This window comes from Diceros bicornis, chromosome 13 (genome assembly GCF_020826845.1).
Source record: "Diceros bicornis minor isolate mBicDic1 chromosome 13, mDicBic1.mat.cur, whole genome shotgun sequence".
Classification (NCBI taxonomy): Eukaryota; Metazoa; Chordata; class Mammalia; order Perissodactyla; family Rhinocerotidae; genus Diceros; species Diceros bicornis.
In genome coordinates, this window is record NC_080752.1 from 10,161,489 (window position 1) to 10,305,667 (window position 144,179).

A 144,179-nucleotide genomic window follows, 5' to 3' on the forward strand; every position below is an offset into this window, starting at 1 on the left:
GGATCAGGCTATGTGGAGACAGGTGGTGGGTGGAGCTCTGCTGATGGAGGTGGGGGATCCCCCATCCTGGCTCCAGCAGCTCCAGAAAATACCCAGGAGTCCAGAGCTGTCGGGAAAGGCTCCCTGAGTCTCAGTGTCTCAGACAATCGTCTCCGGGCCAGCAAACCCAGAGCTAGGAGGGCAGGCCCTGCCGAGGGCCAGAGCATATCTCTCCACGGCCTTACACAGGCCTCAGGGAAGCCGGAAGATCCCAAACTCATCCCTCGGAACCAGAGAGAGGCTGGGCAGGGCCCTGGGGAGGAGGCAGCGTCAGGGGCTGGTCCAGAGGGGAGGGGAGGCGCGACGAGCAGAGTCAGAAACGTGCTATCAGCACTGCCGTCCTCCCCACTTCCTCTCTGGAACGGATCACATCCTGTTATTGTGTGGACAGAGAAGGCCAGGAGGTGGGGAGGGAGGCAGGGCTCAGACCAAGCGAGGGGGGAGGAAGGAGAGCCAGAGGGAATGTCACAGTGGGCCTCAGGTACCTCCAGCAGCACAGCCCTGCCCGACCCCAGACAGCCCAGCAGGAGCAAGAGCAGCTCACGCCTGCTGTTGGGAGAAGATGCTGGGGCTCAGGACAGCCTGCGCCTCCCTGCAAAGGCACCTGGAATAAAGGAAATGGTACCTCCTCCAGGAAGCCCCCCCTCCCCCGGCCTCCTCTTCAGGCTCCTTCAGTTCAGCGAACATTTACTCTGGCCTCCACTGCCAGGGCCACTGGGCATCTCTCTCACAGCACTTGCCTCCAGGGTCGTAATGCTCCGTATCTGTTCCCCTCCACCCTACTTCCACCCAGCCTGCCAAACCCTCAGACAGGGACAGGGAAGAGGCCTTGCTGGCTCCCCAGCACTGCCCGGCATGGGGCAGGACCAAAGGAATTCCTGCTGCTGTGAATGGTTAATGTTCCCGCTACCCCGCCCTCTTGCTCTCTTTTGCCATTCCCAAGCGCAGCCTTATCCCAACCCCATTTCCAGCAATAATAATGGCTTTCTCTATAAAACACAAGCACTTTACATATATTATTTTGAAATTCCATGACAGCCCTGTAAGACGGATGTTAATTCTTCATTTAACAGATGAGGAAACTGAAGCTCTGAGATGTTAGGTGATTTACGGAAAGTCGCACAGCAAGTGCAGTAAGCAGCCCTGGAACTTAAACCGAGGTGAGTCTGACCCCAAAGGCCAGGCTCTTTCTGTGGCCCACCTGCCTTTCCTGCTCAGTCCTACTTGTGTCCCGAGCTGACACCACATCGACTGTCCTCACTGCCCACAAGCCTGTCCTCAAGCTGAGCCCGTTGCTGTAGGCAAGCCCTGCAGTGCCCACACGGACTGCTCACGGCCCTGGGCAGGCTCCGGGACTAGCTGAGCTGCTGTTCCCCCACAGACCAGGCCTGTCTGCTCCAAGAACACCAACGACGTATGGGCTGTTTCCTCTTCCTCTCCTGAGGGCAGTGAGCGCTTGGTCTCGACTCAGACCTGAATTCAAATCCTGAGTAACCCTGGTGAAGCCCCGTGCCCTCTCCAGCCCTCATTTCCTCCTCTGGACAACAGAGAGGGTGCCCTGGGCAAGCCTGACTCTCTCCTTTTCTGACTCCCAGCCTCTACTGCTGGACACTGCACCTGGCCCCGTGGCCTGTCCCCAGCAGGCCGGTCAGAGGTCTTGCCTGGCTCACGTGGGCCACAGGGCCAGAGGGGCTGCTGGCTCCTGGGGAACAATTAGCTGTTTTGCAAGTAGGGAAAGGGGAGTGGGCGCATGAGGAGGCGAGGCTGCTGTGAGCAGACCAGATAAGCAGCCTCCTGGTCTTCATCACCCCGCCTCACCCCGCCCAGGTCCAGGACGATAACCGGGCTGTCGGGGCCCAGCCCAAGAAAGCTCATACCCTGCCTTCCCACCAACAAAAGGGGCAGAGCTGTCCACCTGCCCCTGACCAGCCCCGGGCTGTGGCTTTAGGGGGGGCATTGGAGCAGGCATCTTTGTAGGAATGCCGCTGCTCTCCCCCACCCCATCCACCCCGTCCACCTTCTCATTCCATGCTGCTCTGAAAACTGAGCTAGAAGATTCCACACGGGGGAACCTTTTCACTCAGCAAATGTTGAAAGGGGCCTGTGCCAGGTCTGACGAAGAGCGCCAGAGGCGACAAGACAAATCCAACTTGGTCTCGCCCCGAGGAGCTCGTGTGTAGTGGGGAAGTGGACAGGTGGACACACGTCACACAGCACAGAGTGAAGGAGGGCCCAGGGGGCACAAAGGAGGCAGCTGACCCCATAGAGGCAGGACAATCTCCTGGATGCTGTGGACAAGTTAACCAGATGAAAGCAGGGTGGGAGCAGAGGACGGATAGCACCAAAAAGTGCAAAAACGGGACGGTTAAAGAAAAACTGCAGCCCAGAACAGAAGGAGAGTACAACGGGAGCAAAGGGATGAAGGGCGAAGCGGAGAGAAGCAAGGCTAGAGAGACCAGCAGGCCTTTCAGGCAGGGTGCCCGGGGGCAGTCCCCTCCCTGTGGTGGACACAGGCTGTCCCGGAGGCAGGAGGCCTGGTCCCACTCTATCTGCCACTGCTGTCACTGTTCGTTGGACATGTGGCCCTGGGAAGACTCCTTTCCTCTCTGGGCCTCAGTGTCCCCACCTGGAGACGAGGACACTAGTCCAGGCGACCCCCAGGGCCTGGCCAGCCTGGGCAGCCACAGCCTCACAGTCTCTGCCCGGTGGCCACCGTGCTGACTAGCTCTTCCTGACCTCTCTGCAGTGGACTGCCTCGCCCTCTCCTGGGAAAGGTCCTCCTGGAAATTGGTGCTCCTCCCTCCCGTTCTTCCGTCCACGAGAGTCAGGCTGCTGCCTCTACCCTCCCCTGATGTTCTCAGCAGTCAGCAGCGACACCACGTTCCAAATCCAGTCAACACTTTCAGGCCTTGTCTTGCTTGCCCTCTCAGCTGCGCTGGGCTTGGCTAACCACCTCCTTGACCCCAAATGCCCTTTTGCCTGAGCCTCTGAGACACCACACTCTCCAGCTGTTCCCCTGCCTCCCTGACTGCTGTCTCAGCCTCTCAGCCTCTCTCTCTCTCTCATCCCTTCATCATGCTGCTCCTCAGGCCTGTGAGTACAGGCCAGGCCCTGGGTCCAGGGCCCACCCACCATCACCAAGGCCGCTCCCACTGGCCTCCCTGGCCCAGGACTAAGTCTCAAAGCAAGGAGCTTCCCTAGAGGCCAGAGCACGGCCCCAAGCACGTGGTGCCTTTGCCCTCCTTGCTTCTGCTGGACGCTCCCTAGGACCGGGGCAGCCAAGATCAGAGCCCGGTTGGATGAACAAGGCTCACCCAGAGGAGCCAGAGTTATCCTTGGGCCCTTGAGTTCTCATCTTAGCACATCTTTTTTCCTTAACACTAATCACCTTCTATCTTTACTATATCCACACTATAATCAACACACTTATTATGGTTGTGTGTGTCTGTGTGTTTACTGTCTCCCTGCTAGAATTTAGGCAACACAGGAACAGGGATTTTGGTTTTCTACATCGCTGGGTCCCAGTGCCTAGAACAATAACTGGCCCATCATAGGGGCTCAATAAATGTTTGTTAAATGAACAAAAGAAAGAAGGAATGGTACTCCGTCGGAAATGCCTACCCCGCTACTGAGGTCCTCGAGACCCAAGAGTCACCACGCAGAGGCCTCCCCAGAACCCAGAGGCCTGACTCTGAACAGCATTCCCATTCCTGAGCCTCCACTCACTGCTCCCACAGCCTCGGCCTCCGGCCCTGAGCCCCACGTGAGACCTGCACCCCCAATCCTCAAGAGCCATCAAGCCATCAGGTAACCTGGGACCCTCCTCTCGTGAGACCTTAATCTTTCCAGAACCTACAAGAAAAGCACCTGTCCCAGCCATGGGAGCTGAACTCCACATACAGAGGGGACCCTCCACAGGGTGGCCCTGAGCCAAAAGTGTGGGTGCACAATGCTGAGAAGAGGCCCCCTCTGTGAGGCCTGACACAGGGAAAAGAATGAGAACCCAAGTGAGGAGCCTCAGGGCAGGGGCTCTCACTCTGAGAGGATAGCCGAGTCCTGGAGGCTCCCCATTTCAGGGAAGACAGGTTCTTGCCACGTCTTTTCTTTTAACGTCCCAACTCTCAGATCTAGGGGTGCAACATGCCAGCACAGAGTCCAGGCCCCTTTGTAAAACTTTTATTTAGAAATCTTCCCAATATATCCTCATACACATATACACACATCATCACCACATGGGTTTTGTCGCTACAGAGTCACGCCCACAGTGTCGGCCTCCGGGCTGTACAAAGGCGAAGGTACCTGGAACGGTCACTCCTCTTCTGCAGAAAAACACAGAGACCAACGCAATTCATCACGTACAGTACAACATCGACGGAAAGTGCTGGGCCCGCCCACAGGGGCAACGCGCCATGTACACCAGCAGGGGGCGAGCCTCGGGCAAGGGGCCACGTACCATCGGAACCACAAGTACGACCAGACCCCCCCAAAGGCGAGATAGTTTGTCGGCTGACTATAGATGCTGTGCCCTTGGTTGTGTTTTTGGAAAAGGATAAACGTTGTACCATCTTGTCGTTTCCCACGCTACAGACAAAAAGAGTATGACTTTTTCCTAAAACAGGGGATACCCTCCAGTCATTACAGTCATCTTTGATGTCATGTTTTCTTCACCTTTACATTTTTCCCCTTTTTTACAGATATTATTCTTGGAATGTGGACATTTCTTCAGGGTGAGAAAGGAGAAGGGTATGGTGGAGGGAGGGGGGTGTTAGAAATGAAAATAAAAATTACGGATCTTCTCTAGTTCTTACAAAGACCTGAAGCTTTGCCCGTCCCTACCCAGGCCCACTTGGAGTAGTTTTCTTATGTTTTATGTAGTCTGCCCATGTTCCAATATCTCTTTTCCATTCTCACTCCTGTGCCTTGTCTGGGAATGAGACAGAAATGAGGTCAATCTGGAGAAATGAGGCCAATCTAGATAACACAGACAAAAGTGGTCTAGAACCTAAATTACCCAAACGCTGTGCAGTCAGGCAGACCAGCCCACTGCCCAGGTCCTGGATTCAGGGTGGGAAACCCCAATGCAGGACTGATACTGAGGACAACAAAGTTCTTGACGGTCTCAAAATGCTTCTACCTTCATGATTCCATTCAGCTCACAGCACAGTCCCAGGAGACAGGCCAAGCCAGGGTATTTATGAGAACCCGATACTCAGAGCGAGAGCTTATCCAGGTCACAGCAAGTCTGAGAGAAGCGGAAGCCTGAAGCTTGAGTTCCTGAGTGAATGTGTGATGCATCTCCTAAAGCCTGCCCCCCGCCCACACTGCAGCCACCTGTCACTCCCAAGTCAACTTAAGCCCCCAGGAGCAAGCACAGCCTTAGGACCGAGGACAGGTGCTCCATCCTTAGACGGATGGGCTTCCCACAGGAGCTGCCAAGTATTGGAAATGCACCAATCCTAATGTTCATCAAAATAAGATTTTGGGGGGCTGAAGTGGGATGGAAAGTCACAGAGCTACAAGAGCTCTGTTGCTCCCATCCCGACGAACTGGGCCCCACAACTTAAAAGGAAGAGGAAGGGAGCAGCCGTCTGCGTACGGCTGGCTGCACTCAAGGCCCCATCACGACGAGGGCAAACCATGGTTCTTCCTACATTGCTATGGACAAGGCAGGGCCATAGGATCGTTTTCCCTCTGACCTCAAGGGCAGAGCCTGGTGGGAGACGGCTGGGGTGACTTGAGGGTACAATGGCGTATATGGGACTTGTGTGCACTCGGTTCCATGTGCTCAGAATGCAGGTCACAGGCAGGCCTAGCCTTCAGAAAGCCACGTCCCACCATCCGGATTGACACAGATCAACGAGGGGGCAGCAGGCCACTCTACAAAGGATTCTTCACTTTACAAAAGGACTTGCAGCAGTATTTCCTTAAAAGATGAAGGATAAGGATTTGATTTACAAAAATTTCATGTACAACTTTTGGAGGGGCACACTCCTGTAGCATTAAGCCCACCTCCCATAAACACACTTGATGACTGAAAGCTGCACAATAGCTGGGTGTTTAAGACTCTGCTAAGTGAATGTGCACCTGTTGGGGTCTCAGCCAGGAACTGGGCTCTGATCGGGTTCCCCATGCCCTAGACATAGGGCTGGATCCTGGGGCATACCAGGACCTAAAGAACCCACCAATAACTGAAATCAAGCAAAAATCCCAAATGCCAGGAAAAAAGTCCCGAACACCAGGACAGAGATAGTGCTCAGCAGAACACAGACCAGACCATCAGCAGACAGACACCCTGCAGCAGGGAGGGCCCTCCAAGCATCCCCGAGAATGCACAGACGAGCTGCACAGCCAGTCACCACAGCCCTTCAGCACAGCGGCATTTACTCACTGCACGAGCAGTGGCGTGCGGCTGAGAACACAGGCAGGCAGCTCTGAGACACCACCAGGATGGGAAGCCCACGTGCCCGAAACAGCTCTGGCTCAATTTCTCCCTAGTCATTTTCCCGTTTCTCTGCCTTCGCACGAAGCCCAATGGGGCACATGCTCACAGCTGCAGACTCGGCCCCCGCAGCCACAAGGATCAGGAAGGCAAGTCTCAGTGGGAAGAAGGCAGAGCCTTGATCCCCAGGGCAAGAAGTAAGGGCTCCTGGCTTTTCTGACCCTCTGGCCCTGCTAGTCGAGACCGGGCTGTCCACTGGCCGTCTTCTTCAACCAGGCCCTGAAGAAGGCACCTCGAGCTCCTGACTTTGCAGGAGCTGGCAAGCTGAATGGACCAACGTGGGCCTGGGAGAAGACGGGGCTCAAGAATGGGCAGCTACTGGGTACCTATATATTTGGACGGAGTGGCCACAAAAGCCACTCCAGCCCGCTCAGGAGGGGCTAATGGCACGGCAGAGGCTGCTGGACGCCTCAGGCGAGAGCTGACAACCCCAGGTCTCAGCCAAGACAGGGCTCCCAAGCTCCAGGCCAAAAGCAGTGCCACTCAAGCCTCTTCCTTGAGAAGTCTTCGGGATTTGGGGAAGGGGAAGACCGTGCCGTCTTCATAAAAAGTACCTACCACTTCGCTCCATTTTTCTGTTCTCCTGCTGAGGCAGGAACCGGGTCAGCCAGCCCCAGGGCAGTCAGGGCTGCCCAAGTTCAGACATCAAGGAAAGCTCAAGTCCATTGCCCTGCTTCAGAGCTGCCCAATCCTCACCCACCTGCCCTGAAGCCCTCCGGCCCAGCGGCCTCGGGCACCCTCCTGGATGGTCCTGGGCGGCCCCGGACCATCACCGAGGGCCTGCTCCATCAGTGGCGGGCAACACGGTGGGATGGAGGCTGCGGGCCGTGTGCTTGGGCGCCGGCTCCTCCGTGTAGCTGTCCGGGCTGGCTGCCCCGTCGAGGGAACTGCCGCAGCTGGAGTTGGGGGAGAGCACGTCCTGCAGGAGGTCATCTGGAGGCCCGCCACCCCCTCCGCCTCCCCCACCTCCGCCAGCCCCCACCACAGGGTCCTGGCCAGGCTTGGCCCGCTGGGTGCCCTCCTCCTCCTGGTCACTGAGCAGCTTGGCCAGAAAGTTGATGTACTTCATGGCCAGGCGGAGGATCTCATTCTTGCTGAGCTTCTTGTCCGGGGGATGCGTGGGGATCAGCTTGCGGAGCTCAGCGAAAGCCCCGTTCACATTCTGCTGCCGCCATCGCTCCCGGCTGTTGGTGAAGATGCGCCGCACGACTTTGGTGTGGGGACCTGGTAGGACGACAAGGGTTAAGAGACAGGCTTACAGATCCCCCAAGGCATCTTCTCCCATGGGGAAGGAGAGAAACTATCCATTGGAAAACTTGGGAAACCCAGAATGCCTTCTTTTCCTTTTGCTTAGAAACTCTTACTCATCCTTCAAAACCCAGTTCATTTGTTTCCTCCTCTCTGAGGACCTCCCTCAACCCCTCCAGACAGATCTAACCAATGGCCATGGCCCTACAATCACTTGATCTCCATCACTCTTGATCATTACTGTACGTTTCTGTGCTTGTCTCCCTCTCTGGGCTGTGAGACATGTAAGGACAGGGACTATATATCGTTCATTCCTTCATTTACTTGTGCCAAGAGGCCATACAGCAATAGTTAGAAAAACAAACTCTGGAGCCAGACTTTCTGGGTTCAACTCCTGTCTATTCCTCACTAGACAGTGACTCTGGGCAAGTCACTTAAACTCTCTGTGCCTTAGCTTCTTCATCTGTAAAACAGAGATAAAACTAGTAACTCAAGTCCTAAGACCGTCACGTGGATCTAACAACTAACAGGTCAAGCACTTAAGACAACACTGACCTCAGAGTAAACATTCAATAAATGTTACCTATTATTATCCTTCTGTCTGTTATTTACTCACAACCAGGCACTGTGCTAGGCATTAAGGAATAATGGTGACAAAACAGACAGGGTTCCTGCCCTCACGGAGCTTATGACAGATGATGAACAAGTAGCAAACAAAAAAACAGGAGGCTGGATGTAAATGAAAGATGGACAGGAGCCACCACACTTAGCTGAGGTGGTTGGGGGTGACATCAGAGGGGGGTGACAACTATAAGGTAAGAACTTAGGGCTGAAGAAGAGTCACCCAGGTACAGGAAGGCAAGAGGGAACGCCATGTGCAAAGGCCCTGGGCTGGAAAATGGCTAAAGCCAGCCCAGTTAGATTAGTGTGGGTGAGATCAGAGCAGGCTGAGTCCAGATACCATAGGGCCATGCAGTAAGGTCCCATATCTTAAATTTTATTCTAAAGATGAATGGAAAGCCATAGTAGGGACTTAGTAAATATCTGCTGACTGACAGATCATGCTGGTAGGTGGGGGACTGGAGGAGAGAGCAGAGGCCAGAGGGAAAGGACCTACCCTCTGGGCTCTCTCCCCCAGGAGAGGAGTGGAGCGACAGCCATGCACAGGCATGGCCTGAGGCTCTAGGCAGGCATCCAAGGGCTGCCTCAGTCTTCCCACGTCTACAATGCACTGATTACAGACTGGACCAATATTCACGAGCGTCCATGGACTAAGACTTGCAGAGCAGTGGCAGACACCAGTGTGCATGTATCCAGCACCTATGGTGTGCAAAGCACTGCACTAAATGCCCAAGCGTGACCGGGGATTCCCAAAGCCAGGGAAGACAGAGGAGGGCCCTGCTAGTGTCCCTGAGCTCCTGGGCTGAGGTGGCCGCCTCCCTCCCCAACACTGAGGCACAGAACCGGCCTGGGGTATCCTCAGGAAGCTCTGCACACGGAAGCAACTGCTCACCTGGGATTTTAGTTTGCTCTCTTCCGGTGACCCTGGAAGCAGACCTCAGCGGGTGGAAACGTGGGTGGGGGAGAGGAGGAGAGGAGGCATCAGCACCTAAGGCCACCGCTCATTTCACAGCTGAGGAGACTGAGGCCAGCACTGAGGCAGACCTGGCCCCCGTGGTCAGTCTGTGACCCAGCTCATCCGTGCGGACACTTCCTGCCTGATCATCTCTCTCTCTCCTACATGCACGCACACGCGTGCACACACACACTTATACACACACACACACCACGTTTTCCTGGGGAGGATCACTCATCCTCTGCCCACGGTGCTTCTGAAGCTGTCTTTCCAAACGCCAACAGGCCCCAGCCCAGCTGACTCTTCGCCAAAGGCCAGACCCAGGCTGGAAAACACAGCACACCTGCCGGGCCGTCCTCCCCTGGGCACCTCAGAGCAAGTCACTTGCTGTTCTCCGGCCTCCAGGCCAGACAGAGGGGAGTCCCTCAGCTGTAGCACAGGGAGGACAGTCCCTGCTCCATGGCTCATGCTGGCTGATCTTGACGGTGCTTCTAGGTGGGGAGGGGGGCATTACGACTGTTGTCACAGCTAGAGGTACACAGACTCCAGAAGGAGCACCCACCCCAAGCCAGGCCCTAAAAACACTTTACCCACTGTGCTCTTTCAACTACCTGTGAGGAAGCCATTATTCTCCTTACTTTACAAATGAAGAAACTAAGGCCCAGAGAAGTTGAGCAACAGGAATCCATGCAAAGTCCTGACTTAAGACCTTGCATTAGTTCCACTTCTATGGAAAAAGAGTCTTTTGGTTAAATCTTTTTGGTTAAATCTCTGATTTCAAAGTCCCGTGGACATACCCTGCACCCCCACACCCTCCCCTTCACCCCTATTTCTGTCTATTCCTCTCTGGCTCCTTCTCAGACAACTACCCACCTCTCCACACCTTTCTCTTTCTGGAATCTGTCCATTCCTCTGTGTCCTGTCTCTCTCTGGCCAGGAACTGAGTGGGTGCTCAGTAAATACTGGTAACATTGATGGGTAATGGCTTCCCTACACTCCTGCCCTCCCCCACCCCTCACTCCCTTGCCCCATCTCCTCTTCCTCTCCTCTGTGCCTGATTTCCTTGCCTCTGGCCTTTGTAGAAAACGTCTCTTCCCTGGGGAACTTCAGAGCTGGTCCCGCCTACTTCCTGTTTGGTACACCCACCTCCTGTCGACTAGTGAACCCCTCTTTAACCTAGCAGCACTGACACCCCATCACCTTTCCCTCTCAACCCTACACCCCTGTGCCCCAGGCTGGTTGGATCTTTTGAGGTCTGGTCCTTGTCCAGGCTCCAGCGCCCCCACCTCTGCAGAATACCACGGAGGGCTTCCCTCCAGAACCTCCAGCTCAATACACACATCCCTCCCAAAGGCGCCTTGCATAAATCCCAGTCCAGCTCCAAGGCCTCAGGTGCCCTTCCTCAGGAGCCCCAGTCTCCAGCCAGGCGGAAGCACTGGGAGCTCCAGGGACTGGCTCCAAGTCCCTCAGCTCTGAAGAGCCTGCTCTCCTGCCCCCTGGTGCTGGGGCCATCTACTACATCAGGTCAACCTTGGAAAGAGGAGGGGATGCTCCAAATTTCCCGTTCATCCAACCCCTTCTCCCAAATTCAGGGCTAAAAACTACTCAGGTAGTTCACAACAGCAGTGCTGAGGCCCTTCTGGGGGAAGTGAGGGGGCAGGGTAGAATCTATGATGTCAGGAGGGGAGCCCAGAGCGTGGAAGAGGGGACAAGAGGGCCCCTGGGACGAGACCCCTGAAGGTGCAATGCCCAGCAGGGAACAGACTCCAGACTCCAGAGGGCACTTGGGAGGAGGTGCAGGGAGTCCCTGAGGGTCAGGGCTTAGAGTCAGGGGGACCACCCATTTCTGCCCTCCCCCTAGGATCCTTGCCAAGTGTAACAGAGCCAGAGTGGGGACTACAGCTGACCCTAGAGGTTTGGGCTAAGCACCCCAATGTGTCCTCATCCCCATGTCCCCTCTTTCCAAGACTGTGAATGCAGCCCCCCCCACCCTCTTGCAGGGTGAGGGACTTTGGCAGTTGGGGGTTCCAAGGTGGCCCACCCATCTTAAGTGAAACACCTACGGAAACACCAAATGATCCCTCCTTCAGGGGGCTCTAACCAGCCTGAGGGGAGAGGACAAAGATGGGGGCAGGGCAGACTCACCATCAGTAATCTCCATCTCATAAGGGGAGGGTCTCCTCTTCACTCGGTTGTTGGTGGCGAACATAGGGAAGGCATCCGGCTCCCCAAAGAACCCACTGTGGGAGGGAGCAGGCAGATCACGGGGATCGCATGTAGGATGGAGGGGAGAAAGAGTCTCCTTAGCGATCCTCCCACATATTCTTGAGCCCCCCAGCCCTGAAAAAACAAGGGCAACCCTGGTCCCCTCACACCTGAATTGGGGATAGGAGCATGAAACACACACACACACAATCAGAGGTGAACATTTGCAGCAAACACAAAAATGAACACACACACCTCCCAGAGACAGACATAGTCCCCTCCCCTGATACAAGCACACAATCCACAGATACCTCCATTCCCAAACAGGTGTTCACACTGGCTGACTTGGCCTTCACACCTCACACCTGGTGCAGCTTCAGCACCACAGAAGGGCACACAGTCCCCTTCCCCCCACCTCACCACACCTGCGCCCTGGCCCCACGGGCCGGTGGACAGACAACAGACAGGAAACCCTGACTCATCAGCGCTGACGTGCCCCTCCATCACCCGCCTGGGCTCTCTACAGCTTCTTGCTCAGGGTCTCCAGCAGACTCCCTGACTGTCCCACACTGTCTATCCCTGCCTCATCTTCCTGTGCCCACCCCAACCTGTCTCCATCTCTCCACCGTCTCAGCGGCCTCAGCCGGGAAATGGACACCCTCACAGCAAGGGGAGTACAGGCCCGGGCCAGAGACCACAGCTAGGGGCAGACACGCGGCGGGGGTGGGGACGTGGGGGAGCATTCCCCAGGCGGGCCCTGGAAGCAGATTCAGAGGGGCGGGGCCTCTTGCAACCGCCCTCAGATCGTTGTCTCTTACCTGTACGCAGAGAGCTGCAGCTTCCAGAATTTCACAGCGGAGCGCATTCAGACACTCTTGCCTGGTATCCACACTCACACGACTCCCTTCTGCCCCCACCACCACACAGCACACCGTGCTTCTGCTCACACCCAGCCGCAAGCCTTCAGTCCCACTCCTCCGCTTACACACACCCGTGCACGCTGCACAGCCACATGGCACCCCCAAATCTGCCCCTCGTGCGCGCACACACTCCCGCAGAGGGCTCCTTTCTCACTTGCGCACGGGGGGCCCAGCTTCTAGACTTTTACGCCCGCGGGTTTAAAACAACCCTCTCTCTTCCTGCGCTCCGCTCCAGTCGCACAGCCCCGCCGGGAGAAGGGCAGTGAGCTCCCGAAGGGCAGAGGGGGAGCCCCGGGGGTCCGCGGCCGCCTGCCACCCCCGCCCCTCCCGCCCGGCCCCTGACCTGCCGAGCGAGGCCAGCGGCTGGCTGAGGCTGTAGAGCAGCGCGCGGCCGGGGGCGGCGGGGGCCGCCAGCGCGGGCGGGCTCAGCTGCACCATGCGGCCGTCGCCGGGCAGCTCCGCGGGGGCCGAGGCGGGCGTGGGCGCCGGGGCGGGAGGTCTGCACAGCTCAGTGGTGGGCACCCGATGGCGCGCTTCGGCCGCCGCCGCGTCGCGGCCCTTTAAGTCCCTCGCGGCGCCGCCCCCACCGGCGGGGCCGCCCCCCGGGCCGCCGCGCGCGCCCAGCTCGATGACCGGGGGCTCCGCGGGGGCTGCGCGGCTCGTCTCCTTGGCGACGCCGTTCAGCAGGACCAGGTGCGGGGGGGCCATGCGGGCCTCGGCCGCGTCCCGTCCCTCTAGCGAGGGGTCACTGCGTGCCGCCTCGCTCGGCGGCCGCTCCGTCATCCTGCGGGCAGACAGACAGACAAGCGGACGCCCGCTTTGACCACCGCCCCCGGCCCACCCACGTGGGGCGGGGTAAGGGGTGAAGGGCAGAGAGAGAAACTCACGCACCGAGACGTGAGAAGAAGCGGACAAACTTGGCGCCACGTGGACACACAGCCGCTCTCGGGGCCTAAAGACCCGCCGGTGCTGGGGCGGGAGGGAAAGGGGGTCTCTGGTTTGGGAGAAGAGGGGAGGGCGCCTGGAGACAGAGACTGAGGGCCAAAAAGACAGAGATGGAGAAAAACGACGCAGACATTGGAAGAAAAGGAATACAGCCAGCGAAAGAAAAACAGAAGGGGAGAAAGGAGGAAGGAAATGTAGAAAGAGTCAGAGAGAAATATCACCCCGTTCCCCTTCTCAGGCCGCAAGGGAAGAGGAGGGAACAAATCCCCGACCGTGTTCTTCCCGCCCCCCTCCCGGTTTTGGCGGGGAATCTGTCGCGGGGAGGTGGGGTGTTTTTCCAACCTCCCTGGCCTCTCAGCAATACCTGCTCCCAGCCTAGCACCACACACATGCACCCAGAAACCTGGTGGGGGTGCAAGTAGGGAATTTAGGGAATGGAGGCTACAGGGCCTGGGGTCCACTCTGCCACAGCTGGCAGAGAATTATCCGAGGAACCTACATCCCCTTTCAACACGTGTCTTCCGGAGATGAGACATCAGGAAGCGGAGAAGATGATCCGGCCCTACCTCCCTGACGCTGCACCTCCTTCTGCTCAGCTGGACTCAGAAGTGAGGTGGGGTCTGGAAGGGAGGCCTGGCAGAGGTGGTATGGAGCCTGGGCATTCAGAGGGTGCCCCTGAGGCCACTGGGGTCTGGGCTCCCATGCACGAGTGGGAAGGGGTGTCAAGAAGGCCCTTGGACTCTTCCAGCACTCCGCCATCCCCCTCTCCCAGCTCGGTGTTGTCCTCTGGGAAATGGAAGGAATGCCTCATTACAGTGAAATGCTCAAGGAAATATTATCATTAGATAACATTACCATACATTAGATAACATTACCATAAGACTGGGCTAGCAAGGGGACAGCCTTGCCCAAGGCTACAGGCGCCTATGTGCCACCAGATCTCCCACCTGACTCCGTCAGCGCTACCCTCCCATATACACCTTCCCATATATATCCCGGAGCAGAGGACGCTCCTTCTCTCCTCCACAGCCACACTGCAGGTGACCGCAGAGGCTCCACTCCCCACTCGCACCTGCTCGGGTTCTTCCATCACCCTGCCTCCATGCCGACGGAGCCAGGCCTCCACAAGAATGAAAACAGAAAAACCAGGAGACTCTGGGTCCAGAGTTTGGGGATGTTTGCAAGTTGTTTTAATAAAAAAATTAAAATACAGTCAACTTGACAGGCTTCATAAGATGTTCGAAATAAGGTTTCTGCTCTCAGAATCATATAATTGGGGTATTTTACAGCACAAATAAATACACAAAAACCCAATTCCTCCCCAAGCCAAGTCTATCTAATTACTCCCAGCAGCCACTGAGCTCCCATTCTGCCACTGCACTGCTCTGGACCAGCGTCGGCCTGGGAACCATCCTCCCACCCCAGAACAGAGACCAGACCTTCTGAAACCTCCTCCGGAGCTCAGCTCAATTGCCACCAGACACACATAGCTGATGGAGAATCACCATTCAGACAGTGCTCCTGCCCTGGGTCTGCCAGCCCCATGGGCTCGGCCAGAAACGACAAAATCCCCAAGACCTAGTGTAGTGAGCTGCAAAGGCAGCGGGTCCGAAACGCTTCACTGGAAGCGAGTTTACGATTATGGCGGAAACAATAGATCTGTATCCATAGAGTGGGACTGCCAAGACACTGTGGCCACTAGAAATGCACCAGAGGTATACCAGTCCCTCCCCATGGCTCCCCTGCGGTGGTGAAATGCACCAGAAATATACCATCACAGGCAAAATATACTAGCCCCAAGGTGCTGGCTCCCTACCTTACTGTCCCCATGCACCGTTGTGCGTTCAGTGACACGTGCTTCAGCCCCAGCCTCTAACCAAGTGACCAACAGTGCACACTGCAATTGCCAGACTGAGCTCAGCCTCTCCTTATAACACATTTATACCATCTGACTAATTCCGAGGCTCCCTGCAGGAGCGGATCCCTGAGGGGCAAGAGGAGCACATATTCCAGATGAGCTGACCCTGGCCCCAAATGCCCTCTCCAGAGCCTATCTGAGGCTCCCTGTGAGAAACCTATGATTGGCCCCCGGGTCTGTGGCAGACCTCTCCCCGCCCCTCCCAGACCTCAGAAAAACCTAGTGGGCTCTTCTGCAACCCGGATCGCTCAGGCCAGGGGTCCGTGCTCTGGAGGAGGCCACCAGAGGACTCACGAGCACGTTCGGTTGTGGGTTGTTGGCAACTAAACTCCATCACTAGGCTGCGTTACAATTACTGAAAGGAAAGCCTGACTGATTTTTGTTTATTTGTTTTTTTGGGGGAAGATGCAGGAGCACAGCAAAGGTTTCGATCTGAGTCCCACTAGACTAGAGCACTCGACCATTACAACTCCTCTGTCTTTGTGCCGCCAAGACCCAGCTCGCAGCCCCCAAAACCGGATCCTCATCTCCTGTCGCCAGACTGGCGCTCGTTTCAGTGAGGCCTGAACAAGGCCGGGATCCCGGGAGCTCCCCGGGGGTAAGCGCCGGGGCTGGGCAGCTCCCGGTTCCCGGTGGGAAGAATTTCTTAAATGAAAATAGCCTCTGCCGTGCCTGGGGCTGGAGCCACCGCCTAAGAGCTGGCCTCCTGTCCCTCACACTGCACGCACGACCCCCTGGGGGAGCCCCAAGCCTGCACGAGAACCAAAATCGCCGGTGAACAGAACCATTTTCCCCGCTGCTGCAGGAGTGGAGGGGTGTCCAGCGCCGCCCCGCCCTAGGCCTGAGGCCCTGGTCAGGCCCACCCAAGCTGGGACTGCGCTAGCCTTGATGGCTGCGGCCTTCTTCCTGCCGGAGCCCCGGGCGCAGGCAGCCAGCACCACCAGATAGTCACCCCAAAGTTATGAGCCTGTGAAACGTCCACAGAACCGGGACCGATGGGAGCGGCCTGGGGGACTAAGTCCAACCAGCTATTTTCACCCAGGGTCGAAAAAAGAAAGGCCCTCACTGGCAGCCACAGAGGCAGAGAGGCCACAGTCAGCAGCAGTGTCAGATCCCAGATTCCCAGCTCTGGGTTTGTCCTCCCCCCCTCCCCAATCTGAGACTGGACTGTCCTCAGCCTCCCCCACCCCAGGCAGGAACCCAAGGCCTTCCTGGACGCTGGTTCTACCGATCTCCTTGCCCAAAAACTCACCTGGGGCATATTTAGAGAGACCGGTCCTTCTGAATAGGATCTCACTCCTCCTCCGGAGAGGGGCGGGAGCCGAGGTCCAGCCGGTGGACGGGGGTCTGTGCTTTCCCCCCTCTCTCTCCGAGAGACCAGCAGTTAGGCCGCGGTGTGGTCCTGGGCAGTCTGCCGCGCCCAGAGCGCGTTTCCAGGAAAGATGGGGGTGGAGAGAAAGAGGGAGGGCGAGAGGGAGGGAGACAGAGAGATGGGGGTCAATGGCTAGGAATTACCTCACGTCCTCGCCAATCAGCCCAGGGAATCGCGCACAGTTTTCCGCCCCCAACCTGCAGGTATTTGAAGCCTCCCCCCAACCCCATAAAAAAGAACCCTACACCCGAACAGTCAGGACTAACTAACTAATCCAACAACCCCCCGCCGCAGACTGCCCGGAACATTTTGGACCCTCCAACCGGGATGTCTGGTTCAGTGTGGCCGAGTTTGTTTTCTAAGCGTTGACGTGTCTACGCGGTTGGCTCAGGAACCCTGGTCAGGCGGGAGCTGCGGCTACAGCGCGGCGTCGCCCGCAGCCCGGCACCGGGGGCAGTGAGGGCGATGCGTGTCGGAAAAGGTGAATCAGTCTTCAGACCGTGGTGGGTGGGGCAGAACCTCCAAGGCCCCCATTCTCTCCAAGACCCCTGCCTGCCCACCTCCAGCCCAAAGCGAAACCAGAGCCCAATTCCAAAGGCTACTTTCCCGCAGGAATGGAGTCGGAAGGGCGCGATCCGAGAGGATGGGGGAAGAGGGCGGGATGTCTGATCTGTCCAGGTCCCTTCTTTTCTTCCTACTGATTAAGAAAAAGAAAAAAGAAAGAAAGAAACCTCCGCCTTCCCCTCAACCATTCCTACACGACGATTTTCGATTTTTCGGTGTTCAGAGCCGCAGAGTAGGGGAGAATTCTAATAATTCCTTGCAGCAATAAACAAGGCAGAGAGAGGAGGGTAAAAACAATCCATTCCTGCTTCCCGGGGTATAACGGTAGCGAGATTTACGTTGCTTTTTTCTTCCCCCTCCGGAGGGTTTTGTTTAATATGTTTTGCTTAAATCGTCCAGTTTATGATCACATATCGAAGTCTTGGACTAATTGCAAAGGCCTCCTTCTTTTTGCCCCTACTTTGGTGGAAATATAGGAATAATTCTTCCTTGCAGTTTTAATCCAATGTGGGAGATTTTCTCTCTACTCTTCTAATCCAAATGGGGGGAGGGGTGGGAAGAAGGAGGAATCCACCCATTCCTGGTGTCTGAGGTCGAGGTTCCTTTTTGCTTTATGACCAAGTCTCTGTGTCCGTCCCTCTCTCCACTTTCTCTCCCTACCCCAAACCCAGCACTTAAAAAACAGAGAGCTGGTGGGGGACAACCGCGCTGCTTTGTTATCGCTCCCAAGAAACTCCCAAGAAGCTAAAAGGGACAAGCCGCGTGCTCCTGGACGACTATTTTAATTAAAATACAATGATGATAATGGTGATGATGATGATGACATTAGCAACTAGAATAACTAGCAAAACAAAATCCTTTCTTCCGAGCTAGGGCAGCACTCATTCGGTCCCTCCACGGAGCCCGGCCCCGACCACCGATGAGACAGGTACCCGACCCACGCGGGAAGGTCGCTCACTCGAGGAGGGGGTGGAAAAATGTTGCATGGAGATGATCCCGAGGGTTCCCACCCGAGGCGCGAGGCCTGGAGAAGGCGCCGATTGTCTTTCCTGGGCCTCTCCCACAGCCCCCGCGGCCATACCCGCGAAACTGACCAGAAATGGACGAAGCCTGAGTGCGTCGGGAAGCGAAGCCGGCGGCTACCGGCTTGAAGGCGCCGGCCTCTGCGAGCGCTGCTCAGCTTCGAGCCTGGAAGAGCCTCCCACTCACTGACAAACCCCTCAGACACCGAGGCGCAGACTGGCCTCTGGACGGAGCAGCCGCCGATAGGGCTCCGTCTGCCCATCCGAGCCAACACTGGCTTCCGAATACCTCATAATTTGGAATAAAATGTGAAACCCCTCTCCCCGCCCCCATGCCGCCTCCTCCACTCGAGCCTCCATCTCTCGCTCGCCCTCCTCCTCCAACCCCCAGCGATTTGCAAATGCACTTCTAATGGACACAGGCACACAGGCACACAACTCAGTAGGACAGGACCACACGGGGTCCAGGACCACACGGGGTCCAGCCCCACAGAAGGGAGGCAAAGTAAACACAGCCCAACATTGCCCCGCAAGCCGACATGGTCAGGCCCGCGCATTGTCCAACACGACACAAACGCAATCGCTCATGGACACACAACCCAACGTACTCAGGATCACACACGCCCGACACAACAACGAAGCCACCCAGATACAATCGCAAATGCCACACAACCCATCACACAGAACCAGACTCATGATGAGAAGGCAAACGAGCACAATTATATACAACGATTAAAACGCAGAAGGGCCTCGAAGAATCCAAATCTACACACCCAAACGGCGCAGACACCATCACACTCGGACACACAACCCATCGCCAAGAAGACCACGCTTGGAAGTCAACATTGCCCACAGCTCATACACTCACTCTCACAATCCCACCGCATGCACACAACCACGAAGAAGAAATGAAAACCAACCACCGCCTCGCGCATTTCTGTATATTGCGTAAGGAAAAAGGGGAAGGAAGGAAGAGAGTCTCCGAGGCGGGAGGGGCGGCGGCGACCGCGAGGGCATCTGTGGAAAATGCCCCCCATCGAAAGAAACCGAGGGAAAAGGAGCAAAGACCTCTTCTGCGAGTGGAGGAAATGGAGGGAGGAAATTGATAGGGAATTCCGTGTGAGAACGCAGGTTGCTTTGCCCTAGAAAAAGGCCAGAATGCTCACCTTTTGCCGCTACTGGGGGACGCGTGTGGCCATTTTGAGGCCTGGTCCTCAGTGCGAAGGCCCGCCCCACGCCCCCCGCCCGCGCCCCAGTCCTCCGCCGCCGCGCTCTAATCCCGCTCACGTTCTGGGCCTCGTTAGCATGGGCCGAGGCGCGCCGGGGCCGTGTGCGCCGCCGAGATAAGGCACTGCCGCGGGTCCGCTTGCCCCCGATAAGCGCCTCGGCCATTATGGGCCAAATGATTCATTTTAATTTGGCAGTTTCACCGGAGGGAGTGGGGACTGGTTGCACGGCGCTGGGACCGGCTCCGGAATGCGCCGCCGAGAGCGTTGGGCGCGCTTTCTAGGAGCCGGCGGGTGCAGCACCATTTCTGATCCTGAGGTCTCTCCGGAACCGGGCTCCCCACAACCTCAGCCCCTAGGCCATCCAGACACCGTTCTTCAGCGACTCTAATGCCAGCACTCCGAAGACCACGACAGCAAAACCATCACTCCCAACCCTTCTCTGGCATTCACTCGTTCTCCAATGTCCTAGACACCCAGATTTCAATGGGCAGTTCGTCTTATCCCAGAAAGCTCCCCAGCTCCTCACTGACCCCTCACCCTCTTCAGCCCTGGCTCTTCTCTGCTCTAAAATGGAGCCTGCTTGCCTCAAATGTCATGGACTGAGCTCACACCCAGGGGCTCTATGGAGGCAGAACTGGTGTCAACGGAGAGATTAAAATGTCCCTTCTACTGAGTTTCAGGCTGAGCCCAGAGCCCGGGAACATCCCTCCTCCCATAATATTTTTAACGTATTAATCTTGCTACTGAAGCCGTGTTCTAAGCTTTCTACAAATATTAACTCATTTAGTTCTCATAAACAGCCCTATGAAGTCGGTGCTATTGTTACCCTCTTTTTACAGATGAGGAAACTGAGGTACAGAGAGTAAAGTAACTTTCCCAGCGTTCCATATCTAGTGAGTGGAGGAGCCTGGTCTGAAGCAAATTTGGCACCCGAGTCCTGGAGCCCAGCGGATGAAGAGGGGCAGCTGGAGTCTAGGCTTGGCAGAGGCATCTGGGCTCAACTTACACAGGGACCAAGATTGGTGCTATGGGGTAGAAATATGGGTTCAGTGAGGGGTGGGCCACTGGGGCTTAGCCCTTGGAGAGTATCTGGATTCATTCTTGTGCTGGAGTGGAAATAGCACAGGCTCAATTCTTACAAGTCGCTTAGCTCTGAACCTCAGTTTCCCCATCTGTAAAATGGGGGAGATAATATGTACCTCACAGAGTTGCTGTGAGGATTAAGTAAAATGATTTTTAAAAAGGTGGTGGTGAGGGCAACAATCCATGGAACCCCCCCCCAGCCCAGAGCCCAGGACAACTTCCTATGAGCTTGCATGGGAGTTCTGGCTACGGGTGTAGCGAAGGAAAGTAAGGCAGCGATGTGACTTGGCCGAAGCTCATAGTGAGCCAGAGGAAACGCTGAGACCCAAACTCACGCATCCAGCTCCCAGGCCACCACTCTCCCCACCTTCCTTCCAGCATCTCTGGCTTGAGCTCCTTTGGGAGCCTGAAAACTAGGGAAAAGCCCCTTGTTTGGTCACAGACAGCCCAGAGTGTGGCCGCAGTCTGAGTCCTGGCCCTCCTTGACCACCAGGACGACCCTCTGCAAAGATACGGTTAATTTGGTGCAGCCTGTCCCCTCTGCTCCTCTTGTGCTCTCTGGTGGAAGTCAGGGCACCATGTGGGCACACGTAACTTTTACAGAATCCCACGGGAGAAGGGCCGCCCGTGTCCTGAGAAAGAGTCTACTTCCTGGACTTGCCACGAAGCCTCCCCTGGCCCAGCCACACCAACTGCTCAGCAGGGACCCTGAGGAGGGGTCTCTGGGGCTGTTCAGCCCCATCTCTCCCTCTCTCCCCATGGCTCCAGCCCTGCCTCACCCACTGTCATCAAATCAAAGTCTCCCTCCATTGTGCCTTTGCTTCTGCTGGTTCTTCTGCTTACTGCCCTCCTCTCACATCCGTCCTTCAAGACTGAATCTTTCTGCCACTTGCTCCCTGAAGCCACCCTGCAACAGGGTTGGCTTTCATCTCTCCCTCCTCTCATCCCTATTGCTTTTGCTTGGTTGCATCCCTTAATAGAAAGGGTAGGAGTCATATAATTCTGAGTTCAAAGCCCAGCTCTGCCACCCTTGGGCCATGGCACCGGTGGGCAAGTCATGTCATGTCTCCGAACCCCTGCAAAAAAGGGCTGGCCATTCCCACATCAGGGAGCCCAGCCAGGGAATGCTTCCCTCGGAAAATGATGTGTGTACTGAGATCTAAGAGCCAGATCTGAGGGGCAGGTAGAAGTGTGAGCATTGACAGCCTTCCAGGTGGGCGGAGGGCTGAAGCAAAAGGGCTTTAGGTTCACGGAAGGAACAGAACAGAGTCCAGCACTGCTGGAGCAAGCCTAGGGACAATTTAAAGAATTTCAGGAGGAATCATTTTGTTTATTTGGTTTGAGGGTGGGCTAGCATCCTATACAGCCTCAGATTTGCATTTCTAGAAAGCTCTTTGGCTGCAAGGTGGAGAAGGGGTTTGTGTGGGTGGGCAGGTTGTCCGGAGACCACTTCTGAGGCCAATGCAGTGGTCCAGGGGAGGGAGATTGGGGTGTGCACGCAGGTGCTGGCAGAAGAGATGGCAAGAGGTGGATGAGGATGGCACGTACTTACGGTACAAAATAGGATTTGTAAGAATTGGGTCTGGGGGGTGAGGGGGAAGGAGAAATCCAGGAACCCTCTGGGGTTCTGGCTCTGTTTTGCCTAGATGGTCCGTTATTCCTGGAGATGGGGCCTGGGGACCAAGGGGCAGGGGCGGGGACTCTACATTTGCTCTTGAACTCTTTGAGGTTAGGTGCCTTCGAGGGATTAGCTTACCGGGCATTAAATGACCCTGCTGTGCACCCCAAGGGCTGTGGGGAAGGAACGCGGACAGGCGGCGAGGCTTTTGTCCGCGGGGAGTGTGCCCAGCATCTGTCCGCGGGCGGGCGGGGAGGTGACCATCCCCCTCTATTCGCGAATCTCCAGATTCTGACAGAGCCTGGCAGCCATCCCTGACCTGTCCCCCAACCCCCCGCCTGGGGCCGAGGGTCGTGACGTCTACACCCTCACCCTCCCCTGTTTCCGATGATCGGTGGAAAAACGGAAACTGCGCACTGAGCGGGGCGCCGCCCGAAATAGCATCTGGTGCCTGTTGGTCAGCGCGCTGCCCGAGCGTCCAGGAGCGAGTGACGCGGCCCGCGGCCCCGCCAGGAAATGCCACCCCTCCTCCCCCCGCACCGAGTGGGGCCTCCAGCGGGCAGGAAACCCGGAGCGCCTGGGCTGGGGGGTCCAGGGGGAGGGGAGGTGGGACCCAGACTGGTCAGTCTCAAGTCTCTTCCTGGAGCGGAGCAGCGGCCCGAGAGAACAGCCTAGCCAGGCGTGGGGCCTGAGGCCATCGTAGCCACTCTCCGGCCTGTGTCCCATCCCCACCTCTACCCGCACCGAAGGCAGGGTTCTCCCTAAACCCCGAATTCGAGGCTTTACATTTTTTTCAAGTGTTTCTGCCTACCCGGTCTCTGGATACTGGACGATCTCTGAGCTTCCTCCCCGGAGCTTCTCCTTTGGAGGGATGCCGCATGTGCACTCTGGTCGGCAGCCAGGTGTATTTTCAGATCATTTCTCTGGCGGTACTATGTGCCCCATACTGTCCTAAGCACTTCCTAAATACTCATTCAGTTAATTCTTACAACAACCCAGTGAAGTAGGGACTACCATTACCTCCATTTTGTAGGTAGCCAACTGAGGCACAGAGACATCAAGCAACTTGCAGAGGACATCCAGCTGGTAAGTAGTAGAGCCAGAATTCAGGCCTAAGGCAGCCAGGCAGTCCTGAGTTCCCATCCCTGCTCCCCCCTTGCCGCCTGTGTGTTTCTAGGAAAATTAATCTCTGAGTTTCATTTTCCTCATCTGTAGAAGGGAGATAATTGTCCATACATCATAGAGTTCTCAGGATTTTTTTTTTACCCTCTTAACCTTTCTTTTTTTTTCCAGAGGAAGATTAACCCTGAGCCAACACCTGTGCCAATCTTCCTCTATTTTGTATGTGGGTCATGCCACAGCATGGCTGACGAGTGGTGTAGGTCTGCACCTGAGATCCAAACCCCAGCTGCTGAAGCGGAGCGTGCCCAACTTAACTACAATGCTCCGGGGCTGGCCCCCTCAGGATTATTTATTTATTTATTTATTTATTTATTTATTTATTTATTTATTTATTTTGGTGAGGAAGATTGGCCCTGAGCTAACGTCTGTTGCCAATCCTCCTCTTTTTGCTGAGGAAGATTGGCCCTGGCCCTGGGCTGACATCCATGCCGATCTTCCTCTAATTTATATATGGGACGCCTGCCACAGCATGGCTTGACGAGTCGTGCCTCGGTCCACGCCCGGGATCGGAACCTGTGAACCCCGGGCCGCCACAGCGGAGCGCAAGCACTTAACCGCTGCGCCACGGGGCCGGCCCCCCAGGATTATTTTTAATGGTTAAAAACTCTGATTTGGAGATGTCATTGTTTCCCCCTTCCACTTCCGTATGACCATCGTCTCCATTTTTCTCCTTCCTTGTCCTGGAAGAGCCTTTGCCCCATCAGTAAGCAGGCCTGAGCCCAGAATTCCAAGCTTGAAATGTGGGGAGACTCATCTCTGTGCTTCCAAACCCCAGCGCTGCCACCCCAACTCTCAGGGACGGAAAGGACTTCGCTCTAATTCAGTGGTTCTCAAAGTGGACCCTCAGCATTCCCTGGGAACTTGTTAGAAAAGCAAATTCTCAGGCCCCACCCCAGTCCTGCTAAATCAGAAACTCTGGGAGTGAGGCCCAGAAATCTGTTGTAACAGGACATCCAGGTGACTTCTAATGCGTACAAAAATCTAAGAACCGCTGCTCTGGTTTACAACCCTCGTGTGTAGCAAAGGCCAGTGTAAGAGAGTTGAATGTGTTAAGAAAGCACTGTGCTTCCTAATGTTTTGATGCCATTTCCCTTTCTCTAACCCCGGCTTCTCATACAGAAGATCAAAGCTGCTCCAGACTTACGGAACGGGTAGTGCCTGAGCTCGGCTGTCCTCACAAGCAGCGAACCCAGACAACTCTGCCATCCATGGTTTTGCTCCCAGAGCCGTCAGAAAAGGACAGAACATGTGTGCGGCCAGCAGCCTTCTGGCTAGCAAATAGCTGCTGGTGGTCACCCGGGGCCTTGGCACTCGTGTACATGTAACTACTTGTGAGCGGGATCCCTGGAATCCTGAAGGGGCCTGACTCTATGTGCCGAGCACCTGCTGTGCGCGCCTGCACCACTCCGCTCCCTGCTTCCCCCTCTGTTCTGTCATTTCATCCTCCACAATAACCCTGCCCAGCTGCTAGTGTGACCCCCACTTCAGAGAGAAGGAAACAGGCTCATCTCACACAAGGTCACTCCAGCTGGTCAGTACACATATCGCCTTGGACCCAATGTCCTCTCCATTCCTGCTGACTGTAATGAAATAGTTGCTACACTGGGAGAACTGCTTCAAAATCTTGGACACTTTGGATAGCACTGTGATACGTCCTGGTTTAAATCCCTTGTCATCCTAAAGAAGATAAACAAATAGCCAAAAATCTCACGAAAAGATGCTCAAACTTGCCTTAGGGAAATGCAGATTAAAACTGCGATGGGATACCACATAACACACCCACTAAAACGGTTAAAATTTAAAAGACTGACAATACCAAGTATTGTTGAGGACGTGGAGCAACTGGAATTCTCATACATTGTTGAAAGGAATGCAAAAATGACTCAACCGCTTTGAAGAACTCTTTGGCGGTTCACTATAAACATACAGCTGATAAACATACACTTACTTGGGAGAATTGAACAACAGAGAGCCACAAGAACTCTTGTACACGAGTATTCACAGCAGCTTTATTCATAATAGCTCAAAATTAGAAACAATCCAAATGCCCATCAGCAGGTGAATGGATAAACCAACTGTGGTACATTCATGCAGCAATAAAAAAAGACCAAACTACTGATACATGCCTTTTCTTTCTTTATGGCATAAAGGGGAACAGTGAGGGCCTAGGTTCGATTGCTGATACCTAACTTACTCAAATACCATGGCATATGACAGTATGGTCAGAGAGGCTAGAGCCCTGAGTTCCAGTCTCAGCTCTGTGCTTGCTGAGCTGTGTGAACTTGAGAAAGTCCCTTCTCTTCTTTGGGCCCGTGTCCTCTATTGTACAATGGGGACCCAGTGATTTCTGAGGGCCCTGCAGCTCTGACACCCTTGGATACCTGATGTCATCTTTTCCATTGTGTTTTTAATTAGTCCCTCTTGTCCTCCCGGTCCCAGACCTCCCATGAAGAGGAAGGACACAGGGCTCTCCCCAAATCCATCCATTTCCTGGAGTTCAGTCTCTGACCAGGAAGTGGGAAAGCAGGATTTCCTCTGAGGATGTCCTCTGTGACCCAGACAGTTCCAGTTTGGGAAGTGGAGAGGAGACAGGGACCCTTTCGAACAGATATTATTACTCAACATTTTGGTGGGGAAAAGTGAATTCTCTTTTCCTTTTTAAACTATAAAAACATATTCAGTATTAAAAACATAGGGAAATCTTTTCCTCTTCTGTGACTGTGGAAATCCTTCAAAATCCTTCAAGGTCCAACTCCAATGCTAACTCTTGCAGAAGCCTTCCCCTCCTCTGGACTTGTAAACCACTCCTCACATCCTATTTCTGCATCATCAGTTGATACAATTACAGAATGTCAGAGATACAGGGGCTAGCCCCTTCACCTAAAAAATTGGGAAACTAAAGCCTACTGATGTGAAGTGATTTGCCCAATGTCACAAAATTTGGGGCAGAGCAACAAGAGGAATCCAATTGTTGCTGACTCCTAATATACCTCTTCATCTCTCCATGCATTCCAACCAGCTGTTCCCTCTATCAGAAATATCACTTCTTCCTTTTCTCTTCCTTATTGCTCCTGCAAGATTCTGGAAAAATCTAGAACGTTCTCAGAATAAGCCTCCTCCCAGCTTAATATAGTCTTGCGTTTTATATAATTTTATTATAAGCACTGACCTCACTGTATTGCTGTTTACATGTCTCTCCCCCATTAGATCGAGATCCACAGGGCAAATTTGTCTTGTTCATCACTGTATGCTCAGTCTCGAGCGCAGCGCCCAGCAGAATCAACACTAGATACCTGTTGAATGATTAGGAGCAAACAAGGTGCTGGTGGGGAGAGGAAGAATGGAGGAGGGCGGGGCTGCCGCTGCGCTAGATGCTCTGGAAGGACACTAGGCTGATGTCCTGGTGGTAACTATGAATGTGTGACCTTGGCCCAGTTATACCTTGTGTCTGTCTCATCTGCTGTAGAAAGGGGGTAATGATGCCTGCCATACATACTTCAGTCAGGTTTTGGTTGTGAGGATTGTAGGAAAGCCGTACAGTAGACTCAGTGGGTCACCATGAGGTAAAATCACTGCAGTGAACTCTTGAACATTAACAGAGCTGGGGTTGCCTACTTCAGGACTCTTGAGTTAAAAAGTTTCTGATCTTGGCTAAGGGCAAGGAGACTCCTTCTTGGGGGAAAATAAAGCAGGGCAGCTTGGAGGACAGCGCATATTTGAAACAGCATTGACTGTCGTATTTGAAACCATTCATTCAGCTCAAGATTTGTTTCTTGTAGGAAGCTCTTCCTGAATTCCTCAGGCCTCAGAAAAGTTGTATTTCTCAGTGACTTATTAAGAGCTTGAGTCCTGGAGTTATACTTGAGCTTGAATCTCTGGTAGCAACTTACTTGGGTAACTTACTTCCCTAAGGGTGTTCCCTCAACTATAGGATGACAGTCACCAGCTGGGGTCAGCCAGGAGGCTTAAATGAATTAACTTTTTTTTTTTTTTTTAATTTTTATTTATTTATTTTTCCCCCAAAGCCCCAGTAGATAGTTGTATGGCATAGCTGCACATCCTTCTAGTTGCTGTATGTGGGACGCGGCCTCAGCATGGCCGGAGAAGCAGTGCGTCAGTGCACGCCCGGGATCCGAACCCGGGCCTCTGGCAGCGGAGTGCGTGCACTTAACCGCTAAGCCATGGGGCCGGCCCAATGAATTAACTTTTCATTTAAGTTAGTGGGAAGTGCTCTGCACAGCGCCCTGTGAGCACAAGGTAAGTCCTAAAGAGATGGAAGCTATCATGATTACACTGCTGTGGCTCCTTACAGTCTGGATCACTCATTTTGGCTTTTCATCATACACTGTCTCATACTGTTCTGTGACTGTTTCCAGGGTGTATCTGTTTTCTCTTGAGTCTTTGCAGCTGGCAAAGGACAAGGCTTATGTCTAACATGTCTACATCCACTTCTGTGGAGCTTAGCACAGGCAGGGCAAGGCAGAGGACAAGTGAGCACAGAATCAGTAGCCAGCAAGGGGCTCGGAGATTGAGTGGGGACGTTTGGTGAAGGTGGGGGAGTACCAATTGGTCAGCACCCAGACTAAACGGGTTGTTTCCCAAAAGCTCCACTATTTCCTTATTCCATTTGAAGTAGCACCCCTGTATCTATAAACAGTATGCTGTGGGACTGAATGAAAGAAAAAGATTCAGGGAAATGTCACTTGAGAGGCTATCATATCCAAAGTCTTTTAATCCACTTTCCCCACTAATGCTTTTTCCAAAGATGCCTAAAAGCTATCATAGCAACTAATTTGCCAAATAACTTCCCTTGGCAAAACATTCTTCTTACAGAACTTTCTGGAGGAGGCTTCAGTGATGGTCCCTCTTCTCTGGACATGTGTTTAGGAGCAACATGTTTTGTTGAATTAATCTGCAGTCTAAATTCAGTCTCCAAAACTGCTTAAGTGTCTTATCAGAGGCCTTAAATTAGATGTGGTAACAGAAGTGATGGAATTAGATTTTGCCTAAATAGCCTCAGGTTCAGCTTTTATTATTCAGATAGAAAGCTTCTTGTTTGGTGTGAAAATTACAGGGTTCCCAATGATAATGGTATAGTTAATGAAGCTGTCAGTTAATTCAGAGGCATTGTTTTTTTCAGTAATGTGCAATATAAATTGTACCCACACCTGCTTCTTGGGTGAAACACTGGGGTTAAGCAGCACACTTGAAGTGGCAATGACAATTCCATTACTTAAAAATTTACTCCAGTGAAACCTGTAAGTGGATGTTTATGCTATATATTAAAATAACTAAAGCCCCAAATGATGCTTATGGAAACAAAGAGAAACACAGAGACTCATTGTCATTGCCATTTCCATGTCTTAATTTTAACCTGAAAGAGCAACGCCACGGGGAAACATGCACCACGGGAACCCTGGCTTCAGCACGGGACAGCAGAGAACCACCGTGTAACTTACTTTGGCTTGCTAACAATTATTTTATCAGATTATTACTTCAGATGGCCCAGCTGCATTGGAAAGTATTTAGAGATCCAAAGTCCATTTCCTTCCAGTCTACGTATTGAACTTTGATATAAGGCAATGACATCTAACTTCAGCAGAAGAGCTTTATCTCTCAAGTGAATGTGGACTTTTTTTCATTTATATTCAGAAATGACAGTTTAAAACCTAATTTTTAAGAAGGTGAGGGAAACAAGGAAGCAACTACTGATACACTCAACAATTTGGATGATCTCAAGGACATTATGCTGAGTGAACACTAATTTCAAAAAGTTACATAGGGGCCAGCCCAGTGGCGCAGCAATTGGGTTCATGCATTCCATGTTCGCAGCCCAGGGTTCACTGTTTCGGATCCCGGGCATGGACCTACACTCACAGCTCATCAAGCCATGATGAGGCAGCGTCCCATATGGAAGAGCTACAACTCTACAACTATGACACACAACTATGTACTGGGGCATTGGGGAGAAAAAAGAAAAAGAGGAAGGCTGGCAGCAGATGTTAGTGCAGGGCCAATCTTCTTCTTCTTCAAAAAAAAGTTCATAGTATGATTCCATTTATATTAACATTCTCAAAATGAGGAAACTCCAGTGATGGAGAACAGATCATTGGTTGTCAGGGTTAGGGACGGAGGGAGGGTGTATTTTAAAGGGGTAGCACTAGGGAGTTTCTTTGTGGTGTTGGAACAGGTCTGTATGATGATTGTGGTGGTGGTTATGCAGATCCATAATAAATGATAAATTTCATAGAGCTATACACCAAAAAGTAAATAAATGAGTACATGTAGAAACTTGTGAAAGCTGAAAGATCTGTAGTTTAGTTACTAATATTGTGCCCAATGTCAGCTTCTTCGGTTGATCGTTCAATATGGTTATGTAAGAGATTATCATTGGGGGTTGCTGGGTGAAGGGTACCCTGAACTCTCTGTATTATTTCTGTAACTTTTTGGGAGTCTAAAACGTTAAAAAAAAAAAGTGGAGAGGATATGTTATAGCAGAGGATAAAAGGAAGCAGTCAATCGAGACATTTTTATTAAATTCCATTAAAAATATTGAAACATTTGAAAAACTCACACGGTTTATAAAACACACTCATACCCAATAATTTCTTATTCTGATAGTGCTATATGTTGAAAATGTTATATTAACATCAACCCGCCAGTCTGCAAAAGTTCTACTTCCATATGTAAATTCTACAGAATTTAACACTCATCTTAATTAAGAGGACATATACACTCCTTGTATAAAAGATCTTAAGTTATTTTAAAAAATAAAACCTTCCCCTTAAATTCAATAAAGGTTGATTTAGCTAATTTAGTCAGGGTCATGATAACTTTATTTTATGTTCTTTTAGGCGATACTGGGTAATGCAGACATGCAACATGCCAGGAAAATGGACTTACTTTTCAAAATGTACAGTAGAAGAGAGCAGTTGAGAATCAGAGTTGGATAGTTTCTGTTTATCTAAATTTGTTGAAATAACTGATCTCAGGATTTTTTTTTTCAAAAGGTTTCAGTGATGCTGGACAGCTCTATTTGAACAAAGAGAACTTAGCCCTGCTCCTAGCCAGCCATCTCACAGACAATCAGGTCACTTGTTCAGCTCTTTGCAATCAGCTGCTACCAAGAAAGAGTGACCCGTAAAGCGATTAGGTATCGCAAAACTACAAAAAGGCTCTGGCTTCCCTAAGTATCTTCAGGAGACATCCCGTCCTCATATCAGGAGCGCAGAGAGTTAAAGGTCTAAAATAATTTTGGCAACTGTCTGAGACGCTTTACATCTAAGAAGGTGCCTACTGAATTCATACTATTCATTTGCTTTAAAGTTTCAGAAGGTTTTAAACTTTCAGGAAAAATTGGAGTGTCCCTTTCATTTTCTTTCTCAGGATGTTGGGTAAACTCTACTTTTCCAGTTCGGAGATTCACTGCAGGACTTGGTTTAAGCTTCTTTAAAAAGAAAGCTGGGTTTTCATTCAACTGCTGTGCTGCTTTTAGCTGAACAACTTCATTTGTAATATTTCTCAATACTGGCATATCTGTGTGGGTGCCCACAGAATCACAGTTAGAACAATTAATTACTTCACAGGCACTCCTGGAGGGCTCTTTCTGACAATCAAGTTGTTCAGGTATGGATGTAAGGTTTTGGTTCAATAAATGTTCACTTTTGCTATCTGTGTTGTTCAGAGGATCCTCTTCATCTTCACTATTGTCACTGCTTTGTATGAGTCCATATCTCTTCATATATTTTTTGGTCGCAAATGACATGTTGTTTGGTGAAATTAAACTAAGTCCCACTGTGCTTCTGTCTGTATTAATATGTAGAAGGCTAAAAGATGAGTCACCGTTATTTTGGTTTGACTGAGAGAGAGAAAGTTGTGACAGCTGATTTTCATTTAAATATTTCAGGGCTATAGCATTTGCCTCCATGCTCAAATCCATACCACTGGGGCTTAAGCCACTCATGCCAACATTAGCAAATGACATGTAGTTTAATCCAGAGATCACTGCTTCAGGGCTGATGCATGCCAACACACTGAAAGACACAACAGAGTAGGCCATCATTTATCTTATTCTGAGTACGAAATAGTGTTATTCTAAACGTGTTCCATTCTATGAAAGTAACCAAACGTCTTCAGCTTTAAGCTTCATGTTGCTTTTTATCTGAGTGCTAAAGATATCTAAGTCTTGATGATCCAGATACATTCAAGGGACAAATATGATAACCTAGAAAGTAATCCACGATTTAAAGACTGAAAGTGAAACACAAATTAATTTTCCTAAATTTATCCATCAGTCATGGTTTTAAGACCAAATACAAGGCCCAAAAATGTAAAAACCATTCAATATTGGTAAAGTAAAACAAAAATAAAACCAAACAGAAACATATTTGATAATATAACATTACAGGTTTTGGTGAGTAGCTCAAAATATTAAATTGCCCATAGTTGAACAGATTAAAGGGCCAGCCCCGTAGCCTAGTGGTTAAGTTCAGCACACTCCACTTTCATGGCCTGGGTTTGGTTCCTGGGCACTGACCTACACCACTCCTCAGCGGCCATGCTGTGGCAGCTACCCACATACAAATAGAGGAAGACTGGCACAGATGTTAGCTCAGGGCAAATCTTCCACAGCAAAAAAAAAAGACATTCCATTTGTAATGAATGAAAAACATTAGTCAGTCTCTGGATATGGCCGTGTGTGTGTATACACTAATTTTTTTCATTTCACATATAGTCTTCAATTCACTTTGATTGACGTTATCTCATTAACATTAACTAATTGACTAGCCTTTTCCTTTATATCGCACATAAAATATAGATGCTAATTTTTATTGGTGTCTTATTATGTGCCAGGCACTCTGCTGACCATTCAGTATCTCATGTAATCATCACGGAAACCTTCCTGAGGGAGGTCTTCCCTGTCAAATACCTCAACCTTAGTCTCCCTGCCAACACTTCACATTCCCCTTTCCCTACTTTTCTATTTTCTCCTTAGCACTATGGCTATTTATATCTTTAACTCACATTTCTTATTTATGTCTAGCTCCCTCAGGCAAGGCCACGAGGGCAGGGATTTTTGGGTGTTTTTTTTCCACTACAGTATCAGTGCCTCAAACAGTGCCTCTCACACAGTAGGCACTCTAAATATTTGCCGAATGAATAAAAGAAATAGGTACTATCATTATCTTTATTATACAGTTGAGAAAACTGAGGAATAGAGATTTTTAACTAATCTCCCTAAGTTAAGCAGCTAGTAATTGGCAAGCTGAGACCAGGTCGGCCTTACTCTCTGGGGCTCTAGAGCCACTGTTTCACTATACCGTACTCAGCAACTTGTATTTTGCTATCAGATTTTCTGTTCCCTAAAAATTAGAGTCCTTTGTTGTGGTAAACAGTACATTCTAGTCAAAGAATATGCTATGACTTTCCATATCATCCAACGAAGAAATTCAGCTATTTTATATGTGCAGCCACTGCCTGCATCTCTACCCTCACAAAACCCAAAATGTCTCAGATATCTTCAGTCTCATAAGCACCTGAAATTTTGAAGAAGCGATTTCAACCATTAATATTCCCTGAAACCACTGATATCATCACCAAACAATGGAACAGAGTGCTTAATAATGCTAGTCTTGATAACTACCTTGAAATTCTTCCTTAAGCTTCTTGGTACCTTACTGCTTTGGAGATTGTCTTAATAAGATGAAAGAGTTACTACCAATTTATCTAGACATTGTTCTTTTATGATATATTCATAGTGATAATATCTTCTGATATAGTCTTTTTCTACTTTCTTTGCCTATTTCCTCAAAATTATAAGTAATTTGCATATTAAAGCAGACGACTTGTACATATTAAAAAACATATAAGCATAGTATCTTAGATAATATTAATGTAAGTAATTTTAAAAAGCAAAGACTGCTAATTTAAAATGTTAAATATTTAGAAAAAGTAAATCTAATTTGAATTACATCTTCTTTTATAGAATGGTTAAAGGATCTATACAAATCCATGAAGCAGTCAATATCAGTTTAGAAGGTTCTTCAAGTACCATTGTCTAACACAGTTAGCTAGTTTCAATTTGGGGGTTGAGGGAAACACCATTACTTTGAAAACAAAACAAATCAATAATACTCAGAACCAATGCATATAAACACTAGGGTAATTAAGATGAAAAGCAAAAGGAGGCCATTCCACTAATCAAATCCTAAAAGCCTTGAGCACAAACATACTATGTCACAATCTCATTAGATGCACAGTCACAAAAGGATGATGGGAGTCCACTATGTTTGAGTATGAGAGTTACACGCCAACAATTAAGGGGAGCTCAAAAATTATTCCAACTTACTTGAAGATGAAAACCAACCTTGACTTATTGTCCTGTTTGAATCCTGATTATCTCCTACTTACCCTACATAGGGTTTTCAACTAATAAGTAAAGAGCAATGAAGCATCTAGAGGGATTGCTTAAGACCTCTTTGGAATTCAAAAGGTCACTCCAATTAGGAATATGCCTGTAGAGGCTACAGCCAGACCTCAAACCACAATCTCCATCTTCCCTACAATTTCTAGATATAGGGACCTTCTGGGACCTTCTTTCATTGCTTTCCTGCCTTTGGACGCTCTTAATCTCTGCAGTGTTCTGGAACAGAAAAGCAGAAAGGAAATCTTCCTTCCCCTGTCTTAGCTACTCTCCTGGTAGGAGGATCTGCTCCTGAAGTCCAGAACTGGAACATGAAATAAGTTTTCACATAGATACAGTGACAAAAGACAGCTGGTTTATAGAACTAAAGGAACAGTATGGATTTCAAGGATTATAAAGATTACTTTCCTGCAATACTGAACCACAATTTATAACACTATTTCTATAGGAAAATACATCTTAAATTCTAAACTGCCTTATGAACTTTTAGCATACCAGTTATATTACACTGACATGTGGTAAGAGATAATGAGGCCACAAATGTTGACAGTAAGTACGATAGAGGCAGTAAAAATAAAGCAGTCATTGTAAGCTTCAGTGATGACCCGAGTAGGTGGGATTTCTTTCATTCAGCAAATGCCTCACTGAAGATCCACTAAGTTGGTAGAGGTAATGAGGATTCACAGATATACAAAATTTACAATCTTGCTAGAAAGGTTATCACAGAACATGCCATAATCTATTAGGAATAAGGTATTCTGACAGTACGAAGCATCAATATTCTGGCAAAGGGTCCAGGAAACCTTGACAAAGGAGGTGACATCTGAGTTTAGCTTTGAAGGATAAGAAGGATTCTGACAAGCAGAAAGGTGAAAAAGAGCATCCCAGGTAAAAGTAGCAGCAAGGACCCTTGCAAATGCCAATGGTGGGTAAGCTGAAACTTGGTAGACAGTGGCAGAAGATGATATTAAAAAAACAAGTTTAAGACAAACTGTGAAACAATGTGAATTAATTAGGTAGGCTGCACATAGTTGTATGTTTGGAGTATCCTCTCAGCCTAAAATTATTGACAAATAAAATCTGACTTCTTCTATGTGCTGGAAAAATTGTTTCAGTGTAGTTTCATTTTTAATCACAATAATATATAGAACCCATTAACAATCAATAAAATATAAATTAAAAATAATTTAAGATATTTTTGGTCTAAATCAGCACAGATCTTTAAAAAGGGCAATTTTAATATAGGGTAATCATATAGAATACAGTATGAAAATCCTGCTAACGTTAGGTACCTCTCCTATGTGCTTGCATAGCATACTATATCCTCTTCCTTTTTATAGCAGGTATCAGAGTATATTATAATTGACTATTTATCTGTGTGTCTTCTCTACTGAACTGTAAGCTCTATGAGGGCAAAGATGTCTTTACCAGGTTACCTTGGATACCAAGATATCTCAAAGCTGGCTCATATTAGAAGCTCAGTACATACATATTTATTGAAGTAAAATGAGTGAAAGGATTGGTGAAATAGTAATACATATAGCTGGTAGGAGTGTAAAACCTTACTCTTTCAGAAAGCAATGTAGCAACGGCCTTAAAATTTTCCTACCATTTTGAGTTAGTCTTTCCATTTCTGAGACTCTATTCTAAGGAAATAATCCTAAAACTAAAAAGTTCAATCTTTGCAAAAAGATGTTCATCATAGCAACATTTAAAACAGTAAGAAATTGGAACCAACTTGACAAGTTCTTTTCAGTTCTGACAAGAGGGGAAAGGTCAGGTAAACAAATGCTATGTCCCACTTGATGGATTATTATAACACCATTAAAGATGATGTTTAGAAAGGGTTATAACAACTTGGAAAACACACTTATTTCCCAATATAAAGCTAAAAAAAAAATTCTTTTTTTTTGTATATACAGCATAGTCAAAACACAAAGCAGCGAAATATATACTACCATCAGACCGTACGAAAAAATTAAACAAGCAGTAATCAGCAGAACAAAACAGTAAACAAAACAGAACAAAAAACAAAACTATGGACTTGGGAGTTAAAGAGCAGGTTTAAAATCACAGGTGTGAGGCCTTGAGCAAATTCGTATTTAATTTCCTCACCTATAACAGGACTAATAACAGTATGTACCACATGGATTATTAAAAAGATTAAATGAAATATTGCTACATAAAACTTTAGCATAGTTCCTCACACATTATGAGCACTCCATAAATGGTTGCTATCAAAATTATTTTAGAAAAAGAATGAAAGGAAATACAAAAGCAAAATTTTAATAATAAATGAGTTTGACTGGTATGAATATGGGTTTTTCTTCTTGTCTGCTTTTCTAAATTTTCTGAAGTTTCCAAAATAAGCTTATATTACTTTGACAATGGAACTAAAACAAATATCAAACTCTATTTCCAAAGCTCTACAATATTTTATACAACAATTTATACCTTACTACAAAACTTAAAAAAATACATTTCATATGAAGCCATGTTATAGCAAAATTTTTGACAACTTACCCCTCTATGGAAATACTTAATTTAACATATTGCTTTAAACAGAAAACAATTTTTTTCACATTGGCTTTCACTTCTTTGAGAAAATTATCTTATATGAAACTAAAATCCTTTCTATGAATGTGTATCTATGAATTTTTCAACTCACATAGATAAGCAAATTTTTAAAATGGGTATAGCCCACAATATTAAATGAAAATACCTATTTTATAATGTTAAGTAAAGAAAAATAATAAAATTGAATATATAGTAAAACTGCAACTATGTTTCCTAAAAAGCTAACTTTCTTTGGCTGTTATTAGTTCAGATGACATTTTATTCATTTTCTAAAATTCCAACTCTGAGCATATATTATTTTTATAATATAAATTTAAATTTATTTAAATTAAGAACAATCTTTATTAAAACAATTTGACTACCCCACACTGATACATCAAAAAGGCTTTACTTTCCATTTCATTGTAGGCATTTAAAAAATGAATCAAGTTCATTATGTACTGAAAATTTATTAATTTCAATGTTTCACACTAAAGACTTTAAAATAGGGTGGCCACTGTAAAGAAACATATTACCTAAAAACTACTCCCCAAAGGCATTCACACCAAAATATAAGGGCTCCACACAGATAGCAGGGTGATCTGTGCATTCCAATTGACGTTATATAGCTTCTATCTCACAGTATTGAAATAAACTCTTCAAAAATGCTAGCCTCACTCTCCTATACTGTTGGTAGGAATATAAACTGGTACAACTATTCTGGTGGGAAATGGCAACATCTACCAAAACTTTAAATGCCCATATCCTTTGATCCTGCCTACTTCTAGGAATTTATCCTACAAAGATACTTGTACAGGGCCGGCCCCGTGGCTTAGCGGTTAAGTGCGCACGCTCCGCTACTGGCGGCCCGGGTTCGGATCCTGGGCGCGCACAGACGCGCTGCTTCTCCAGCCATGCTGAGGCCGCGTCCCACATACAGCAACTAGAAGGATGGGCAGCTATGACATACAACTATCTACTGGGGCTTTGGGGGGGAAAAAAAAAAATACTTGTACAGGTACACGTAGAATGATATTCTCTTAGCATTGTTTCAGGTAAGAAATAAGAGATTTAGCCTAAAAGTCCATTAATAGAGGACTGGGGTTCACTATATTATAGTACATGGGTACAAGAGAATATTATGCAGCTGTTTAAATACATGAGAAAGAACTGCATATACCTATAAAAAGAAGTATCTCAGATATAATATTAAGCAAAAGAAACCCAAATCGAAATACTCATTGCACACACACATACCTGAACACGCATAGAACATTTCTAGAAGAATACAAAAGAAACAGTTAAGAGAAGTACTCTTGGAGGAGTCAGACTGAGGATTTTGGAGAGTGGGGACTTTTGCATTTTATCTGATATTCATTATGTGTTATGTGTTATTTGATATTTTTTTAAATTGTGAGACTGTATTACTTTTGTAACTAGAAAATAACAAAACTAATTAACAGAAAACATGCTAATTAACCTTAATAATATAATTTCCAGATTTTATCCTCTTTAAAAACAAATATGCGCTGACGTCGTCTTTGATGAAGAGGAATCTACACAGAAGAACACAGCCAGTTGGAACTGGTGAGCAATAAGGAAGGTTCATGTAACTATACTCTTCAAAACACATTCCTACAAAAAGGAATGTTTTTGCTTTTTAGATGGTATAACTGCATACCTGTATATCCAGTAGCTGGCCCAGACCCTATCGCCTCCAGGAAGACTTTCTAGACACCAGAAATGAGTAAATGCTCATTTCTCTTTCTCCAAGACTCTCAGAGCATTTTGTCGGCCATCTTTACCCAGGAGACATCCCATAATCTCTCTCAAATTCCTTGTGTATATAATCCTCTCTCCCACTAGAATGAAAAATCTAAAAGGTAGAGATGATCTCTTATTCATCACATATACAGTAGGTCCTGAAGAAATGATGAATCAATTGAATTGAGTGGCAAGCTTATACCTTTTCTCATGAGACTACTCTAATACATCTAAAATTTTTTCATCTTTTAAAACAAATGTTAAAGTTACCTGGCATGATCCACTTTATGTGCATTTTTCTTCATTTTAGTGGGAGAATCAATTTTTACTCCAAGGCTTCTTAGTTGCTTAAGGGTTGCATTAAGAACACAATCTTTGTCCACCAGTCCTGACTCATGTTTTTTTTTCTTCGTATGGTAAACATTTTGGGTTCTGGTGCATTCGTGACTGACAACTACTGCTTTGGTAGATGGCTGCTCAGTCTCTTTAGAAACTGAGTTATTCAACAGGTGGTTCACTTGACCCTGATAAAAAGAAAAAGGACATATTTGAAAAATCACTATTAATCTTAGGAAACAAAAATGTACATAACCGCATAAGTAAGGCCAGGGAAAAAGTACAATATTGTCTTGCCAAGTTCTACAAAGTATAAACTATATTTGCAACTAGTATAGGATTTTTTTAAAAGAGCCCATCCTAATGAATTATTTCTTCAGACCCTAGAGGAAACTTACAATGTTTGTTCATAACTTGTTCATTTTATTTTTTTTTATTTTCTTTTTGTGAGGGAGATCAACTCTGAGCTAACATCCATGCTAATCCTCTTTTTTTTTTTGCTGAGTAAGACTGGCTCTGAGCTAACATCTATTGCCAATCCTCCTCCTTTTTTTTTTTCCCCACCCCCTAAGCCCCAGTAGATAGTTGTATGTCATAGTTGCACATCCTCCCAGTTGCTGTATGTGGGACGCGGTCCCAGCATGGCCAGAGAAGTGGTGCATCGGAGCGCGCACACTCAACCGCTAAGCCACGGGGCCGGCCCAGAACTTGTTCATTTTAAAACAGATTTAAAATCATTTGAGGGGCCGGCCCCGTGGCTTAGCGGTTAAGTGCACGTGCTCCGCTGCTGGCGGCCCGGGTTCGGATCCCGGGCGCGCACCGACGCACCGCTTCTCTGGCCATGCTGAGGCCGCGTCCCACATACAGCAACTAGAAGGATGTGCAACTATGACGTACAACTATCTACTGGGGCTTTGGGGAAAAAAAAATAAATAAATAAAATTATAAAAAAATAAATAAAATAAAATAAAATCATTTGAGTAATATTTCAAGTGTTTTCAAGGATTTATAGTAAATTCTTTATAAGCAAAAGTTTTAAATCACTCTTTCATGTGAAAAATGGTAATGTTTCAGAGTTATGAATTAGATCTTACGTTACTTTCAGAACTTAACGTCTCTTTTCTCACTTTGAATGAGAACAGCCTGTGATAGTATCTCTGCCTTCGTGACGTTAAAGCATATTTCATTCCCTGAGCACACAGCTGCTAGCACCAGTCTAGGACCTAGCAGGCAAATAACAAATACATGTTCATTGATGAATACTTAGGGCCCTATGAAGTATGTTTAATTAGCCTTCAATTATAAATGGAGAAATCAAATATTCCAAAGTCTACAATTTGGATGGAAGTGACAGCCAGGGTCATTCAACTTTCAGGTCCCAGTTTATATTCTAACTTTTCCAAGATGACTATTTCCTCCAACCAGAATTATCCCTTTTTATTCTGTGCTGCCTTTGCTTACAGCACTTGTCAGCCTGTCCTATAATTGTCTGTTACTGATATTGATGCGCTATTCCCCCAGGTTCTTAAGAGCAGAGACTGTCATATTCATCTTTATATTACCCACTTTACTTAGTTCACTTTCTTAGATTAAGCTAAGTGTTCAATAAAAATCTGCTTACCTGAACCAAAATCAGTAAATATTATCATAAATATTCCTTACTTTCCAATTCTCAAACTTCTTGCAAACTCTTGCTTGTTTTTTCTGGTACTAACTTGAATGTGAATTTGGTATAATATCAACACATATTTTTAAAATAAGGCTTTTCTTCCCCCTAGCTATCTAAGTTTCTGATGACTGGTACGCTTACAGTAAATTACTGAATTTAGGCTATCACAATTTATGAAAAGCCAAAGGAAATAAATGATATATCATTAACTTGGGGAAAATCTTTTCACATTCAAGTTCCCAATCAGTTTAAAGATAGGAAAGGCTTAACTAGTAAACTCTAGACTAAATAACCATCTCATAAAAGATGAAATGCTTTACATTTTCTTACCAATAAATCCTGGTATATTTTCTGGTTATCTGATGGTTGATGAGGCACAGGTTGCATTACTTGCTCAGTTTTGGGTTCCCCTGACGTTACAGCGTTATTAGCACCCTCTGTTGGTCCACTCTGTAAGCACATGTTTATACTCTCGGCCAGCACGGAATTTGGAAAGAACACAGGCACATCAGGTTCTTTTCTCACAACTGGAGAAGAGCTGCTTCAAAGGATATATATATAATGTGTTAGTTATCAAGGTGCCTTGAACGTAATTCTGTCACATGCTACAATGTGGATGAACCTTGAGGACATTATGCTAACTGAAATAAGGCACTCATAAAAAGAAAAGTATTGTATGATTCCACTTATACGAGGTATCTAAAGTAGTCAAATTCATAGAAACAGAAAGTAGAATGATGGTTACTAGGGTCTCAGGGGAAGGGGAAAGGGAAAGTTGTTGTTTAATGGATATAGAATTTCAGATTTGCAAAATGAAAAAGTTCCAGATATCTGTTTCACAATAATATAAATATACTTAACACTACTGATCCGTACTTTTAAAAATGGTTAGGATGGTAAACTTTATGTTACGTATTTTTTACCAGAACAAAACAAAAACCTTAAATGGTTTATTAAAACAAACACAATTCCTTATTCTGCCAATCAAAGCTCTCCAAAATTTGGTAAACTTGGCTTTTCAGCCAACGTCTTATAATGCCCCATTTTACTTTATATTCTGAACAAACTGGATTACTAATACTCTGAATTCAGTCCATATATGTTCTGTCTACAATGCAGTACTTCTCAACCTTGGCTACACATCAATATCACTTGTAAAGTTTTAACAAACACAGCTGTTGGGAGCTCTCTCTTCAGAGATTCTAAAGGTGAAGGGCCCGGATTTACCTATATTTTCAAATGCCAGAGTCAAGAATTGCTGCTCTAAAGCCTTTAAATTGGCACACTCTTGTTAAAATCCTTTCTACCCTTCAAGGGTCGTTTTAAGTTTGGTTACTCCGTGATGTCGTTCTAAAACTCTAACTGGATATGTTCTCTCGTTTCTTTTAACCCCCATTAACACTCTCTCTTATCCCTTAAGTCACATATATTCTCATTTATAATACAGTTATCTGTCTGTTTATCATGCCTTGGGCAAATTTATTAATTGCTCTGGGCCTCAGCTTCCTCATCCATAAAATGGGGAAAATGATATCCACCTCCCTGGGTTGAAAAAAATGAGAGGATTAAAGGAGATACAAAGTGCTGAGCATAGTACCAGATGTACATAGTGGGTGATCCACAATTGTTAGTTCTCTTCATCTCCTGCTGCTTTCCCCTTGTTCCCCAAACATTAGATTGAACCTTTATCTTCAACCATGTTAACTAATTTCATTCACTTTAATGAAAACACCAAAACTCTCAAAAGTAGAAGCAGAAATCCAGCCTTTAGAGATCTTACGGCTTTTTGGGAAATTACTTGTACTGAGCAGGATTTTTATCATCCAAACATTTTGCAAAACACTTTATTTTTAAGGAGAGTCCATGTCAGTTACTGAGTTTGCCTTATTCCATCTTTAGCTAAATGATAACAGTAATTAGGTATTAGGCACTGTTCTAAGTGCTTTACATATATTAACTCAATCATCACAACAATGCTATGAGATAGGTACTTTTATTTTCTCCATTTATAGACAAGAAAACCGAGTCATCCAGAAATTATGAGACCTGCCCGTCGTCACTCTGCTATGATTCAAACCCAGGCAGTCTGGCACCAGAGCCCATGCTCTTAATCACTCTGCTATACTGCATTTTCGAGAATTTTAAAATATCAGTCTTGGTGTCTAAGCTAGCAAGCAAAAACAAAAGCTGAAAAAGAAGAAAAGAACCAAAATATTAAAGATTTCAAACTTCAAAAGATTTAAGATTAAAACAAAATTTTAAAAGATGATTCTAACATGGCAAGTATCAGTAGGTGTGTCCAAAGGTTGACTTCTAAATAAAAATAAGGATCGTTTCAAGAGAAAGTCTCTAAATACCACATACCACTACTTTTCACTGGGAAAAAGCAATCAATTACCAATTATGCTACAAGGCAAATAAATTCATCCTTCACAGCCTGCTTTAACATCAGAAAGACAAATCGATCCAGCAAGACATTCAAGGGGGACAGGGAACTCAAGGGGCTAGGTGCCATGTATGAATACTTAGCAGTGGGAACCACAGCATGAACCAGACCAGATGTTTGGGAAGAGTCCTAGAGAAGCACCAAGACTACCAGGGACAACACTGGAGATAGTATTTAATCCAAATCAATACATTCTGTTGAACAAAGATTAGATTTACATCTAGTTATATGTTAGAATCAATAGAGCTGATGAATTGCCTGAAAAAGCAATTAACTACATTCTATCAATTAACTCAGATCTGTTTCTGAAGTTAAAAACCACAATGGATTGGAGATTTTTAAAGTTCTGACTTAAAAATTATTTCAGGGGGAAAACTCCCATAATTCTAGAAAGCAGTCTACAGTTTACAGAAGTCAGTCAAGGAGGATAAATAAGGAAAACCACAGTTCATTCCTCTTTGTTCTCAGTTTCTAAAATCATTCCAAATAAATCGTGGCCTTATCTTGGGGCTCACCCTGAACTGCTCTTCCTATCAGTGAACATTTACAAAGTAGCTCACATGGGGAACCACACACTGGATCAAGTTCTGAAGATACAGAAATGAATATGATCCCTATTCTGCAGGAATTCAATCTATGGGAAAGACATGTATACAGATCTTCTAACACACTGTGGAACATGCTATGAGTACTTAATTGAATTATATGATTAAAACATATACTATACTGAGAAGAGGAGACAAATATTTCTCTCTAGTTTTCTGGAGGGGCATGTTTATTGTTTTAATCATTATTATAATCTGAATAATTTAAAATGTCAAATACTATTACAAGGCTTATAATTTAAAAAAGTAATCAAGTGCCTGCCCCATGCCACCCCATCACCAAATTCACATAGTTTAATTGTTTCACGTGATATATTACCCTGTGGTATTTTACACCTACATTATTCCTCTACCTTCAAAATTTATTCTACACCTGATGCCTTCCACCATTTTCACAAATCCAAGGCACCTTCACCTCACTTGGTCTTTAGTCTACTAACCAGTCTCCCTACTTCCACTCTTAACCTCTTTCAGTTCACTTGCTACAAACAGCTAGAATGGTCTTTGAAAAATGAAAAATCACATTATACTACTCCATTGTCTAAAATCCTCCTCGGCTTTAATGAACTAGAATAAATTCAGAACTCCTTTCTACAACCTACAAAGCCCTACACAATTTGGCTCCTGCCTATATCTCTAACCACATTTTCTATGGTCTCCCTCTTAGTCACTATGTCCAGTCACAATGGTGCTCCTGCTTGTTTCTGGAACTGTCAAACTCATGCACACCTCAGGGTCTACACTTGCCATCTCCTCCACTTGGAACACTCTTCTCTGGGTATTCTCCTGGCTGGCTCCTCATCATTCAAGTCACTGCTCAAATGTTACTCCCTCGGGGAAGGCTTCCTTTACTACCCTACTTAACACATCCCCTCGCTCCCATGCCACCATCCCAGTTACACTCCACTTGATCACTCTGGTTTATTTTCTTCAGAGCAGCTGTCACTATATGAAATTATATTATTTGTTGTTTATGTGGTTACTGTTTGTCTCTACAACTCATGAAAATTCCATGAATTAGGAGCTTTGTCTAACCTACTGCTCAATCTCTAGGGCCTAGTTCTGTGGCAGGACATACCAGAAACTCGAATATTTGCTGAATTTGTTTCTAAATTTGCTGAAGATCTAAATTACTTTGGAATCCTTATTTTCTTTAATAGAAAATTTCATAATGAAATAATTTCAAACACAAGAAAGAATAAACAAGCCATTATATACAATCAGTTTTAAAAATTACCTACTCAGTTGGTTCTTCGAGAAGATAAACAAAATAGACAAACCCTTAGCCAGGCTAACTAAGAAAAAAAGAGAAAAGGCTCAAGTAAATAAAATTAGAAATGAAAGAGGAGAAATTACAACGGATACCATGGAAATACAGAGGATTATAAGAGAATACTATGAGAAATTATATGCCAACAAATTGGACAATCTAGAAGAAATGGATAAATTCTTAGACTTATACAACCTCCCAAAATTGAACCAAGAAGAAATGGAGAATCTGAATAGACCAATCACAAGTAAAGAGATTGAAATAGTAATCAAAACCTCCCAAAAAATAAAAGTCCAGGACCAGATGGCTTCTCCAGTGAATTTTACCAAACATTCAAAGAAGATTTAATACCCATCCTTCTCAAACTATTCCACAAAATAGAGGAAGATGGAACACTTCCTGAATCATTCTACGAGGCCAACATCACCCTGATACCAAAACCAGACAAAGACAATACAAAGAAAGAAAATTACAGGCCAATATCGCTGATGAACATTGATGCAAAAATCCTCAACAAAATATTGGCAAACCGAATACAACAATATATTAAAAAGATCATACACCATGATCAAGTGGGATTTATACCAGAGACGCAGGGATGGTTCAACATCCGCAAATCAATCAACGTGATACATCACATCAACAAAACAAAGAATAAAAACCACATGATCGTCTCAATAGATGCAGAGAAGGCATCTGACAAGATATAACATCCATTTATGATAAAAACTCTCAATAAAATGGGAATAGAAGGAAAGTACCTCAACATAATAAAGGCCATATATGACAAACCCACAGCTAACATCATACTCAACGGGGAAAGACTGAAAGCCATTCCTCTGAGAACAGGAACGAGGCAGGGCTGCCCACTCTCACCACTCCTGTTCAACATAGTACTGGAGGTTTTGGCCAGAGCAATTAGGCAAGAAAAAGGAATAAAAGGAATCCAAATAGGTAACGAAGAAGTGAAACTCTCACTATTTGCAGATGACATGATTGTATATATAGAAAACCCTAAAGAATCTGTTGGAAAACTGTTAGAAACAATCAACAACTACAGCAAAGTTGCAGGGTACAAAATCAATCTACAAAAATCAGTTGCATTTCTATATGCTAATAATGAACTAACAGAAAGAGAGCTCAAAAAGATAATACCATTTACAATTGCATCAAAAAGAATAAAATACCTAGGAATAAATCTTACCAAGGAGGTGAAGGACCTATACAATGAGAACTACAAGACATTATTGAGGGAAATCCACGATGACATAAAGAAATGGAAAGATATCCCATGCACGTGGATTGGAAGAATAAACATAGTTAAAATGTCTATATTACCTAAAGCAATCTACAGATTCAATGCAATCCCAATCAGAATCCCAATGACATTCTTCACAGAAATAGAAAAAAGAATACTAAAATTTATATGGGGCAACAAAAGACCCCGAATAGCTAAAGAAATCCTAAAGAAAAAGAACAAAGCAGGAGGCATCACAATTCCTGACTTCAAAACATACTACAAAGCAATAGTAATCAAAACAGCATGGTACTGGTACAAAAACAGACACACAGATCAATGGAACAGAATTGAAAGCCCAGAAATAAAACCACACATATACGGACAGCTAATTTTCGACAAAGGTGCTAAGAACATGCAATGGAGAAAGGAAAGTCTCTTCAATAAATGGTGTTGGGAAAACTGGACAGCCACATGCAAAAGAATGAAAGTGGACCATGTGCTATCGCCATTCACAAAAATTAACTCAAAATGGATCAAAGACCTGAAGGTGAGACCTGAAACTATAAAACTCATAGAAGAAAATATAGGCAACACACTATTTGACATTGGTTTTAAAGGAATCTTTTCGGATGACATGCCTACCCAGACTAGGGAAACTAAAGAAAAAATAAACAAGTGGGACTTTATCAGACTAAAGAGCTTTTATAAGACAAATGAAACCAGAATCAAGATGAACAAACAACCAACCAGCTGGGAGAGAATATTTGCAAAACATACATCTGACAAGGGGTTGATCTCCATAATATATAAAGAACTCACACAATTGAACAACAAAAATCAAACAACCCGATCAAAAAATGGGCAGAGGAAATGAACAGACACTTCTCCAAGGAAGATATACAGATGGCCAATAGGCACATGAAAAGATGCTCAACATCACTAATCATCAGGGAAATGCAAATCAAAACAACACTAAGATACCACCTCACGCCCGTTAGAATGGCTATAATCATCAAGACAAAAAACAACAAATCTTGGAGAGGATGTGGAGAAACAGGAACCCTCATACACAGCTGGTGGGAATGCAAATTGGTGCAGCCTCTATGGAAAACGGTATGGAGATTCCTCAAAGAATTAAAAATAGAGATGCCCTATGATCCAGCCATCCCACTACTGGGAATCTATCCAACGCACCTGAAATCAACAATCCAAAGAGGCTTATGCACCCCTATGTTCACTGCAGCATTATTCACCATAGCCAAGAAGTGGAAGCAACCTAAGTGTCCCTCGACTGACGACTGGATTAAGAAAATGTGGTATATATATACAATGGAATACTACTCAGCCATAAAAAAAGACAAAATCGTCCCATTTGCAACAACATGGATGGGCCTGGAGCGTATTATGTTAAGTGAAATAAGCCAGAAAGAGAAAGACAAACACTGTATGATCTCACTCATATGTGGAATATAAACCAACACATGGACAGAGAAAACTGGACTGTGGTTACCCGGGCAGTGGGGGTGGGGGGTGGGCACAAGGGGTGAAGGGAGTCATATATGGGGTGATGGACAAACAAAAATGTACAACCCAAAATTTCACAATGTTAGAAACCATTAAAACATCAATAAAAAAAAAAAAAAAAAAATTACCTACTCAGGGGCCGGCCCGTGGCTTAGCGGTTAAGTGCACGCGCTTCGCTACTGGCGGCCCAGGTTTGGATCCTTGCGCGCACCGACGCACCGCTTCTCCGGCCATGCTGAGGCCGCGTCCCACATAGAGCAACTAGAAGGATGTGCAACTATGACATACAGCTATCTACTGGGGCTTTGGGGGAAAATAAAATGGAGGAGGATTGGCAATAGATGTTAGCTCAGAGCTGGTCTTCCTCAGCAAAAAAAAGAGGAGGATTAGCATGGATGTTAGCTCAGGGCTGATCTTCCTCACAAAAAAATAAATAAATAAAAATTACCTACTCATAGTCAATCTTATTTCAATTATACCCCTAGCCATTTCATCTTCCAACAGGTGATTCTGAAGTAAATCTCAGATAACATTTCATATATAAATATTCAGGTTGTATCTCTCAAAAATAAAGACTCTTTTTTATATATAATTGTAATATGGAGAATCTTTAAAACTTTACAAAATTCAGGGCCCCAGCTCCATCAGAGACCTAGTGTTATCAGAATCTCTATGGTGAGGTCTGAGCATATGTATTTTTAAACTTTTCTTGAGATGTTCTGATTCAGCCAGACTGTCACACATCCAATGATTGACATCTGGGAATGGTTCTAGCAGGCTAAGAATTGTCGATTACATAAGAACCAAAGCAGGAAAGACATCAATGAAAATACCATTTACAAAACAAATAGTTTCTGAGTTAGAACACCAAAAGAATATTAGAATTTATAAAGAAAAAATGAAGTAGGATGAAAACTGAATCAAAGAGACCTTACTTGGATACAGAAAGTGGCTGACTAAATTCTTCTTCCACTGCAATGTTGCTCTCTTCAAAACTGGGAATGTCAACTGCTTTCAGTGAGGACGCACTGCCTGGAGTACTTGTGACTTCATTGTTAATATCAACAGAAAAATTCATGTCCTCACTGGAAATCTTGGTATCATCTTGCCTCAGCTGAGATTCAGCCTCTTGATCATCACGTGCTGCATTCCAAAACAGACTGGCACCTGGAGGTTAAGTGATTTGATTTAACCGATACTGATGAAACAAATATTCAACTATAAAAATAATTCTGAGAAATTTTTGTTAAGTAAGATTAGCTATATTATTTTAACACAATTACCTAGAACTGTTTTCAGATTATATTTCCTCAGAAATGCCATGAAGAGGTAAGTGAAAGGTGATAAGATAGAAAACAGGTACAAAGGGAAAGGCAACAATGTGAATCTGCCCCTTAAGAGGTACAGCTTCTCAAATGAGGTGCTTTACATACTAAGGTTCTGAATACGATTTGGGGTGTGTGTTTGTATGTCAAAAACTGTTGTTCTGAAAAACAGGAGAAAATATATAAAACACAAATCACTAGGCTCTCTGATTTTGATCCTTAAATACAATATTTATGAGCTATATTATGGATATATCAGACATTTAAAGTCAGACATGTATTTAAAAATCAAATGTTTCCCAAACTTTATGGATCACTTGCACAATTATTTGCAGAACTATTTGCATGTATTATTATTTGCTTACTGTTTTTCTTTAAATCAACTCACTTTATTTTTACCTAGCTTCATTTCTATGAAATCATAGATTTGATGTGCTAATTATATTTTTTCCAATACTCACAAGAATAAATATATCTACAAAACATAAAATATTTATCTGTATAGCACTCCAAATCATCTTGTGAATCTGAGTGGTATGCATTCCACAATTTGAGAAATACTGCTATACATAATGATTTCAAGAAATAGTTAAAGCCAAAAAGTAAATCCAAGTCAAAATAGTTTCTATTTTGAGGTCAACTTGAGTTACTTTATGAAAATAAATCAATAAAAGCATGATTTAATTTTGTATTCACTAAACATTAAAAAAAATTTTTTTAAAGACAATTTTGAAAAAGTTACATAAGTGCTGCTACTCTTCCTGACTACATATTGATATGCATCTTTAGAGAATTAAGTATTATTGCAGAACATGCTTCTAAAAGCCACTTAGTTCAAATGGTTATTAATAATCCATTTTCCTGCACACAAGTAATAACTGAATATGAATCTATGAGGTTTCAAAATATTTGAATTCTATGTATCATGCTTAAAAACTTGTTTCAAATAATTTCAGAACATCACTTCAAACAGGTGAATGACTTCAATCAATTATCATTTATTCAGCACACTATGTTTTAGGCATCATGTTAGGTAACGAGATACTAATGAGTAAATAAGGCAGTGTTCCAGATCCCTAAAGCTTATAGTCTAGTGACAGATACAAATGATAAGCAAATGCAATACAATAAGCACAGAATTTTACCAGAGGACAGAGGAGGAAACTGCACTTTTTGGTGTGCTTATTTAGCTGACAGTACCCACAGCTCCTTTACCACCATCCCTCTACAACACACACACATACTTCCCTGGGAACTGTCACCTCTCCGATTAGCAAAGGTGGGACTCCAGCAGACACATTCCTATGTGCTTCTCAAACCCCTTACCACTGAACCAAGGTTTAAAACCTAACCCAAACTAGGCCAGTCAGGGTCTTTGCTATTTGAAACTGGGACTGAAGGATAGTAAACTGGTTTGTGTACATGGCTAAAACTTTATAACACACAAACTTGGAGCTCTAGGTGAGCTATATTTTAAAATGTAAAGTAGTGAATGAAGACTGCAGACAGAGTTGAGTAAAAAAGCCATGTAGAAAAACTGGATAGTCCTAATGGTATTCCAGGTTCTAGTTCTAGTTTTTTCTTCAAGTCCAGTCCCATTCTTGGCCTTGGTTTTCATGAACCATCCCCATATCCTTCCAGTAAATTCCTCTTCCTTGCTTAAATTAGTTCAAGGTGGTTTACGTTACTTGCAGCCAAAGAATCTTAACTGAGTAATACCTGAATTTGACTTATAAATTTAAATGAAATGAATTCTTGCTACCCTATACATGGATAGTATAATATATGAGTTCAGAAAAGACTATATGTAAAAATCTGTCTTCCTTCTTTATCCTTCCCCTTAAATTTTTATTCTCCTGGCTCAAATATTCATCTGTTACTTTCTCAAGTCTTATGTCATCAACCACCTCCACTCTTCTGACATTTGAATATTAGTATCTACATTTCCAAAAGTAGCTCAGTCTCAATAGATATGTAGACTGAACTCATCTTCTCTCCTCTGCTTCTCTAACTTGCCTTCCCTCTGTCATCCAGGTTTAAAATCCTGGAGAAACTTTCATTATCTTTAATAAATGTTTAACTTTGGAATAATACTACATTTACAGAGAAGACAGTACAGAGAGTTCCTGGATACTCCATACCCAGTTTCCCCTGATGTTAACATCTTACGTTACTATGGTACGTTTTTCAAAATCAAGAAACCAGTATCAGTACATTACTATTAACTACAACTCTAGACTTTATCTGGACTTCACCAGTTTTTTCACTAAGGTCCTTTTTCCGTTCCAGGATCCAATCCAGGACATCACATTGCATTTAGCTGGAGTAACTTTTGAACCTATCTCTTCCAACTGCCACATCCAATTAGTTACCAAATCTTATCAACATCCTACATCTCTTCATTCTTATCATCACCACCCTATGTACTAGACATCTTGTTAGATCCTGGGGACACAAAGACCTTCTTGAAGATTTCATGGTCTGGTGGCGAGTAAACATGTAAACAAATACATGTCATTTATATTATTAACTCATTTTTTAAAAAGGTCTTCAATGCTGCTTACCAAATGAAGTAGACATTCCTTTGTGAAAGATTTAATAAAGGCTCTCCATAACACAGTACTGTAGAGTACTAGACCACTCAGAGCCCTGTGTTTTCTCACCAAACTCATATTATTTTCTCTACCCAATCTGTTCTGCCATCTCTCAATTCCACGTACTAAAATCCTACACACCCTTCAAGACCCAGAATTAATAACACTGTAGAGATGAAACCTCCCCTGATCCCTCAAACCACAGATGACTTCTCTTATTAGAATTGGGTCCAGACCAGGAAAGTAGCAAAAACAAACAATGTATTATGTTATGTGGTTTCATATCTGTTTTCAGATATAGTTTTATTTCATAAAGAGTAAAATTACACAAAGACTTAAACAAGTTATACTCTCATCACCTTGGTTTTGGTTCTATTGGTACCATGCACCAATTTCAATGTAAAAATTTAAAAAGTAGATATGAAAAGCATTTTAAAAAAATTCCTTACAAATAAACAAATGAAATTACCTGTGCTCACAGCAATGCTAACACTTTTTCTCATGTGCAAATCAGGGGAAGACTGTGCTTCCATGGAAACCAACTCCATCTGGCTTGCAGCTTGCACCGTGTCTTCAACAGTGGCTGTCTTAGGGGAACACGGCTGCAGAGACTGTGCTTCCAATAAACGCTGAATCTGTATCAATTAAAAACATACTTGAACTGACAGTGAAGTAATCAACCAAACTGGCAGCAGAGTTTAAAAATGAATTACAGGGCCGGCCCTGTGGCTTAGGGGTTAAGTGCGTGCGCTCCGCTGCTGGCGGCCCGGGTTCGGATCCCGGGCGCACACCGACGCACCGCTTCTCCAGCCATGCTGAGGCCGCGTCCCACATGCAGCAACTAGAAGGATGTGCAACTATGACATACAACTATCTACTGGGGCTTTGGGGGAAAAATAGATAAATAAAATTATTTAAAAAAAAAATGAATTACAAAGTGTCCCAGTTATAAATAACTGACTTTTACCTATATTCTCTCACATTTCAACTAGATCATACCACAAAACTTATTCAATGTAGAAAATCACTATCATTCATTATTAAAAAGCACTTAAGTGGGTTAAGTGTAAATTTAAAAGTGAAAACACATAGGTGTTTAGATTAGCATTCATAAATTGACACTTGTGTAGAAAAGTCTCAGTGTTAACACTTCAAACCAACATTTTATTCCTATTTCACTTACAAATCAAAAGTAACATAGGAGGTATACTCTAATTTTATATACCAAACATCGAACATTTTTATGCAAGACTCTCCTTACAAAGGTTAATCAGAATTGCCCGTGTTTGGCGATGCTGCAAGTGGAAATATTAATAATAGCTAACACTTACTGAGCACTTCCTGTTTACAAGACACCATACTAAGACCTTTTACGTATGATTTTGACAACAACCCTGTGAAGAACGTACTACTATTAACCACACTTTACAAATAAGAAAAGTTGAGGCAAAAATAAAGTTACCTGCCCAGGTCACATAACTAACAAGTAGCAAAGCTGAGGTTCAAACACCAAAAGCTTCCTCTCCTTCTTTTTAAATTGAGATAGAAACCACATACCATAAAATTCATCCAGTTAAAGTATACAGTTCAGAGGTTTTTAGTATTCACGAAGTTTGCAACCATCACCACCATCTAATTCCAGAACATTTTCATCAACCCCCTCAAGAATTCTGTACCCATTGGCAGTTACTCTCCACTGCCTGTGTCCAAAGCCTCTGACAACCATTAATCTACTTTCTGTCTCCATAGATTTGCCTATTCTGGACATTTTATATAAATGGAACCATACAGTATGTGGCCTTGTATCTTGTTTCCTTCACTTAGCATAACGTTTTCAGAGTTCAATCGTGCTGTAGTATCTATCAATATTTTATTCCTTTTGATGGCTGAATAATATCCTATTGTATGAAATGTCACATTGTATTTATACATTCATCAGCTAACGGACACTGGACTGTTTTCATCTCTGGCTATTATAAATAATGTTGCTATGAACATCTGTGTATAAGTTTTTGTGTGAGCATATTTTTTCATTTCTCTTAGGCATATATGTAGGACTGGAAGAGCCTCCCTTTTTAAACACTGTGATTTTCTATTTCCCAACAAATTATACTATTGTGTTCAACTCATCTCATTAATTTTAGCAGATTAACTTTATTATATAGAAAAATAAGTATTATCAATAAATTATTAAGATCAGTAGAAGTATAACCTGCACTAACAATACAAAATACTGGGGCTGGCCCCATGGCATGGTGGTTAAGTTTGGCACGCTCTGCTTAGGCAGCCTGGGTTCACAAGTTCGGATCCCAGGCGCGGACCTACACCACTCATCAGCCATGATGTGGCAGTGACCTACATAAAAAATAGAGGAAGACTGGCACAGATGTTAGCTCAGGGCTAATCTTCCTCAAGCGAAAAAAAAAAAGAGGAGATCGGCAACAGATGTTAGCTCAGGGCTAATCTGTCTCAAGCAAAAAAAAATAATAATACAAAATAGTATATGTACTTATTATAGTGATTTGGAACATGGGCTTTGGTGTCATAAGGACATAAGTTTAAATTCTACTTTGCTACCTTTTGGAAAACCTATTTAACCATTATGAGCTTCAATATTACCTAAAACTAAGGTAGTTGTGAGGATTAAGAAATAAATAAAATAGTTGTAATTTGTTGAATGTTTACTATAGCCAAGTCTTACACTAAATACTTTATACATATATATACTAACTCATTTAACCTTTAAATCTACATATAATACCAATCATTGCTCCCAATTTAAAATGAGAAAAGTGAGGTTTAGAGAGATCACATAGGAAACACTCGCCAAAAGATATTACAAAGCTATAGTGATTAAATTGAATGGTACTGGTGCTGGAATAGACAGGCAGATCAATGGAGAATACAGTACAGAAACAGATGCAAACACATGATACTTTCATTATACAATAAAAAATGCATTTCCAAATCATTAACAAAAAGATATACTATTCAATAAATATATGGGGCCAGTCATCTGAGGATTAAAAAGAAAAAAATCTCATCTCATACATCAAAATAAAATAAAGCAACAAATATAATCCTGGAGGGGGAGGGAGAATGAAGAATAAATATTTTATAATCTTGAAGGGAAGAAAGCTTTTCTAAACACAATACAAAATCCAGAAAGAAAATGACTGATAAATCTAATTATATCTAAACTGGAATATTCTGTATAAAACAAATAGTTAAAACGCAAAACACTTAAGACAAACTGTAAGAAATACTTACCACACATATATGATAAAGAATCAATTTCCTTAATATACAACAAGCTCTTTTAAATTAATTAGAAAAAGACTTAATAGAAAAATGGGTAAACAGAGACTTTACAGAAAGAAAATACAAGTGGCCAATAAATAGTAAAATGATCAATCTTACTTATAATAATACAATGCAAATTTAAAGTTTTTATTTATAAGACTGATAATAATTTAAGAGTTTGGTATGACCAATATTGGAGATGTGGAAACAGTTTTGGAGAATTAAATTGGTGTAACCTTTCTGGTGGCCATTTTCAATCACTCAAGTTACAAAATATGTATTAAGCAACTGTTATAAGTGAAGTAGTATGCAAGGTGCTAAAGAACACAGTGATGAATCTTGTAAGCTCCCACCCTAGAGCTCCCTAGAGACAAAAACCAAAAGCATGTAATTAAGGCCTGATGAGAAGGAGCCAGCCATTAGAAAAATCAAGCAAGGGGGACATAAGGTAAGCTTTGTGGTAGATATGTGGAAGAAAGGTGTCAGTAAGGAAAGAAAAACAAGAGACAATTCTTAAAGACTAAAGTGGAAACATGCTCATGTTTTTGAAGAAGAAAAACCACACCACTACAGCTGAAGTGTAGTAAACATGGAAGTGGCAAGAGATGAACTAGGAGAGGAAGACAGAAGCTGAATTCAAAGGGTTTTGAGGGCAACGTAAGGATTTAGATTTTATTCTAATTGCAATGGAAAAACACTGAGAGTTTTAAGCAGGAGCCCTATGATCTGACTTGAGCTTTAAAAAGATGGCTGTGGTGCTTCCAACTGCAGGAAACATGAGGGGACAGTACCGGAAGCAGCATGTATGGATAAGAGAAGACAATGGTTTGAATTAGGGTGGTAGCAGGAAAGATGGTAAAGAATAGTTAAGTTCAAGATATATCTAGAAAGTAAAACCTGGGTTTTTGACACCTAGGATGTCGGCCTGAATGATGGGATAAGAAGTGATGTCATTAACTGAAATAATAATGATAATGAAAATAATAGTAATAGTTAACATTTACTGAGCACTAACTATATGCCAGGCACTATTCTAAGCCATTACCTAGTAACTCTTCAATCCTTAGAACTCGATAAACTTATACATATTCTTATTTTGCAGATGAGAAAACTAAAGTCAGAGAGGTAAAGTCACTTGCCCAAGATGGCGTAACTTATGTTATAGCAAAAGAACCCAAGGAGTCTGGTGACAGAGCCCACTCCCTTAACCACTACACTAAAATGAGACTTGGAATATTAGGAGAGGAACAAGTTTGGGTATCTTTGAATATTTAACATGTGTGTTCTTTGACTCCACAACTTAATTCTAGGGATCTATGCTACAGAGATACATGAACATATGCAGGGAGATAGAAGTTTAAGAATGTTCAATGCTGTACTGTTTGCCAAAGCAGAAACTTTAAACTGTTGAAATAATCAATAGGAGATGAAATAAAAAATTTGCTTTATATCATTATAATGGAATTCTATAGAGAATAAGATAGTTCCATATATACTTAAATAGAAACTGTTATGAAACTTTTCAAAAATTTTAACTAAGATGGTACCTAAAAAAAAGGAAAAAAATTCACATGAGCAAAATATTCTGTGTATTTATCACAGGAGCATTTTCTACATCATATTTTATATTCTCCAAGTATAATGACACAGATAATCTAGACTAAAGCCAACAGTCTATAATTTACATTTTAAATACATAAATCCCCAAGTAACTAAGATTTCTAAATAGCTTAAGAGATCTTTTCAGCCTTTATAAGTCTTTTTCTTCTTTTTTTTTGTGAGGAAGATTAGCCCTGAGCTAACATCCATCGCCAATCCTCCTCTTTTCGCTGAGGACGATTGGCCCTGGGCTAACATCCGTGCCCATCCTCCTCTACTCTATATGTGGGATGCCTGCCACAGTATGGCTTGACAAGTGGTGCGTAGGTCCACGCCCGGGATCCAAACCTGAGAACCCTGGAGCGGCTGAAGCAGAGCACAGGGACCCAACAGCTATGCCACTGGGCTGGCCCCAGTCTTTTTTTTCCAACAAGACAGGAGATAAATGAGAAAGATTTCTTTTCAAAGTGAAATATTTAGCTACATTAAAATTTTTGTCTAATGTTTATAATTTGTTAAAATTCAACTTATATTTTACAATTTCAAAGAATTAACCTTCTAAGTTTAAAAAACAGCAAGGCTAAATTTTTCTCAGGTGTCCTAAAGCATTTTTTAGCAGAATTTAAAAAATGTGATTTTATAAAACAAAGATTTAAAAAATTTTATAAAACAAAGATTTAAAAAAAAAAAAAATCACACGTATACATGCCCATTATACATATATTTGTGTAGTTAAAGGATCATGGAAAAAATATGAAAGAATGTATTTCAAGTTGTTTCCATTGGTACAGTGGAAAGGAAGGAGGGTGGGGATTTGTGGTAGAAATGTGGAAGAAGGGTGTAAGGAAAGAAAAAAGACAATTCTTAAAGACTAAACTGTGCAGATATAATTAAAAGACTAAGAACTTTGCCATAAAGGACTGAAGAACGGAAGCACTGCAGGATAGAATGAGTGAAACAAGTCTAGTATAGACACAGAGAAGAGGTTCTAAAACTATTATGTACACTAGCTAAAGATTAGTATACATACTATACAGTTAACAAACCAGAACTGTATCAGAATCCATTGTGCAGGCTTTATATTAAGTTGTATATAAAGGTTTAGTAAATTATATAGACTTTTCATTAGAGACAAAAAACAAAATAAAAGTACAATTGCCCTGTAGGTTAGGATATGCACAAGACAGAGAAGAGAAGGCTTGCTTTCTAGTCCTGGTTCTACTCCTAACTAGCAAGGTGTCATTGGGTAAATTATTTTCTCTCCCATCCTCATTTTACTTACTTGTAAAACAACAGGGACTAGAATTCAGTTTCCAAGATGCCTTTTAGTTCTGACATTCTACAATTCTACTCCATAAAACGTAATTACTGCAGAATTGCCAGTTATTTTTAAGAAACCAGATTAATACCAAGAATTTAAGAGAAGTAAGAAAGCTAGCAAACCTGTGCCTGAAGCAGTCTCAGCTGTCTGTCTTGTTCTGTAAGGAACCTATATGCATCCGGAGATAGTCCCATCATTCCATTATCCGACCCAGTCTTGGGTGTGTGCATGCATACTGCACAAGGCTGTGGGTTACACGAGTCCACATGTGAAGGCAGTCTTGCCACAGGCGATGGTTCTACATTGCTGTGGGGAGAACAACCACCCATGCTTCCCTGAGGTATCAAGGCTATAGGACTACTTGAAGAATAGAACGCATTATGGTACAGAGCTGGACGTCCACTTGGGTGAAATAACGAATGTTTTTGAAGGGCTTCAGACTGGAGGTCTTGTACAGATCCTACCGTAGTCACTCCTTGCCAAGAATTTATTGGACTACATTGAATATGATGCTGACAACAACTGCAAACTTCTCTGGAATAGTAAGACAGTGGTGGGGGAGTAGGTATCTGAAGTTCCATTGGTCTTCCTGAATTATGGAGTGGAAAAACAAAATTGTGTGGGTGGGTCTGAGAGGCAAGAGAAGACTGCCTGGAATTAAATGTGGAGGATCTTATAGGATACTCTTCTTTGTGTACATTTCCAGCAGAAACTGTTTGTAGCTTGTCAGATATATCAGGAGATGGCCCATTAAGAGAAAATGGTTTAACACTGTTCCTAATATAGGAGTTCTCTTTCTTACAGACAGATGGCTGTCTTACTTTGCAGTGTCTCAAAGGAGCAGTGCCCTGGTTTAAATGATTTGGCAGCCCTCCCAAGGAAGGCTCTCCAGCTTCAGTTTCTGGGCTGTGTTTCTCACCGTAAAGCTGGGGTTGCAATGACTCCAAGTGTTCAGAGTGGTTAACCAACAAAGGAGGACTTTCATTATTCACCATTTCCAATGGGTTAGGCAGAGGGTTTGATTCTATGAAATCACCATCCAACACAAGTGAAAGTTCAGGAACTGATGGTTGGATCTCAGAAACCTATAAACGGGAAATGTAAGAAGAAAAAGTATTTTTTAGGAGAAAGATATATGCTTCATTTTCCTTAGACTAGTATTTCCCAAATTATATCCAGTTACATATTAAAAAGTGTTTATTCTTTATTTAGACGGTTGACAAATATTTTCTGGGCATCTTCTATGTGCTAGGCACTAGGAATACAATTGTGAGCAAAATAAACAAGGTCCACGCCCTCACAAACTTACTTAACGATGGAACTCCTTTTATTGGGACACTGATTAATGTTGCTTAGATCACAGAATACAATATGGGAAACTTTTATAATAGACTTTTTTTTTCCGTCTCTCTGCAAAAAAATGATCTGAAAAAAAAACATCTGCAGGATGTTTCAACAGATCTAGTAGCAAATAATGTTTCTGCATCTTAAAAAAGGCTCTTCCCATAAATATTTCAGAATACTTTTCTACTAAGTAAAATTATTCACTGTTATTCTTTTTACTGAAATCAACTAAAAGAGTTAGAAGAGAGCAGAAGAGTAAACAAAATACTCACTGTAGTGCATTTGGTTAGAATTTGATATTAATTTAAAAAATTTTTTCTCATTCCTTTTTTTCCTAATAAGTAATTAGTCCACTTAAGGCACAACAATTCTAAGATAACCTACTGGTTGGCCGCAATCAAAAAATTATGAATTATGACAGGGGTTATTAGCAATCTCCAAAAGCAAGTAGAATGTGTTCTCAGAATATGGTAACAAGAACCAAAGTCAAGCTCTGGTGATAGTATAGAATGTTGAGTCTACAGGGGTTAAAAGCACTAGATTCTGAAATCAAACCTCCTGAATTACTAGCTTTATTGAATTCCAAGCCTCCGGAATTCCAGCTTTACTACTTACTAGTTGCGTAATCCTGGGCAGGTAACTTAACCAATCTGTGCCTCAGTTTTCTCTGGGAATAATAATTATATGTATTTATTACAATATGTGTATATATGCACATATATTATTACATATAATAATTAGATGTACCTGTGATGAATATATATAGATAAAGCCATATAGATATATAGGTAACTAGATATATCTTAGAATGAAACAAATAAGTTTTAGGTAGTATTATTGACTGCTTTAACATGAAGACTTTTAGGTTTCTAACCACAAAGGTGAGTTCTTTATAAGATCGGTGATACCTTTTGATTCACTGGATGAGGACTAGGAATTGGTCTTGGAGAAAAGTCTTCATCTTCAACACCAGAGTCATGATCATTTGTTGGCATGTTCCCTGGAGATGACTTTCGAGACGACCTAAAGAGTAGAGGGGAGACAAGAAAAGTCTTCAGTAATTTAGTGTTCATTTGTTTTTTCTTTTTGAAAATGAATAAAGTCCTTTAATATGCCACGGTAGTAGCTGGATCATTTAACTTAGTGTCTAACAACCACAAATTATTTTCTTCTCCAGGCCAATGTTAGTTGCCCAGGAAAGCTGGCCCAGTCAGACTCATGCATAATAAACTACCTCCTTTGCCTGATCACGGCAAGTTTAACCCAATTACTCTCAATGTCATAACAAATCAACAGTTACTGAGCATCTTCTGTTGAACCACTTTGAGGAATGTAGAAATAAATAAGACATAGCACTTGCCATCACAAAATTTATAATCTGGTGACAGAGATGTACACTCACTGTATTAAACACACAGCATTAAACACTCACTGTGTTAAAAAGGAAAATTGAGTAAGGAATTACATTTTCCTATGTACTTTTATCTGTGATGAGAAAATACTTTGAGAGATTAATTGATGTACCCCCTCCCATTTAGTCAGTTGTAGTCATTGTGTCACATGTAGCATGCCCCAAGGAAACACAGAACAATTTTGAGTGGTGGTACTGAAGTTTCAAAAGCTGAAATTAGAGTTTAAGACTAAAATTTAGAAGACTATATGCATCAGGTTTTTTTACATCATAAACTAGATACAGTCTCAATAGGTTAGGGAAGAAGAAAGAAAAGCCAGAAGAAAGCTAAGCAAGCTTAGACATTAATGGAATCCCTAAGAAAGGGTCCTGCATCCTGTCTCCCTGGCAGGGAGAACAACAGAAACCCCGAGGTAGATTTGGAAGATCTGACAGCAGAAGAAACCTTTGCCCCAAACCCTGGTAGTCTAGAGAGGCAAACACTCCCAGAGTTCTTTCTGTGCCAAGGTGCTGCAATGAAACAAGAAGAATGTCTGCATGGTTTGCACCAGTCCCACAAAGCTCTCCCCCACACCCAGAAATGACACGGAGAATACAGAATGATATCATGAGAGTAGTATGAACATGACACAGAGCACCAGCGACCTGAACAGGGTAAGGAGGTCACAGCAGGAACCTGCACAAACCTACTGTCAAAGACCAGAGGCAAATGAAAACTTCTCAGCAGATGGCAGCATGGATGGATGATAATCATGTCACCCCACATCACCAGTACTGGCACAGCATTAGTCCCTCTAAATTACATATAACCTCAGAGGAAAGAGGATAAACAGACCTTGAATTGACTGAAATTTAGTTTCTATAACCCAGTATAATGAATAGGGGCTCAAAATAGAAATTAAGTTCAATTACTTTTAAAAAGAAAAAAAGTTACATTTTTTTGTACACTTGAGTTTGTGGCAAGGAATTAATATTTGCTATATACTTATGATAAACACACACATAAAATTTCTGACATTGAGCAATAAAATCCATTTCTGAGCTTTTTTAGCACCCAAGGCAAAAACAAAAAACTTTATGTTGTATAATTATAATACCAGTTCTTTAGGCAGGACAAACACTTTACTAAAATCTTAAAATGACTAATCCTTCTTAAAGCTTTGGTCCGAGTTGAAAATAGACAAGGTTTCCAACAATAATGTTAAAAAAATTGCCAGTGTCTCAATTTGGCTTTTTCTTCCATAAATATTCAATAAAATCTTGAATAAAGCCTTAAAACTTAAGACAGTGAAGGTGTCCCTGCAAAGCTATAAGAATTTAGTTTTCTGATGACCTAACCTGTTTCAAGGATAATTTTAAATGCTCAAAGATGGAGAGGGTATACCTCAGACATCTTCCTAATCCTCAGAATCTGTGAATATGTTACCATGCATGGTAAGAGCGAGTTTGCAGATGTGTTTAGGTTAAAGATCTTGAGATGTGGCGATTATCCTAGGCTCAACGTAATCACAAGGATCCTTATACAATGCAGGCAAGAGGGTCAGAGTCAGAGAAGATGTGAAGATAGAAGCAGAGGTCAGAGAAAGAGATTTGAAGATGCTATGCTGTTAGCTCTGAAGATGAAGTAAGGGGCCACCAGACAAGAAATGTAGGATGTTGGGGAATAAACTGCTGGAAAAGGGAATAAAATAGATTCTCCACTAAAGCTTCCAGAAGGAATGTAGCCCTACCATCACTTTGATTTTAGCCCCAAAGATCCATTTTGGACTTCTGATCTCCAGAACTGGAAGATAATAAATTTGTATTATTTTAAGTCACCAAGTTTGTGGTAATTAGTTAGAGCAGCAACAGGAAACCAATACAGATACAGTCATAATTCCCATTTTACAGATGGGATACTGATGTTTAGAACCAGAACTTGAATACAGATATGTCTGATTCCATAATCTGAACTCACAACTACTAACGTTATACAGCCTCTATAAATAGTTGGCATAGTTGGCATCTATTTTAAACTTGTATCCCAGTTAATTTCCACCTATAGAATCAAGTGTTAACAACAGATGAATGAATGCTATAAAAAAAGGTCAAACCATTTTCTCAATAATTGCCATAATCTATAATGAATCTTATACCTGCTGTTTCTCATGCAAGACACTATACAGATAGTATTAAAGAGGTCCAAAGACAGGTTAAAGTTATAGTCAAAAAGTTGAGAAAAGGACAAATCTTGCTGGGCAAGTTAAAAATAACAATAGTTTCTGAACTACAGAGTCAAAGAATAAACCAGCATTCCAAAGTAACTTTTAAATGAGGTTATTAAATATTTGGCAAATATTAACTTAAATTTATGGACCTCTCAAATAATATGGAGAACATTCAACACTCCATCACTGGACTATAAATTCCATGAAGAAAGAGATTATGTCCCCATCTGTTTTTAACATCGCCATATTCCCAGCCCTTAGCACATTATCTGGTACATAGTAGAATAAATGAGAAAGCTGGAATAGGGATATGAAGGGTTAATTTTATGTCAACTTGGTTAGGCCACGTACTCAGATATTTGGTCAAACATCATTCCAGATGTTTCTGTGAAGGTATTTTTTAGATGAGATTAACACTTAAATCAGCAGACTCTGAGTAAAGCAGATTATCCTCCATAATATGGGTGGCCCTCATCCAATCAGCTGCAGGCCTTAACAGGAGAAAGACTGACTCCCCAAGAAGAGAGAACTCTGCAGTTAGAACCTTTGGACTCTAACTGCAACTCTTCTCAGCCTGCTGGTAGATTTTGGACTTGCCAAGCCTTCACAGTTGCATGAGCCAATTCCTTAAAACAAATCTCTATGTATATACATCCTATCAGTTCTGTTTCTCTGGAGAACCCTAATACAGAGAATATCTTCTTTAGCACAAAAGGTATATAGTGACCTAAAAAGTCACAAGCCATTATTTAATTAATATTGCCCAAGTGTATTTGCTTTAAAAGTTTTAAAACAATTTCATTTTTAGGTAGAGAAGTTATTTTTTATAATAGTTTATCTGATAGGTCCAGGTTTTAAACCTGGTTTAAAACTACAAGAAAGGGAAGAATGAACAAAAGGCGAACTAAACAAAACCAGGAGGCTTCTTCCTAAGCCAGATAATTTCTTGACTTTTCTCCTCCATGTAATAAATCAACTCAAATGAGAACCATATTAGAGCTGTCACTTCATTAAAATTATCATCCAACTTCCAACTATAAAGGAATGCATTTAAAGCAAGGACACCTATGGTACATAAGATATACAAATAGTTTCATCAGAAATAATTGAAGAGTTAATTTAATTACTCATCAAAAACTACAAATGTAATAAAAATACACATGATGATAAAAATGTATCTTTTACCTCTTAATTGAAAGATTCTTGGAAACTTTATTGAAAAACTCTGTTTCTGCATTTTGGCGTCCAGCACTTAGTTCAAAATGGATTGGATTTTTGTCAGAAGGTTCAACATTCTGAAACGAAGTAAGTCATAGTTTGAGATCTGATTTAAATAAAAACACCAGAGAATTCTATTAAGATGAAAAGTAGCTCTGAAGCACTGGGGAGAGGGGGGCCTTCTGATTTCTATAATTGTAACTTTCCTTTTTTATTATGACTTTTTAAATTGAGATATTGATGTATATAACATTATATTAGTTTCCGGTGTACAACATAATGATTTGATATTTGTCTATATTGCAAAACGCTCACCACAATAAGTCTAGTTAACATCCATCACCATATAGAGTTACAAATTTTTTTTCTTGTGACTAGAACTTTTTAAGATCTACCTTCTTAGCAACTTTCAAATATACGACACAGTATTATTAACTATAGTCACCATGCTGTACATTACAGACCCATGACTTACTTTATAACTAGAAGTTTTTACCTTAATATTTGGTACAAACCTTCACCCGTTTTGCCCACCCCTCACCTCCAACCTGATGCAACCACCAATCTGTTCTCTGTATCTACTAGCTCGTTTTTTTTTTTAGATTTCTCATATAAGTGAGACCATACGATATTTGTTTTTCTCTGTCTGACTTCTTTCACTTAGCATAATGTCCTCAAGGTCCATCCATGTTGTCACAAATGGCAGGATTTCCTTCTTTTTTATGGCTGAATAATATTTCATTATATATATACATATATATACACCACATTTTCTTTATCCATTCATCCATCAACACACTTAGGTTGCTTCCATGTCTTGGCTATTGTAAACAATGCTGCAATGATCATGAAGGTACAGATATCTTTTCAAGTTAGTGTTTGCATTTCCTTTGGATAAATACCCAGAAGTGGAATTGCTAGATCATATGGTAGTTCTATTTTTATGTAACCTTCTTTTTGAAACTGTCCATTTCCCTGCCACATAAAGGAAAGCGTAAACTTAATTACCTATATTATGTAACTCATTCAATAACTAGGGATTCCATTAAAGTAACTTTGAACTGAGAATATGATCTAAAGAATAAACTAAGTAAATGATATACATCTCTAACATAGAAATAAATTATTAGACCTCATTTAAGATGATTATATTTATAATTAAAATGCAAAAACTTGATTCATGAACTGATACAAACTATAAATGAAAGAAGGCACAAAATAAGATCTGAGTGGAAATACATGGTTATTTAGAGGTACTCAATATTTTTGCAATAAAATACAGAATTTTTTTATTATTTGTCTGAGACAGAGGACAACTAATCATTTTAGTGAAAAGTGGTCTTTGAATGTTTTTACATAATGACACTTATGGTTTCAAAGATCTACTTTTTCTGTGACCATCGCTTAGATATATTTCTATGTCTTTTATTAGATACAGCAACAATGGAATTCTGATTTCTAGGATTATATATTATAAACACTGACTTTTAAGTGGGAGAAACTATTTGTTATACCCATACATTTTAAAAATAAAACAGAGCAAAGAAAACACTAAGATCACAAATCAACTCTCAATATCATAAAATGATACTACATATAAATTCCTGATATATTCTTCAAAGGTTTTAAGAAAAACATGGGCAAGTTATCTCCTGTATTATAATTTGTCTTTAGAGATATGGTCTAAAACTTACGAAATGAAATTAACCATAAATGAATAAAGTTAATATTCAATAACATTGATTATAAATAAACAAAGCCTAATAATTTGAGTCACTATTTTAAAGGGTAAAGACTATTGGGTTTAAACTGCCAATACGCAACCCTCAACAGTCATGTGCTAGGTAATCAAATCACTTACTTTGAAAAGATGTAGTGTTTCCTTGCTGGTTAGTAGCTGGAATCGAAGGTCAGGTAACCTGCCATCACAAGGGAGGCATTCGTAAAACTCAGGATCCTTGTGTGTCACAGAATAGAGAACTATAATGAAATTTCCAGATTCTGAAAAAACCCTGGAAAAAAATTGCCATTTAATTACAATTTACCAAGGATAACAAGAGTACACTTAAAGAACTCTAAGGGAGTCTCTCAATCTAGTTAATAGACTGACTAAACAATCTAATTTTGTGAAGAAAACTGGGGAGTAAATTTATGTTTACTTTTTATGTTATTGATTTTTAATTTTTAAGATACATTTTATTATGAGACACATATTCCTTGTAAAAACTTCAAACAAAACAGGAAATGTATAAAATAGAAAATGAAAACCACCCCATCCCACTCCCCAGTTTAGTGTATATACTTCCAGAATTTTCCCCTGGGCATACACAAACATCTTATACAATTAAACAAAAATAAGGCCATACCATACACATTATTTGCAATTGCTATGTCTTATCTATCTTGGATTTCTTTCCATGTCACTATTATATATCATACCTCAGACCTCCTTATTCTTTTTTAGTGACTATCCAGTATTGCAACTTATAGATGTGCCATTACTGACTCACCTAGACTTCTAAAAATGGATATTTAAATTATTTGCAATATTTCACTATTATAAACACTGATAAAATGAACATTCATTTTATTACTCACTATATGACTCAATAAATATTTGTAAAGTCATCAAGAGTCCTTAAAATATATACTAAATTATTTAAAAATACTTTTAGTAGTTGTTTCTACTTTGCAAAATGTTGAATGACAAATAATTTGGGGGGGATATATTACACTATTAACAAAGCAAAGTATTGGAGGTCAGGGAGGCAGAATGCCTACTGCTGAATTCCTCTCTCTGGAGTCAGACAAGAGCACTGCTCGGAACACTGTAAAGCAGCAACCTAGGCTATGTTGAGCAGTGCTGACTCTTCTCTGGTTCAAGGGTTTGCAGTAATTACAGAGTTTAGTTATCAAAGAAATTGCCTAATGCTTCAAACTGAACACAAACTAACAGAGAGAACTTTAAAATTAATTTTACCGAACATTTACTGTCAATAAAAAATTAAAGCAAAAGAAGTCATTGATGAAAACTTAACTGTACTAACAAACACACTAAAATAAACATTTAATTTGTTTTATTGCAAATAAAACTAATTGCCTTGTAAAGTTGAAACAAAGTGTAAAAAGTAGAACTGTAAAAGCATCTGAAGAAAATACAAGAGATTTTTTATTTCAATAAATACTCCTGGAGTGGGAAAATCCTTTCTAAACAAGATAGAAAAAGACATTGATAATTTTGACTTAAAAAAAGTCAGTTTGGGGAAATATCATTAACCAAAGTTAACTGAAATGACAATCTGGGAGAAAAAAAATCTTTGCCATATATGTATGCCATATATATACATACAAAGATACACACATAGAGATATACACACATATATTTTTATAATATATATTTATTATATAAAATCTTTGCCATATATACACACATACGTATTTTTACAAATATATTTCTGTATTTTATATACTATATATATGTGTATATAGAGAGAGTGAGAAACAGAAAGAGAACTCTTACAAAGCAATGTGAAAAAGATGCACAATCCAATTTAATAACAGCAAGAGACATGAATAGGAATTTCCCAGAAGATGAGGTTATAAAACATGGGAAAAGACCATTTTTCATCTACCAGATTTGCAAAGATCAAAAGTTTAATAATGGCCTTCCGGTTACCTCTCTGAGGTCTTGCTACTCTCCCTTCCCTCACTCCTCTCCAGCCACACTGGCCTCCTTCCTGTGCTGGAAGATGCAAGGTGATCTTTCACCTACAGCCTTTGCACTTAATGTATCCTCTGCCTGGGACACTGCTCCCGACAGCCACATGGCTTACTCCCTCACCTCAAGTCTTTGCCTCCCTGACCACTCTATTCAAAATTGTGACTCTTTACCTGCCACTACCATCCAGACATGCAACATCTTCTTCTCCTGCTTATTTTTCTCCACAGCACTCATCACCTTGTAAAATATTATTTATTTTACTTATTTGTTCTGTTTACTACCTATCTCTGCAGGGTCTTTATTGTGTTTACTGCTTATCTCCAACATTGTGAACAGTGCTTGGCACATAGTAGGAACTCAATAAATATTTGTTCCACAGTGTCAGTGAGGGGATGGAGAAAACATGCACTCTCAAACACTGTTGGAAGGATTATAAATTGGCAGACTTTGAAGGGCAATTTGGCAGTATCTACCCAAATTTAAAATTATATACTCTTTGACCCAGGAGAACCACTTTTAGGAATTTATTCTACAAATACACTAGTATATGCACACAAAAATGTATACACAAAATTGGGTGCGAGAAAAAAACTAGTTTTTAAAATATAGTATATATTATTTACTGTATAGTTATAAAATTATGTATTAAATCTGTACACGCCAAATTGTAATGATCTCCAAGGTATAATGATATAGAGAAAAAAGCAACATACAGAAAAGTAAGAATGGTACACTCCCATCTGTGATTCAATTTTTACATGCCAAGGGAGGGTGATATTTGCCTATGCATTGAACATTACAGGAAGGAAGCACAAGATTCCATTGACGGTGATTATCTCTGGGGATAGGATCTGGGGAAATGGGGTGGAAGAGAGACTTATTTCTATTATGTATCTTTATGTATGTCTGCTTTATTACCATGTACTCGTACTGCCTTTTCAATAAAGTTTTCTTAAAAAGTGAATTATAGCTACCCAAGATAGATAGACACTGGAATTTTCATTTAATAGATGAAGAAGAGACTGTAAGAGACAAATAGTGGTATTACATACAAAATAACAAAATTAAATGGAGAATTGAGGTTAGAAATAAAGTTTCCCTGCTAGTTCCCATGCTTCTGCTTTAGTTTCAGGGAGAAAATTAAACACCTTGTATCAAATGTTCCTTAGGGTCCTAGTGGTAGCACTCTATAACTTAATAAGATACTTGTAACAAATTCCAACTCATTTTCAGTCACTTCACTGAAAATTAATCTATTTATAAAATAGGATACCAGACTACATGATTTCTAGGGTTTTTCCCATTCCTAAAAAGTATATCTTCTGTGTAGAGTTCTGCGGTTAGGCAAATGAACACCTTTGTATTCCAAGGATAGTGCAACCTCACCTTTCTTGTCTGGTTTTATTCCCATTTAATGTAAGGGTTGTTTTCCTTAATGTGCTTGTTCTTCCGGTTTGTAAGTATTATAAAAGGTTAAGGCACTGCAAGAATTTTAAATGAGACCAATAAAATATGAATAGGGGAAAAGATCAAAGTAAAATACTACAGAAGAAAATATCACTTACCTTTCCTGAATAGAAGAACTGAACATGTATCGCAAGCAGCAAGCCCATACCTGAGGACTATAGACATGTATAATTCCAGACAGCCAACTAAAAGAAAAAATAGAAATTAAAAACTGCAGTCATTTACATATTAATACTTAATATATTTTAGATTACATTCTTCTCAAGATAATATGGCAGAGGGCCGGCCCCGTGGCTTAGTGGTTAAGTGCGCGCGCTCAGATGCTGGCGGCCCGGGTTCAGATCCCGGGCGTGCACCGACGCACCGCTTCTCCGGCCATGCTGAGGCCGCATCCCACATACAGCAACTAGAAGGATGTGCAGCTATGACATACAACTATCTACTGGGGCTTTGGGGGGAATAAATAAATAAATAAATATTTAAAAACAAAAAAATAATATGGCAGAGATTCTTGGCATTCACCAGCAATACACTAAAGGCCTCATAAATAAGAAATCTATATGCACTAGACCATGCTGATAATTAAGAGGGAGAAGATATATAGATACAGATATAGATATATAGATATATAGACAGAGCTTCTTTCTCTCTGTCCTCTTCCACCTGAGATGAAGGGAAAACGAAAAATGGTGAGAGAGAAAATAGTTAACAAGAGAGGTGAAAGTAGGAATCAATTAGCCTGGACTGCAAAGAATTAGGGCTGAATTAGGGGAGAATGAAGTTAGCAGCCTAAAACTATACAGTCATTGAGAGGATTAAATGCCATAACATATACAGGGAGCCTGAAACACAGAAGGTTCTTAATTGATATTCACTTAGCATCAATGACACATAGCCAATACCAGGAACATAGCAAACAGACTATAAGCAGATTTCATGTCCACAGAACATTTGTCCATTCTCATTTTTTCACTTTGCACATACCATTCCCTACATGGGTTCCCCTCCCCATCAATCTTCCCTTCTATTATACAACCACTTAAAGGTCCAGCTCAAGTTTGCCTTCTCTAAGAGAATGTCCCCTATCATCTCTCTTACAAATACTAATAGTGCTCACTGTCTATATTGCTCATTGCATCGTAAATCATATACTTCATTATTTATCTCTCTATATGTGAATATTTGAATATTTTATCACCTCACCTGACTATAAATTGCTTGAGGAGCTTTAAATCCCAAACATAATAATATGCATAGGGTAAGCACTGAATAAATACTTAACATAAATTTCTGACTGAATAACCTGTCCAAATGTCATTAACCACTAACTCTAAAAATAAAGCCATTAACACAAAGGGGAATTTCCGCAAAATTGTCTGGCAGTGAATTTCAAACAGTGTTATTCTGAGTCCTGGGTTCTTCAGGATGCATTAGTGAAGAAGGTTAAAGAAATGGCTTGAAGGCTTCAACTTCAACCAGAAGAATTCAACTTTATCTGTTTTATATATGGGAGTTCTTCCTAAGATTGGGCAAAATCTTGTTTTAACTGATTCTGCTATTAAAATAAGAAAGCTTAAGAATCATTGGCCTTTGTGGCTTTATAAGGTGATCTAAGAATTAATTACATATTCATAGTACAACTGATTCACACGCTTATCATATACACTTGAATACATACGTGGCTGAAAAGATTTTCATAAATAATGCAACACTTACATTCCCACTAATGGTAGAGAATAAACCTTGGGATCAGATTCCAGCAGAAGTAACAATTTGCGTGTTTCATCCATGGTAAGATATCTAAACAGAAGACATTCATGTTAAAACAACTGAAAGTATGTACTTTTTACCTAAAAGAGATAATCTGAGTGTTGAAGAAGCATATTTTAGACAGGGGAAATGATTCAAATGAATATTTTCTCTCACACACACATGCACACAAAGAAAACAGTTCAAAGTGTAGAAAAAGACTGCAGTTAAGAGGAAGAGATTACACAGATTTAATATCTTAAAATTTCTAGCTATTTACTAAAATGGTCATTGAAGGGGCCAGCCTGGTGGCGCAGCAGTTAAGTGTGCGTGCTCCGCTGTGGTGGCCCAGGGTTCGCAGGTTCGGATCCTGGGCGCCCACCAACGCACTGCTTGTCAAGCCATGCTGTGGCGGCGTCCCATATACTTAGAGGAAGATGGGCATGGATGTTAGCCCAGGGCCAATCTTCCTCAGCAAAAAGAGAAGGATTGGCAACAGATGTTAGCTCAGGGCTAATCTTCCTCAAAAAAAAAAAAAGAAAGGTCATTGAAGATTACCCACTTTTTAAAAAAGTTTCGCTCTAAAAGTGTCAACTTAAAAATTTTAATCAAAAATATTAAAATCCAGGCTGACAATTTTAGAACCAAATACGTTTCCTTGGGAAAAGTAAATTTCCTATTACTGGGAATGTTCAAGCATCCAGGAGACTTGACAAGACTGCAACAGAAATGACTTCTCACTGAAGGAGGCTGAATTAGGTGAGGTATAGTCAACCTTCCACGTACTATATTCCTCCAACCACTATCAGAGAACTTTGGAACCATCATGATAGAATCTAAAAGCTCACTTTTCCCTAAAAGGACATTATGCTACACTTATACTTTATTATATTGATTATTGACAATAAGCTTTAAGGATATGGATAACTGCAGCAGAATTGTCAAATGTTAATTTTATTGTTATGGCTTTAAAACAATGCCATTTGTGATATAGTCTTTTTTTTTTTGCCAAACCTCCTCCTTTTTTTTTCCCCCCAAAGCCCCAGTAGATAGTTGTACGTCACAGTTACACATCCTTCTAGTTGTTGTATGTGGAACGCGGCCTCAGCATGGCCGGAGAAGCAGTGCGTCGGTGCGCGCCCAGGATCCGAACCCAGGCCGCCAGTAGCGGAGTGCGCACACTTAACTGCTAAGCCACCGGGCCGGCCCATGTGATATAAAGTCTTAATAGTACCACTGAGGACATATTTTATTGCTATAATAAGCATAAAACACAAAGATAATGAGTTCATCAGGCCATGTGACAAGATAAGGAAGCCTGAGTTGGCAGGAGATTTAGCATCAACAGTGACACACCTGCCTTGAAAGCTCTTCTGCCTTGACCACCTGCTGAATTCCTATTCTGTAAAAGAATCAGCTCAGACTTTCCATGATCTTCCCCGGCAATTTGGACACACTTTCCTGCTTTCCCTGCACTGTACATAAACCCTCATTATGTTTACCCATATCATATTTACACATTAATATACTTAATGGACAGTAAGTACGGTTTTTTATCTATTTAATTCCAGTGTCTAACACAGTATCTATTGCATAATGGATCTTAATAAATATTAGAATAAATAAAGGAATGTGGTCAAGGAAAAGGACAAATGTCACAAATTAAATAATTCTGGGTAGGAAAGGGCAAGAGGATACAGGATTAGATAGAATATTGAACATCCTTGGTTACTACCAGCATGCCAAGGGATCATAGAAGGATAATTCAAAGAGAGGTAAATTCATGCTTCACTAGTAGATGGGCATGGGTACCGAGGAAAACAAATTAACTTTTTGGTTAATTTTAACACAAATTCCCATGTCCCAGCTGAGAAGTACTTTATTACTCCAAGAGAATGAATGTTCCACTTAATTCAAACATGTTTTAATCACTATCACTTTTGACCATTCCATGACTGTGGAATATACCAACACTTTTTCCTTTGTGTTGCTCTAACTAGAAAGGTATTCTGGTCAGCACATGGGACTCAAAATGAGCCCTTTCTTGCTATTCCAGGGACTCTCTGAACAGAAAATCCTCTTTTCTTATCCTCTTTTGAAGAGGCATTTTTAGAGGATAAGACTCGAAGCTGAGTATACCTTGGAAAACATTTTTGTCTCTAGAAACCTAACAGGAACTAGGGTGGAGTCAGTGGGAAAGGAAGCCAGAAGTAAATTGCTTAGACTTTAAAGCAGAGAATGCTTACATTGTCTGACCTAGCTCAGTAGACAATAGATAAAGAAAGTGGATGAGGATTCAGGGAAGCAGCCCTGCTGAGGATCAGATAGCATGCAATTTGGCATATATTTCCTAAGAACTAAGAGTGGTGATAGGAAGCCGGAGAGGATGCCACTCCAGCTGTGAGGAAACTCCACCCTCAAGTGGTTGACAATTTAGTAAGCAAAAATACTATAAATTTTTATTTAATTATCTCCTTTCTTTCTCTATCTGCAGTGCTCTTTATTCACAACTAAAACTGCATATCATAAATAAATTATCCAGCCTCTATTAGGTTCATAATCAGTCAGATTATAGTAAAAAAAAAAAAAATGACGACGACCTAAAACCTAGGCAAAATACAAAAGGCAAAATGATATAGAGGATAATTTCTCCTTATATTTTCAAATCACTAAATACAAGCAATTTTAACATAATTTTTGCCACTAATTTTTCTTGGGGTGGTGGGCGCAACTCTTTAAAGAAAACCATATTCAGCAAAAATTAAAAACTTCATTTTTCACCTTCTTTTATTTATCTAGCCACCACAGATCTCTGGAATGTAAAATGACTCATAATTATATTATGTAGATACCATGAAAATATAACACTGTGACCAATATTTAACATTTTTGGATTAATAGATCTTTTACTTACCCATATTTATAGGTACCTTGAACTTGAGAAATACTCAGATTACTGCTCAAGTTTCTCGCAAGAGCTGTTGGAATAATGGGGATGGGCTTCACAGGTGTGCATTTAAAAGTATTTGCTAGTGTTACTGCTGCCCAGTGCAAGTCAAAATCCACACTGTCCAGACGCTCCCTGGAAGTGACATGAGCTCTTAGGGAAAGCAATTTACCACAATCCAAGGAATCTTTGCTACATACGTGGTGCTGCAGAGCCTGAGGAATCAATATCACACAATTATTTTAAAACTGAAATTTGTCCGTACCTGTAAAGGTTTTGTTTCATACTGGTGCATATATACATATATATCTTGCACTAACAAAATTCAACAATTTCTGATTTGCGACATTTCAATTCTCTCATTTCTTCCACATGACCAAAAGGTTACATAAATAACTATGTCAAAGCAAGTAATATTTACTGTATCAAGCTCCATCACATATTTCCAACTTAGATGTCCCAGCAGCAATTCAAATTGTTATTGGAAAATGTCACTTCCAATAACTATTTATTACATGGGAAAAAAATGGACATAAATTAACTCTGACTCAGTGTCAGAGAGTCCACTCCTCTTTGATTCTTTTATTACCCCAAATTGTCAAGTTACTTCTTCCTCTGTAGTTGCTCATGCCAAGTGTGACATTTCTAGTCTCAGAGCCACCAATCTACTACAAGCTAACACACACCCCTCTCTAATACACATGTGACTACTGCAGTGGTCTAACTACTCTCTCTGACTTCAGTCAGCCTGTGCTATCAGGTTAACTATCCCTGATTTAACAGTATTTCCTCTTTTCAGAAACTTTCAATGACTCTACACAGCCCATATGACAAAGTTCAAATTCCTTAGCCTGGTAGACAAGGCTCTTTATAATCTGGCCAAACTAATACTCCAGTCTCACTGCCCATAAATCCAACAAAAATCTACACCCTTTATGTCACCCTGAGTACACTTTGTACTCTGCTATCTTGGTCACACTGCTTTCTCTTCTAGAATGTTACCCATATGACCTACCTAGGATTTCTGTCCTCAGAAACCATACTTAATTGCATTTTAGGTCAATATTCATTCAATTAGTAATTATTATGAATACTCATTAAATACAGGCTTATTAAAATAAGTACACATAGTTTAATTCTTGTGTTACGAATAATCAAGTTATCAACAAATTTCACCTTAAAAGCTGAACTGAAGTCATCTGCACTGTGAACTATTATTTCTCTTGAACAAAGTCCTTGAGTATGAATTTTGCATGGAATCACAAAGTCCCCAGGAAGAGAAGCAGTAGGGGTTCTTTCTAAGCACTCAGGTACTTCTCGACCAGGATCAAAACGATCTACTGTCAATGTCACACTTTCTTCATCTGAAGAACAAAAACAGCAGTTATTATCTAGCATGCCAATTAAAAATGCGAAATCCCAAGTAAGCCTACATTATAGCAAAGCGTTTTATTCATACTAATAGTACATTAAACTCTTATTCTAAAAAATGACTTGCATATATATTCTTGCACCCAACCAGATTGTGAAGTCTGTGATGGGGGGGTGTCAAGTTTTATTCATCTTCATAACCTTGGTATACAGCAGAGAAAATTAGCACAAAGTACATTACAATAATTGGCTGAATCGGTAAATATAAATCCTATCATAGTCATAAAAATATTTTTTTAAGTATATTACCTTCATCTACTGTGAGAGAACCAAGTAAAAAACATGGCAAGTTTTTTTTATTCTGCTTAGCATGACGACAAGCAAGTCGGATAGCCTTTTCAGTTACCACAAGCTTTGGATTTCTGAAAAATAACAGAAGCCTTTTATGAATGTGGTGAATCTGATATCCTAAAGAACCCTTCTGTCATAAAATGCTGCCTAAAACATAACACATATCTTTTAAAATGTACAGAAAGATCATTGTTGGGAAATCTTAGGGTCAAAGGCACGGGGTAAGGGAGGGCTGCCTGAAAACCAGAAATGCAATAAACAGACACTGAAGTTAAGCTGTTCTCCAGGCATTTGCTTACTTTTATGAACCAGAGCAGGGATCAAGAAACTATGAGGCAAGCCTCCTGTTTTTGTAAATAAAGTTTGATTGAAATAGTCACATCCACTTGCTTACATATTGTCCAAGGACTTCAGATACCAGTATTATTTAATATGGAATATAAATATGATTAAAATGTTTAAAGACATATAGGGGCCAGCCCGGTGGCACAAGTGGTTAGGTGTGCGTGCTCTGCTGTGGTGGCCCGGGGTTGGCCAGTTTGGATCCCGGGCATGCACCGACGCACCATTTGTAGAGCCATGCTGTGGCGGCGTCCCATATAAAGTAGAGGAAGATGGGCACGGATGTTAGCCCAGGGCCAGTCTTCCTCAGCAAAAAAAGAGGAGGACTGGCATCAGATGATAGCTCAGGGCTGATCTTCCTCATAAAAATAAATAAATAAATAATAAAGATCCATAAAAGGGACTCCAAAATATGAGCAAAGAAGATACTATCAAAAAAGACCAGGCAAATTTGAAAAAGAACCACAAAGAACTTGTAAAAATAAAAATATAATCAACTTGGGGCTGGCCCAGTGGCGTAGCAGCTAAGATCACGCGCTCTGCTTCGGTGGCTCAGGGTTCGCAGGTTAGGATCCCAGGCACAGACCAATGCACCACTTGTCAATCCATGCTGTGGCGGCGTCCCATATAAAGTAGAGGAAGATGGGCATGGATGTTAGCCCAGGGCCAGTCTTTCTCAGCAAAAATACAAGAGGAGGATTGGCAATGGATATTAGTTCAGGGCTAGTCTTCCTCACAAAATATATATATATATAAAATCAACTAAAAACTCAGTGGATTATATAATAACATGGGAGTAAGTATATGAATGTTTATTATTATTCCATAAACTGTGTACATATATTATAAACTATCTTTCATATATATGGTATACTTCCACGTTTAAAAAACCTAAATTAAGAGGTTAGATGGCAACTAAGCACAGCTAAAGAGAAAATTAGAAGAGTTGAAGAACAAACAAATTACTCAAAATGCAGCATAGAAAGATAACAGAGAATACAAGATAGGTTAAGAGACATGGAGAAAAGAATGAATAAGTCTAACAAATATTTAATTGAACTTCCACAATGCTCTCTCTGTTTTTGTCAATGATACCATCCATCCTTCTCTGCCAACTGGTTTAGAACTTAAATATTTTTTGATTTGTATATTTCCTTTAGTTCCTATATTCAGTCCACCATCGAACACTATAAACTGTTTCTTTGAAACATTTCAAGGTGTTTCTTTCCCTTTGGTCTCAATACTGCTACACTGCTCTAAGCCTGTATAATAGCTACCATTTATTGAACACTTCCTATGTTCCAGGCACTGCGCCCAATGCTGCTTTACAGAGTTTGTCTCATTTAATCTTTACAAGAGTATTATGAAACAAGTATCATTATCCACATTTTTTAAATAAGGAAACTGATCCGTGACTACTTTACTGAGGTCACATAAATAAGAAGTGGCAGAATCAGGATTTGACCCTCCAGACAGTCTGACTCCAGTTACAGCACCTTAAACCATTATGGCATAAATTTATGTTGCTGAGATTACAGAAAACCATCTCAAAACCTCTCAAAACCACGAGGAACACATTTAAAATGAGGTGGTAGGGGTATTTTTTCTGAGGGGAGCTTCAGAATGGAAAAGTAAAAAAAGAAGAAGAATTATTAGTCATAGTAATTAAGTTTGCCTTACACATCCTTTTGATTCCTGTTTATACTGGTTTGATCTGAAAAGAGAAACATCTTATACCTGTAGTAATTGAGATGTAAGTAGATGAAATCTCCAATTGGCATTGGGTTCCAAAGAGCACATTTTGATGGAGGAAAGTAGAAAGGTACCATCTTGCTTGAAGGAAACCTTTAAAAAATTTTTTGTAAATCGAAGCACAATGAAAAGCAAACTCAGTAGAAATTTTATAAGAAACAGTTTAACTTTAAATGATGGGACTTTTCAGATTACTTTTGTAATTTCAGAAGAGTTGAAAAATAATTTTAAAAAGTAAAAGAAAGAAAAGAAAAATTGCTTGTAACTCTACTAGCAAGGGAATAAGCACTCAAAATTTAGGTATGGCTTTTTCTGTCCATTTTTTCCTTTGCATATATAAATTTATACACACACAAGCTTTTAAAAAAGAACTGAGAGTATCAATCCCATAGAATCTTTAATAACAGAAAAATAAGAATAAACCATGAATTTACATTTAAATTTAAAATCTGTCCTTCTGAACTAATTTCTAGATAATTGCTAGATAATACCTAATAAAATTATTTAATAAAATAACTTAATGAAGTTATTAAAAGCACAAAAACTTCTCTTACAGTGAGCTACCCATAACAGTGCATTTGCATGGTGGTAGACTATTAAATACTAGTTGAAGTGAAAGACTATTATATCACACACTAAGAATACCTTGTTCTAGATTACTTTCATGTACCATTGGATGTAGCATCTCTACTAAAATACTAGCCCCAGTTTACTGATCACCTACTATGTACCAGGCATCCTACTGGGCACTTTTTGTTGTTAGTGCTGTCAAGTTGATTCCAACTCCTAGTGACCCTGTGGACAGCACAGCAGAACCCTGCCTGGTCTTTCTGCGCCATCCTCTCACCTTCTGGCACTATATCAGGCAATGCTCTGCTGCTATTCAAAGGGCTTTCGTGGCCAATTTTTTGGAAGTAGGTGGCCAGGTCCTTCTTCCTAGTCTGTCTAGTTTGGAAGCTCCACTGAAACCTGTCCACCATGGGTGACACTGCTGGTATTTGAAATACTGGTGACATAGCTTTTAGCATCACAGCAACACAGTCACAACAGAATAACAAGCAAAAGACGGGTGGTATGGTTCTCTGACTGGGAAATGAACGAAGGCCGCAGCAGTGAGAGCACTGAATCTGAACCCCTAGTCCACCAGGGCTAGCTACTGGGCACTTGACATACACAGTATTTCTCACTAAAACTGTTCCAGAAACACTACATCATCCACTTTATAGATAACAAACTGTAACTCTCCTAACTTTATACAGCAATTAAGTAGCAGAGCTAGGATTTGAATCTAAGTGTGGCTGATTTTAAAGCTTATACTTCTGGAAGTTGAATGACATAGTGCTTTGGAGCTTGGGTTCAAATCTGGCTCCATCACATTCGTACATGTGTGCTTTCAATCCCTGTCTAATTTGAGCTCATAATATCTATAAGAAGGATTTTTAATCTCCCTTTTTTGAAATGAGAACATAATCTGAGATTAAGAAATTTGTTCAAGGTCACAAAGCTAGTAAGTGACAAACTATCAATTTATGTATGTCTTATTAGACATAGATTTAATAACTTATTTATCACTTACCAGTTGGTGAAAGGCAGTATGACACAGGGGTTAAAAGCAAAGTCTGGAAATCAACTGGTTAGATCTGAAACCTGGCTTCAAAATTTGCTAGCTGTGTGACCTTGACCAAGTTATTTAATGTCTCTGTGCCTCAGTTTCCTCACCTGTTAAACAGGATAATATCAGTATCTCTGGGTAGAGTTATACTGAATATCAAATGAGTCAATAAATTGTTTAGAAAAATTCCTGGTTTATTCTAAGTTCTCAACGTTAGCTATTTCTCTTTGCTTTCAGTAGTAAGTAGTACCTTTACAGCCCAACCTACACTATTTGAATTTTACTTCCTCACAGTATAGAGTAGAAGTCAAATCAGGTTTAAACTCCAGCTATACCAACTGGGTTGGTTAATTTCTCTAGATTACAGTGTCCTCGTTTAAAAAAAAAAAAAAAAGGAGGAGGATAATAATAGTGCCTAGGGCCGGCCCTGTGGCTTAGCAGTTAAGTGCGTGTGCTCCGCTACTGGCGGCCCGGGTTCGGATCCCGGGCGAGCACCGACGCACTGCTTCTCCGACCATGCTGAGGCCGCGTCCCACATACAGCAACTGGGGGATGTGCAACTCTGACATACAACTATCTACTGGGGCTTTGGGGGAAAAAAAAAGGAGGAGAAAACAAAACAAAACAAAACAAAACAAAATAATAGTGCCTATATCTCAAAGGTTTGTTGTAAGGATTAAAAAGAATAACGCAGGGCCTGCCCCTGGGCGTAGTGGTTAAGTGCGTGCACTCTGCTGTTGGCGGCCCGGGTTCGGATCCCGGGCGCGCACGGAGGCACCACTTGTCAGGCCATGCTGTGGCGGTGTCCCATATAAAGTAGAGGAAGATAGGCACAGATGTTAGCCCGGGGCCAGTCTTCCTCAGCAAAAAGAGAAGGATTGGCCCCGTGGCTTAGCGGTTAAGTGTCCGTGCTCTGCTGCTGGTGGCCCGGGTGCGGATCCTGGGCGTGCACCAACGCACCGCTTCTCCGGCCATGCTGAGGCCGCGTTCCACATACAGCAACTAGAAGGATGTGCAGCTATGACACAACTATCTACTGGGCAAAAGATACTTGGGGGAAAAAAATAAATAAATAAAATTATAAAAAAAAAAAAAAAAAGAGGAGGATTGGCATGGATGTTAGCTCAGGGCTGATCTTCCTCACAAAAAAAAAAGAATAACACATGCCTGCGCCCAGACCCCAGAGGCAGCGGCCTCCCGGCACCTGGGCACCAGCGGCGGTGACCCCTCAGCACCGGGGCCACGCTAGTGGCGGCAGCGCACCTGCACCCAAGCCCCAGAGGTGGCAGCCTCTCAGAGCTCGGGCATCAGCAGTGGTGGCAGCACACCTGTGCCCAGGCCCCAGCAGTGGTGACTCCACGATGCCCCGGCCCCACCAGTAGCAGGGTGTGCCCATGCCCCCACACCAGAAGCGGTGGCAGCTCAGGCCCCACCATGCCACAGCCCCAGCTGCTCTGGCTAAACCGTGCCACAGCCCCAGCTGCTCCAGCTCGATCATGTCATGGCCCCAGCTCCTTTGGCTCAACTGTGCCCTGTGCCCAGCTGCATCGGCTCGACCATGCCCTGCCCCCAGCTCCTTCAGCTTGACTGCCCCACCAGTTCCAGCTGCTTCAGTTCAGCCACGCTCAGGCTCCAGCTGACTTGGTGCCAGCAACTTCAGCCCAGCCGCACTCCAGTTCCAGTTCCTTTGGCTCAGCAGCACTCCAGCTCCTGCTTCTTCAGCCCACCTGCACTTCAGCTGCAGCTGCTTCAACCCACCTGCACCCAAGCCCCAGCTGCTTCAGCCTAGCCGCGCTCCAGTCCCAGCTGTTCCCACGCTCCAGCTCCAGCTGTTCCCACGCTTCATCCCCAGCAGCCTCCACTCAGCCGCGGGCCGACCAGAGCACCTGCGGATCGAGGCAGGCAGAGAATACACAGCCCTTGACCCCCACCCAGCAGCAGCAAGAGGAAACTGCAACCAAATATTTTCACTATGAGGAAAAATAAGCCTAATGACAGAGAATTCAAAATAGTCATCATAAAAAAGCTCAATGAAATACAAGGAAACACAGATAGACAATTCAATGAAATCAGGACTTTCTTCACAAAAGATATTGAAACTATAAAGAAAAACCAATCAGAAATCTTAGAGGGGCCGGCCCGGTAGCACACAGGTTAAGTGCACGTGTTCTGCTTTGGCGGCCCAGGGTTTGCAGGTTCGGATCCCAGGCACGCACCAACACACCACTTGTCAAGCCATGCTGTGGTGGCGTCCCATATAAAGTAGAGGAAGATGGGCATGGATGTTAGCCCAGGGCCAATCTTCCTCAGCAAAGAGAAGAGGATTGGCATCGGATATTAGCTAAGGGCTAATCTTCCTCACACACACAAAAAAAAAGCCTTAGAGATGAAAAACATACTAGAGGAGATAAAGACAAATCCTGGAAGCCTTAAGCATCAGGGCTGACAATATGGAGGAAAGAATTAGCAATATTGAGGACAGCAATGCAGAAATGCTCCAGATGGAGAAGGAAAGAGAACTAAGACTAAAAAGAAATGAAGAAACTCTCTGAGATCCGACTCAATTAGGAAATCCAACATAAGGATTACAGGTATTCCAGAGGGACAAGAGAGGGAAAAAAGAGCATAGAACTTGTTCAAAGAAATAATAGCTGAGAACTTCCCAAACCTGGGGAAGGAGCTGGATATACCAGTGAACGAAATAAATAGATATCCTAAATATATCAACATGAAAAGACCCTCTCCAAGGCATATCGTAGTAAAGCCGGCAAAAGTCAATGACAAAGAAAAATATTACGGGCAGCTAGACAAAAAAAAAATAACATACAAAGGAATTCCAGTCAGGCTTTCAGCCTATTTCTCGACAGAATCTTTACAGGCTAGGAGAGAGTGGAACAATATATTCAAAATTCTGAAGGACAAAAACTTCCAGCCAAGAATACTCTATCCAGCAAAAGTATCCTTCAGATATGATGGAGAAGTAATAACTATCCCAGATAAACAAAAGCTGAGGTAAGTGATTGCCACAAGACCCTCACAACAAGAAGTGCTTAAGAAGGCCCTCATGCCTGAGAAAAAAAAGAGAAAGGGCATTCAAAGTTTTGAATAAGGAGGAAAACAGGTCGACAAAACCAGGAAAATTGCAGTTCTCTATCAGAACAGATTAGCAAACACTTAATTATAAAACCAAAGATCAAGGGAAGGAAAACACCAAAGATAAATATAACCTCATCACTTTAAACACAAACTGACAACACAAGAAGGAATAAGATGTGACAACAATGACTTAGAAGGGGAAGAGGAAAGGGATCGAATCAACTTAGTCTAAGGGAATAAGAGGCCATCAAAAAATGGACTATCACATCCACGAGATTTTTTATACAAATCTCATGGTAACCACCAACCAAATAATCAGAACAGAGTCACACAAGATAAAGAAAGAGAAAACTAAGAGAACCTCCATACAGAACTACAAAACTGAATTGGTAGTCTGAAATACACAGGACGAGAAACAAAAGAAATGCGAAAGAACTGGAAAATGAGCAATAACATAGCAACAATAAGCCCTCATATATCAATAATTACCCTCAATGTAAATGTACTGCACTCTCCAATCAAAAGACACAGAGTGGTGGGAAGAATTAAAAAACAAGAGCCAACAATATGACGCCTCCAAGAAACACATCTCAGCTCTAAAGACAAAACATAGGATCCGAGTGAAAGGATGGAAGGCAATACTCCAAGCTAATGGCAAACAAAAGAAAACAGGTGTTGCCATACTTATATCAGACAAAATTGACTTCAAGATAAAACAGGTAATGACAGACAAAGAGGGGCAATATATAATGATAAAAGGGACACTCCACCAAGAAGACATATCACTTGTAAATATATATGCACCCAACACAGGAGCACCAAGGTACATAAAGCAACTATTAACAAACCTAAAAGGTGATATTAACAACACAATAATAATAGGGGATCTTAACATCCCACTTACATCAATGGATAGATCATCCAGACAGAAAGTCAATAAGGAAATAATGGACTTAAAGGAAAAACCTGACGAGATGGACTTAACAGATATATATAGAGCACTCCATCCAAACACAGCAGATTATACATTCTTCTCAAGCACGCATGGAACATTCTCAAGAATAGACCATATGTTGGGAAACAAGGTATGCTTCTATAAATTTAAGAAGACTGAAATCATAACAAGCATCTTTTCCGACCATAACTCCATGAAGCTAGAAGTCAAGTATAAGAAAAACACCAGGAAAGTGACAAAGTTGTGGAGACTCAACAACATGTTACTAAACAACCAATGGATCATTGATGAAATTAAAGGAGAAATCAAATCATAGCTGGAGACAAATGAAAATGAAAATATACAGCAACACCTCATATGGGATGCAGCAAAAGTGGTCCTGAGAGGGAAACTCATAGCAATATAGGCCCACCTTAACAAACAAGAAAAAGCCTAAATAACCAACCTCAGACTAAGCCTAACAGAATTAGAAAAAGAAGAATAAACAAAGCCTAAAGTCAGTAGAAGGAGGGAAATAATAAAAATCAGAGCAGAAATACATGAAATTGAAATAAAAAAAACAGTAGAAAGGATCAATGAAACAGAGTTGGTTCTCTGAGAAGATAAACAAAATTGAAAAACCGTTAGCCAGACTCACCAAGAAAAAAAGAGAGAAGGCTCAAATAGTTAAAATTAGAAATGAAAAAGGAGAAATGACAATGGATACCACAGAAATACAAAAGATTATAAGAGAATACTATGAAAAACTATATGCCAACAAATTGGACAATCTAGAAGAAATGGATAAATTCTTAGACTCATACAACCTCTCAAAACTGAATCAAGAAGAAATAGAGAACTTGAATAGATCGATCACAAGTAAAGAGATTGAGACAGCAATCAAAAATCTCCCCAAAAATAAAAGTCCAGGACCAGATGGCTTCTCTGGAGAATTTTACCAAACATTCAAAGAAGATTTAATACCTATCCTTTTCAAACTATTCCAAAAAACAGAGGAAAATGGAACACTTCCCAACACATTCTACGTGGCCAACATCACCCTGATACCAAAGCGAGACAAGGACAATACTAACAAGGAAAACTACAGACCAATATCCCCAATGAACATAGATGCAAAAATCCTCCACAAAATATTGGCAAACTGAATACAGCAATACATTAAAAAGATCATACACCATATCAAGTGGGATTTATACCAGGGACACAGGGATGGTTCAACATCCGCAAATCAATCAATGTGATACACCACATTAACAAAACGAGGAATAAAAACCACATGATCGTCTCAATAGATGCAGAGAAGGCATTTGACAAGATCCAACATCCATTTACAATAAAAACTCTCAACAAAATGGGTGTAGAAGGAAAGTAACTTAACATAATTAAAGGTCATATATGACAAACCCACAGTCAACCTCATACCCAATGGGGAAAAACTGAAAGCTGAAAGCCATCCCTCTGAAAACAGGAACAAGACAAGGGTCCCCACTCCTGCCACTCTTATTCAACATAGTACTGGAGGTTCTGGCCAGAGAGATTAGGCAAGAAAAAGGAACAAAAGGAATGCAAATAGGTAACAAAGAAGTGAAACTCTCACTGTTTGCAGATGACATGATCTTATATACAGAAAACCCTAAAGAATCCATTGGAAAACTATTAGAAATAATCAACAACTATAGCAAAGTTGCAAGGTACAAAATCAACTTACAGAAAGCAGTTGCATTGCTATATAGCAACAACAAACTAACAGAAAGAGAGCTCAAGAAGACAATCCCATTTACAATTGCAACAAAAAGAATAAAATATCTAGGAATAAATTTAACCAAGGAAGTGAAAGACCTATACAATGAAAACTATAAGACATTATTGAGTGAAATCAATAATGACATAAAGAAATGGAAAAATATTCCATGCACATAGATGGGAAGAACAAACATAGTTAAAATGTCCATACTATGTAAAGCAATCTACAGGTTCAATGCAATCCCAATCAGAATTCCAAGGACATTCTTCACAGAAATAGAACCAAGAATACTAAAATTCATATGGGGCAACAAAGGACCCTGAATAGCTAAAGCAATCCTGAGAAAAAAGAACAAAGCTGGAGGCATCACAATCCCTGACTTCAAAACATACTACAAAGCGATAGTAATTAAAACAGCATGGTACTGGTACAAAAACAGACACAAAGATCAATGGAACAGAATTGAAAGCCAGAAATAAAACCTCACATCTACAGGCAGCTAATCTTTGATAAAGGAGCTAAGAACATACAATGGAGAAAGGAAAGTCTCTTCAATAAATGGTGCTGGGAAAACTGGACAGCCACTTGCAAAAGAATGAAAGTAGACCATCTTCTTTCGCCATACACAAAAATTAACTCAAAATGGATCAACGACCTGAAAGTGAGACCTGAAACTGTAAAAATCCTGGAGGAAAATATAGGTAGTACACTATTCCTCAGAGGCCGTAAAGGGGAATCTTTTCGAATTCCATGTCTACTCAGACAAGGGAAATGCAAGAAAAAATATACAAGTGGGACTTCATCAGATTAAAGAGCTTCTACAAGGCAAACAAAACCAGGATCAAAATGAATAGGCAACCCACCATTTGGGAAAAAATATTTGCAAACCAAATACCCAACAAGGGATTAATCTCCATAATATATAAAGAATTCACACAACTGAACAACAGAAAAACAAACAACCTGATGAAAAAATGGGCAGAGGAGGGGCCAGCCCAGTGGCATAGCCGTTAAGTTCACATGCTCTGCTTTGGCGGCCCGGGGTTTGCAGGGCCGAATCCCGGGCACGGACCTACACACCGCTTATCAAGCCATGCTGTGGCGGCCTCCCATATGAAGTGGAGGAAGATGGGCACGGATGTTAGCCCAGGGCCAATCTTCCTCAGCAAAAACAGGAGGATTGGCAATGGATGTTAGCTGAGGGCTAATCTTCCTCACACAAAAACCAAAAAAAAAATGGGCAGAGGAAGTGAACAGACACTTCTCCAGAGAAGATATACAGATGGCCAACAGGCACATGAAAAGATGCTCAAAATCACTAATCATCAGGGAAATGCAAATCAAAACCACACTAAGATATCATCTTACACTCATTAGAATGGCTATAATCACCAAGACAAAAAACAACATATGCTGGAGAGGCTGTGGAGAAATGGGAACCCTAATTCACTGCTGGTGGGAATGCAAACTGGCGCAGTCTCTATGGAAAACAGTATGGAGAGTCCTCAAAAAATTAAAAATAGAAATACCTTATGATCCAGCTATCCCACTACTGGGAATCTATCCAACGAACCTGAAATCAACAATCCAAGGAGGCTTATGCAACCCTATGTTCATTGCAGCATTACTCACTATAGCCAAGACATGGAAGCAACCCAAGTGTCCCTCAACTGATGATTGGATCAAGAAGATGTGGTATATATATACCATGGAATACTACTCAGTCATAAAAAAAGACAAAATCATCCCATTTACAACAAGATGGATGGACCTGGAGGGTATTATGTTATGTGAAATAAGCCACAGAGAGAAAGACAAACACTGCATGATTTCACTCATATGTGGAAGATGGTTGGTTAACACATGGATAGACAGAACTGTGTGGTGGTTACCAGGGGCAAGGGGGTTGGTGGGTGCGCACAAGGGATGCATTTTATGTGGTGACTGACAAACAACAATGTACAACAAAAATTTCACACACACAAAAAAAGTATAATGCACGCAAAGTGCTCAGCACAGCACCCGGCATATTGCAAGATTTCAATAAACGCTGTTATTAGTCTTTTTCTTAATCTAAGGTATACAGGTAGACTTTGGAGGCAGGGAAGCCACTAACGCCCTGAAATTGGGTGCAAAATTTTGTATGTATATAAGTGCTTCTTCTTGGGAATGGGATTCATAGATATCAGTTATTCAAAGGGGTTTGTAACCCCAAAATAATTCAGAACTGCTGCCCTAAAGCCTATAGATTACTGAAAACCAGAGATCACTAAATGAGTAAAAAATACTAGCGTTGAATATATCAGGAATAATCAGTTTAAATCACAGGAGTATATTATCTCACGTAGAATGTAAGGAATGAATTTGACCCAATAAGAAAATAAAAAAGAGAATTATGATGCAACAAGTTCTCTCAAAGAACATAAGTTGACAAATTTTTAAAGAATAAGAGGTGCCAGTAGAAGGGCCAAAATTAAGTGAAAGGAATATGACAGCCTCTTTAGGTCATGTTTCCCACTTTCTTCATCAAGAACATCTGGCACAAAGAAAAACAATACAGAGAACAAAGGTAATTCATGGATCCAATTCTAGTTTAGAAAAAAAAATTCACATGTCAGCACTAATTATTCTTCCCTTGGGGAAAAAAAGAACAATATATGATCCAAAGAGCCCAATAACATAAGCTAATTTACCTGGCCCCCATAGTAATGACAGACTGAGATAATTAGGAGACAGGTGGCAAGCTCCTCCTTCCTACCCCACCTGAGTGGGAAAAGACTTAGAGATATTTAAGGAAACTTGGTATACCCAATGTGAAATTTTTCCCATCAAGGAATCAGGGTTTAGAAGAGGGAAGGAACTCAACCACTTTCCTACTTGTCTAGGATGTAAATAAATATGTATGTGATTTTTATCCTCAAGAGTTCAGATACTAGGGCCGGCCCCATGGCTTAGCAGTTAAGTGTGCGTGCTCTGCTGCTGGCGGCCCGGGTTCGGATCCCGGGCATGCACCGACGCACCGCTTCTCCAGCCATGCTGAGGCCACGTCCCACATACAGCAACTAGAAGGATGTGCAGCTATGACATACAATTGTCTACTGGGGCTTTGGGGGGAAAAAAGAATAAATAAATAAATTAAAAAAAAAAAAAAAAAAGAGTTCAGGTACTATTTCCCATCAATAAAAAGATCCCTTGTGAAACTACAATAAGGGAAGAAGGGAATGAGACCAATATTTACTTAGTGTCTACCATGTACCAGACCCTTTAGTTTAGTAATTTTATTTAATCCCTCACAATAATCTTTTGTTAGATAGAGATTACTATCCCCAATTTACAGATGAGGAAACTGAGGCTTTGAGAAGTTAATTAACTTGATCAAAATCACCCACCTAATAAGTAGTAGAGCTGGCATATGGACCCAAATTCTCCTGACTCTAAAGATATTTTTTTCTTCTATTTCAACCTACCTTCCCAAGTTATGTGAGCAGCTATGAAAAAAACATTTTTATCTATACCTGGTATTCATCTGGGGCCCTGCAAGAGGATACACAGGCTCCATGATAGTTGGTGAGTGATTTATTCAATTTCAATATCCAGTATCCTAAAGAAGTAAAGAGAATATTACTAATGAATGATAAAAACAAAAAATAAGAAACAAGATTTAACCGCATATTAACATAATTAGGTTACTTATATGAAGTGTCTTCATCTATAGATTCAATAGGATAAAATCGTTGTGGATTCTGATCATTTTCATACTTTGTAGTCACTCAGCCTATAAATTAATGTTAATATTTATTCTAGGCAGCAAAACCTACCAATATATCTACTCATTAAGGAAAGTACAGATTCTGTCCCAAGATTCTTGTATTAACTTAGTGAGCTGGGTAGGGCAGGTAGCATTTAATATATGAGACTTGGACCAAAAGTCTCATAATATTCAGAAAACCACAAAGCAGCAGATAGGAACAATTTGGGCTAGATATTTATTGGGTCTATAACAAAGTCAACGAATCTTCAATCTTGTGCGGATGGAAGACAAATACCACATCCCCACAAGCTAACTTGTATCAGTGCAAAAGTAATGGTCTTTCTTTTGGCTCCACCTGCCCTCTCTGGGCACTCTCATCCACTCCCATTGCTTCCATACCCATCTGTATACAGCAGACTTACAATTCCACCTCTCTTCTGAGTTTCAAACTCATATTTCTAATTGCCCATTGGATATCTCCATCTAAATATTATCAAAGCAAAATACAGACCTCATAGTCCTTTCTTGACAGTTCACTACTTCCTATATTCTTTTATTAAGTCTTAGAGTTCGTTAGGCCCTGTTCATTCTATTTTAATTTTGGCAAAAAGGAAGTGTCAGAAGCAAGGTAAGGGAGGAAAGAGTTATTAATGAAGGCGCAGAAGTCATTTAGAAGAGATTTTCTAGACAGAGTTAGAGACTGAAAATATTTACAAGAACAAAATCCGATTGAAAGTGCCCTTGCAAGGTTGGCTAAAAAGTCCCTCTTGGAGATACCTGGACTTCAAGCAGCTTCCATGGAATGGAATGCAAGTTTTAAATTCTAAAGCCCTTCTACACCACTTGGTTGTCATGGATAACAGTATTCGAATTGATAACTGTAACTCTAGGAAGTATATAAAGTGCCATTTTTCTTCATTAAACATAAGAGTCTTAAAACTCTGAATTTGTCTCTTCTTCTTTTACGCATTAGGGAAAAGATAATGTTGATCCATTCCTCATTTTAAAACAACACACATGAGACAGTTTATTGTGACAGTATCATACAAGCAATTAAAGCTAGTGAAACTAAAACCTCCACAACTAATACCTAGCAAAACACATTCTCCTTGGAGAATGGCATCACTGTGTATCAAATGGAAACCATCAAGTCATCCTTACCTCTCTTTCCTCCCTCCTCCTCCATTTAAATTCTGTCTTTCCATCTCCATTACCATAGTTCCTGACTTCATCAACCAGATTTACTGGAAAGTCCCCACGGTGCTGCTAGAAGGGTATTTCTATATAAATCTGATCCAATTATTCTTCTGCTTAAAAAGTTGATGGCTCTTCCTTAAATATAGAAAAAAAGACCTGCACAATCTGGCCCCACTCTATTATTCCAATCGTATTCCTTATCCACTCATCCTACATCCCAATCAGACTGAACTACTTGCAGCTCCCGAGTTTGGGTATCTTTGCGCAGACTGTCTGTCTTACTTGGAAGGCCCTAGTAAACCCCCACCATCCTTCCCAAGCCAACTCGAACATCACTTCCTCAGCGAAACAACCTCCCAGACACCCCGGTGATGTTCTACCGCCTGTGTTCACACACGGCATTTTCACATTTCCCTGATTAGCATTACTCCCAGTAGACATCAAACATCGCCTGATCCTTAACTACGTAGCTGTCTGAGCAACATAATGGGAAGGATGGAGAACGAGCATACAGGGCTTCAGTCCTTAAGAAATTCTCGCAGTGAAAACAACTTTAAACGGCACGTTACCGACCGCAAACCTCTTTCACACACCTTAAGTACAAACGATTACCAAGGAATTCGAGGTCCGCTTAACTTATTCCTCCCGCTAGTTCCCCTTCACGCCACTGGCCCCAGGCTTCAGGGGGGCTGAAGCCCCCACGGGGCCCTGAATGTTGCCCACCGTCCTTCCCCGGGCCCCGCTCCCGCCCCTCAGGCGAACCCGGGGCACAAAGGCCCACTCACCGCACCCTCTGCCGAGCTGGAGTCTGTTTGTTGAGCCGGAACAGAAGTCGGCTCCAAGGAGCGCCTCCGCCCACCTCGCCCAGCCTCTGGGACGTTGGGTAGCGGGAACCGAGGCGGCAAACTCAGGCCGTGAAACCGAAGCCCGCGCCGCGTCCGCTGACTGGTCGGAAAGCCGAAGGGTCAGGGAGCAGGGGCGGCGCCGGAAGCGTCACGCCCGGTCGCCGTGACGTAATAGGCGCCAGCCAATCAGCACTCCGCACCGGTCCCGCGCTCAACCAATCCCAGGCCTCCTTCGAGAACTGAGGGCGCCACCGGCGCTCCGGGATGAGGATCCGGAGGATTTAAACACACCGTTTTCGTCAACGGTTCAATTCCGCAGAGGGGCGGGCCTTGCGCGCGCGCAATGAAATGCCCGGCCAGGGGAACAGGAGGATGGCAGAGAGGGCCGGAAGTGTTTGCTTTCTTGATTGTTGCTCGGCGACTAGAAGTGGACCAAACCCTTTACTTGAATGGACAAAAGAGAGAAGTTATATTTCTTCCAGTTTCTTTCCTAAGAAGCATCCTCCCCTCTCAAGAACATAAATTTTTTAAAAAATTCCTTCCTGTTGAGCAGAAAAGAACGTGACAAATTTATAAACCATTTATACTTATCTCCACAACTAATACTGGTATTATGTATGGTATTGGTATTATGTATGTATATATTTGGCATATGGTATTAATATTGGCGTGATAATTTATAGTTATCTCCACAACTGATATTAGTAATTGGGTCTTCTCTTCTGCCAGCCAAGACTACTCTGCAGCTGATTGGCAAGTTCTTTCTGGAGAGAGATCCAAGTGTCACACCTCGATGGCTGCCCTCCATGGGTTACATTAAGTGCAAAGGCCCTGGGATATGAGCCTTCTGGCATCTTCCAGCAAGGAGGCCAGTCTCTGCTGAGCAGAGTGAGTGAGAAGAATATTAAGAGTTTAAGGTGAAGGAGGTGTTGATAGGCCACATAGGGCCTTATAGGCCATGAGAAAGATTTTTTCTTTTTTTTTCTTTTTTTGTGAGGAAGATCAGCCCTGAGCTAACATCTATGCTAATCCTCCTCCTTCCCCCCCTCCCACACCCCAGTAGATAGTTGTATGTCATAGTTGCACATCCTTCTAGTTGCTGTATGTGGGATGCATGGCCGGAGAAGCGGTGTGTCAGTGCGTGCCCAGGATCCGAACACGGGCCAGTAGCAGAGCGCGCACACTTAACCTCTAAGCCACGGGCTGGCCCCATGATAAAGATTTGATTAAACTCTTGAGTTAGATGGAAAGCTATTGAAAGATTTTAAACAGGGGGCTGACAAAATCTAATTTTAGGTTTTAAAAGGACCGCTGTGGTTGTTACATTGAGAATAAACTGTAGGACACAAGGGCAGAAGCACGGAGACCAGTTAGAAGGCTGCTGCAGTAATCTAGGGGAGGGATTAATGGTGACTTGAACCAGCATAGTACAATGGAGACAGTGAGAGGTTGCTGGATTCTAAATATATTCTGAAGGTAGAATCAACAGGATTTGATTACAGATTGAATTTATGATGTAAAAAAAAAGGGAGCCTGTGTGAGCCCCTCATGATTTATGGTTTTCTTTAGAACTACTTTAAGATATCTTAAAGAGAAATGTAAGATGATATGAGTTAGACAAAAGGAAGGGGAGAGCATAACACATAATCCCTACTCCTTAGATGTGGACTAGGCATAGAGACATCTTTCCAAAGTGTACAGTATGGAAACGAGGAAGAGAAAGTAACTTCACAGTAGAGAAACCTGACCAACATTACTTCAGCCAGGTGATCAAGGCCAACACTAATAGTCATAAGTCATGTTAATAGTAGGTACACTTGGGATGCTGTGATGAAAATGGCACTTTACCTCTGTGATCTTCCTTTCAATAACTGATAACCCCAATCTTACCCTGAGAAAAACATCAGACAAATTCCAATAGTGGGGAGTCCTATAAAATACCTGACCAGTACTCCTCAAAACTGTCAAGGTTATCAAAAACAAGGAAAGTTTGAGAAACTCGCCAAGAAGAGCTGAAAGAGATACGACAAATAAATGTAATGTGGTATCGTGGATGGGATCATGGAACTGAAAAATGATACTAGGTTAAAAACTAAGAAAATCTAAATAAACTATGGATTTTAATTAATAATGTACCAATTTTTGGTTTGTTAATTGTAACAAATGTATCATACTAATATAAGATGTTAATAATAGGGGGAACTGTATGTGGGGTATGTGGGAACTCTGTACTATGTTCTCAATTCTTCTGTAAATCTGAAACTGTTCTAAAAAATAAAGTCTGTTAAAAAGAAAAAAGGAAAGGGCAAGAGGAGAGTTGAAGTATATGCTAATTTGTTGAACAACAATAATAAAATTAAATTAAATGTCTTTTTTGCTTAATAATAGCTCAAATAAGAAAAAGACTTAAGGGGCCTGCCCCATGGCCTCGTGGTTAAGTTTGGCACACTCTGCTTCGGCAGCCCGGGTTCAGTTCCTGGGTGCGGACTACACCACTCGTCAGCAGCCATGCTGTGGCAATGACCCACATACAAAATAGTGGAAGGTGGCACAGATGTTAAATCAGGGTGAATCTTCCTCAGCAAAAAAAAAAAAAAGAAAGAAAGAAAGAAAGAAAAAAGACTTCAATTAAACATTTTATTACCACTGCACTTCTAAGCAGGATATACATTTAATGCTATGCATAGAGTATATACTTTTTGAATTGAATAAAGAGAAAAGTAATCCTCATTTTAGGATTGGAATGACTCAGCCTTATATTTAGTACAGCTTGGAGGTGCCTAAAGAGCTTATTCCCTAGATATTAAAAAATTCTTTGAATTATGGTATAATGTAACAAGCACTGGCTTTGGGGATCGGGCCCCAGTTCTGTCATTTAATCTCTCTAAGATTGATTTTCCTCATTTGCATATTGTACATTATCATAAAAAAGAGTTAATGCATAATGAGGGTGAAAGTTAATTAGAAGGCTGCCCATATATTGTAGTACAGGTGTACTGACAATTGACAGTGTTAATAAATGAGCAACACATTGCCATGCATTCATAGAGACTGAGGGAACTGATCTGTTAAATTAGAAAGAGAATAAGCTTAGTGAAATAAAATCTACAAATGCTATGCCAAGGACCTACTACACACTAAGCTTTGTGCTAGATGGTATGGGGACTTGGAAGGATATGACAAGCATAGAACAAGGAAGGCACAATTTCATAGGTGGGGTAATAAGAAGTAATCATCCAAACCAAATATGAATTATGGTTAGATTGCAGGCCAGTTTAAACAGACTGAATATATACTATGCTATTCTTAATCCCTGTTTATATATATTTATGTCATTTCAGGACACTATGGAATTGCTATGGCTTTTGGCCCCTACTGAGAAAAGCTACCAGTCTTATGTTTCAGATTTGCAAGAGCTTTAATTTGCTTCACAGAGAACCATTTCCAGTATGTCATACTTTTAAAAAAATGTATGAATTTGTTGCAAAAACAATGCTATAACAAGAAAAATATTGTAAAGGGAAAAATTGATCCAAAATTCTACATCCTAATACGTCAATTGTTTTCATTTTTCCTTTTTCCCTTTTGGTCCCTGTCCATGTGACATGGTCTTTATGATTAGACCCGGTAAATGTTCAGTGTTATAAACCCTGATGTGCCTGCTAATAGGCTGGCTGTGGGAATTAAAGAGCTGTTGTTATCACCAGGAACAGGGAAGTTGGAACCAGATACCAGTTCCATTACTTATTTACTAAATTTCTCCAAACACTCAACTTTCTCTTTCTCTTTTTACACTTCTGAGCTAAGCTGGACTACTGCTTTTTAAAAACAACTACAGCTTCACTTTTAAGGAACATATTTTTAAGGAAGATTGCTAATCTGTCAATTTATGCAAAATTCCTTTGAGATCTTGAACCTGTTGGGAGAGGTAACAATAACAGTTTGTCAAGTCATGTTGATCTTTTTACTTAATTTTTAAAGCTTGGATTGTTTGCAATGAAGACTACAATGATCAAATAATACACACTGGTAAATTCTCTGAAAGTATTTGCTAATCTGAGTTAATGTACCATCATCCTGATTTTGCATTCAAGGAAACCATAGGTATAACCAACCTATTATACTTGCAAAGTTAATAAGCAAAGATGCTGTAAGACCTGCCAAAGACAATCTCCCTCCACTGGTTAGCCTGCCATTCTACAGTATGGACCTGACTGAGCTCAGCTGACAAAGTCACTCCCGGGAGAGTAGGTATATTGTCTGTTGCCAGATTTGGTACATCAGCTTTTTAAAGCCCATGTTTCCTTTAAGTACATCAGCTTTTTAAAGCCCATGTTTCCTTTAACTAATGCTCTCAGAATCTTTTTTTTTTTTAATTGTATTTATTTATTTTTCCCCCCAAAGCCCCAGTAGATAGTTGTATGTCATAGCTGCACATCCTTCTAGTTGCTGTATGTGGGACACGGCCTCAGCGTGGCCGGAGAAGCGGTACGTCGGTGCGCGCCCGGGATCCGAACCCGGGCCGCCAGCAGCGGAGCGTGCGCACTTAACCACTAAGCCACGGGGCTGGCCCTCAGAATCTTTGATAAACGGTCCTTTGAAAAGCATTACAGCAATAACCATGCAAGTCTGAACAGCAGGAATCTTCATTTTAGAAACTCCATTAAGCATCAAGTTATGTAATGGGCTAAGCATCCCTCTAGGAAATAGATCACAATATAATAGATGGCTATGAAGGTCTGAATGCAAAGCATATGGCCTGCCACCCACCCACCTATGCCACTCACACACTGTGTCTTTGCTCCATCACCCAGACTGATCCTAGTAACCAGTTCTTAGGTATCCTCGAGGAAGCTATCTCTGGAATGACAGGGAAACAGCTGCCAAAGACCACTGTAGAAAGAACTTGAGTGGCAGCAACCAAGTCAGATAGTCTAAAGCTTCCAAGAACCTTGGAGTTCCCTTAAGAGAGTGAATTATTATGTTGTAACAATAACACATCATGCTGTACAAAAAGAAATCATACCTAGTCCTTTCCTTCAAGGAGCTCTAAATCTAGTATGGAGATTCATAATGCACCACAGTGCTACAAAAGACATAAGTAGGGATGGGGTGAGTTGGGGGAGAGCTGTAGAAGCACAAAAGAGGGACACCTAACTCAGTCTTGGCAATTAAGAGAGAGCTTCCTGGAGAAGGTAAAATCTGGGCTGAATACTGGAAAATGAATAGCACATGGCCAGCAAAGAGGCATGGTCAAGAACATGAAAATGGAATTATGGGAACAGGTGATCTCTTTTGAAAGGGGAATTATGATAAATAGGACAGATAAATGATGACAAGGCTCTATTTCTTAAGTCCCTAGAGAGTGCACTAGGAACACAGCTATACCCTTGGGATAGTAGCCATGCACTGATTATATGCCCAAAAGACCTAATGTGCTTGATGATAAATAAACACATACAGGTAGGAGCGGGTTTGAGGATAGCTCTTGCTATACATCTTTCTAGGACCAGTCTTCTGGTCTGTAATAGAACTTACTTTGAAGGGATTTTGTGAGTAGGGAACTTTTTATCTCATGAGGTCAGTCTTGTATAGAAAGAATGCAGATTTTGAAGCCATACACACTGAGTTTGAATTTGACTTTGCCATCTACTGCCTACGTGGTCTTGAACAAAGTACTTCCACTTCCTGGCTCTGATTCTCCATCTGCAAAATGACAGTACTAACTTCACATCATTATGAAGATTTTGTAAGGCAAGGCTGATGTTTAGTCGACACATACAAGTTGGTCTATAGCTATTCCCCTGAGCACTTTGAGTGCCCCCTACTCCTCTCCTGGGACACTGAAGACCTCCCTGTGATCCAGCAATTAGAGGGCTGATGTCCGGCACAGCAAATCCTGGCACAGAAATCTCTAGAGATATTCTGATTGTACTGATTATTAACAAGTTTGAATATCATCCAAAAAATAAGTAATGTAAGTGAAATGCTTGGCATGTAGTGTATACTGAACAGATATTAATCAAGTTTATTTAATCTATGGATTCAATCTATGGGTTTAGATAGGGAATGGCTCTCTACTGGGTGACATCCATTTATTCAATATATACTTATTGTGCCATTGAAGGTGGTTGTTTGCATCTAGGCGGAACTCACTGCTTCCCTGCCACCTCCAAGGAGTAGGAGCACTGATAGGAGGATAAAACAAAATGAGCTCTTTGGGGACAAATCAAGACCAAGGTGCTAAGAGTTAGATCTTTCACTATGGACAAGCAGACGGGTTAAATATTCAAGCATCAGAGTAGCATGGTGTCTTTTATGAATCCTAGCCTCCTTGGCTTGGCTCCATGCAACTGCCTGGTGTGGTGAGATAGGTCTTTTCGGAAAATTCTTCCATACGTCTCCTCTCTCTACTTGCAGCACTATTCACCCTGAACACTTCTGGTCACCAAATATGTGGGGGGGAGGGGTTCCCACACCAAGCGTTTCTTGTTGTTGTAAGCGATTAAGTTTGGTGGTTGGTTTGTTACGTAGCAATAAATAACCAGAACAGGCCTAAAGAGCCAACAAATAATAAATTGTTCTTTTGCCTAGCCTTGTTCTTCCTGGAAATAACTCCCTGGAAAACCCTTGGCAGAGATGGGTATCTGGGTTTCACTTTTTTATATCTTTCTCCATTAATATTTTCCTTAGTTCCCTAGCATGGTTGTCAGATGGGCAAGGTACAGGATAATAAATACTCAACTGACTGTAGTCATAGTTCTCCAGGGAGACAGAGAGAGGAAAGTCCTTACATATTGCTGTAGGTAGGTATACTATGAAGTTTAGGACCCAACCTCCTGTGTGGAATCCTTAGGTCTGGTAGACTCTATCATGGGAGCAAGAAAGATTGTCTTTTTGTCTCTGGCCTAAGGCCTTCGCTAAAAGTATGTGAATAGGGCCTAAGGCCTTCATTAAAAGCATAATAGCTTCCTAGACCCTTTTTCCATGGACCTCATACCCTTGACATCTTTCAACTCTGACGATTATGCCAGAAGAGATACAGAACAGTCAGTTAAGAGAACACACACAAAGGAAAAGAAGGCACATCTGCTTCAATATGGCCTTTTTTGTACTCCTACTACCTTTTAGTAATATGACCAGTGTTCTTGTTTTCTGCTGACATATGTCCTAGCTCCTCCCTGGAAGGTGAAAGGTTTAGAGCCTTCCTCTGAACTTGGACTGGACTTCTAACACCAGGCATTCTGCCAGGTCAGGGGTCAGCAAACTATAGCCTGCGAGCACCTGTTTTGCTGTAGCCTACACGCTGAGAATGGCTTTTGCATTTTTAAATAAGTGAAAAAAATAAAAGAAAGAATAATATTTTGGGATGCATGCAAATTATATGAAATTCAAATTTCAGTGTCCATAAAAAAGTTTTATTGGAACATACCACGCTCATTCGTTTATGTATTGTGTGAGGCTGCTTTTGCACTACAAGGACAAAGTTGAGTAGTTGCGACAGAGATGGTATGGCCCACAAAACCTATATCACAACTTTTGGCTTCTATTTCATCTGCAAAATGAGTGTAATAGTAACATCTATGTCACTAGGCCAATGACGTAGTAGTTACGATAGGCCTCAACAAACAATCAAAAAAGGGAATATTTTGAAGCAATACGAATAATAAGTTATTAATAATAAGATTTCTCCAGCAGTGATAATCTGAGACATTCCATTTCTCCCTCCATGGTGGGAAGGAAAAGGTAGAAATTTTGGAAAGGAAGTAAGTAGGAACTGAAGGGAGAAAGGATAAGAGGAGCAAAGAGAGTGGGGAGAAGGACAGGAAAAGAGAAATAGATGGGGAGAAGGGGAGAAAGTCAGAAATGGGAAAAAAAAAGGGGAGGAGGGTTGGGAATAAGTGAAAAAAAAGAGGAGAGGGAAAGAGTGAGATGGAGAGGAGGTGGGAAATACTGCTCAGGAAGAGGAAAGGAGAGGTAGAAGGAAAGGGGGCATGGCAGGACAGAAGACTAAACCACCATCCTCCCTTCCCGTTTGCTATCATTTACCAAGCTTCCTGTCACTTGGCCCTCAATAACTCAGTTCCTCTCTTGTAGTCTCTCTCTTCACACCAATACTATCTCACTTAAATTTCTACTTGGATGATAAATCTAACAGCCTGGCTTCCAGTTCTACCAACAGGGCATGCAATCAGCCTCAGCCTTCCATTCCTGTGGTCTTACCCTGCGTGGGCTCACCCTGGACCTCAGCATCACCAGAAACTCACTTCCTCTGAAATCTCAATTCCAAATACCCGACCCAGACCACCAGCATCCGTACTGCCAGCTCACTTGCTCAAGTACCCCACTGCAACCATTCTTCAACATGAATGATTCTAACACCTTGGCCCCTTTCCCAGCTCCCTTCCACACCTGCACTCTCAGCCCTCAGACGCCATCATTTGCTTTCTATATGGTTTTGATTCTATCTACATTATCATAAACATTCTCTTGCAAACACCCTCTTGGCCCTCTCTCCCTCTGTTGTATTTGCTTGGCAAAATTCCAACCCTGGATGAACTCAACAATCTGTCTTCTCTTTGCCTGCACCCGAACAGTCAAACATCTTCAACTATTTTAAATTCATGATTTCAAATATCAAATGAGCTCTTAATATTGCTCAGAAGTCCTACTGATTAGTTTTCTTGAGAAAACCAACGTCTCTACTATCAAAGATGTCTATTTCATAACTTCTCTCTCCTCAAACAACCTACTCCACTATCTTTGCCCTCAGCTGATGTTGCCTTTTCTTTACTGAGAAAATAATCAGACAGCAACCTTTCTTACCTTCAAACTTCCCTGCAACTGTACCCTGCTTGCAACTGCTACTACAGATGAACTTGCTCGTCTCTAAGACCTTTTAAGTCATCTAAGGCCCTCTATGTGCCCTTTGGAACACATCTGATTTTTCTTCTCAGGGAGTTACCTCTCCCTTTCTATAAAATCATTCCTAGTAGCTTAGCCCATTACTAGCACAGCATTGCCCAATAGAACTTTTTGTCACGATGGAAATGTTCTGTATGTTTGCTGTCCAGTACAATGGCTACTAGCCACACGTGACTTTTGAGCACTTGAAATGTAGTGTGACTGAGGAACCGAATTTTTAATTGTATTTAATGTAATTAATTTAAATAGCCACAGGTGGCTAGTCGCTACCTTATTAGATAGCATGGCTCCCACTGAAACCAGTACACAGTTAGCCATTGACGATTAGGTAGCTAGTAACAAAGTTTTTTTCTTTTTTGCAACTACTGATTATAGCTTTTAGTTGTTCACTGGCCCATTGTTAACCGTGCTGCTTAGGCAACATGCTATCTGACACTCACTAGGTTCCCGTAGATAACATCTCCCTGGCGCCTGGATCACCACGGTAATGGGTGTTTGAGCTGTTTTTCAGGAATTAGGACCCCCTTGTCCAATTCAGGCTGGTTAGACCACCAACCCATTAACCAGGCCCACGAAGATGCCCAATAAGTGACCTTTTGATGTCAAGAGGCTAAAAATTCCACCCTCAGATCATGCTAACACCAGCATTTTGTGAACGCATGTTCTATGAAGAGGCATGAAGTTTGACTACACTTGTGCAGATCATCAATTACCTCACCTCTAATCATCTATCTCCACACTTCAGACCACCTTGCCCCCTACCCCATAAATATCCCTGAGTCCCCATTTTCCGGGAAGCAGATTTGAGACTCATTCTCTGGCTTCCTCGCTTGGCTGCCTTGTGATTAAGACCCTCTCTCTGCTGCAGTCTCATCTTCTCAGTGTTTTGCTTTCTGGGCGACGGGCAAAATCGAACCTGCTTCAGTAATACTCTCTCTCATCCTACATAAACTTTGCCTTGACCCCTTATTCTATCATTTTCATTTCCTCATCTCCTATCCACTCCCCTTTCAATCCAGCTTCAAATTAAATATAGTGTGTGACCTGCTTTGGGCAAAACTGTAGACCTCATAGGTCGAAAGTCAGCCTGTTGCCAAATCCAATTTATCTGTACTCAGCTGCTTTTAAGACAATGTTCACAACCACACCACCACAATCCCACCCCAAACACTCTCCTTTCTTTGCTGGAATGCCACATTCTCCTGATTTTCTTCCTACCTTTCTGGCTCTTCCTTCCCAGGCTCCTCCTCCTCACTCCAAATTTCAAAGATCTGTGTTCACCAAGGCTCATTCCTTGGACTCCTTTTCTTCTCCCTTAAGATTTTTCCCTCAAGCAGGGAGCAGGGAAATAGAGTTACGGTTAAAGGGCTTCCCGTTGCAATTAGAATATAATCCAAACTCCCTTCCAAAACCAAAGGCCCTGAAGGACCTTCCACCAGCCGAACTCTCCCAACCTTCCGTTCTCTCTCTCATTCATACAGCTCTGGTCGCACTGGCATTCTCTAACACAAGCCGCTTTCGGGCTTTTGTACACGCTTTTCTCTTTTTGTGGGACACTCTATGCCAGTCTTTGCCTGGTTTTGCTCTTTCCTCTCCTTATGTCTTGATTTAAATGTCACCACTTCAGAGGCTTTCTGTGACTACCTTTCCCAAATGACATTCATCCCTTGTTATTTCTCCGTTTTTCCCCTTCAAAGCCTGTATCGCCATTTGTATTTATTTATTTATTGTTGCGTTGACTGGTTCAGGTGGGCTGTCTCCCCACTGGAATTTAAACTCATGGCGACCGGAGACAATGGGTTTTGCTCTCCCATGTGTCACGTCCCAGCCTCCAGCACAGGCCTGACACCCTAAAGCGCAGGATAAAGGACTCTCGCACAGAACGGAAGAACAAGCCAGCAGACAGGCGGGGAGCAGAGGCGGCGCGAAGCCGCGGCGGGACCCGATGCGCAGCCGCGGAGCGACGGCGGAAGCCCCGCCACTTCCGGCCGCGGCGCGGACGCCCGGGCAGCCACGGCGGCGGGGCCGTGGCGGGCGCCGGCTTGGCCCGCCCCCTCCTCCGCGCCCCGCCCCGCGCCTTCGCCGGCCCGGCCGCTGTCAGCGCCCTCAGCGGTGTATGCTGAGCCTCTGCGCCCGCCGGCTGCTGCACGTCCTGGGCCTTCGCTTCCCGCTGCCGACCCGCCGGCCGGTCTTTCTCTGCCCTCACCGCCTCATGAAGCCGCTGGTCGTGTTCGTTCTCGGCGGTCCTGGCGCCGGCAAGGGGACCCAGTGCGCCCGCATCGTCGAGGTGAGGCCCGGGCAGCTGGCGGGCTCCCTGGGCTTGACCGGACGCCGGGTCGGCCTGTCTCGCCGCGCCTGGGGGGGGTCTGCGCCCCCCCCCCGGAGCCGGGGACTACAAGTCCCGGCGGCCGTCGCGCCGCCTGCGTGGCGGTAGGCAAGGGTCCCCGGGCGCGCGGCATGTCGGGACTGGTAGTCCACATCTGCCCTTCTCGGGTGCGCCCAGAATGGAGGGGACCGCCTGGGGTCGCTTTGTTCCCGCGCCCCTCTTTCCTTACATTTTGGGGATCAAGTGCGTCTCGAGAGTGGGCTGCGAGAGGGAGCACGGGAGGATCAGCCTCCGGGGACTTCCAGCGCGCAGAGGGCAGTGGGTCGCTGGTTGTGTGGGATGGGTGAAGGCAGCAGGAGCGCGGATAGAAACCGTGTGCGCCCACAGCTGCCTGAAGCGGAGACCGGTTTTTCCACTCCATCCCTTCCCTCAGGCCCTCTAAACTGCGACCCCTAAACTAGTTAGTCTTTAGCTTAGAAAGGAGGCCCGGGGGACAGGGTGTTCCTTTAGGTATTCTGTGATCTGCCCCCAGCAGTTTCTGGCCCCCTCCACGGCAGTACCAGTTCCGAGGCTCAGGCTGGTTCATGTGATTGGAAAAGCCACGGAGTAGTATGAGTTCTAGCTTCAACCTCTGTCCCTGCTGCCAACTCACGCTTTGTCCATGGCCGAATCACTTCCTCTCTCGAGTCTCAGTTGCCCCATCTAGAACATAAGAGCCTGTGCTCCCAGATTTAAACTCAGTATGAAATACCTCCCAACTCTAAAACTGTGTGGTTTTTTTGCTTCAAGGCGTGATGAGGTTACCAGTTAAGTTCCGTTAATTTTCGAACAGATACGTGGTTAGCTGCAGTGACACGGTGAGGAGAAAGGCTTATGGGAGAATCTGGGGAATGTTTGGGAGAGAAGGAAAACAAGATATCTAGAAGCAGAAGAGGCCACAGTAGCGCTGTAAAACACCCAAACAATCCCTGTGCAACTCGGTGACCAACAAAAGTTTTGACCCAGAACTTCTAAAATAATTCCCTCCTCTGTTCCGGGATGTGGCTTTTATCAGCTTTGGGCTTTTACTTCTCTCCTATGTTCATACAATCCACTCCTGTCCTATATTTTATTCTCTAAAGAGCATCCAGAAAAAGTCTGATGGTAACATCTACTTCATTATGTGTTGTACGGCTGTATTTATAATTATTGATCGTTTTTAGGGAAAAAAAAGTGAGACATTGAACCAAAAATACATAAGTTTTTTCTCCTCATTTCTTTTGGTTCTTTTCACTTTTTAAAAGACAAGTGACAATTGGATGATTTCAAGTTTTTGTTTTATATATGAAATGACTCTTACATGTAAATAAGATGATGGGGGAAAGGAGAAATGCCTTTAGAGTAGGATATGGGTTCAGACTCAAACTGTGCCAGTTACTGTTTCTTTAGTCCCAGAGAAGTTGTTACTTTTAGCTTGCATTCCTCTATAAAACGGGAGAAATAATGCCTATCTACTATTGTATTTGTGAATGTTAAATGAGGTAACACACAGATGCAAATAATTTTTTTTTTCATTTTAGACTTCCTGTTCTTAATTTATGAGATTGGTTATTTTTACTTTGAAGTAGTATTATTTTGTAAACATTGGTTTATGACTGTTTATATTAGAATGCATTTAAATATTTTGTTTCTGAATCATAACGTGGCCTTAAATGTCCACACCCAAACTAACAATACCCGTATTACTCCACTGGATTAAAAATAATCTACACATTCTGTAACTAGCATTTATTCTTTACTCTGTTCAGTAATGGCTGATAGTATTTTAAACCTGTTAATTATCAATGTTAAGATTTCCATGATGAGATATGTTCTATAATGTATTATCTTATTCTTTAAAATTTCAGCAATTATGTGAGCTTAAATTGGTTTAAACTGTCATCTTTCATGAAAATAGTTGCTTTTGATTCCAATTGCCATAAATATTATTAAGGTGATGTCTACAAATTCCAAATAGTTTATAATTTGGTAGTTGCCATCCCTTGACTAAATGAATTAAACAATGGAATGTCTATGGTCAGTTAAGTCAGAAGTTTTTTTTTTCCTTTGTGAGTCTCTTGTATTTTGACTCAATATTTTATTATATAGGCAAACATAAGCTGAATCTCAAACATTGTAATTTTTAGAACTCAGTTCGTGTGGTTTTTTTTTCTTTTTTGTGAGGAAGACTAGCCCTCAGCTAACATCCGATGGCAATCCTCCTCTTTTTTCTGAGGAAGATTGACCATGGGCTAACATCCATGCCCATCTTCCTCCACTTTATATGGGTCGCCGCCACAGCATGGCTTGACAAGCCGCGCATGGGTGGCGCACCCAGGATCAGAACCTGTGAACCCCCCCGGAACTCAGTTTTTTTCTGTAGGGAAAAAGTTATAAATAAATCAAGGTTAATTCCCTAACTATAATGCTAGTGCTAATATAGCTCATAGGGTACCTGAAATGTGGCTGAAATAGAATTGTTGCTTTGGGAAGATTACATTGATTTCCAACTCAGGCTGCCAGAAGTACATCTTTGGGCCCTGGCTACAGAAACTGATAATATCTGGCCGTCTGATGTCCTGGGGCGTTGCAGTTACTGATGAAGATGTAACTGGAGGGAAACTGGTACTTTTTTATTTTCTGGAGGTGAATTCTACCTCTGCTAATTGCTCTCTCAGACCTTGAGGAAGAAAAGGCAAATCTGTTACAGTATCTTCTGAAAGTGTTCTGAACTGGGAAGGAAAGGTTTGAGGGAGGCTTTTGGGTTGACTTTGCCTGTTTATTTGTACTGGTCTTTTTCAGTTTTATTTTCTAACTAATTGTTTCTAAATCTGTGTCTTCTCATACTCAATTTATTTTAGGAAGTTAGCCATTTTCTAAGTCAGTGCAATCCTTTATTATATTAGAGTTAAGTGCTCAGAGTGGAGTTATTATTGTGGAATAACTTACTTGTTAGTAAAAAATCGTGGTAGGGGATACTGCATCATTTTTGAATTTTTAAAATTAAGCTTTATTTATATTGTTTTGCCCAAGAAAAATTATGATGCTGTAACCTAAACTTGTCTTTGAAAATAACCACAATTTTGCATGTGTTAGCTGGAAGGGATATTTAAACCTCATCTCTTTTAAAGATGGTGAATATTTTGCCTACATAAACAAATTATGCTAAAGCTTTTATATCCATGCCAAATTGCTTTCTGTAGCACCCAAAAAACATTCTTATCATCTTCTGTGTCGTAACTTCCTCCAGGGCCTGTGTGGGTAACTCAAACTTTGTATGGCCATCCTACCTACTGTGCTTAGAAAGTTTTGGGTGATATTGACTTTAAGCATGTAGAAATCAGAAACTTGATTTTATTTATCTTTGTGTCTCCAGTGTTGAACATTGTGCCTGGCACAAAGTAGGTGCTTAAGAATTCTTTGAATGAATGTTTTTAGAGGACGCTAATTTGTCCCCAAGATGTAAAAAAATGTTAAATTTGGTCCCCAGGGGGCGCCCAAGTAGCAGTTACCTCTCCCAATTTCAGGATAGAAGTGTTTGAATGATCAGACTTAGCTCTGTCTTAACTCAGATTTCTTATGTAACACTTCTGTTTACTCTCAGTGAGTAAATGGTATGGTTGTGAAAATCTGCTGAGCATTCTAAAATTTCCAGGGTCTTGATTACAAATCCCCAAAGCAGATTACCACTCATAGAAGAAACTAGATGGGAAGATCCACTGGACATTAAGCTTGTTTAAGAATAGGCCTTTCTCTCCTTTTGGTGGGAAAGGGTGGAGTAAGCGAGGTTTTTTTTAAAAAAAGAAAGTTTATATGTAAAAGAGTCCACAGAATTCTTGACTCTTCTAAAGCACCACCTTTTCATTAAATGTGATTGTAACGTAGGATGTTTTTTGTTAAGAACTCGGAGGAGGGGAGAATATATTCAGATATTACTGTGCTTACTTTTGAAAGCTTCCTCATTACTTTTGCCTTTCTATTTTAAGTTACAAAAGTAATACCTACTTGTTGGGAAAAGTTAAATCTCCTCTAATCCTGAGGTCAGTTGTATCAACTGTCTGGTATTAACTGCTTCCCCATCTTTTTCTCAATATTCTTACAAATAAAAATGTGAATATTTATCTTTTTTACCTGCAGACGGGATTATTCTATTTTCTACTGAATATATCATGGATATCCTTTCAGGTCTTTACATATAGATTTATTTCATTCTTATTAGTAGCTGCAGAATATTCCATAATATAGATATTCTGTAGTATGGTTGTACCATTCCCCTATTGATGGTATTGGGGGAAGAGGGAGAATCTCCCTCTGCCCTTTCCCTTAAGGTTCTTCTGGCTGGCCAAATAATTAACAAGACAGGTTAGCAGGAGAAAATAATACCAAGTTTATTAACATGTACACATGGGAGAAACTCAGAAATGAGCAACTCGTCCCTCTGTCTAGGCTGCTTGCTTAAGTATTGCAGCTAAAGGCGAGGAGCGTGTTGGGGGTGGGTAGTGGCCTGGGACTTCAGAGTTCAGGATGACAATTCTTTTCAGGGTCATCTATAGATAATGTGGTCAGGGAGAGACAGAGTTTTTGATAAAAGGGGCTTGGTGCCTTTCCTATTGTAACCTCTATCCTACATTATCTTTACAGCCATCATGATAGAAGATCTGTTCCAGGAAGGAGCCACCATGTCAAATTCTTTAGGCAGTTAGTGGGGGAGGTCAAATGTCCTTCAGAGAAAACAATCAAGGTAAAGAGATATATTTCAGGGTGGCCAAATCTTGATCTCCCACAATGGACATTCAGGGTAGTTTCCGGGAATTGTTTTGCTGTTGCAGACAGTGCTTCAGTAAACTTCCTTGTAAATATAACATTGCATATGGATCCTTTTATTTTTGTAAGTAAGGTTCCTAAAAGTGGGATTGCTGAGTCAGAGGATATGTGCATTTTTTATTGATAATTAATTTTCAGATTGCTTTTCAAAAATATATTTATTACATTTCTCAGTGGCGTATGATTCTTTACCACCACTGGATGATTATCAAGATCATTTTAATTTTTGCAGATTTGTAAATCAGTAATTTTTCTCACAACCATCCTAGTCCAAAAGAAATATCTAATAGTTATATTTATTAAGTTTTTCTGAGTAAATTTCTCATTTTTTCCAAGAAGTCCATTACAGTGAAATGGGCATAATTAGACGTTTTAAAAAAATTTCCCGGTACTTGTCATTTATTCAGAAAACATTTTTGAGAGCTACGCAGTGTGATAGTTGCTGAGATGAATAAGGCACAGACCTTGCTGTCAAATGTTACAGTGAATGAAGAGAGAGAAGTTTATCAGTGACTACTACAGGCTAGAGTGGTTAAGTCCTGCGATAGAAAATACCAAATATACTGTTTAGATAAGGGACGTTTAAATTTCAGTCCAATGCATCAGCGAATTGTTCCCAGGGGAGGTGATATGTAAGAACTCAATTTTGAAGGACAGTAGGAAGGAAACAGCTGGGAGATGTGGGGGGCTGGAGAACACTTAAAGCAGAGTTACCCTTGCATAGGGGAACTGGAGGTTTCATTTCCGAGAAAAGTCTACAGAGAGTAAACCTATATGAGTGAGACTGACCCAGAAAACACTTCCTGAGTGTAGACTGTGCTGAATCTGTGGGGGGATACAGGCTTCTAGGGGCCCTCAATTTATAGAGGAGATAAACACTCACTCACTGGAATTTCATGAGAAAAGATATGAAAGATTTTTGCAAATATTAAAGTTTAGCATTATATTGTTTTAAAACTGTTTATCTTTTAGTTTTGCCTCCCTAACTAGATTGTAATATCTTCAAGGGTGGGGACCCTGTCTTTCGCTCCCTCTAAGGCGTGGTGTTGGAACTACTCATCCTGCAGGTCTTAGCTTAATAGCGTTCTCAGTTCGTGGTGCCCTCCCTGTCTCAGTGATTTTTTGTCACAACCACCCTAGTCCAAAAGAAATATCTAATAATTATATTTCTTAAGTAATTATATCCAAACAATATTTAATAAGTATTTTCTAACAACTTAGTAGCTGTTTGAAGAGATAATACATATAAGTTAAAAGAAAAAGTAGCAATTTTATTTCCACAACTACTTACAAATGGGATGTAAGGGCCTCTTGGGCACTGCAGTTTCTCATAACTCAGAATCAGATGGGACACTTCCATCCTCATTTCCTTTTCCACATTAATTTTCATATAGTACTTGTTTTTATCAGAGCAACTGCCCGCCAAAGAATCAGCATCACAAAGACATGTCTTTGAGAAGAATGCGCTATGACCTAAAGTTGAAACTGAACTACCTTGAGCTGGTAGTTTACATATCTAACAGATATCCAGTATTGCTGTTTTCCTTAAAAATTTAAACCCACGGCGTTCTCTGCAGTGCTCCAGGGCACTTTGGCATACAGTTTGGGAGCCGTGAGCTTGAGGTGTTATTTCCTCAGTGAAACTGGCCATTGCATGTTTAGACTAGGTGAGATTTCTCTATTATATGCTCTCAGAGCACTTCACAGCATCCATCAGTTTGTAATTCTTTTGTCCTTTATAATAGTTACCAGTTTTTAATTCTGTTGGCCTTTATAACATTTATCAGTTTGTAATTCACCTTTATTTTTATAATTATTTGATTGTCTCCCTTCAATATTGTGATTTAAAAGAATAATATATATTTGGTCATTCCACAGTTCCTGACTCACAGCTCCCAAAACCTTTGGACTTTCCTAAGTGTTGAGAGTGATAAAGGTGTTTCTTGTTATGTTAATGAGGTGACTTTTGGACCCCATCTAAGGAAAGGAGCTGGTTGCCAGGAAAACCAACCATGTGATTAGAGGGTTTCAGTCCTACCCACCCCCCCTCCGGGAGGAGAGAGGAGCCTGGAGATTGAATCAGTCACCAATGGCCGATGATTTAATCAATCATGGCTATGTAATGAAACCTCCTAAAAAACCCAAGAGGACAGGGTTCAGAGAGCTTCCAAGTTGGTAAACACGTAGAGATTTGAGGACAGACCATGGAAGCTCTGCACCCTTTCCCTGTACCTTGCCCTCTGCATCTCTTCCATCTGGCTGTTCCTGAGTTACATCCTTTTACAATAAACCAGTGATCTAGTAAGTAAAATGTTTTTCTGAGTTCTGTGAGCTTTTCTAGCAAATTAATCGAATTTGTGGGAACCTTTGATTTATAGCCAGTCAGTCAGAAGTACACCTAACAACTGGAACTTTCAACTGGCATCTGAAGTAGCAGGGGAGTCTCGTAGGATTGAACTCTTAAATTGTGAAATCTGATGCTATCTCTGGGTAGATAGTGTCAGAACTGAGTTGAATTTTTAGACACTTTGCTGGTGTCTGAGAATTGTTTGTTGGTGTGTGTGTGTGGGAACTTAGCCCCGACGCTGGAATTGGGTCCAGGAACCCAAAAGACTCCTCCATTAGACTGAAAGTTCCGTAAGGGTGAGAACGTTGGATTTCTAAATTTAGTCGCATATCTTTAGTACCTAGCACAATGTCTGGCATAAATTGATGCTCATAAATTGATGCTCAGTGAACATTTGTTAAGTAGATTTTGAAGCCAGTCAGACCTGGGTTCCTGCCTTGGTGAGTTATTTAAATTTTTGGCTCTTTAGTTTCTTCTGAAAATTTGGGATATTAGTCTACTTTACAGGGTGATTGTGAGGATTAACGAAGAAAACCCTGTAATAAAATGTCTGGCACGGTACCTCATACGTATTAGGTACTTCCTATATGTTAGTATCTCCCCCCTTGCCTAGTCTATGCTTATCCATAAAAAGTGAAGGAAATGTCCTGAGCAGAGTAAGTAGCTCCACTTTGGTAGGCATTCTTACTCATTAGACTGAAGAAAAATTGGTTTGAAAGGACATGAATAAATGTCAAAGTGTCATACCTATGTATTGTCTATTAGACAATAAGTAGAGTTCAGATTCCAGAGTCAGACTCTCTGGGTTTGAATCTCACCCTAACACCTACTGTGTGTATGACCTTGGCTAATCGTTTAATCTCTCCACCCCTCAATTTCCTCATCTGTAACATGGGAATAATAATATATAGTATTTCCTTCACAGGGGTATTGTGTGGACTAAATGAGCTAATATATGTAAAGTACTTAGAGCAGTGCGTGGCACATGGTAAGTTGTTTATAAAGGTTAGCTATTATTTTTATTATCATCACTATCGTACTTTTTCTGTGTTAATTTTACCTCCCTCCCACCCCCCGCCACCTACCTTTGACTTGATTGAGATTTTTTCCCCTCTGATTTATTCCCTCCTGCTTTGGAAGCTATACAGTCTGTTTTTAGTGGTTACCCTAGAAATTTTAAGCACACATATTATTTTTGTGTGTGTGTGTGTGAGGAAGATCAGCCCTGAGCTAACATCCATGCCAATCCTCCTCTTTTTGCTGAGGAAGACTGGCCCTGGGCTAACATCTGTGCCCGTCTTCCTCTACTTTATATGGGACACGGCCACAGCATGGCCTGACAAGTGGTGCGTCGGTGCACGCCCGGGATCCGAACCCCGGCTGCCAGCAGTGGAGCGCGCACACTTAACCACTACGCCACGGGGCCAGCCCACATATTAACTTACGTCTAATATTAACGTTTTTACTCTCTCCCCAAACAGTATAAATACCTTAGGACATTTAACTCTATTTTCCATGCTGTTTTGTTTTCCAGGATTTTAATTCTGTATTGACTGTTTTTAAGTATCCCCACAAATGACACGTTAATGTTTTATAACAAAGATGGAATGTTTGTTTAGAATAACTCACATGCATACCAGTTTCTTTTTTCACCATTTACTTTTGCACCTCAGAGCTTCTGAGATCATTTCCCTTCTTAAAGTATATCCTTTAGATGTTTCTTTAATCAGTATGGACTTAGGAATTTTTGCTGTTTTCTCTGCATAGTGCATTGTTTTTTCCTAGTTCTGAGAGTATCATCCTTCAGAGGTCCCGACTTTATGTGGGGCTCCTTGATCTGTCCTTTTTAGGCCTATCTTTGTCTCCTTTTTCCAGTCTGTGGCCCATTAAATCCCGGTCTCTAGCCATCAGTGATTTGGGGATGGGGAAGGTCTCCAGGGCAGCCACAGCTCCAGCACTCACCCACTCCTCTGGATTTGTGCTTTCACAAATTACCTAAATCTGAGTTACTCCTTTAATTTTCTGCCAGCTCAGTCATGTATTTAAATATATATATATATTTAAATATATAAAAATAAAAATCCAACTACATGGGTGTGCTGTGCCGGGAGGGGTTTCTCTGAATGTATGTGTATATTCCATCCCCATCAAAATTAGACATCTCTACTAAGTCTGCCCTAGCTTAAAGCCCCTCTTCAGTATTAGCTCTTCCCCTTATCCTTACTCTTTTTTTTTTTGGAAGATTGGCCCTGTGCTAACATCTGTAGCCAATCTTCCTCTTTTTCTTTTTTCTCCCCAAAGCCTCAGTACATGGTTGTATATCATAGTTGTAGAGTTGTAGCTCTTCTATGTGGGACGCTGCCTCAGCATGGCTTGATGAGCAGTGAGTAGGTCCGTGCCCAGGATCCGAACTGGCGAACCCCTGGCTGCCAAAGCAGAACGCGTGAACTTAACCCTGCTATGCCACTGGGCTGCCGCCTATCCTTACTCCTTTTGAAATCTACTTGATTTCAAATCTACTTACACCCTTTGGGTTAAAGTTTCCGTGACAATAATCGGTTAATCTAAACACCACGTTCCAGTTAAGATGCGAATGGGAGGGGATCTCCCAAAGTCACATAGGAGTACAGTATTTTAACAGTTGTCCTTCTGAATTGAAATGCAGAGCATTTCAGAAAAGTCGCTCTAGTAGTGGGACTTTTAGACCGGGTAAGAGGGAAAGGGTGGAGTCGGGATAACCGTCTTATTCTTTGTGTCATGTTGACTGGATTACACTGACTCTTGTTAAGCTCAAAGCTAATGCCTTTATAGCCCAGTTGCCATATGAAAATGTATTTGCACTAACATTTCAGTTGCTTTAACTTGACAAATCAAGAACATTTTTACAGACTAAACATGTGATAAGAGCATTTAGAACTTAATAGAGAACAGGTGTGACAGGACATACTGTTTGCCGACAGTTTTATGCTGCTGGGTGAACAAAGCTAACAATATCACTTTGGTAAAGGAAAAAGCACCAGTTGTTACTTACCATTCTCAGAAACTTTCACTTTGAGGGACTGGGTCCCGTGGAAAATATATTCTGTGCCTGGTTTCCAGCAGTCTTCTCCAGAAGACCCATAAGTTGGTTCCATTCATCATAGGATATATCCGGTATCAATAAGCAATTAAATATGCCTAACTTGGAGCTACACAATAGCCTGCTTCCCTGGCCACTTTCTGTTGGGAACTTCCATAATGTGTTAGTCGTTGATGTTGGCTGTTGGAAAGTATTACGTGTTTAATTTAACCTATAGGATTACCTTTATAATTATGTATGGTTTAGGTATATAATAACATAAATTTTTATTTTCTTGGTGTCTGATGGGAGTAGAGAGACAGCCCAGAAGATGTTTTGATTATGTAATTGGGAATTGACTTAATGGTTAATTTAGGTCTTTAAATAGCGGAAAATTTTATTTGCTACTTATTTAATGATTATTGGATGAGGCAAGTGGAAAGTGGAAATAGTAATGGTGTCAGAAGTGGCAAAAGGAAAGAATGAAGCAAATGAAGCAAAGATGGTCTGAATCTGGCTGAATAGTGGGGCAAATATGCCTGTTCTTTGTGTGTGGATAAAATTCCTGATCTCATCTCCATGGTAGGATACAACAAAATGATAAAGTCCGTCAACTTTGAGTCTCCTTTTTAATTTCCACCGGCTGATTTCCTTATTCAAAGGCCGTAGTAGCATGAAGGCAAAAGACTCTGTATCTCCAAGTCTGTCACCTAGGAATGACCTCAAAGGCCCTCTGTGGAATGATAGAGTCACTGAGAGTCAGGAGACTTGGGTTCAAGTGCCAGTTTCCTCTCTACTAACTGGCAAGTTAGCTGATCTCAATTTCACATATCCCTAAAATGAGGGATATGGAAGTAGGTGGTCTTGCCAGCCCTAAAACAGATCTGTATCCCATGGCTTCAGTGTTAGATAGCATGTGATCCAGTGTAGTCACACTCAAAAGGCAAATTATCCAATCACTGTGAATATGTGTACCTTCTTTGCCATTTTTGCTCTGTGAATGGGAGCACCAAGGAATTGTATTTAATAAATTCCTACTGTGTTTCATGTTTACATAGGACTTCAGAGTGGTAACCAAGAATGTGTAAGGGCGCGAAAAGGAATAGCTTTTCAAAATAGAACAATTGTGTAGGTATTTTTTTTAATTAAAAATATTTAAGAAATGGGGGACCAACTTTATTAGGGCCAACTTTCTTACAACATAGTGTAATGTTAGAAAGAATGCAGACTTTGAAGTCAGATGTTGGTTTGAATCTCAGTCTACCACCTATGGCTACGTTGCTTAACTTTTCTGATTCTGTGTCTTCATTTATAAAGTGATGATAATGCCAACCTCACTGGATTGTTATAAAGATGAAATAAGATAATGCTTCTACAGTGTTTAGCACAGTACATGGCACTCAGTGTGTAAATGGTAATGTTTATTATTTTAGAAAAGATCTATAGGAAAGAGTTCAAAGCAATTTGGGTAAAAGGAGTTTTGGGGAGCATTATATTCCCATTGTTTACTACAGCATAAGGAAATGATTACCCATACTAGTCAGTTTACAGATTTTTAAGAATCTGATGTGATATTTTAGAGTCTATTGAATATGAAAGTTCTTTCTACTTAGAGAAAATGTTTGAAGTTAACTTAGATTTAAAAATCCTAGAAAGCGGGCCGGCCCGTGGCTTAGCGGTTAAGTGCGCGCGCTCTGCTGCTGGCGGCCCGGGTTCGGATCCCAGGCGCGCACCGACACACTTCTTCTCTGGCATGCTGAGGCCCGCGTCCCACATGCAGCAACTAGAAGGATGTGCAGCTATGACATACAACTATCTACTGGGGCTTTGGGGGTGGGGGGAATCCTAGAAAGGGCAAGTGGATTTAAGGAAAAGTTTACAGTATAAATGCTATTTGTATTCAAAATAGGTTACTAGATGCCAGATGGAGCTAATAACCTAATGATCAAGTATCATAGGCTAATACTGTATATATACCTTAACTGTCCTGTTATTAAAGATGTGCATACTTTTTATTTTGGTTACTTTATTATACAAGTAGTACATGTACATTATAGAAAAATTAGAAAATACAGATTAAAAAACAGACGAGTATAAAAATTACCAATAATCTTACCATCCAGAGGAAACTACCATTAATCAATATTTTGGGACTTTTTTTTTTTTTAGTAGTCTCTCTGGAAACCTGCTTTTCACTTATAATGTTGCAAACATATTACCATGTTAATAAATGTGCTTTTACCATATAATCTATATAATGATATCATACTCTATAGATTAGATACATTAATTAATTAATTTCCTATTTTGGAAATTTTGTTATTTCTGATTTTTCAGAAATTGTATTCCATGTTTTTTAAAAATAACTTTATTGAGATATAATTCACATACCATACAGTTCACCCATTTAAAGTTTACAGTTCAATGATTTTGGTATATTACATTATTTTTTTAAATTGTAAAATATAACATGAAATTTGCCATTTTAACCATTTTAAGTGTACAGTTCAGTGGCGTTAATTGCATTCACAATGTTGTGCAACCATCACTATTTCTAAAACTTTTTCACCACCTCAAACAGAAACTGTACCACTAAGCACTAATTGCCCATTCCTGCCTTCCCCCAGCCCCTAGTAACCTCTAATCTACTTTCTGCTTCTATGAATTTGCCTATTTTAGGTACTTCATATAAGTGGAATCATACAATATTTGTCCTTTTGTGTCTGGTTTATTTCACTTGGCATAATGTTTTCAAGGTTCATTCATGTTAGCATGTAGCGTGTATCAGAACTTCATTTCTTTTTATGGCTGAATAATGTTTCATTGTATGTGTATATCCCGTTTTGTTTATCCATTCATCTGTTTGTTGGACACGGGCTGCTTCTACCTTTTGGCTGTTGAGAATAATGCTGTGATGAACATTGGCATACAAGCATCTGTTTGAGTCCCTGTTTTCAGTTCTTTTGGGTACATAACTAGAAGTGGAACTGCTGGGTCATATGATAATTCTGTTTAACTTGTTAAGGAACCGCCAAACTGTTTTGCACAGCAGCTGTACCACTTTACATTCCCACCAGCAATGTGTGAGGGTTCCAGTTTCTCCACATCCCCACCAACGCTTAGCATTTTCTGTTTGTTTGTGTAATTATACCCATCCTTGTAGGTATGAAGTGGTATCTCATTGTGGTTTTGATTTGCATTCTCCTCATGACTAATGATGTGAACTTCTTTCATATACTTGTTGGCCATTTGTATATCTTCTTTGGAGAAATGTCTGTTCCAGTTCCTGACCCATTTTTAAATTGAGTTGTCTTTGTCGACAAATTGAGTTATAGGAGTCTTTCTGTATTCTAGATATTAAGCCCTTATCAGATATGTGATGTGCAAATATTTTATGTTTAACCTTTTGAGGAACTGCCTGACTTTTCCAAAGTGGCTGCACCATTTTACATTCCCACCTGCAGGGTGTGAGGGTTCCAATTTCTCTACATACTGGCCAACACTTCTTATCTGTTTTTTGTTTTTGTTTTTTTAAAATAGTCATCCTAGTGGGTGCGAAGTGGTATCTCATTACAGTTGTGACTTGCATTTCCCTGATGACTAATGATGTTGAGCAGCTTTACCAGACTTAATGGCTATTTGTATATCTTCTTCGGAGAAATGTCTGTTTGGATCTTTTGTCCTTTGTTTTTGTTTTCAGAATATTGCACTTTAAAAATCGTCTTTGCTCATTTTTCAATTATTTATCTTTTTATAAAGTTGTTTATGTATTTTAGATACAAGTCCCTTGTCCAGAGGGATGATTTGCAAATATTTTCTCTCATCCTGTGGGTTGTCTTTTCATTTTCTTGGTAGTGTCCTTGGGAGCACAGAAGTTTTTAATTTTGGTAAGGTCTTAACATCTTGCACATTAGAACATACAGTATGCTGTCTGTTGCCTGTTGTGCAGAGATTAAAAGACTGATAAGTGAGTCTAAAACTGCAAAAGAGGAATAACTGGCGTGTGTCTGTATTGTGCCTGGGACTGAGAGTTGGGGGTGGAAGAGAGAGGCTTAGTGGTAGATGGAAAGGAAGAGTGGGAGTAACAGATCTTATTACTTCCTTGACTGATTCCAGGGCATGATTAGGTCCAAGTTAAGTCAGACTAGTGGGGCTGGAGAAGTTGCCCATTTTGCAAAATGGTTTCTAGCATTCTTCCTGTTGTGTAGTCATGGCAGGAAAGAAAATTTTCCATAAAATTTTCCCATAAACTTACCACTTTTTAGGACATTTCCCTTATATGAAGAAGTTAGGCTCTAATCAAGAACCAGGAGTCCTTTACATTCTGCTCTACATTATATAAATGGGTACAGTTATCTATGGTCAACATTAAATCCCAAGCTGGGCTAGAATTTGACGGCTATACCATCAAAAATGTATATTCTTAGACTGACTTTAATTTTAGATTGAGCAAAATGTAATCATGGAGGTAAATTTTATACCAAAAAAAATTTTTTAAGCCAAATAATGATTTTTCTCACACTTTCTTCTATTAGCACAGGTTGATGGGCTAAAAATGGGGATGATTCTTTGTTGTCTAAGCAAGAGTAATTTTCTCTGAAAAATTTGAGAGACTCAGGTTGGTTGGCACAATAAAGTTCTGACAGTGCTCCAAAGGGTTATTCTGGAGACTAGAAGTAGTGTGGGTATATAGTCTTTGCCATGGAAGTGTCATTTCCAGAACATCTTGCTTATAATTTTGAACTCTGTGTCTAGAGTAGGACTTCATTGAAATATGTTTCCTTTTAAGCCTGTGCTGCTGTGCCTTTTGGATTCTCTCAACTGAGTGTGTCTCTAAATTTCCATCTGTTTCTAGGCTATAAAACTGGGCTGTTTTCTGTCTCTTTCTATAACTCTTGATTTCATGCCCATGCAGTGTGTTTCTGTGTTGCTATCTTATACTTTTGTTTCTCCTTTGTTTAAGGAATGGATCACTTTCCAGAGAAATTTTTATTCAAACATTTGAATTGATTTTGCTGCTATTCTCTACAATGGTTTAGTTTTAAATTTTAAATAAGTTTTTGATTGTGCAGGTACTGTTTCCCTTTTTTCTTGAAATGAGATGATGTTTTTTATGTAGGGATTTTTATCCTTAATGTGAGGCTACTTTCAATTTCATTTTGCTGTTCTCTTAGGATTTTATATTAATAAAATCATTTAAATCATTAATCTTGCTTTGTGGTATTTGCCATTTAGAGGTGTGTGGATAGTATATATGCTTTTTTTTAATTAAAACTTTAAAAAGTTTATACATGTACATTGTGAAAGATTCAAACAATCTGAAAGTACATTAAGTAAAAAGTGAAAGTTCTCCTTAATCAACTTCAGCCTGCTCTCCTATCATCACTTATCAATTTTTTTGTGTGTGCCTTTCTGGTCCTTCTTTGATCTATTTATCCACATATAATGCATGCGCACATGCATGTACACACACGTTGCCTGTTGTTTTGTGACTTGCATTTTTTTGCCTAGTAGTATATCTTGGATAGCTTTCCATATCAGAACATAGAGATAGCTCTACTTAATTTATAATACACATAGTAATCTATTTAATCATTCATATATTGGTGGGCATTTTGATTTTCTGTTTACAAATGATGCTGACATGAGCATTCATGTACATATGTCTTTGTGCACTTGTGCAACTACTTCAGTAGCACAACTCCTAGAAAATAGAATTACTGAGCCAAAGGGTATGCAAACTTAAATTTTGATGGACTCTGCCAAGTTGTCCTCTGAAAAGGCTGAACCAATTTACTCTACCACAAAGTATAAGGATGCTGGTTTTTCCCACCACCCCCACCTCCCATCCTTGCCATAGCTGGATATGACAGTCTTTTTATTTTAACCAATCTGAGGGGTGGAAAATGAAATCACATTGTTTTAATTTGCATTTTCATGATTACCAATGAGGCTGGGCATCTGTTCTTTTCTTTTTTCTTTTCTGTGAATTGTTCTTATCCTTTGCCCATTTTTGTTCTTTTTTTTTTTAATTTTATTTATTTATTTTTCCCCCAAAGCCCCAGTAGATAGTTGTGTGTCATAGCTGCACATCCTTCTAGTTACTGTATCTGGGCATGGCGGGAGAAGTGGTGCGTCGCTGTGCGCCCGGGATCTGAACCCGGGCTGCCAGCAGCGGAGCGCGCGCACTTAACCGCTAAGCCACAGGGCCGGCCCTGCCCATTTTTGTATCGAGTTTTTTTTCTTTATTTGTTAGTAGGATCTCTTTATATATGATGTGTATTTCCCTGTCACCTTTGTATGGTGAAACGTGTTCTTCCAGGCTGTTGCTTATTGATTATATATATGATGTCCTTCTTTGTTCAAAAGTTTTTATTATTTACGGGGTCAAACATAAAAAATCATAGCTATTTTGATTCTAGTTTTGGAATGCCTTTCTCTGTCTCAAGAATATTTTCCTCTAATAGTATCAGAAGCTTTTTTGTTTGTATTGTGTTGTTTTAGAATGTTAACTCACCTGGAATTGAGTTTTGCATATGGTGTGATGCAGGGATCTAATTTAATTTTTTCCCAGATGGGTAGCAGTTGCACAAATATCATTTATTAAATAGTTCATCTTTTCCCCCTTGATTTTTAGATTCTGAGTCTATCACTTATTGAATTCCTATTTATACTTGGGTCTGTTTCTGGCCTCGAGTTTCATTGTTCTCTTTGTCTATTTTTATAGCAATATTACACTGTTTTAATTGTTCCAGCTTTATAATATTTTATGCTACCTGGTAGGACAAGTTCCCATTTGTAGTTGTTAATAAGATTTTCAATTTTGGCTATTCTCTCATGTTTACTCTTTTTGATATACTGGAGAATCAACTCATCAAGTTTCATTTAAAAAAATTAATCCCAGTCGAATTTTGATTGAGGTTGCAATAAATTTATAGATTAATTTGTGGAAAATTTAAATATTTACAGTATTTAATCTTTCTCTCCAGGAACACAGAATTTCTTCTTTTTATGATATTGGTTTTAAGTGTTTCCAGTTCCTCTATACAATTTTTACACATTAGTTTTAGGTTTATCCATAAATTTAAGTTTTTATTGCTGTTTTAAATGAATTTTTTAAATTGGGGTATAATTGACTTGAATAGAATCTTTTAAAATGAATATTTTCTAATTAGTCATTGCTAGTTGATTGGAAAGCTATTGATCTGTTTGTTTATAAGAAGCTAGTAAGCAAGATAAATTCTTGTTGGTTCTCATAATTTCTTTGTGTGTGTGTGAGGAAGATTGGCCCTGAGCTAACATCTGCTGCCAATCCTCCTCTTTTTGCTTGAGGAAGATTGTCACTGAGCTAACATCTATGCCCATCTTCTTCTATTTCATATATGGGACGCTGCTGCAGCATAGCTTAAGGAGCAGTGCATAGGTCCGCGCCTGGGATCTGAACCCGCAAAGCCTGGGCCGCCGAAGCCCGGGCTGCTGAAGCGGAGCGCATGAACCTAACCACTATGCCACTAAGCTGGCCGTACATAAATTTTTTAATGTACTCAAATACATCTGTGATGCTAACTTTTGGAGCCTCTCTGTTTGAGGCTATTTGCATAGTGAATTGGATTTTCATGTCTCATGCTCTACTTGTTCTATAGTTATTCTTTGACTTTGCTCCTTTCTTGTATACGCTTCATTTGCTGTTGAGCCAGTTTGGTAGTTCTTTGCCTTTATTGGTATGTAATTTGTAGTTTAGCCGCTGATTATTTCAGACATTGCTCCAGGAAGAACCTGGATGAGTTTGTCAAACTTCTCCCTGACTTGTCTAAGTGCTCTCGTAGCAGGTCTTGAATCTAGTAGCATAGACCACGTTTTTAGGAGTATGTTCTTCAGGAGATGGTTCTGGCTGTAATAGCTAATAATGAGATTTTGCTGTGTCTGATAGTGTAGTGTAGTATAGATATTATTTCTATTTTACAAGTGAGGAAACCGAGATCTAAGAAAGCTTAAATAAATTTCCCAGAGTCACACTGGCTTGTGACAGAGTTTGGTTATAAAATCTTATATCTTAACTTCTAGTTCAGTGTTCTGAGTATATGACTTCATGCAAGGTTCTTATTTTCTTGTGATCTCTCTAAATGCATTTCTCCATTAGTTTGATAATTTTGCAGATGCTCAAATGTTATGTTTACAGATATTATTGAATTCAGAGTTTGGTATCCTTTGCATATTTTTCTCAAGTGTTGATTCGTGAATCCAGATAAATTGTAGTTCTTAAAGAGAAACTGAGCTGTTAAAATGTTGTGGTTATTTTGTGATGAGTCTCTTTACAAATTGCATTCTCAAGTAGTTGTGTCTCTTAGGGTGACTTTCTTACTTTTGGTATTCCCTGGGTAAATGATATTCTCATTTTAATGTTATTTACATTTTTAAAATAAGAAACAAATACAGTTGGGCCTGCTTAGTGTTTAAGAAACCTCTCTTTCATAAGGTAAAATAGGAGAGGCTAGGGCTTCATCTGAGTGGTTTGATGTATGTCCTCCGAGTGTTCTCACAGGAACTGAATTAACTGAATTCTAGGCTCTTAGACCACCTGCAACAATATTTGGGTTGTAGCGATATGAGTCTGTAGCTTGTAGGCTCAGCAGTGACTATAACAATTGATCATTTAATTAACAAGATCAGATGAGTGTTTCCTAAGATTAACAAGACCTCTGTGACTATCCATTAACGTTGGCAGTTTTCCAATTATTGCCTCTGAGCTCCTGGAATCCCTGGAGGTTTCTGTGCCTGGTCTTCATCTTTGACCATTTTCCATCCCCTTCTAGTATAGGGAATGCAGATTGATTCAGAATGGCTGAGTTGGATTAAAAAATAAAAATACTGGAAATGACCAACCAGAATGAAATTGGAGTGTGATAATTCTAATTCACAGTTGCTGTAGGGGCCATTTGGTATGTAAATCATATACCAAAATCCTCAATTTATCTGAGAAGCCTTCTGCAGAGTGTTAGAGGGATATCCGGGCTTACACAAATGAGGAAATGGTCTGTTTAGTGGCTTCTAACTCACCCTTTCTTTAAGTTTTCTTTATTGTTTTGTCTTCTTGCCACTGCCTCTGAAGAATCACCTTCTTCCCCAAGCAGACAGTACTGGTAGAGACTGAATTCCGTAGGAAAAGTTGTGCAAATATGAAGAATTGCCTTTATTAATTAATAGTAGGGCTCAAGTCGCTATTGCATCCTTTGTGAATATAACCTATTTACCGCCCCTGAATCAGCATGTTTCCTGGCACTTTGTAGACACTCAATAAATATTTATGGATTTAAAATAAGTTCCAAGTATTGCCTGAATTAAAATTTTTTTACATGAAGAGTAAAACATCTAGGAAAATGAAATAGTGCTATAATTGTCTGCAGTTGAATGGATTATATCCCTCCTTTTTTCTTCTTTGCAGGATGTAAGCTTTTAAAATATCACTCTTTAATTAGAGAAAGAAGTATGCTTCATGTTAATTTGGAGTCTGTCTGCTAAAGCTTCTTGCTTAAGAAAAGATTTAGCTTGGTTTATAATTTCCATAGTTTATAGTTAATATGTCGATTTGCAATTAAATAGGCATGGTCAAATGCAGTGCACACATTTGGAAATACAATGAGGGCAGACTAAAAATGAGATTGGAAATCCGCTAGCAATTTAAGTCAAGTATTACACTCAGCTTTTCTCCCCCTGGATAGATAATCTTTCTTTAATGGTGATCATAGGAAAAATTCTTTTTCTAACCCTTTGTGGGTGAATCTGGAAGGAACCCTAAACAGTTGACCAGTTTTAAGTATCTGGGCACTGTGTAGCAGTTCCTACAGTCAAAGAAAAGTAAGTTCCCCAAGACTGGCAGATATTGTTTCTGGCAAGTCATTATCAGACATCTCATTTAGAGTAATTGGAAAAAGTTCTATTGGAAATGCCTTTGAAATAAATGAAAGGCTTACATGAAGTGTTGCTGGGATGCTGTAGGCTCTAAAGCTATTGTCTGCAACAAGTACCAGACTGGTGAGTCTGGGTGGCTCCAGATAGTCCCTGCAGCATTTCCAGGTGTTCTGCTGAAGGTGCATTGTTGACAGTACATAAATAGAATTTAGATTTTAAGGTTCACTGATCTTATAGGGAATGCAAAGTGAACATAGTCTTAAATGATTCATAGATGTGTCAGCTATTTAAAGGTCACCCAGGGCCGGCCCGGTGGCTTAGCAGTTAAGTGCGAGCGCTCTGCTGCTGGCGGCCCGGGGTTCGGATCCTGGGCGCGCACCCACACACCGCTTCTCCGGCCGTGCTGAGGCCGCGTCCCACATACAGCAACTAGAAGGATGTGCAACTATGACATACAACTATCTACTGGGGCTTTGGGGGGAAAAAATAAATAAATAAAAATTAAAGGTCACCCAATAGTTTTAACTCACTCGGTTGCTTTAAAAATACATTTGTATCTAGTATCTCTGCTATGTTCCCTCTATGTAATGCAAGGCTCAGTAGCAGTCCAATGGCACTTTCAATTGCTGCACTAACAGGAGAAAGTGACTGGCATCTGGATCTCTTCTTGGCTTTGAGGACTTGCCATTTATGCATCATTTGTACCTTGAACTCTGTTGTTGTTGTTTTGTTTTTGATTATTTTGTTCACATAGAACCACATTACCTAAATTTAGAAGGAAGGAAAGACAATTGCTAAGAAGTGAGTGAGAGAAGCTGATCAAGATGATTTGAGATTTGATACTATAAAATTGTCAACATTTGCCTAGTTGTAGTAAAATAAATAGAGTGCCATTCTTTACTTGTTGAGAACGTGGTGCTTTTTTCTCTCTCCAAATCTTAGTGTGTGTTTTATAAAAGTTGCTGAGTTGTTTTTCAGCTTCTTAAAGGAGAAAATGAAAGTAAAAACTTTAGACAGTTACTCTAAATGTATTGAGTTTATACGTTTGTCACTAGAAAACTACTATTTTTAGTTGAATAGCAGCTTGTAATTGTAGTTATTATAGTTTATAGTATTTATAACCTGCTGTGGTTTTGAGTGTTGCTCTTAAGACTGTAGTTAGTAACCCACTAGGTTTTAATTGCTAGGAAATTTCAGAGAATGTGAAAAAGTTTTGGTTAAGCCTGGGAAATATCCATTCTTCCTTTCCTCAAAATTGGCATCAGTAACTACTTAATGACAGCAGAATGCTTTGAAAACATGCTATGTAAAGTCTAGCTATTATTAAAATACCATAATAACTAGTGTGTAAGTGATAGTTGCTTTTTTGTTGCAGAAACTCTGTGGTAAGAGGAAAGCTTCGGCAAAATCCTTAAGAAAAATATAGTATAAAAAAGTAACTGGTAAATAGAGGATTTTAAAAAATGGGATGTGGTGAGAAATAGACACATGTATAGGTTTGACATGGTTATATTTATTTAAATTCCTTGTTTCCTTGGACTTTGCAGATAAGATTGTTTTCTCTCTTTGACAAACTGTGTAATTATTTTTTAAAGTATCATTTGTATACTTCTACAATTTACTACCAGTTTCTCTTTTAAAAAAAGGGAGATGCCAAAACCCATTTTAATGCAATAGAAAGCTTGCAAATTTGAGCTCTCCAATGTCAGGAAACAAACAGTGTGTGTACTAATTTCTAAATTACTAGCTGTGCTTCTAGATGTTTATGTTGTTCATACAGCAGAGGCAGTCTGTACAGAGCAATCTGTATTGTTGGTGTTTCACTGAGCATTTGCCATTGTTTAGTACTGTTTGTCGCTGCGTTTATTCGCTGTTACCACATGCTATAATCTCTAGACCAGATGAGAGCATCCAGCAAGCACAGACTTCAAGCAGGAGCCAAAGTAAGCAGTGGGAAATGAAGTTGCTATAAAATTTTGTGGACGGTAGTTGCAAAATGCTGTTTGAAAATTGTACATAGTAAATGAGAAAGTAGGTCACACCTCATCTTTTATAAAGTCTTTCCTACACCCGTCTTTCAAAAGTTTGCTTATACTTGGTGATCAAAGTAGGCATTTAAAAATGGTGTGGAAATAATTTTAAAATAATAACTTAAATAATTAAACACTTTTGTATTTATTTTCATTTTCTTTAAACGATGGGAGTCTTTTTTAAAAGCCTATTACAACAACTAAATACACTTTTGATCATTTCTTCTGACGGAAGGGACTATGTGACTAAGAAAGAGACACGAATGATACTATGGTTTTTGTTTATTCTCATCAAACTTTATACCCAATTTTAGTCAGCAAATAAACTATTTAGAGTTTGTTTTGCTTTGCTGACTGCCTTACTGTTAGCTTACTTTAATAAGCAAGAACAAGTTTAGCCAGCATTTTTGGAAATAGAACAAGGATAAAGAATGTATGGGTTCTGCAATCTGAAAAAAGAGAAAACTCACCATAGCCTGGGTAATTGAAAGAGTTAGTTTTTGTAAAATATGCAGTTGAAACACTGTACTTTAAACAGGAGGTGGGAGAGTGGGCTGCCTCAAATCTTAAATTTGAAATTAAAGATAAAATTTAAGTTATCAAATATTTATTGTACACTTACTATGGATAAGATAAAAACCCATTTAGAGAGTCTTAGGAATTTGGAATAAGATGATTGTTGTAACTGAACATTGAATATAGTTCTTGGGTGTCCTGATATTTGAGAGTAAAAACATTTTTAAAATAGATTTTATAGTTCTTTTGACATAATAAAAGGGAACATGCAAGTTCATGTGGAGGAAGAAGCTTTTCAGTATTCAGAATTGTCTGTTAGATCTGTTTTGTTTTCTCATTCCAACCATGGGGAAATGGTAGAACACCATAGCATCTTATATGACTTAGCTCAACTATTACCCTGTACCCTGACCTAATACATCATTTGTAAGTCCTTAATAATGATCATCACAATCATACTAATACTATACTATTGACCTTTCATAGGATATTCATATCTATTATCTCACTTAAGCCCCTTGATTGGTCTTTTTATCAAAACCATTAAAGTGAATACATATGTACACACATACATATATTATAACATAAAAATGGTATATACATATAATATAAAAATGCTTCCAGATTATTTAAGATAAGTGTCTTCATGATGACAAGGACGGTAATTTGGTGGCTTTTTTCCTCTGCTATGTGTCAGTCTTTCTGGTAGGCAATTTATATACATTATCTCATGTAATCATCACCACTAACTTATAAAATAGGTATCTGTATTCCCATTTTACAGATGAGACCTCTCTAGTTGCAACTAGGGAAGTAGGAAATGGACTTTTGAGAGTGATAAGGAAGATTCTGGTCTAGGTGGAGAGACAGTGATACCCTAAGACACTATTTGGTTATGTGATCACTCTCCAGAGGGGTTGGGAGAGCTAATTTCGTGGAGGAGGTAGGACTGAGCTGTTTACTGAAACAAAACGGAAGAATGGGGTTTGTGTAAATTAGCTGATGAGTTCAATTTGTGTAAATTAGCTGATGAGTTCAACTTAAATGTGTTGAGTTTAAGGAAGGGAAGCAGAGATTTTATAGAAGGTGAGTACAGCCAACAGTGATAAGATTTTTTTTTTTTTTGCCTTGAATTATATAGATTTTTGTTAGGCATGTCTTTGAACATTATTAATAACATGAAATGTTAATGCCTTGAATAGTTAGATAGATTTTGGAATGATTTCATGGTTTGTGAACATTATAGCTACCATGCCCTATCTAGATTAAGGATATTTTTTAAGCAAAAAATATGAATGAAAAATATGTATGAAATCTCTCTTAAGTTTTCCTTTATTATTTATTTAATATACAAACAAAGCTTATTTACTGTAGAAAAATTATAATCTAGAAATTAACATGAAGGAAAAAACCAATAGTCCTTCCACTGGGTTGAATGTATTCTGATTTTTTTTCCTATGTGTTGTTTCTTTCAGAAGTATGGCTACACGCACCTTTCTGCAGGAGAACTTCTTCGTGATGAAAGGAAGAACCCAGATTCACAGTATGGTGAACTAATTGAAAAGTATATTAAAGATGGAAAGATTGTGCCAGTTGAAATAACCATCAGTTTATTAAAAAGGGTAAGGACTGTGAATGCCAACCAATTTAAACCAGCAAGAAAACGAGAAATTAAATCTACCTTTCCTTTGAGTAATGAAAAAAATCAGAGTATATTAGAATTTCTTGCTTGTGGAAGGTGGTCATGGTGTTTGAGAATGGCAGAACTGGAAATTCCACTTTGACCTGGGAAGAAATTAGACAGTAGCAAGCATTCCTGCCTTGGTCCAGGATCAGCTACAGCTCAACTTAACATCCATATGTGTGCACTTGACCCTTCCCAGCAGGCAGACAATCAATCTCTTTTCCATTTCTATTTCTTCTTTTTCCTTTTCTCCTCCCACTTTTCCCTTTCTTTCTCCCCTTCCTCCTTTCCCTTTTCTGTTTTCTTGTGAACCTGCTTCCTTCCTCCCTCCCTCCTTTCCTACCTTTCTTCCTTTCCTTTTTTCCTTCCTCCCTCCTTCTTGGGATTCTCTCATTGTTGCCATTCTTTCAGTTTTAAAGTCTCCTTTTCTGGTGTGTGCATCACCATCTTCAGTGTGAAATGCTAAGACTAACAGTTATCAAACTAAAATATGTCCCATCTAAAAAACAGATACCTTGCATTTCATGATAACTCTCCACTACAGATTGCCAAGACCGTGGTCATTAACAGGTATTTTGACCTACTACAAGAAACACTGGAGGAGAAATACAAGAGTGGGAACAGCAAGAAATAGTTGAAGCCTGATGGAAAAAAGATATATGAGCACCTGATAGAACCAGAGAAACTTGAGGATGAAGAATGGCTCATTCACACACATTCTTACCTCTTATCTCAGAAATTGGAGTAACCTGCTTCCATTCCAGAGTAAATAAATCCTCTCTCCTTATTCTCTGGATTTAATGCCCTTTCTCCACTTCACAGATAAGCATTGTGAAAGAGTAGTCTACATTTTTTGCTTTTTCACTTTCTACTCACTCTTCAACGCTTTACCGTCAGGTTCTATTTCCATCTTCATTGAGAGTATTCTTACTGATGCTACCAATGATCTTCTCTATCAAATATGGGGGATATTTTTAGTCATTTTTCTTGTAGCGTTTAACTCTCACTGTCTTTTTGAAACTCATTCCTCCTTTGTTCTCTGTGATACCATTTCTTTTATCTTCCTGCTTCAATGACTGCTATTTCTTAAGTCTTCTTTGATAGCTCTTTGTCTGCAAGTTTCCTAAACCATGACACTTCTCAGGGTTTCATCCTTGGTTCTCGTCTCATTTTATATATTTCTTGCTGGATGGTTTTAGCCACGCCCAAGGCTTTCACTATGCTAATGATGCCAAAATCTATAGCTCTAGCACAAATCCTTTTTCTGAACTCCAGACCTATATTTCTAACCAACTACTAGGCATCCATCTGAATGTCTCACAAGTGTCAGAGTCAACATGTCAGAGGCTGAATGTATTATCTAAAATGTGATTGCCCTTTGTTTCCTGTCCTGGTTAATGGTTCTACCATCTACCCAGCTGCCCGAGCCAGAAATCTGGGAGCCATCCTATATTTTCCACCTCTCCCTCACTTTCCCAAATCCATTCAGTGAGTGGATCCTTCCAATTATCTTTCTCTTAATCTTGTTTTATTGAGTGTTTTTTCTCTATTACCGCTATCACCCTAGTTCAGGTCCTCTTTTTTTCCTACCTGGACCATCACTAGAACCTCCTCGTTAGTCTTTTTGCCTTTAATCCATCCTTGTCCCCTTCTAATTCATCCTTCTTGGTATAGTCAGGGTGATTTTTTTCTAAAAGGTGATATGAGCATATTCTTCTGCTTAAAATTCCTCAGTGGTCCTGTGTTGCTTCCAGAATAAAAACCAAATCCTTAGTGTGGCATACATAACAATTCCTTCATTAATCTTGCCCTTACATACTTTCTAGTCATAGCTCCCACCACTCTCTACACACATCCTAAGATTTGGCTGTACCAGCTTACTTCAGATTCATCAAAACTGTTATGCTTTCTCATTTCTGAGCCTTTATACATCCAGTTTACCCCATCTGGGGTACCTTGATCCCTGTCTGCCTGCTTTATCATTATTCAGGATTCAGCTCTGCTGCACCTCTTTGGTAAAGCTTTCTCTGGCAGTTTTCCTAGGTAGTTTGTGCTTACTTCTTTGTTTATCATAGCATCCTTTCATATTTCATCCTAGAACTTAGCACATTTATACACATATTTGTTACCCACTGGACTGTGAGGCCCCCAGGGGCCATGACCTTGCTCTTTATGGTCCCTGATAGTAGACCTCTAATAAATGTATATTGAATGAGTAGACTATTGATGTACCTCTTCAGATATCTTCCACTACCATAATTGGGGTAGAAATGCTATAGCAGGGGCCCAAAACCATTCTGTGAAAGTTTTGTGAATATTGGAGAAGCTAGATACTGGGATAAAGCCAACCCTCAGATAAAGGAATCAGGGGTCCTGATAGCCATTGTTCTTCTCAGGAAACTAGGAAACAGTTTGAGCACTGAGGGGACTGGATGTCGATTGCTTTGGAATAGAGGCTCCTCTGGAATTTGTCAGTCACGCATCTGTGCTTATGCCATGGTGGTTGGTAATGGTGAGGATTTGGAGATTAGAGATATGCACCCTCCATTCACATATTCCCACATTCTACCTAAATTCAGACTTTGGAAGAGGATGGTGAAATGTACTACTCTTACTATCTATCTGAATATATTCTTTCCTTTGCTAGCTGTGTTTTGGGGTAGCCAGTGGCATTCAGGATTAATTAGCTTCAGTTAAAAAAAAAAGAATATTGACTCCTACACTAATAATTAATGCTAGCAATCTCTTTATCTAAAGCTTTTTGCTGTTGGCCTTGAATTATTGCAGAGAATCTGAGTACCTGCAGGAGCAGCATACTTCCTACCACAGCAGAATGACTTGGGAAGAGGAAAGGGAAGGCAAGATAGGGTTTCTAGAGGGTGGAGCAAAGATATTGGTTAATGCTTATTTTTCTCTTTTTGCTGTTTATAACTTTGTGAATATATATGTGAAAGTAATATATGCTTACTATGGAAAATTTTAGAAACTACAGAAAAAAATTGTGTGTATGTGTTAAAATGGGGGAGGGGTACATAACCCATAACTCCACCAGCTTGAAGCAACCATGTTAATACTTTGGATCATTTCCTCTGTCCTTTTTTTTCTATGCACCCTCCACTCTTTGCTTATGATTTAAAGAATAATAATACAACAAACACCCGTATATCCACCACTGTGCTTAAGAAACTACATTTTGTTAGTGTAGTTTTGAACCTAAATCTTCCTTTCCCTTTAGGAGATGGATCGGACAATGGCTGCCAATGCTCAGAAGAATAAATTCTTGATTGATGGATTTCCGAGAAATCAAGACAACCTTCAAGGTTGGAACAAGACCATGGATGGGAAGGCGGATGTATCTTTCGTCCTATTTTTTGACTGTAATAATGAGGTAAGGAAAATTTTCACCTGCCCACATGGGCTTTAAGCAACTGATGGTCAGCTGTTAGAGAAAAATAAAGTGACTTTTTACTTATATTTACATTTTATACTGGCAGCAGTATTTTTTTGAATTGGTAAATTGAATAGGAAAAAAGGATGGTCTTGCTCTTGGAGTGTTAAAAACTATTTGGCATCAGCAACCTTGGGACCTAAAATTTGTTTTATTTTCAAAATAACAAGAATTTGTCTTGTTTGTTTTGTTTTTAAGTAAGAGTTGACTTGTACAATAATGTTAGGTAATGAAGCTGCACTATTACTTCCTAGATCTGTACTATTATCAGAGAGTATCTTGCCTTAGGATGTTGTTTACTGGAAAAGAAACACACATTTCTGGGAGGTTGGGAAAGCTTTCTATTTTAAAGAACCATAAAGATAGCCTGATTTGTCTTCTAAGAATGAAATGATCTTGAGAAAAGCAGGAAAGCGTTCTTTTTCTTTCTGGCATTTCTAATAATATACCCAGACATACCTTTGCGTAACTAAATGAATTTCTCGGAATCATTTAATTAAAAGGCCTGACTCTGTTTGACAGCTGTAATGTAAACTTCATTAAATTAATGCCAACAGCCTGAAAGAATAACAATCTGAAGTTCTGCCTTGAAGGAGGTGGGCTGTTCTTGGGTTGAATTGCACATGTGCCTCTGGTAGAGAGACTTGCTGCAGCCTTTCAGTTGTTTTAAGATGTAGCTCTCTTCTTCCAACCCCTAAAAATATGTTTTCACTTATTCTTCAAAGTTAACTTTAGAATGTTACCGCAGCTTTATAACTAAGGAATGTTTATTCACGATTAACAAGGGATACTTTATTCAAATGCAAATATGTTGACTCTTAAATATTTGGATATTTATGGAATTATTGAAAAGTATGCAAAAATGGAACAAAGTTTGAGGCATGTAATTCATACCTAATAAGTTAATAATACATTCTAGATGGAACCGTACACATACAGATCTTCTTTTTATTGCGGTTTGAAAAAAAATACACAGGAAAAACTGAGTCATGAATGAATTCTTATTGTGCTCTGTACTTATTTAACCTAGTTTATATAAATTGAACCACATGTTTAAATTTGAAAAGACTTTGCATGTTGATTAATGAATTAGACACATTGGATTTAATGCAGGGTTTTTTTGTAATCTCAAACTTTATTCTCTTTTCAGGGTAAAAGAATGGCAAATTCAGATCTTCCTTTTTTTTAATAACTTTTTATTTATTTCTCTTTTTAGATCTGTATTGAACGATGTCTTGAGAGGGGAAAGAGTAGTGGTAGGAGTGATGACAACAGAGAGAGCTTGGAAAAGAGGTACTTTGCAGTTTTCATACATGGCCACCTCAGTCTCAATTTGGAACTTAAGTAACAGATGAAATACTTGCCTCATTGTGGTCCAGAAAAAGAAAATGTCATGTGTCGATATGTAAAATGGCTTGTTTCAGAAGAAGATAAATAAGGGAGTCAGTTGGGCAGATCCAGTGTTTTCCTCTGAGCTATCCTATAACCCAGGGAAAACGATGGGTACTTAGAACCTTGTAATATTTGCTTCTTTTGCAGAATTCAAACCTATCTTCAGTCAACAAAGCCAATTATTGACTTATATGAAGAAATGGGGAAGGTCAAGAAAATAGATGCTTCTAAATCTGTTGATGAAGTGAGTAGCTCTGGCCTGCCTTAACAAAAAGTCAGGTATAAAAATGTGATTTTTTTAGTGGAGGTAAGCAGGAGAAAAAGAAATACTATGACAGATAAGTTTGCTTTTCTAGACGCTGGAGACTGAATGAAAAATTAGGCTTTGTCTCCTTTTTGAGTAGAGTCTAAAATGGGTTTTACAACTTCAGACTTGTTCTTCATAAGAAGTGGATGGGTGGTTTATTAATTCCAAACCTCTTTTCTCAAGCACTGGAAAATTGGCATTTTGAGAACTGTTATTTGGCCCATGATCATTTTTTTAAAATCTGTAACGTGAATGGCCAGTCATCTAGCTGAAGAGCCCCGGCTGCTTTCATCTCTTCCCTCCCAGAGCACATAGCTCCAGAGGGGCAGGGTTTCCACGGCTCAGCACTTCTCTCTTCCTTCATGCGTCAGTGGTCTCTAAGCTGTTGTTTGCAAGCCCTCAGTGCCCAGCGACTATTTCTAGTGTCTCTTAATTCACCTTTTTTTCCCCCTAATTCCCTGAATCTTCTTCTGGACCTTTTTTTTTTTTAATTTTTATTTATTTATTTTTTTCCCCCAAAGCCCCAGTAGATAGTTGTATGTCATAGCTGCACAGCCTTCCAGCCGCTGCATGTGGGACGCGGCCCCAGCATGGCCGGAGAAGCAGTGCGTCGGTGTGCGCCCGGGATCCGAACCCGGGCCGCCAGCAGCGGAGCGCGCGCACTTAACCGCTAAGCCACGAGGCCGGCCCTGGACCTTTCTTTTTTATCATATAGTCACTTTTGTTTTTTTATCCATTGCCAATTCCTATAGAGGTAAGGTTATGCATCAGAAAACATAGTGTTTTAGAATCAGAACTAGGAAGATAAGCCACTTCAGTTTACATTTTATCAAGTTATTGGTAGCCTATCAAGAAGTTTGTTTTGTCCTAAAAACACTAAAAAAATTGAATGCAACATGTTCAAATTTTATATGTATTAGTTGTGATATACTACTGTCTTAAAGTAAAATAGATGAAACTAAGAAATTATAATGTGTTTTTTTTAATGATCCATTTTGAAAGTTAATATAAAATTGACCTTTTAACAAGAGCTCAGCTATATGGAGTTTTAACAGTATCTGCTTTTTAAATTATTATTATTCTCTTTTTCCTTGACAGGTTTTTGATGAAGTTGTGAAGATTTTTGACAAAGAAGGCTAACTCTAAGCCTGAAAGCGTCCTTGAAATCATGCTTGAATATTGCTTTGATAGCTGCTATTACAACCTCTTTTTAAGGCAATTTTAATCTTTCATAATTACATCTCAATTAATGGCTGGAAAGTATGTATTAAGACAAATTAAATTTTTTAGCTTCAATTTTCTTTTTTTTTGGTCACCAGAGTAGACAGTAAATTTGGGTCTAACTTCATCTTAGCTATGGTGCTCACAAAACAAAGAAGGGTATTAGCGAGTTCTTTGTTTTATCCGAAAAAAATATCCCTTTTATAGTTTGTGCCTTCTGTGAGCAAAACTTTTCAGTGTGTGTGTAATTAGTAATTACAACATATTAGGATTAGGGATTCCCTACTTCCTCTTCCTGCAGGTTTTAAATTTCCAACCTGTTATGTGAATTTGTGGACCAAATTCCAAAGAAACTCTTTGTGTAGTCAGTTCTTGCATAATGAGTTTGGTAAACAAACTCATAAAATGAATTCCTAGAAGTGTTTTAGTATTTATAAAATAACTGACCATTTCTATAGAAAGGTAAGAAAACATAGGCTTTGTTTTACTACAACTTGTACGAAGTTGTGTGACAGGGCATAGTCTTTGCTTCCAGGGAGGGGCACTGGGGGTTCAGAGCCTGGCAGAATTGTCAGCTTTATTCTGACATAAATTCTGAGGATAAGGGGCAAGGATCACATCTAATGACATGTGTTCCTTATGCTCTATTATATAGTGTTATTAATGATTAAACTGATCTTAACAAAATTCCTAGCAGTGGAATTTTGAAATGCATGTACTTAAATTTATGGTAAAATGATTCAGTTAGTGTTTTAGTAACACTTCCAAGTTTTTTTGTTTGTTTTCTAGACTAAATACAGGGTTAGTATAAAGTAGAAGAAATCTAATGGTTAAATTTCCCATTTGTATTTTATTTTCTTGAATACTTTTTTTCATAGTTATTTGTTTAAGAAGATTTAAAAATCATTGCACTTTGGTCAGAAAAATAATAAATATATCTTATAAATGTTTGATTCCCTTCCTGGCTACTTTTATTCAGAATATTTTTTATTTGGCATCGTGTTGAAGCTTTGAAAGGTACAGAATAACTAAAAGGCTATAAAGTCCAAAGGAATTTTCTCTTAAATCTTCTTCCTTTAAAAGTCTCTGAGAAATTTGTTTTCTCCTTTCTAATCTTTTTCTGCCATCTCTAATGCAAGGTGGTATTCAAGGTTCTTAATAGGAGATTTATTAAAATGTTTCTCATTTTCACCACTTATACAGTTTGGTATACAGGGTTAAATTGGGCAAGGAAATTTGACTTTGTATAATTAAATTGATTTTATATTTAAAGTCATTGAGAATAGTGAGGACAATTTATGGATGTTCTTGTATTGTAATAGATTTGTTTATTTCTATGGGTGTGATGAAATTCATTTATTAATGACATATTTTCAAGATACTTGCCATTAGAAAACAAAGTATCCATAAGTACTGTAACATATTAGCCACCAAAATTTGTACTGAGATTATCTTGGTTTCTTGGAAGAGACTGTAATGAATTCTTATCTAGTGATTCAGTCCAGCCAATACAGAGGGATTTTAGTGGTAGTTTAATCAAACAGCTGTAGTGTGAAGCAAGAGTCAAGACTAAGATTTTGAAAGCATTCCTACTCACATAAATGAAGAAATCAGTTAGATGGGGATCTAAATATTCATATTTAGATTTGGTTTGCCTCATTTCATCAAATATCTTTTTGTGGCATTTGAGAACAAAAACCAAGAAACATAGTAATTACTAAATTGTGAGGCTTTGCTTTTTGTTTGCTTAAGTAGGAAAACATGTTGGCAATACTGAGTTTAGGAGTTGATTGAGATACATCTGACTTCACTAGTTTGGTCATTCCATTTGTTAAAGATACAGTCACCAAGAAGTTTTTGTCTTTCTTGAAAGACCCCAGTGGAAGCCTTGCTATTTTTAATAAAATTAACTAACATTATTTCCATTCAGTGATGTTGGATGTGTATGAATTATTTAGTAAATAATCTCAATAAATTTTGTGCTGTGGCCTTTGCTGTTTGCTGCTTCAGAGTTCTGTTCTCTCAAGCATATTGAAGATTAAGAAGTATCATATTTAACATGTGAGTCCTTACACGGCAAAAGCAGAGTTCAAGATCCAGGAGAATTTTCTGCTCTGTGTATTATGTTTGTGCGTCTTGAATTAAGCAGAAAGCATGACTTTATCCCATTCCTTCAAGAAGTAATCTGGATTGAGGCACAAGTAGCCTATTTTACTACTGGCCTGCAGCATCAATTGCTTGTCTCTTTGAGGGCAGCAGGCACTATGTCTCAGGATGCTGGGTTTTTTGTGGGCTTGTGGCTTTGTCCATGTAATTTAAGTGGTTGCCTGACATTCCAGTGGTCCCTGGAGATAATAGTGGCTGAAAATATTGGCCAGACGAGGTCAGCATCTTTTCCCTGGAAGTTTGGTCCTTCATCTTCAAACACATACTAATTGCACAAACCGTAGTGCTAAAAACACGTTCTCTGCCTTTCTAGAGTTTCCTTCCTAAAACTAACACTGGTGGATAGACCTTCAGAGGTCTTCTGTGGGCTACCTTCAGTTGTTCTCATGTAGCCTATTGCAGTTCTCCCTAGCCTACCTGCACACTTCAGCTAAATTAAGTACTCCTTAATTTTTTTTTTAATGAAAGAGAGGAAGTTCATTTATTGTGTACCAAAGGACAAAGGTAAAAATGGTCCTAATCACCTATCCCTTTATTTCCTCATCCCTGACTCTTGGATCCAGGTCTGCTTTCCTTTGAATGGGTGTGGTTGCTGTGATTGTGGTGTTAATTCTGGGCCTAAGTAGAGTTCTGCAGGTCACCATCTTTCCTGTCCTGAGGAGGGCTGAAGGACTAAGTTGAATTTCTGGCTACCACCCTGTACCCTGTGTCAGCCATACCAGCTGCAGGCTATCGCCAGGGCTGAGACTTTGATGGGATCCCTGCTGTCGCCATTCACTAGAGCTAACCTGCTTCTCTTGGGTCCTTTTTCTTCAAAGAGGCTTTTCTTTCATGACTTTGTCCTCCTAAGACCCAGGCATAAGAGAAGAGGGCTTAATTATTTTGTACTACTTAGGGAGACAAGGGTAATAAATCAACATTTCTCCAGGTGAGGTTCTTTCAGCCACAGAAAATTATTTTTTATTTATGATATATTTTGAAGTAAATTTATGCAACTTCCTAACACTGGCCTCTGAGCTCTAACCAGCCAGAGGAAAAGCATCTGTAGAGGTCGGTTACTACATCCCAGCCTAATGGGAGATCATCCAAACAGGCTGCAAGAACTGTCTTCTACCCACTGGGCTCAAGCAAGTAAGCAGCGTACCATATAAAGAGCAGATGTCTTCTCATTTGGTTGAGTAACCACATTAAAAAGAGAAAGTAAAATTCAAAGAAAAAGCCATGTATATGAGCTTTTGGAACGCTCATATACTACCCTTGAGAAGCCTTCCTGGAAGAAATATACTCTCAGTAGCTGCTTCTATGAAATTAAGGGAAAAAAATGGATACAGTGGACTCAGGATGGACTTCCAAGAAAACTCCTGAATTGGGTAAGTTTCCTTGCTAGTTTGTAAACCCTTGCACCCCTTTGAGGAATCTGGGTGGAGCTAGCCCTCTCACAGCCACCTGGCTCCAAGGGCTTCCAGAGCCAGAGGGAAAGACAATCTAAAAGCACAAAGCTGTTGTGCATGGCTCACCCTAGGTTGTTTATTAGTTTTATAAAGAAGCATTTTCACAAGTGGCTGTAAAGCAGCTGCCAGAACTTGGCCAAAGTATCTATGATCGTGAGAAGGCTGCATCAAAATGGCCTTGACAAAATGTAAGCCTTTTTTCTTTTCAATGACTAGGTAATGTGCACAATAGGCACTACCGTTATCCTGTCCTCAATTGGAATAGTAGTCAGGATGGACACATTATTTACATTAGTTGGGGGGAAAATGCTCAAGTTTAATGGCTGACTTTTAGATTGGGTCAGAATATTCCCACATCAAAACAACCAAGTTAAAACAGCTCATCCAGTTCCCCTGATGTCAAATACAGTGTCAGAACATCCATGTCTCATCCAGTATCAAACATGATCGAGCAGAGACTGTATCTGTATTCCTTCCTCTGCTTAGGGCCTTTATTTAGGTATGGGTAACTGCTGTTTAGGGAAAGAAGGTAACTCCTGGACCTGAGGCTGCTGCTACTGTGTGCTGATCGAAGATCCAGAAATGTAGGGGATGGGATGGGATGAGAGTAGGGAGAGTAAAACGATTTGTATAGAGAAGTCCAGTTCTACTTCCTGCATGATGGCTCTTGTAGGAGCTTACTTATTCTACCTGTAGTCACTCCCATTAAACACCATTTGTTAATCTGTCCAAAGTCTTCTTGATCGTAGACCACATTCCCACTCCTCTCCATGAGTATTTTTTTGATAAAAATGGGTTTCAGGAATGTGACTCCCTTAATACCATCTATCTTCATTTATCCTTAATTTGTGGTTTGAGTAATTTTATGGATATTTCTGAATTTAGCTTGTGTATTTGACTTAAGAAAGTAGCTGTTTATAGTCATCAGTTAAATCTTTGTTTTATATGACGATACACTCATTATGGCCAATTGCTGAAATAATAGCTAGATGCATGTAGGAGGCATTATTGTAGTCTGTAATCACATTCACACAAGGATCTGCCATCTTAACTGAGCTAACTGGGCATGTTAGCACGCCAAATTTCAGAGGTGCTAGCGTTTGTGACTGAGATCAGAGAGTTTGTTACAGGAAATCTGCATCTTCCTTAGGCAATGTGTCAGTCACCAGACCAGGAAATGACAATAGAGACTAAATGATGACATTACAAAAATTGGCTGGCCATTCACTCAAAATATGTTTGAGACAGATTTATTAGGGATACAACAATCAGTAATACACAGCCCCTGCCCTCAGCAAGCTCACTAGTTAAGCTTAGGTCTAGTGGTTTCTTAACCGTATTGTGTTTCTGTATAGTGCTTTCAATGCTGGCACACTTTTTTACCTCTGTGGTCTTACTTTGTTTTCTCAATGAGGCAGGTTTGGATGGTGATTTTCCTGTTTCATGGCTGATTAAACTGAGGCCCAAGGAGTCCAAGTCAATTGCCGCACAATCTTTACAGCTAGATGGTTGTGAGTCTGGAACTGGAACCCAGACGTCTAGGCCTTACCGGATCTGCCTCTTGTCTTTCCAGTTGCCCATGCTGCCTACCTGTTATGAAGCCCAATTTTGAAGTGTGACCTCTTAATACCCCACGATGGTTCCTCAGTCACTAGCCTATGAGTGTTATTTTCTCTTTTGCCCATATGTGTAGTTTGTGAAGGTACTTTGTTTACTTATTATTGATCTCCCCTGCTAGATTATAAGTGCCAGGAGAGCAAAAATGTTGTGTCTCCTTCATCTCTGTTTCTCAGTGCCTGCACATAGTAAGCACTCAATAAATATTTGTTGAAAAAATAAACGGAAAAGAAAAATTATTTTTGCCTGTAGCTGTAGCTACAAGTTCAGTGCATCACTGAACTTTGGATCTCAATTGCTTACCATCTCCTTAGGATTCTATTTTCATTCCCCCTGAACACTGGAAGCTGATAACCTTAAACTACTGGGGATGGGAGGGGAGATGGATTTTCAGTCTGATCAGCCTCCCTCTACTTTTAGCACACAACCTGTAGAAGGATTTAAAGTGTGACTATCTCAGAAGGAAAACAAGGAAAGGGGACCAGAAAACAATGTTTTGGCGACAATCTTACCCACTCACCCATAGGTCAATCAGTTGATAGATTTTTGACCTGTTGTATGTACCTCTGTGTCATTGTTACTGTGTTATGACATAGAAAATCTCTCCTTTATGAAGACTTGACAGTTGCTGGTTCATGTTACAGATCTGAATTTAGCATATTTAGTATAAATTTTAGTATAAATTTAGTATAAATTTTTACTTGAAGCCTTGTAAGACTACAGCACATCCTCAGCACTTTCACTGATTGTATTTATTCAGTTGGGGAAGAATGAAGTGAGATGCTTTCAGCCTGCTTTCTCCTCTAAGTTATGCATTATAGTTCTCGATCAGTGGAGTCTTTGGGAAAGAGGTCTCCCAACTCTCAACCTAAAATCTCTGTAATTTGTAAAATCTGTGTAAGATTGAAATACAACAATCTTCGTTGTATTTCTCTATTTTCTTACTGACCTGGCACAGAGTAGATTCTTAATACATTTTATTATTTATACATCATTAATGCATTTTATTGTTTATTGAAAGAAGGAAAGTGTACTTTCAAACCCCTCTGGATAGTTAGAAGTAGAACTAGGCTTCGAACCCAGCTCTCCTTTCTCCCAGCTCTCATTCCTCAACACCAACATGCTTTACCGCCACCATTCCTAACAAGGACTTGGAGAGACAAAGTAGTATCTTGTGCTGCTTCAGAGCCACTACTATTGAACAGGATTGATTCAGCGTGCCGAGCATTTATTGAATGTCTTTTAAACCAATGCCTCAGGCCCCACCCCCAGAAATTCTAATTTAATTTTAAAGTCTCCCCAGGTGAATCTAGACTGGTGGTTCTCAAACTTTTGAGTGTATCAGAATCATTTGGAGGCTTTGTTAAACCCATATTCCTGAGCCCACCCCCCAGAATTTCGGTTTACTAGATCTGGGGTTGTGGTCCAAGAATTTGTGTTTCTTATAAAGTTCCCAGGTGATGCTGATATTGATACTTTGAGAACCACTGTACTAGACATAGTGACCACAGCTAATACTGTTGGAAACTCCCAGCCTTGCATCTTTGTGGGCAAGGGACCAACTCTTCTTGGCCTTTGTATCCACAGTACCTAACATAGAAGAGGTATTTAGCGCTTGATGGATTGACAAACTGATGATAACCTTACTGAAAGCTCATAAATCACACAGTTGCCTAGTCTGCCATCCCTGAAGCTCATGGCATGAGGGGGAGAAGTACTGTGAGAAGATCACAAATGTTCTCCCACTAAAGAAGTTGTCAGATGGATACCAACTTGACGTGTAGGTCTACTTTCATCTCACTTAGCAGCTGCCACTGTCTTAAAAGGTGAGGAAAGCCCAGGGGGCCTCGGTCACTATCTCCAGACTTCTGAAGGGAGATGGAGTAGATGTGTTCAAAGTGGGCTTGAGGGCAGAGCTAGGGCAATGGAAGCAACATGAGAGAGACCTTTTAAAGTCAGAGCCATCTAACGGTGAGTTGGGCTGCTTAAGGACATGATGAGTTCCCCGTCACTTGAGGTGTGCAAGCAGAGCCTGGATGCTTACTCAGCAGGATGTTTTAGAGTCTTCTAGCCCTGAGATTCTGTGGTTCGCGGACCATCCTGTTCAAGTGGTAGCTATCTAAGTCTGAAGTCCACCTGGAACCCCAGCCACATTCTCTGGGCCCTCTTGAAACCCAGGACACAAAACGGTTCCCTGTCCGCAGAAGCGGGGAGGAAAGGCTAAGGAACATCATGAGAATCTGTGCCTTCCCGTAAGAACCCAAATACTGAGAAATTTCCCTAGCCTTCTGTTTCTACCTCCCGGGTACCCTCCCCAGTATCTGGGATACGTACTCAACAAAGCTTGCTGGCGGTTAGGAGGTGCCTGTTGGTATTGAACAGTGTATTCCAGGAGAGAGAAACAGCACCAGCAAAAGGATGGCAGGATGAGTGAGGGCTGGGGGAGATGCGTGTAGCTGGAGGGGTGAGGGTCCATATACCAAACAATGGAGATAGGAGGATGCAAAGATAATGTGGGGAAATAGGATGGACAAATTCTACAGACAGGTAAAAGAATGTGCATTTATCCTGTGTCTGTTTAGCTGAGTCCAGGCTAGAATGCAGGGTAACTGCTACGCTGGATGAGTCAGTTTGACAAAGGCTTCTCGGATTTTGGAGGCTGCTCCACTCCTCCCCGCCTCCTCACTGTAAGCTGTCCCTTGAGTTCTATTCTGAACCTTTAATGGTTTTTCCATCTCACTAGGGACAGTTTGCAAACCCTCCCTGGCTTGGCCTGGGTTGGGGCTGGGCCCAGGGCCGGCTCAGGCGAGCCGGGGAGAGGAGGTGGTTCCCAGCAATAAGCAACCCACAGAATTGTGTCTGTTATTTAAGAAAAGTTTCTGGGTTTTCGGCTAATTGCAAAAATACATAATGGATGCTTTTTGCATCTGCTAGTTATTCTGGAACAGGCCTGCATCCAAGAGCAAACTTTAAACAAACAATAAGATTATGTAGCTTAACTATTTCAATGTGTAACAGAAAAGAAAGCCAAGGCCCAAAAAGTTTCCTTAACACACATGCACTCAGACACAATCATACAGACAGATACACATACATACAAACATACAGATGCACATTCTGGCACCAGTGCTCACAAATGCATGCTTGCATACTAGCACCTAGTACATACATGCACACACAACCCGCACACATGTGCCCAGTCACCGGCACCAGTGCACACTCTCAGACACTTACAAATGCACATGTATACAGTCATATACATGTATACCCCTACCCACTTGGCACACCATCAGACAGACATAACCCCAGTCACAGATACATTCACACAAATCATTTTTATTTTTATTTATTTATTTTTTTGTGTGTGTGAGGAAGATCAGCCCTGTGCTAACATCTGCCAATCCTCCTCTTTTTTTGCTGAGGAATATTGGCCCTGGGCTAACATCCATGCCCATCTTCCTCCACTCTGTATGGGACGCCGCCATAGCATGGCTTGACAAGCGGTGCATGAGTGTGCACCTGGGATCCGAACCGGCGAACCCCGGGCCACTGCAGCGGAGCGCGCGCACTTAACCACTTGCGCCACCCGGCCGGCCCCAAATCATTTTTATTGCAACGAGTGGTCCTCCTGGGTGAGTGAGAGGGTCCCCTCCGTTCCTCGGAGTAAGAAAAGCACTCAATCAGCTGGGCATTGGCTGTGCCTCAGTGGTGTCTGGTGTAGTTATTCAGTCTGGCCACCGAGGGGCGCCCAGGATCCATCCTGCTTCCACCTTTCCCTGGTTTTGACAGCCGGTCAATTGTTTCTGCAGCCAGAAGCCTGCACCTTCCTGTTCCGGATGCCTGCACAGAGCTGGGAGGCTCCTCGCTCCCAACCCCAACCTTCGGATCCACTGTACTCATTTGCACCTACTCCCTCTCCCAAACCACTGAAACACCACAATTCCCCATCTCTCCTCCCTCCTAGCTGAATGCATACTTCAGTGCCCCCTGCTCAGTCCTGAGACTGCTCCTGGAAGGACTGGATGTCAGGGTTTTTTTTTCCTTTTCTTTTTTCTGGTGAGGAAGATTAGCCCTGACCTAACATCCATTGTCAGTCCTCCTCTTTTTGCTGAGGAAGATTGGCCCTGCGCTAACATCCGTGCCCATCTTCCTCTATTTCATATGTGGGACGCCTGCCACAGCATGGCTTGATAAGTGGTGCTTAGGTCTGTGCCCGGGATCCAAACCTGCGAACCCCAGGCTGGCGAAGCGGAGCGTGCGAACTCAACCACTACGCCACCAGGCCGGCCCCAGGATCTGTCAGGTTTTTATCATAATGTGCCCTCTGCCAAAAGCTTCTCCCCAGGAGCAGCTGTCAAAATCTCACCTATTTTTCAAAGTCTGAAACGGCATCTCCCAGAGCAGGACTGCCAAAGTTAACGACGCATGTTAAAACGATTGAATGAATGAGTTAATGCCCAGCTCAACACCTGACTCTACCTGCCCCACTAACCCCAGCTGGAGAGGTCTGTCACCCTCCAGCACCTGCCTCCCGGCTTTGTTTGTGGTTTTATGAAACAAATCCTGGCGTCAGAACACAAGCTAGTGTAGAAAGACCCAAGACGTCATGAAGTCAATCCCTTTCAGCATCCCTGACAGGTAGCTACCCTAGTAACAGAGAACTCACCCCTCCCTGAGTAGTCTTCCTCACTGGCTGGCTCAGAATTCTAGAAATTTCCTCCATGTTCCTTCTCCATAAACATTCTCAGAGCTCCTTCTTCCTGACAGGGGTTGTGGCAGGCTCTGAACAGACAAGATTTCTGCCCTTCAACAAGCTAACAGTCTGGTGAGGGCGTTTACCCAGTACAGCATGTGGCACGCAATAGTGCCGCAAGTACAAAGTTCAGGGGAGGGTGTGATGGACTTTCCAGCGGAGCGAGGCAGGGGGTCAGGGAAATGTGCACAGAGCGAGTGAGAGCTGACAGACTCAGAACGAATAAGAGCAAAAATTACAGCTCCGTTTATCAAAGGTACTGTGTTCGTGACTGCTAATCCTCATAGAGGAAAATTCTAACTCACGTCTGTCTGTCTGCAGTCTGAGAGCTTAACCACTAGGCCAAAACACCTCTTATGGCATAAACAAAATAAGAGTTTGGGAGAAGACAGGGAGGGAAAGGGCATGCCAGGTGTATTAGTTTTCTATTGCATAACAAAGCATCGCAAACTTGGCAACTTTAAACAACACCCACATGTTACCTCACAGTTGTGTAGGTCAGAAGTCTGGCTTCTCTGCTCACAGTATCACAAAGCTGAAACAAAGATACCAGCTGCTCTGGGCTCTCATCTGGAGGCTCAGGAAAGAATCCACGTCCAAGCTCATCCACACTGTTGGCAGAAGTCAGCTCCTTGCAGTTGTAGGACTAAGGCTTCTGTTTCCTTGCTGACCGTCGGTCATGAGGCACTTGGCGCCAGAGGCTGGACTCAGGTCGTTTCCATGTGCCCCTCCATTTTCCAGACAACAAAGGCAGACAGAATCTTCCTCCTGCTTCGAATCTCTGACCTCCTCTTCTGCCACCAGCTGGACAATCAAATCCTTCATGCTTTGTTTATAGATGCATCTGAAAACTTAGAAACTGATAAACTGTGTTTTTCGTGTAACCATGTTAGTATCATTCACTGCAGAGCTGGTGGTTACTTTATTACATCACTTTTTCTTTTCCTCAAGTTCCTAACTGCCTTTATCTTTCCCTCATGTTTCTCCAGTCTCTCTTTCATCCAGTCTCCTTCTCTCCTCAGAAACCTCATTCCAAGGCCCTCTATTCTCCTGCTGCAGTCTGGTGCTAGTGTCCAAGCCTGCTGGACATGTCACCCTGACTTCCTCTCAGCGTGCTGTGTGGGGTCCACTCTTCTGAAACTCATGTTTTCTTCTTTCGTGGTTTATTTCCATGTTTGTCTGGAGCCTACCCTCCAAGTAACCACCTAAGGAAGGCTGCATAGACGAAGTATTCTGACTCCTTATATGTCTCTGTATGTCTTCCTTATCTCCCTATAATTGAAGGTGCAGCCTATGTAGAATTCCAGATTGAAAACTATGTTCTCTCAGCACTTCAAAGCATTTCTCCACTGACTTCCAGCATCCAGTGTTGCCCTGAGAATCCTGAAGTCATTCTGATTATCATTCCTTTGTGACCTTTTTCTCTTTATTTTCATTTTTCTCCTCTCTGAAAGCTTTTAGATCTTCTCTTTATCCCTGTGTTCAAAAATGTCAGGATATTGTACCTGAGTGTGGACCATTTTTTTATTCATTTTGGGGGCACATATTGAGCTCTTTGTTTTTTTTTTAATTTTTATTTATTTTTTTCCCCCAAAGCCCCAGTAGATAGTTGTATGTCATAGCTGCACATCCTTCTAGTTGCTGTATGTGGGACGCGGCCTCAGCATGGCCGGAGAAATGGTGCGTCGGTGCGCGCCTGGGATCCGAACCCA

General features: G+C 41.4%; 3 protein-coding genes across 14 annotated transcripts; 1 reads left to right on the forward strand and 2 right to left on the reverse strand.

Annotated features, from left to right (window-relative positions):
• Positions 1-4,203: 4,203 nt before the first annotated feature.
• TAL1 (TAL bHLH transcription factor 1, erythroid differentiation factor) lies at positions 4,204-19,557 on the reverse strand. Of its 7 annotated transcripts, none has more exons than XR_009221812.1 (5): positions 16,603-17,997; positions 12,831-13,271; positions 11,508-11,602; positions 5,736-7,762; positions 4,204-4,358 (listed from the first exon to the last, which is right to left on the reverse strand). XR_009221812.1 is itself a non-coding variant. In XM_058552337.1 (5 exons), exons 3-5 carry the CDS (start codon positions 13,268-13,270, stop codon positions 7,308-7,310), a joined length of 990 nt encoding a protein of 329 aa, XP_058408320.1. In that variant the 5' UTR covers position 13,271; positions 16,603-16,761; positions 19,475-19,557; the 3' UTR covers positions 4,204-7,307. The 7 variants fall into 7 exon arrangements, 6 of the variants coding, with proteins under 6 accessions (XP_058408320.1, XP_058408319.1, XP_058408324.1 ...); XM_058552337.1 differs by adding an exon at positions 19,475-19,557 and having other exon boundaries at positions 4,204-7,762; positions 16,603-16,761; XM_058552336.1 differs by adding an exon at positions 18,381-18,625 and having other exon boundaries at positions 4,204-7,762; positions 16,603-16,761.
• A 10,560-nt stretch (positions 19,558-30,117) lies between these two features.
• On the reverse strand, positions 30,118-90,589 carry STIL (STIL centriolar assembly protein). 6 transcript variants are annotated; one of them, XM_058552345.1, is made up of 18 exons: positions 90,421-90,589; positions 89,595-89,765; positions 88,198-88,283; positions 77,261-77,368; positions 75,140-75,252; positions 74,636-74,823; positions 73,427-73,674; positions 70,480-70,563; positions 68,862-68,948; positions 65,437-65,587; positions 63,543-63,652; positions 59,648-59,762; positions 57,518-58,480; positions 51,642-51,807; positions 48,189-48,420; positions 40,499-40,709; positions 38,434-38,687; positions 30,118-31,453 (listed from the first exon to the last, which is right to left on the reverse strand). In XM_058552345.1, the coding sequence occupies exons 3-18, from the start codon at positions 88,239-88,241 to the stop codon at positions 30,664-30,666; spliced, it is 3,864 nt and encodes a 1,287-aa protein (XP_058408328.1). In that variant the 5' UTR covers positions 88,242-88,283; positions 89,595-89,765; positions 90,421-90,589; the 3' UTR covers positions 30,118-30,663. The 6 variants fall into 6 exon arrangements, with proteins under 6 accessions (XP_058408328.1, XP_058408329.1, XP_058408327.1 ...); XM_058552346.1 differs by having other exon boundaries at positions 89,595-89,699; positions 90,416-90,589; XM_058552344.1 differs by having other exon boundaries at positions 90,416-90,589.
• A 10,878-nt stretch (positions 90,590-101,467) lies between these two features.
• On the forward strand, positions 101,468-134,396 carry CMPK1 (cytidine/uridine monophosphate kinase 1). The gene is made up of 6 exons (XM_058552350.1): positions 101,468-101,687; positions 125,904-126,050; positions 129,348-129,500; positions 130,777-130,853; positions 131,100-131,196; positions 132,358-134,396. The coding sequence occupies exons 1-6, from the start codon at positions 101,517-101,519 to the stop codon at positions 132,397-132,399; spliced, it is 687 nt and encodes a 228-aa protein (XP_058408333.1). The 5' UTR covers positions 101,468-101,516; the 3' UTR covers positions 132,400-134,396.
• Positions 134,397-144,179: the final 9,783 nt, after the last annotated feature.

Excerpts from the sequence above, each read along its gene's own strand:
- TAL1 (XM_058552337.1), bottom strand. The coding sequence starts at position 13,270 with ATGACGGAGCGGCCGCCGAGCGAGGCGGCACGCAGTGACCCCTCGCTA. Across the intron at positions 11,603-12,830 it reads CCGCTGGCCTCGCTCGGCAG|TGGGTTCTTTGGGGAGCCGG; the intron begins GTCAGGGGCCGG and ends TCCCTCCCACAG. Across the intron at positions 7,763-11,507 it reads TGAGATGGAGATTACTGATG|GTCCCCACACCAAAGTCGTG; the intron begins GTGAGTCTGCCC and ends TCGTCCTACCAG.
- STIL (XM_058552347.1), bottom strand. The coding sequence starts at position 88,241 with ATGGAGCCTGTGTATCCTCTTGCAGGGCCCCAGATGAATACCAG. Across the intron at positions 73,675-74,635 it reads ACTTCAGTTCAGCTTTTAAG|GCTCTGCAGCACCACGTATG; the intron begins GTGAAATTTGTT and ends TTGATTCCTCAG. Across the intron at positions 65,588-68,861 it reads AGTTCTTCTATTCAGGAAAG|GGTTTTTTCAGAATCTGGAA; the intron begins GTAAGTGATATT and ends ATTTTTTTCCAG.
- CMPK1 (XM_058552350.1), top strand. The coding sequence starts at position 101,517 with ATGCTGAGCCTCTGCGCCCGCCGGCTGCTGCACGTCCTGGGCCTTCGC. Across the intron at positions 129,501-130,776 it reads TTTTTGACTGTAATAATGAG|ATCTGTATTGAACGATGTCT; the intron begins GTAAGGAAAATT and ends TTCTCTTTTTAG. Across the intron at positions 130,854-131,099 it reads AGAGAGAGCTTGGAAAAGAG|AATTCAAACCTATCTTCAGT; the intron begins GTACTTTGCAGT and ends CTTCTTTTGCAG.